This window comes from Lepisosteus platostomus, chromosome 27 (assembly GCF_059453375.1).
Source record: "Lepisosteus platostomus isolate fLepPlt1 chromosome 27, fLepPlt1.hap1, whole genome shotgun sequence".
Lineage (NCBI taxonomy): Eukaryota > Metazoa > Chordata > Actinopteri > Semionotiformes > Lepisosteidae > Lepisosteus > Lepisosteus platostomus.
In genome coordinates, this window is record NC_142637.1 from 2501 (window position 1) to 121992 (window position 119492).

The window sequence follows — 119492 nt, forward strand, 5'->3', positions numbered from 1 at the left end:
CAATGAATGAATAACAGTCATCATTACAAATTTCAGAGCACACAAACTTTGTGCTCATTACAATACTAAACCATAAAAATTGGCAACATAACATTGAGCCCTAAACAATTTAAAATACCTCAAAAACAAGTTTAGTTATTCTTCATACAAAAAGATTGACAAACCTTTTCACCAATCAAATTCCTTACAACCATAGAAAACATCACATTACATGCTAAGTGATCCCACATTCACTTACTCAAAACAAGACAGAACATGGCCATATTGTTCTAAGGTTAGAAGCAAAGTTAAACCATAACAAACTAACAAGCCAGATCTACCAAGATAAAACCTATCCCTAACCCCCCACACACAAAAATAGGTACTTACCACCTGCCTCTTCAAACTATGAAAGTGTTAGACATTACAATTTACATCATGTTAAAAACAATCACACTGTTCTTTAAAACAACTTGCATTCTAGCTCATTTGGAAAAAAACAAACACAAAGGATACCTTCCCAAATCACAAAAAATATAACACAGCTTAAAACAAGATTGTATAACAAACATATCCAAATTTTTTCAGTCATCATACAAATCCTCAAAGAGCACTCCCAGAAACTTTATTGTGCTCAAATTACAATACTAAACCACATCATGAAAATTGACAACATAACATGCAGTGAACATCCTTCACAATACAAAACAATCTACCATCCATTTGTTTCCATCACAATTAAGCTCTTTACAGTCCAAAAACAGACCATTCACTTACTCCAAACAATACACAGAACATATTCACTTAACATACCACAACTTTTAAAAGTCCATCACTACTTCAGACAGGCTCCTCAACTCCATTCAGAAACTTGACTTGCTTGTAGAAACTCTCAAGTTGAAACACTTGCAACAGAAAAATATCCACTCAAACACTGCTCCTGATGAGGCCTCTTCAAGATGTACTCCATTTTCATCTTCAGTTCCAATAGTCAGGAAATAAAAATACATCACGCCTGGAAAACAGACACCACCTCCCTTATCTGCACCACACTCCATGCACATATACAGGTACCCAATGAAACAAACATCTGCCCACCACCTCCAACAAAATGACCCAAGTAGAAAAACAAAAGAAACAACTTTCAGATTCATTTACATTAAACATCCAAATAAAATACAACATTTCAAAAAATCCCTCCCCCAAAACCACACAAAACTAACCCTAACCTCAAAGCATTAGAAATACAAATTTCCAAAGTAACATTGCAATACAAAACCTAACCAGACTATTCACACTTAAACATAGCCAAATACATGCAAGGCTCTACTTACAATTACTCCAAACAACTACCCAAACTTAAATAGTGAAACAAGAAACACACACCTGCAATCTGCAAATGAATCCACACCCCAACTACAAGAACGCCCACAAAAAACTTACTCACCCAATTCCTCTTCAATCCCAGAAAGGTAGATGGACCTTGAAATGGACAGTTGAATCCAACCATGTCAGATTTCTTGTATTACAAATATATACAATGAAAAACATGGTCCATTACACTACAAAACACTTTTGGACAAATAAAGTTCTTTCCAATCCAAAACATTTTAACAGTGTTTCTCACATAAACTCACTCAAAACAATAAACTTTTTTAATCTACCACAATTTACAGCTTTAGCTTCAACCAACTCAAAATTAAACCTCTAGCACACAAAAAAGATCCCCTCAAAGAACTACCATCACCTCATCAACATGCACACAAATAGCAGATTCTAATCCAATTTTACAGTCCACAGCAATGACCAAAAACATCCCTCTTGGAAGACAGACACCACCTCACATCTGCACATTTTACCAGTAAAAAAAAAATCTAAACTTCATATTGTATGACAGCATTAAATATTAAAGTGCTTAAAAGGTAGATAAAAACAACATTACTCCATTGGATATATAAAATAGTTAATTATTATACTGTAGCTTGTGAACAAAGAACCTCTTTCAGGTTTCCATCCAAACAAAAATGTGAATTTACAAACAGCTACTTACCACCTGCCTCTTCAATCCCTGAAAGGATGTTAAACATTGCCATTTATCAAACTTCTTCAATTTCAATTAAACAACCTTGGATAAACATCCCATATCATTTAACAACATGAAACCACATCACCAAACACTACAACTTAATACAATATTGTACAACAAAACATACCCACATCTTTTCAATCACAAATACCCTGAAAGAGCACACCCAGCAACTTTATTGTGCTCAAATGACAATGCTAAAACTACAACAAAGTGACAATACACCAGACATTGAGCATTAAACAACTTCAAAAAATCTTGCATTACAAAGTTTTGAAAATACAATTTACAATTGAGAACACTGTCCATCACACTACAAAACAACTTTTCAAACATATTCAAGTTCTTTAAAGTTAAAAAAGGAGACAAAGTAATTTCCCACAAACTTACTCAAAACAATAAAAGATCACATTTATTTGATCTACCACAAATTTAATTGCTTTTAAACTCCAACTTTAAACACTCCTCCATTCCATCAAGACACATTCAAAAGTTGAAACACTGACACAAAAAACTTCTAAATTTACTCATAATGAGGCCTCTTCTACATGCACAAAATCATATGCCATTACAAATGTAGAAAACACACATAAAAACACAACAGAAACAAACAGAAAAGCATACTTTTAGAATTGAATTAATAGGTAATATAATATGGAAACATATAAAAAAAATAATAACAATAATAAAGTTCAAGTACTGTAGCACAAACAGTACTAAAAGACTTTCTATTGATGTGTACAACTGTTTCACCACTGTGCTGTCACCGTCTGTAGTGTGATGTCTTAAATAACTGACTTAAATAAGTGTGAGATTGGGTGCAATTGCTATGAGTTTTTGTAAACAAATAAACATTTCTTTTCAAAACTAAAAGAGCAAATCTTAATAGCATTATATTGACATCTTTTACATTTCTAAATATCACATGTTCACACTGTATGAACACAGCGGTACCACAGGGTGTAGGGCGCAAACCCACAGGAGTCCGAGAGCACAACACTGCGGGATGGGATAGCCCTACACTGAGGACATTGAATTAAGTGGAGGAGAGTGTAACACCTACAGCCACCACTGCAGGTTTTTTTTGTTTTTTATTTTTTTTTATTTTTTTTTTAAAAGCTACATACAGGACTCGCTCAAGTCGCCCCTCCTCATCCCCTGCATGTGCGAGTTTTTTTTTTCGTCGGAAGGAAAGACAGCTCTTTAAGACCATGCGTTGATTACCGCAGCCTTAATGCCATTACAATCAAGAATCACTACCATCTGCCCCTTATCCCTACAGCCATAGAAGCCATCAGGGGTGCCACCATCTTCTCTAAACTCCATCTACGTGGTGTCTACAACCTCATTCGCATCCGCAAGGGCAACAAATGGAAAACTGTTTTCGTTACCACCCACGGTCACTATGAATATCAAGTCATGCCGTTCGGCCTCGCGAATGCTCCTGCGGTCTTCCAGAATTTTATGAACTACGTCTTCAGGGACATTATCAATCAGTTTGTTCTGGTCTACATCTTGATCTTCTCCAGCTCTCTTCAGGAACACATCACTCGCGTCCAGGAGGTCCTCCATCGCCTCATCGACAACAAACTGTATGCCAACGCGGAGAAATGCCCTTTTCACATCTCCAAGGTACAATTTATAGGCTACATTATTTCTCCACTTGGTATCAAGATGGACCCTGCCAAGACAGAAGCCATCAAGGACTGGCCCACCCCTAGGAACTTGAAGCAGATTCAACAGTTCCAGGGATTCACCAACTTTTATCATCGCTTCATCAGGGACTTCAGTTCTGTCACTGAGCCCATTACCTCCTTGATTCACAAGGGTCCCAGTCAGGGTAAGTGGACTCCTGAAGCTGACTGTGCTTTTCTCCGCTTGAAGTACCTTTTTACCTCTGCTCCACTTCTCCACCACCCTGACCCTCTCAACCTTTTGTCTTGCAAGTGGATGCCTCGGCACACAGAGTTGGCGTCATCCTCTCCCAGTGCCATGGGGACAGGGGTATTCTGCATCCCTGTGTCTTTTTCTCTCAGAGACTGTCTCCTGCCAAAATGAATTACGACTTGGGTGACAGGGAACCACTCTCCATCAAACACGCTCTAGAAGAGTGGAGACACTGGCTGGAGGGGGCTCTGCACCCCTTCACCATCCTTACAGACCACAAGAACCTGGCTTACCTCCAGTCAGAAAGGCGACTTAACCCCCATCAAGCTTGATGGTCTCTATTCTTCACCCAATTCGACTTCTTCATTACCTATATACCCGGCTCTAAGAATATCGAGGCAGACGCCCTATCCTGCCTGCACAACACCCCTGATTCTGAGAATTCCCCTGAACCCATTGTTCCCTCCAATAAGATCATTTCCGCTATCCGCTGTGACATTGAGGACCTTGTGCGCCGCTCTCTCTCCAGCCAGCCTGTACCACCCCAGTGCCCCCCGGATAAACTTTTTTTTCATGACTCTCGATTCACCGGACATCTCATCACACCTCTCTCTCAAGACCGACGTGGCCAACTATATTAAAGCTTGTCCGACCTGCGCCATCGCCAAGACTCCTCGCCTCAAGAGAGCCAGTCTCCTTCAACCCCTCCCTAGTTCAACAATTCATTAACTTTGTCTCCGGGTCTGCCCCCCAGCCTGTCATTTCCCACCCACCCCGGAACCCCATGCCTCCTCCCACCCTGGACCGATTCGATGGCAATCCGAACATGCCAGGTTTACCTGATGCAGTGCTGGGTGGCTTATAATCTCCATCCAAACTGCTTTCCTACGGATAAAGAAAGGATTGATTTTATGGTAGCCTACCTCTCTGGCCAGGCCCTGGAATGGGCTGCAGGTCTCCTCACCAGGAATGCTCCGGAAGCCAAGATCTCACAGTTTCAAGCACTGTTGACCAACTTCAGACAGTCCCAATCCTATTTCGCCACCTCTCGCCTTTCAGTCCTATCGCAAGATGCAAAGCCTCTCCAGAAATACATCACAGACTTTCGGGTTCTGGCCTCCCAGCTTGCTTGGAATCAGGAGGCCCTCATTCATCAATTCCGCCGGGGTCTGTCCCACGCTGGAGAGCTTTGTTTCGCTGGTCGTAGAGTTAGACGTCCACCTGCAGCAACGTAGGGCTCTAGCCAAACCCCTCCCATTCCTACTCTGGCTACTCCCCCTTTGGTCTTATTCCTGAAGAACAGAGCCGCCGACTCTGAGGGATGCTGTCTTTATTGTGGGGCCCCGATCACCTCAGAGCCTCCTCTCTAGTCCAACCTCTTTGCACCACCCATCCCCCTGCTAAGGTCAGTATCCATTCTCTCAGTCCTTCCACATCCGGGCTCTCCCTCCGTGCTACTCTTTCCTGGGGCAGTTCTCGGGAACCCATCTTGACTTTTGTTGATTCAGGTGCTGTGGGCAACTTTCTAGACTCCAGTCTCGCCACCTCTAAGGATTCCCCTGCTGTCAGTCTCCCCTCTCATCCACATACAGTCCATCGACAGCTCCTCCCTCTCTCCAGGATTGGTGGAATGGCATACGATCCCCCTCTCTCTGCATATTGGTATTACTCACCAAGAACAGATCCAGCTCCTCCTCATCCATTCCCAATCTCTTCCACTTAATCTTGGTTTTCCCTGGTTGCAAGTACACAATCCTCGTATTTCCTGGCTTGCCGTGATATCACTGCCTGGAGCCCTCGCTGCATTACCCATGTCAGGGAACCTATAGGTAGTATAGGAGGATCCTTATGCTTGACCGGAATTCCACAGAACACAGAGTAGCAAAGGGATGATCCGAAAGACAAAATCCAAAGGCTGGGTCGATTAGGGAGGCAAAGGGTTTGGTAACGAGAGATATCCAAAAACAATCCAAAAGTCAAAATCCAGAAGGCGAGGTCAAGAGGCGGAAGCAGAAGATTCTAACGGGAGATCAGTCAAAAGGCTAGGAAACACACACTGGAGAATACTGCGAGAGGCTTCTCAGTAGTGAGCGCGGGAAGGTGTGTGAGGGGAGTTTAAATACTGAAAGGAAAGGGGTGTGATTGGATGATTGCTTAGGGAGTGAGAATTTGAGGAATCTGATGCATGTGAGAATGTGATGGGTTCAATCAGGGATGAGATTGTGAAGCAGATTTTCCCAGAATGTAACGTCATTTGGGAGGGAAAGTGTGGGGTGTGACAGGGACAGAACGGCGTTTGAGGTACAGTGTGGGGCGTGACAACCCATTGTTGTCAACTTCCCCAGAAACTCCCAATCACCCTCATCTCTCAAGATATCCCATCCACTATACCCCCTGCTTATGCCAATCTTCATCTGGCAGTTTGTAAACAGAAAGCACTGTCTCTCACCCCACATCACCTTTACAACTGCCCAGTCGATCAAAATCCAGGTACCTTACTTCCCAGTGGATGCATCTACCCTCTCTCTGTACAGGAATCCAAAGTCTTAGAAACCTACATCCAGGACTCTCTGAAATCAGAATTTAGTCACCCCTCCGCCTCCCCTGCCTGTGCAAGTTTTTTGTTGGTAAAAAGGATGGCTCCTTAAGACCATGTGTGGATTACCACAGGCTTAATGCAATTACCGTACAGAACCATTACCATCTGCCTCTTATCCCAGCCGCCAAAGAATCTGTCCGGGCCGCCACCATCTTCTCAAAATTTGACCTACGTAGTGCCTACAACTTTCATCCGCATCTGCAAGGGCAACGAATGCAAGACAGCTTTCATTACCACTCACGGCCACTACGAAAACCAGATCATGCCTTTCCATCTCACCAACGCTTCGGCTGTTTTTCAGAATTTCATGACTGACATTTTTCGGGATATTATTAAATCGGTATGTCCTGGTCTACCTGGACAATATCTTGGTCTTCTCCAGCACCCTTCACGAACACACAACCCATGTCCAGGAGGTCCTTGGTCGCCTCATTGAGGACAAGCTATATGCCAAGTTGGAGAACTGCCTTTTTCATGCGTCTAGGGTGCAATTCCTAGGTGACATTTCTCCACTTGGTGTTAAGATGGACCCTGCCAAGATGGAAGCCATAAGGGACTGGCCCACCCCCAAGAACTTGAAGCAGATTCAGCACTTCCTGGGTTTTGCCAATTTTTAACGCCACTTCAGTTCTGTCGCAGCCTCCATTACCTCCTTGACTGCAAGGGCTCCAAGCAAGGCAAATGGACTCTTGAGGCACCTTTCATCACCTTTTCACCTCTGCTCCACTCCTCCACCACCCTGACCCCTCTCTGCCTTTTGTCCTGGAAGTTGATGCCTCCTCTCACAGAGTCGGAGCTATCCTGTCCCAGCATCATGGGGACAGGGGCGCTCTTCACCACTGTGCCTTTCTCCCTAAGATTGTCTCCCACCGAGAGGAATTCTCTGGGTGACAGGGAGCTACTCTCCATTAAACTCGCTCTCGAAGAGTGGAGACACTGGCTGGAGGGGGCCCTGCATCCCTTCACCATCCTCACCCATCACAAGAATCTGACCTACCTCCAGTTGGCAAGGCGACTCAATTCCCGACAAGCCTGGTGGTCCCTGTTCTTCACCCGATTTGACTCTCTCATCACTTACACTGCTGGCACTAGGAATGTCCAGGCTGATGCCCTTTCCTGCCTGCATGATCCTTCCGACTGAGTAACCCCTTAAAACCATTATCCCTCCCCGTAAGATTGACGCCATCCGCTGCAACATTGAGAACCTCGTACGATGCTCACTGTCCAACCAGTCCGTACTCCCCCCCAGTGCCCTCCGGATAAGCTTTTCATTGCTGACCAGGTCCGCTCCGACATTCTCTGCTTGGGCCATGACTCTCGCACTGCCTGACATCCGGGGGTTCAATGCACCAGCGAGGTCATCTTCCTCTCGCTTCTGGTGGCCCTCCCTCGAGACCGATGTCACCGACTATGTTAAGGCTTGTTCCACTTGTGCCAGGATCAAGACACCTCGTCTCAAAAGAGCTGGTCTCCTTCAACCTCTCCCTATCCCCAAGTGTCCCTGGTCTCACGTCGCCGTGGATTTCCTTACTGATCTCCTGTTAAGTAAAGGCAAGTCTTTCATTCTGGTCGTTGTTGATAGATTTTCCAAAGCCACCCAGTTTGTTCCCCTTACCTCGTTACCCACTGCCCAGGAGATGGCTGACGTTTTCGTTCATCAGGTCTTCAGACTCCACGGCATACCGACTGATATAGTCTCTGACAGAGGCCCTCAGTTTACATTCCACTTTTGGAAACCTTTCTGCAAGGCTCTAGGGACCTCCGACTCCCTGCCTACCGGCTACCATCCCGACGCCAACGGCCAGACCGAGCGTCTGAGCCAGGAGCTTTTAACCTACCTGCGAGCTTGTTTCCCCATCCCAGGATATCTGGACCTCTCTGCTACCTTGGGCCGAATACGCCCATAACTCCCTCTACTCCTCCTCCACCGGCGTCTCACCCTTCCTCTGCTCCTTGGGGTATCAACCCTCTCTCCTCCTGAATAGCAGCCCCGACTGACTCGGATATTCCCTCTGTCTGTCAATATATGTCTTCTCTCTTAAAACTCTGGAAAATGGTCCGGGCCTCACATCACTATAAGAGGGCAGCCGACAAGCACCAAAGACCCTTTACCAGGCTCCAAAGGGGACAGCTTGTCTGGTTATCAACCAAGAACATTCCACTACGCCAACCCTCTGTCAAGTTGGGACCCCATTTTGTCGTCCCTTTCTGGGTTGTTTCCAGGATCACCCCGGTTAGATTTTGTCTTGCTCTCCCCCCTACCCTTTGAATCCACCCAACCTTCCACGTTTCTCTTCTTAAGCCTTATCACCGTCTCCCCTCTCTAGACCCCAACCTCGGCCATCTCATCGATGGCACTTCCACCTTTACCGTGAATAAGATTCTGGATTCTCGCTGGCACAGGGGGCAGTGCCAGTACTTAGTAGACTGGGAAGGATAAAGTCCCAAGGACAGATTGTGGATTCCAGAACGGGACATCCTGGATAAGTCCCTCATCAGGATCTTCCGTCAGTCTACGGCATCCAGAGCCGCCGTGAGCGGGGAGGGTACCGTCACGAACCGCACTCCCGCGTGCACCTCTCCACATCAACACCTGCACCCTAGTTAAGCAATTAGCACTGCTCACACCCTCTTTCCCATTTAAACCCTCGCTCACTGTTGAGATGTCTTATCCTTTCTCTTGTGCACTTACCTTACTGAACTGACTTCTGGATACCGACCCTGTTTTGTCTTCAGCAACGTCTTCATTTTTTTCTCACGGCTTTTGAATTTGGATACCTCACAGACCTGACTACTGGATACCCGACTGCTCTGTCTCCGGCTTTGACTTTGTTTCTGTCTCGCAGCTTTTTGATTTGGACACCGTACCGACCTAACTACTGGAAACGCGACCTACCCTGCCCATTCAACCTCGTATTCTGTCTTTCATCCTATGGATTTCTGGACACCTATTCTCTCAGCACCACATAGGGTCTTAATATCTCCCCCCCCCCCACAAGTCCCTAGTGACTTCAGTGACATTTAGCCAGTTGTGGGTCAACTTCAACATCTGTCCAACTGTTTTTGATCATTTAACTAGTGCTTCTTTAAAAAGAAAGAACAGGAAAAGGTCCTCAGATTAAAATTAAGTATTACATTAGCTAGATTGAGTGAATGGCCTCCTGTTGTTCATAACCCTTTTAATGGTTTTAGATTCCAGGCACTATTGATAAGTAAACAGCTACCCCACACTGCACAGCATAGCATAATAGCTATATTTGAAAACAGTAATGTACATCTTTTCTCAGGATAACTCCCCTCACAAAGAAAGCCAAGTAACCGTTTCAATACTCCCAAAAAGCAGTATTTCTTACAAAACTTAACTTTCAGAACCAATGTGAAACTGAAATAAAACACAGGAAACCCAGAAATTACTGGAAACACTCCACATCCCAGTGTATTACCTGCAGTGTTCTTCTAAAAAAAAAAAAAAAAAAAAAAAAAAACACAGTTTCTCAACCCAAAGCAAGGTTGTATAAGGTGAGGGGGGCTGTGTGGTGTGTAAATGCTATAGAGTCATGAAGAAGCCCCCAATTCCAGTATTACCTGTAGTGTCATCTTCAAAAAATAGTTTTACAACAAAGAATGACTTGCAGCTGCTAATAAGCTGCCGATTAACAATTTGAATTTTCCTGCTGTCAGCAGTATTGTGTATATAGTTGACCCTTACCTGAATGAAAACAGGACATAAATAAAGGGTTTCAGAAATCAAACAAAGCTTAATTCCCGTGCTTACAGTCTTGGTAATTAGAGGCTGCACTGTTCTGCTTCCTATGGCGATATAGGAGTTTTTCACACAAAGCTGTATTGAGCAGTATTTCTCGCGTTGTGAATGCGTGTACACAGCGGCCCCCCCAGGTTCCAGTTAGTGCATAATTAGGCATTAATGAAAAACCAGAGGTTTTAAAAAAAGAATCAGCTCACTGATAGTTTTATGTGGAGGCTGTGAACACTTTCACAAGTCGTGGTCTTTAAAATGCATTTGTTTGAAGGCTTTCTGCACTTCCATTCCAAAGATATGGACAGAAGAATAATCGAGAGTGGTAAAAAAAAATGGCTTAAAAATGACAGTGAAGGCTGTGAAAACAGTCACAATGTACTTTGTACATAGCCAGTGTTTTCGTAACTCAAGGAGGTTTCGTGAAAAAGCTACAGGCATGCCAATGTAATCATTTTTATTTAAATAAACTTTTAGAAAAGTGTCATCTACACAAAACAGTTGCATTTAATACCACTTGATAGTTATATTAGAGATAAGTTCTCTATTAAAGCTCATATCAAAGATCAAGCACAGATCAAAATGGCAATATCTCACACTGGGTGTCACCATGTTGGAAGGGACAAACCATGGAATGGCAGGAGAGCAGAAAAGGACCCCATGCGAAGAGGCAGAACAGGGAGTTAGCCCGGGCTCAGCAGTGCAAAGAGTTCTGGATTGCCATATAGAAACCTTTTGTCTCAGATGTCGGAAAGGACGAACCATGGAATGGCAGGAGAGCAAAAAGACCTGGGCTCAGCTGTTCAGGAAATGCCGTATAGAAACCTATGCCCTCAGTTAGTGGATGTGGGGCGACCTGGTGCTAGGCAGATTTCAGGACATCCAAATGTCAATGCTGAGTGAGTAGCAGAGAAGAAGCAGGAAATAAATAGGCTACATAACAAGACAAGAATAATCACAGGGAACTAGGAACAGGAGGAAAGTAGAGCGCCCTCTAGGTGTACTGGGCGTGACACCTATGCCCTCAGGCCACGGACGGAGCAGCAACCTGGTGCTAGGCGGGTCTCAAGATATCCGAGCATCAATGCTGAGCGAAGGAGAATAAGTTACCCAGAAATATATAGCCCCTGGGAGAGAGAGACACCAGAAGGAGAGCAAAGCACAGGAAACTAAGGACAAGACAGTAGGAGCACCCTGCAGAGGGCGTGACAGTACGCCCCCCCCTTAATGGGTGGCTCCTGACGTCCATACAAATAAGTGAGCTGCATAGCACTTGGGGGAGGAAAAACCTCATTTAACAGAAAGGAAACCTCCAGGAGTCCACAGCTGAGAGCTGCCCCCTCCTCCAGGGTATTAAAACTTTATTGGGTAGAGGAAGGGGGGGGGGGTCAGGTAGAGCTCCGGAGACTTGCCAAAAAAAAAAAAAAAAAAAAGACAACAAGCACAAACCACAACACAATTAAACCTGGGAGACCATAAAGAAGGGGAAACTGGGAAGTGAAAAATCAACACCAAGCAAAAAACATGTTCAACATTCCATCACTGATATCGGAATGAACAACCCAGGGAGAGCCAGGCAAGGAGCCCGCTCACAGACATGGATGTCCGGAGTGATATCCGGCAATAAGAAAAGGAAACCCAGCTCAACATTCAATCACGGAAGCCAGGAGAGACAACCCGAGGAAAGCCAGGTATTCAGAAGTGTATGTCAGGACGGCATGACACAGACTGACCCGCTCACAGGCTGGGAAGTCAGGAGTAGCATCCCGCAAATAGAATAGAACTGAAAAAAAAAGGCACAGCGAAACAAAGAAAAACAACTACATTCATTATTAATTCTATTAGTAATATCTTCAGTAAAGACTGATGCAGAAAATATTTATGTTAAAGGTGGGTTGTGTGCTTTTGTCCAATTGAGCAATCTTGCTTTCATCAAATATACCCTTTTTAATGTTGGATGATTAAGATGCTGTAATACACAGTTTAAAGTCTAAAGAGTATACAACTTCAAGTCATAATTGAATAAAGATTGTCCCTCAGCAGTGATCGGGATTCAAAACTGGCAATTTCTGGTGACAGCTCAAATGCTGGACATGCAAGGTTAAGCTTTATGATCTCCACCTGGTGGTTTTACAAGGTGAATCCGGGTACTATTAACAATCTAATTTGCATACGGTCAATTGCAGTATGACACGAAATTACACGTTTTGATGCAACACGCCCACCGCATTGTACCACAGCGTACCCAGCTCATTTTGAATGGCTGCATCTGTACAAATCGAAACAAACCGACCCCCAAAACTAACACCTCCCTTCCTGCACAATCCCCTTGCTAAACTAATGTAATTGTGCACACTTCCATCAAGAAAAAACCAAACTGCCTCCACAATCATAGAGCAAATAAATGCTCCAATTTCAGTTCTACATTGTAGTGCATGACTCAAAAATACAAAGCAATAGAAATTCCAAAACATGAAAATTGCAAAGTTCCAACATAACACACAACCAAAACAGGCTATTCACATTGAAAATTAAGACTTTGACTTCATTCAAAAAGTCAAAATGAACATAAGCAGAACATAAGTTTAAATCCTACCACCTTATAGAACACAACCCATGGCTGAAAACATTTCAATTCAAAGAACATAACCCTCAAAAGCATAAACATCAGATTTCAGAACACATTAAAATAAACTAAAGTAACTTTTCTTCCATATCTTCAGAAAAAAACTCTAGTTTCAACTGATTATACTACATTTAAACTCAACAAGTACCACAAACCTTCCCAAACCCACATTGCACAAATATTCTAAAACCCTTCAACCTACTTCAAATTCCCCCCCCCCCCCCAAAAGAAAAGCATAAAAAACACCCACCTTTCTCAGTCTTTGGGCTAACACAGCTGCAAGCCATGACCTCCTACCCTTACAGGAACCAGAAACAGACTGACTACTAGACCCAAGGCTGCGTTTTTAAAACCCTCATAAACTCAGAGGTGTGGCTAATTCACCAGGAACCTACCACAACATGTCCTCAAAATGGTCAATTTGCAAAGCCCTATTGTTCATAATGTGACACACAGCTGTTTCCAATGACTAAACAAGTATTAGCCAGGCCATCTACAGATCCAGCCATTCAAAATGCACAGGTGATAATGTGGGGACTACTTAGAGGTTCAGGATCTGCTGGGTAACAATTTTTGTTATTTTTTTTTTTTTTTACAAACACTTACTTGTGGGACTGTACTACTTTGTAGAACATTTGGACAGTCTTTAGACAGTCAAGTTTCAACTGAATATGTTACCTTTCCACCCATCACCTACAAAAACCATTCCCAAACTCACAGTACAAAAATATTCTAAACACCTTTAAAACCTTCAACCATCAAAAACTTAAACCTACAACCTTCTTCAAATTACCACCCAAACCCAACAAACACATCAAAACCACTCACCTTCCATAGCACTCCTTGGGCTAACACAGCTGCAAGCCAGGAGCTCCTACCCATCCAGGAGCCAGAAGCAGACTGACTACTAGTCTCCAAGGCTGTGTTATTAAACCCCTCATCATTAACTCAGAGGTGTGGCTAATTCATCAAGAACCTATCCCCACATGTCCTCGAAATGGTCAATTAGCAAAGCCCTATTGTTCATAATGCGACACACCTGATTCCGATGACTAAACAAGTATTAGCCAGCCCATCTACAGATCCAGCCATTCAGAAGACACAGGTGATAATGCAGGAGTACTTAAAAGGTTCAGCATCTGCTAGGTGCTGCAACTTTTTACAAACACTCAGTTGTGGGACTGCACTTCTTTGTGGAATATTTGGACAGTCACCAGAAAATGCCAGAGTTTAAATCCACGTCAAAGGTAAGGAACAATTCTTTGCCAGTTATAGAAATTGAATTGTATACTGTGTATGACAGCATGTCAAATATCAAAGTACTTAAAAGTAAGTAGATAGAATAAAAACAAGATTGCTTAGTTGGATATATACAAATAGTTTATTATTATACTGTAGGGTGTGAACATAATGTGCCTCTTTCAGGTTTACATCGACAAAGAGAAAATCCAAATATATAATTTTATAGCAGAAAGTAAAAACAAAACATAATATATAAATAATGTACACAACAGTATTCCACCTTCTTCATACATCTTTTTAGGCATCGAAATCATTAAATTGGTGAATTACAGTGGGATATACAAAAGTTTAAACATGCTGCTTCTAACACTATATAGTTTATATACATGTGAAATTATTTTTATCCTTTTCAAAGAATACATAGTAAATACCACTTGCTGTTATAAATAATGGCATTGAATTAATACCACTTGATTATATTAATATGGAATCACGTAACTAAGCAGCCAAAAATATCACAAATTGATGTTTTGGAAACATCTGGACTTTTAACTTTTAAAACTTTTTGTGTCCCTATAGAGGTAAAGGACAATAGATAATAACACTTTATTGGCCATATATATTTTTATGATATTAGGAATTTGTCTTTCCACATACCCCATGTATGAGACACACATACAGGGAGAGAAGCTTGGGGTCAGACTGCAGGGTCAGCCATTTGTACAGCACCCCTGGAGCATTTGGGGTAGAGGGCCTCACTCAGGAGCCCAATGAAATAGAATTCCTGTGCCAGCTGTGGGATACAAACCAGCAACCTACCAGCCACTCTCAGATCCTTAGCCATAGAGCCACCACACCACCCCATGGAAAATGGGATTTAATGGCCCATGCAGGAATTGAACCCACAACCTTGAGCTCATTAATACCATACTCTAACCCATTGAGCTATCCAGCACCCAACAGCACACCTCATAATGTAGCGTGCTCTACCTGTTTTTCATTCCTAAATATTTTTTTACTATCTAGTTATATAAAAATCTTAATATACTATACATATTTACTATTTCATGTTTTTAAAAAGTAGACTTTGTTTATTAGAAAAAAAAAACTTCAGCCCTAAGCAGGAATTGAACCCAGACCTCCCAGTGGGTGAGAGGACCACTCAGCTAAACCCACTGCACCAACAGAGCACTTGGAACCTCTGCTGAAACAGACAGGTCAAACTGTTCCAAAAGTAATCAGGACTGAATGAGTCACAAAATAAACATTTACAAAGAAAACAGACTAAAGTTATACAATCAGTTACATAAATCTTTAATATTTTGATCCATTAATGTGATTACTAATTTCTTTTACTACATATTCCCATTTCATAATCCCAAGAGGAAAGTGTGGTGGCTCTGTGGCTAAGGATCTGCACCTGTGGATGGAAGGTTGCTGGTTCAAATCCCACAGCTTTTTCTCCATTGGGCCCCTAAGCAAGGCCAATTGCTCCAGGGGTGCTGTATAATGGCCCCAGACCTCTCTGTATCTCATGGACAGCAAGTTTGGGTTGTGAAAAAGACAAATTCTTTTATAATTGTATATGGCTAGTAAATTAATCTTACCTCATTCGGTGGATTCTAAAAAGTACATGTATTTTACTGGAATAATGCAAGGATTCATAGAGAAGATTTATATGCTTTTTAAAAGAATCCATAATATTTTAATCTTAATAATGTTTTCAATTTAACATAGTCAGAAAGAGCACATCAAAACTTAACCACATAAAGTGAGTCTTTGATGCATAAAATGTTTGTAAAGTGCAATCCTTCTGTGTACTTTTTATTTAAGCTACCTCTATCAGTCTTAGACTAAGTATAATGTTTATATTTCTAAATCAATATAATTTATGATGATATGATGTTCAAAGATTTATGCTCCTGTTATTTTTATGCTCAGCTACCAAAATTACCCTTTGGTTTTAAAATTCAATATTAAGATTCCATATTAACCAGGTTTAAACATGCACTTGAATGCCTACATCTGTATAAATCTCTTGATCAAAAAACACAAAGAGGCTCAAAAGTGCAAACAATAATCATCAATGAATAGCTTCCCACATATGATTCAATCAGTCGCACTTTATTTAGCCCCAAAAATGGGAAATTCATTATCCATCTTCAAATTAATAGATGTATTATATTGAGTTTGTTGATTTAATTCAGCCAGCCACTATAGCAGTCAGTTGTGAAGGTTTCACCCCTCACTGGACTTGGTACATTCTGAGGGGGAGGAGCCAGCCCAGCTCAGAGGATAAAAGAGCAGACTTCCTGTGCCTCTGTTTTCATTCAAGAGTCCAGGAGCTGAGGAGCGTGGTGAGTACTATGTCCTTCCTTGTGTTGGGACCAATCTTTTGTTTGCTGGTTAGTCCCATGTTTCTTACAAAGTTTATTTTATAAAAGGGGTACTTAGATTAAATACACTTGGCTCCTACTTCAAACCTTTTGTTGAGAAAAGTATGTTGTTATTTATTTTATATTTATTAACCAAATCTACTACCTTTTTTGCAATAACCTACTCACACGTTAAAGTTTCTACTGACTTAATTGGTGGAAACTTCCAAACATGTCCATGTCCATATAAATTAAGAGGATTTATTTCATAATGTGCTAAATTATTAAAGGTTTTAAGAAAAAAAGTGTTAAAAACAAAACCACAAATGAAGGTGTCTCTTTAGCTAAACAATGCACTTACAATTTAAATCCTACAAAGTTGGCATTTTTATGATTAACATGGTACTTGGAAAAACCAGGATATAATTAATGAAATAGATTCTAATTTTAAAGGTCATTACATTCTGTACTGGAATGACCCAAATCACTAACTTCTGGGATTGGAGAAAGACCCCTGAGCTCTAGTAGAATAAACTGAGCAGTTAAGCTACTGTACCAAAAATAGAAAAGTAATAAATCAACAAAACCTTGATATATGAATACTGGAGTGGCATTTTTTTTTAAACTCAGTATGTCATCATTGTGTTTTTAATAAATGACATTTAATTACATGTCTACAAGCAGTTGAACTTTAAGAGGCAGGATCTGGACAACCTGACCTATACACACTTTTTTGGGTTCTTTTAAAAATGAAGTGAGTTACCAACTCAAGTTTATTACATGATAACTCATGTTAAACAGTATTTTTATTCACCCTATGAATGATACATACCATTGTGTATTAAATGTCAATGTGCACATTCTTGCTTCTCTCCAAGCCATCACCATGGTTCCAAAGGACGCCTTCATGCAGAGCTCATGAAAATAAACACTCCTTACACATGGTACTTGTCACCAGTTTATTTTTCTACACATTACGCTTTATAGAACAAGTGCCACTGATTGAGCTTTGGACTACTCATGTCATTTTCTCCCCAGTTTGTGCGTTTCTTCCAAGTTGTTTCCTGCACAACTTCAAGACACAAAGGTAGATTAATTGCATTCTGGAACAATGAGACAGGAGAAATGGACTGGCATCCCATCCCGTCTTCAGCAATGCAGTGACCTGTAAAGTTAAACCACTGAAAATCCAACCCTCTATAAAACCAATACCTCACAAACTAAATAATCTAATGACTTTAAAAGGATCAAAATTGTAAATGTGTTCTTACACTAAACCTAAAGTAAAAAATTAATTTATTTTACTGCTAGCAGTTGGCTTCCCTAAACTGCAACCTCTCAAACTCCATCCAAGTATAACAACCCCTTTAATCTACAACTACTGCAGCTATAACCATTTGACAAGGTTAATAAAAAGGGCACATTGCAATCTCACTCCCTGCACTACAAAATTGCTTAATCTGTAGCACTACATCCAATACACTTTTTATTTGGGTGCAGTGGTGGCTCTGTGGCTGAAAGGTTGCCGATTCAAATCCTGCAGCTGGCAGAGGAATCCTCCTCCATTGGGCCCCTGAGCGAGGCCCTTAACCCCAACAGCTCCAGGGGTGCTGTACAATGGCTGACGCTGTGCTCTGACCCCATGCTCTTCTTACCTGTGTCTGTGTTTCATTGAGAGCAAGCTGGGGTATGTGAATAGAAATTCCCAATGCAAGAACTTGTAAAGGGCTAATAAAGTGAAGTTATTACTTCACTTAAAGGCATCAACAAGTACCTCAAGCCAAAAATACTAATAGCAGCACCCAAATTCATTACACAAACCTTGTATACTGGACAACTTAAACTGCTTCTTGGACATTTTCACCAGGAAGGGAATGGAAGACTAAAAGACAAATACATAAAGTAAAACTAAAATTAAACATGCCTTGTAAAATATGAAAGTGTCTCCAGTATGACTCATGGGAGGTGCTGTGAAGAGGACCATTAGCAACAACCAAAGACAAGAGTAAAAAGATAACCCACTTTGTCAACATTACCTCCACGCTAGACTAATGCTGTTTAGCAGGGTACTACCTAGTCAACAGGGTACGTAAAATAAAGGTAAAACAAACTTACTACAAAAGTGTGCCTACCCTTGTGAAATGAAATCAAACCAGACAAGCACACCCCCCCAGCGTGTAGGTGTAAAAACTCCCCCCCCCCATCAGAGGTGGCACTGCAAGTCATAGCAGGGGGTGTCCAGTGTGCCTGTTACAACCCCAAGTGTCTCGGGGTGTAACTTTTAGGATTCTGGTTAAGGACTCAGGAAGCATGACAAGTTTTAGTCTAAAAAAAATTTAAATACAAAGACTGGTATGTAGAAAAAGACAAGAGCAGTGCCAAAGATAACAAAAAGCTGGATAATAAAGTGAGGGAAAGTGACCATTCTACCAAAACAAAACTCAGGTCTTCAGCATCCAACACCCCAGCTACCCTTCACCATCTACCCAAACCCATACAACAAGGCACTCACCTATACTACACTAGTCTCTCATACAACCAACTACATCTGCAAAACATACCCCATAAACATAACTAACCCTTTACACAAATTCATAAGTAAACTACAAACAAAAATAAGCAAAAAACAGCACAAAAGAACACAGAGGTTGATAACACATTAGGGAAACTGCAAAATAAAGGATAAACAAAGTACAAAACATCTCCACAAAGCCAAAGCTATACGAAAAAGCACACAAAGCAAAACAAAAACAGAGAACCAAAGCACAATAAATACCCCTACATTCTGAAGACCACCGAGTTAAATACTGAATAAGCCGAGATCAGATTGGTCAAGTTTCATTGATGTCAAAATGGCAAAGATGGATGAATTAATGAACCAATGGGGAGGGAGCATGGAAGTTGTCAAAACAAACCACACAGGGTCAAAACACTACCTTTATAGGACCCATCCAACTGGGGCTCATGAGCTGGAAGCTAAGAGGTCACCCTTCACAAGGACTCTTCCTTCACACTGGACACCATCATATATATATATATGCATATTCATATTTACACAACTAGTTAAAAAAAAACACCCAGTGGCAAATTTAAAACTCTTCATAAACCCAAAGCAGTATTTCAGGTCTGTGCTTTACACCATCAATGCCTAAATATATACTTTAAAACTCACCTAGATTCTCAAAAAACTGAGTTTAATTATGTGAAAGTAAACCAATACTTGGAACCATAAAACCTCCACTACCTACACCAAATGTACACAGAGTGTAACCTAAATCCCGAGTAGTAAAAAACTGAAACCAAAAACTCATTTAGGGTGTAAAATGTCATGGCACAGCAATGCAGGGAAAAGCAGATCCAGTGCCAGTGTGTATTCAATATAATGAACAGCACCTACAGCCACAATCAACATGCAAGAAACACAACAGATTTGGTACATTTAGTAAGTTTTATTATGATGCCATACAAACAAAAATACATTCAATACAGGAGAACATTGTCTAGCAAAGTACTTACAAATCCACAAAACAGAACACAATCCCCCCCATGACAAAAGTGCTTTCTGTGCAGGTATGAAAAGAGCAACTCAGCTAAACCAATGCCTCTTTTCCCCAAACGAGTGGATAGCATAACTACTCCTTTTATTCATTTCTACTTTAGGGTCTCAATTCAGTTTTACTCTAAAGCCAATGCAAGATTTATGTACATGTGTGCACCCATGCAAATAAATCATTGCTTGACCTTAGACTCTCAAACTCTGCTTTTCAAATGGCCCATAATTTACAAAAATGGTTACCAAGTAACAAAATATACTTTCTCCATTCCCACACCGGAAGTCACTTTGTCTCCTCCTTGCCAGGTGGCTCAGGTGCTAAAGTTACAATCCAAGAGCCAAACAGCAATTACAAGACCAGCATGCAGAGATTCATTTATAGGTTCATGTACCACCTAGACCTCTTTCCACCCTACAAAAGGCCTCCCCCTCATTCTTCACTTGTCATTAGGAACTTGTACAGCATTTTCAATGCTCCTCTGTGGCCGTTGTCTTCTGAAATCAAAAACGGGCCCACGAGTCTTCTGGCAAATCTTCACAGACAGATCTCAGTCCGCTGCATCTGGGCTCCCATCCTGTTAAAAGGTCCTCTCTCAGCAGCAAAGGCCTGGTCAGCCCCCCGGACAGCAGAGAACCTAAAGAAAAAAAAAAACTAGACAGTCCTCTGCACTAGTCAGAAATAGTCCAGTCTACATTCCCACCCCCAACACCCATTTTGACCTCAATGATCAATGTTCAGTGCTACACAATTCCAGAACAAACCCAACAGAAAACCACCCAGAAATGTGTAAAAGCAAAAACCCACAGTACAGGGCTCCTACCACAGGGGAAAAGTCCATCTCCAATATCTGCATTAAAGCATTTCAACATCTGCACACAAGTTCACAAATTCCATCCCAAAACAGAGTTACCAACTTATCCCTTCCCTCAACCCATTTTTTCTTTGCCTGCTTACCAAGGACATAGATCCATTTGCTTGTCCGCCTAGGTCTTCAGCTTGACACAAAAGACAAGAAATTGAAGCAGTTAATGTAGGCTACAAAACCAAATCTCAATCATTAAAAATGCAAGGGTTTCATATTCTCTTACATTTCTCTGATAACAGTATCTTTCATGTCCATTAAAAGAGCAAAAACCATAAGAAAAGTATCCTAAATGTACTACACAACTCCCATGCCAACAGCTGTCTAACCAATAAACTCACTGGACTTTATATAACAATATGCAGTGCACAAATGTACCTCAAACCAACATACACCCAGAGTATACCCAAAATGCTCCATCACGCCTCGTAGGAGGGGGAAGAAACTCACCCGTCTCGATCCTCTGATGCTGCTTTTAACTTGCACCCCACTCCTCTGGCAGATCTTCACAAACATCCCAGAGCCCAACCCCATCTGTGCTGCACATTTGGTCATTAAAGATCCTCCCTCTGAAGCACAATCCTGCTCATCTCGTCTGGTAGCACAGAGCCTGAAATGGAGAGAAGGATTTAGACCAAGTCCTCTGCACTTCTTAGAAACAGTCAAGCCAGCATTTCCACTCCCCACATACAGTGCAACACCTATCCAGCACTAACCAACAGCAAAACGCCCTACGGAGAAAACCCCCTAGTCCAGGGCTCTTGCCACAGGATCCACTGCAGCTCCTCCCCAGGGAGGAGAGCAGTTCCTGTGCCGACCCCCATCAAGAGAACCTCAATGCCATCTCCAGCAAGGACTCAACACTGGAGACAGCAGCTGGTGTGCCAAGTCACCATCATACTGCTGTGTATCTAAAGTGATTCGTTACATGTGCACTCGTGAAATAAAATCTCATACAAAGCACTAATTCCATCTTCCAGAGCCAGAATGACAGCCAGTCAAATGCACATGAGTATACAGATAGCTCAACCAAACAGGGAGGAAAAATAAGCCAGAAAAAAAACACCACTATGACTCAATGTTTAGCACATTAAAGCATCACATCAAGAGCTCAAAGCTAGGCCTAACCCAAAAGCAGCTTGTCAACCTTCAAAAACACTTCTTACACACAAAGGACAAATTAAAAATGCATTTGATTTGGACATTAGAGAAACAAGTGAAACTCACCACTGCTCCAGGAACACAATCCTCCTAGATACTTGCTTCACAACTGCTCCAAGATCCATAGGCATCCAGGAAATTTAAGGATAACCTGCAAAACATCTCTTCACTCTCCATTGTTAAAAGCGCAGGACTTCAGTACTTGCATCAAATCAAACCAAATGCATCCTTTTAGCCAGCCACTGAGCTCCCCATCAACAGCATGGTGTCATGTACCCATGTGTTAAAAGACAGTGACTCCTGCAAACTCTCCATCACACAGCAAACAAGTTCAGCAATTCAGGCAGTAACCAAAAAGACAACTATCAGCTTCTTTGTAGTTCTGCTCTTTCAATAGAAGATATCCAAAGAATCTCTGGATTCAGTTCAAAACTCCATCTTAATTGTCACCAACTCGCATACAGTACAAAACAAAGCATTCAAGTACTTCAGATCCCAGGTGCATCCATCTGCAAACATAAGCGACCAGCTCAACTCCTCCCTCAAAATTAAGCTAAAAGCTTCTAGCTTAGATTCTACTGTCCGAAAACCCAGGTAAACAGGGATGACCAAATCCATTTATTGTTGTATTCCATGTAGACAAGACAGTCAAACAAATCCCTCTTAAATAAAATTACCCTGGTATTAAGTCAAATTCTCAGTCGTACATCCAATCAGGTAGAGGTTGAAATTCGGGCTTTCTTAACGCAGACCTAGAGATGCAGTAATGTGCCTTTTAAAGACCAAATTAAAATTTTGGTTTTACATAAAGAACAATTCAAGGTGCCCCAATACTCTTGAGATCCACAGTAGAACGAGAAAACACTGACCATATTCAGTACCAAAGAACTGCAGCCTGGACTGAAAAGGTTTTCAAGCTTAAACATTCAAAACTGAAACTCCAAAGCAAAAATAACTCAAAACCTAGTGATGGGCCACAACCAATGGATTTAAACCTTCGAGCCACTACATGCATTTTAACTGCAGGGAGATTACAGCCTGTACACATACAGATCAAACCCTTCATAAAACCAAACCTCACATTCCCCAGTGACTAGAAACTCCTCTGAAAACAAAGGTTCAACAACCACTTTCCCCGAGTACACACTTTTACAGCCACATCTCCTCTGTCTTGACTGCTGTACAGGATACTCAGGGCAAAACTACACACCATTTTGTATATTATACATCAGTACCAAACTTGTACATGGAACAAAAAAAAAACTGTAGCAGTTGCAGTTGTTTAAAAGAAAAACGAGAGTCCTCTAACAAAAGCATTAGTTTTCAAGCAGCCCTTCTTTTTCACAAAGCACAGCACACATCCACTTCCAGACAGGTGGAAACTCATCCCTCCCCTTTCTGCACTAAAACAGACAACCTTACTTTTGATGAAAACATTTTGGTTTTAGGGCAACTTAATCCTTACAATGAACCCCAGCTGCAATCCTAGTCTAGAGTGTACCACATCTGCAAGTTACTCAGGTGGAGATTTAGACTTGATCCTCTGCACGTTTTAGAAACATTCAAGACAACATTTCCACAGCCAACTTTGTTCATTCAAGACAAGCCAACAGGATAACCGCTAGTCCAGGGCTCAGGTGCAGTGCCTGTGCCACCACCCATCAACAGAACCTGGCTGACATGACAAGGAGTCTGCTGGTGTGCCAAGTCTCTTATATTGCAGTGATTTACTTCGATGCGCACCCATGAAATAAATCTTTCAAAGCCAGAAAGACAGCCAGTGAAGTGAAACAATGAATCACCAAGAAAGACAACTATTACCAAGAAAAATAGACCAACAGTTACATTTTGCACTTTTAGTCTGTTGAACTTAAGGAAGCTTAAATTGGCCACAGTCACAAACATGAGCCACATCCAAAATTGAAAAGGCATTTAAACATTTTGTATAAACTTGTTTCCGAATTATAAAAGAGCCAGTAGCTTTACACTAGTTGTCAATTTCAGCTGTGACTCTGGACTCATGTATTCACCAAAACGACTGACAGAATTAGGCGATGCACCTAGACAGGTTTTCTGCCTTCCACATGGACAGAACTGCAGAGTCCGGTAAAACCAGAGGCGAGGACGTATGCATTTTTATTAACGTGTGGTGCAACAACGCATCTACCATCACAAAACACTGCTCAGCCACTCTAGAGTTTCAGTAATCTGCTGAGGGCATTTACAACTTATCACCATCTACATTCCCCCTCCAGCTCAAATGACAAGGAAGCACTAGAAGTACTATACACTGCTCACATCAGTCTCTCCTCCCCACATACAGTAAACTGTGCAGGCAAGCAAAACTAGCAGTCAGAATGGCAGCCACACAGGGATCACACACAGACAGAGGAAAATGCATTAGTCACTAGCTACATCATCAAGACGTGCTGGAAGTGGAACACTCAAAAGAAGTGAACTTTTTTTAAACCGAAACCATAGAGGTTCACAACCTAATCAAAGCAAGGTATGAAACATTCAAATTAGGCAATAAATCAAAACTCAAGTCAGCCGGGATCAATCTAAAGAAAGGTATTAAACATGCAAAAAACACTTAAACAAATTAGAGGAACACTTCAGCACTCATGACCCAACACACGTGGGACGGTATAGACTACGAAAGAAAGAACATCTGTGCACCTGCCCATGATGCCTCCCTGCACAACAAGCTCAACACTTTTTACACTCGGTTCAAATCCACTCAACAGAACTGCACCCTCCGCGACCGACCAGGTGCTCTCACTGTCTGCAAATGTGGAGGAGATCTCTGCTAAAAGTGAACGTGCACAAGGCCCAATATCATTCCCAGTTCCATGCTCAGAACCTAAACCAATCAACTGCCGAGTGTATTCAGACATTTTCAGCATGTCTTGGGGCCAAGCTGTAGTCCCAACCTGCTTCAAGACAACCACCATCATCCCAATACCAAAGAAAACCACAGTAACATGCCTTAATGACTACCACACGGTGGCACCGACAACCATCATGGTAAAGTGCTTCAAGGGCTAGTCATGGGGCACATTAAGGAAACAATTCTGACACTAGACCTATACCAACAGATCCACAGATGACAGTCTTCATTGCCATACACACTGCCCTATCCCATCTGGATTAAAAAAAAAAAAAAAAAAAAAAGAAAAACATTCACCAACTTCAGCTCCGCTTTTAACATCATTCCAGAAAAAAGAAACTTGGTACACTGGGTCTCAATACCATCCTCTGCAATGGGATTTGGGACTTTGACAGGCAGACCACAGGCTGTCAGGCTTGGAAACCACACAAACTCAGAACACTGGGGTTCCCCAGGGGTGTGTGCCAAGTCCATTGTCCACTTATCTGATTAAGAAAGCACAACAGAGCCTGTATTTCCAAAGACAGTTGAAGAAGGCCAAGATGTCCCCAGAACCTCACCAACTTATACAGATGCACAACAGACAGTACACTAACAGGTTGCATCTGCAGTGTTGCCGACCACAAAGCCCTACAGCAGGTGGTGAAAACTGCCCAGTCCATCTATGACAGACTGTGCTTGAGGAAAGCTCCAAGCAAAGACTCCACACACCCAAGCAAGAAGAGCGTTTGACCTTCTACCAGCCAGAAATTGGTACTGGAGCACTCAGGCCCAGATTACCAAACTCGGTTTTTACCCCCACACTATTAAACTGCCAGCTTCTCACCCATGATCTGAACCCTCACTGTACCTTCTCTTTAAGCTCAAACACACATTGAAATCTACCTCAACCTCACTCCCCATAACTTTAGATCCATAGTTGATGCATGATTTTGCACATTGCTTCTTTTTTGTACTACTTACCATCCGAGGATAGTTATATAGCATTTTACACCATATACCTCTATATGAGTATAATGACCAACTTGAACATCTCTACACTTTCCCAAATCAAAGAACAGAAACTAAAAAGGACACAACTCACCAATGCCCTGCATGACTACCTTTGCATGTGTTCCTACATCCACAGCTACCCAGCAGATTCAGCAAGGGCAGCTTCAAACCCCTCCTTGCTTTCTGGTGTTCCATCTGCAGGACTTCAATACTCACAGAAAGGAATTGGATCACACTCCTGATGCCTTTCAGACAGCCAAACTGTTCCATGTCTGCATTCAGGTGGGAAGGGACTGGGGAGCACCCATCATGGCATTCCACTCTAAAAACAAAACAAGTCATTCATACCACTCAGCACCACCATGGTCTAGCCTTATTGAGAGAGGCTGTTCTTTAAACAATTGACCAAGATACTGACACTCTTCTCTTGAGACCAGGGGCTGAAAACCATCCCAACTCTGACAGCTGCCTCTCAGTGCACCAACTGTAAGGACAAAACACAAAATGTCCATTTCCCTCCTCCACACAACATTAAAAGCTCTCCTCACACTGACCTGCATCTCTCCTCTACTTACCTTCAACTCACCTTGTTCACTGAGGGAAGCCCAAGTCCACTTCCCAACCAGTAGCACTCCTTGCTCCCCACGGAGACAGATCTGGGAAAACAAAGAAAAATCAGAACCCCCCCCCCATTCAATCATTTTTGACATTGATGCCAAAAAGATCAAACAAGGATAACATCTTAAACAACTATTTGAAAACCTATACTAAAAATGCAAGATGAGTTAGGAGTAAACTAATCAGGCAGTGGGATAAAAAGTTTATTCATCACCAGTATTTACACTTTTCCATTCTGCTGGAATGCGCATGTAGAGTCACAGGTTCTTGCAGAAGTATCACCTTAACTTCAGCTGACCAAATGCAGGCTCCTTGTCCCAGAGCTGGGCAATCTTGTAGGTTGGCATCACACTCACATGAGGTGAGGGACCGATACATCTGCAAACAATGAAACCAATGAAAACAAATCAAGTTCAGTAAGAAGGCAGCCTTCATCTCCCTTTATACTACCGACAGCCAACTTCCAGGGAAGCTCGTGACCCTTTTGAATTACTACATCCGACAGGTGTCACCAGGTCACTGGAATATGCATGTAGTGTAAAAAATTTATTCATCAGCTTAATCCTTCCTTTAACTGTGACTGATCACAACTGACCCCAACCTCAAATACTCATCTCACTGACCCAAAGATACAAAACCCAAATTGTTCTTGCTTCTCTTCCAAGATCAGTTAAAATTACAGACTATCAAATACTCAGTTCTCCATGAAATGAACTAAAGACAAGGCTTTCATATTGTCCCACATTCCTCCAACCCAGATATTAGGGTCTTTCAAGTCCATTGTAAGTGCAAAACTAAGTAGGCAAAAGAAAAAGTTGAATCTACCATGTACTACACCATTGCTGCAACTCCTATGCACATGCCAAAGGTTGCCTGCCCAATATACTCTATGTAGCCAAATGAACCAACATAGCCAGAGTACCCAAATGTACCCAATGAAAAATGAAGTACCCCTTGTAACCAGTATTCTCAAGATGAACCATCTCTCTTACTGGGTAGAAAGACTCGCTACACCCACTCACCTGACTAGATCCTCTGATGTTACCATTGACTTTCAGCCTTTGAACAAGCACCCCATTCCTCCAACAGATCTTGCTAAAGATCCCAGAGACCAGCCCCATCTGTACTCCACTCCTGGTGATGAAAGGTCATCCGTCTGGGAGCAAAGGTCTGGTCAACCCTTCCGGCAGCATAAAACCTAGTAGACAGTTTTGGCATGATCCTCTGCACTTGGAAAACCACAAGAACATTTACTCCCAGTTCCAGTTTTGTACTAAACTTGTAAAGTGTTTATGGTGCAGCATCTGTCCAGGATAAAACAGGAAAACACCCTGCAGAGAGCCAAGAGAAAACCCCCCAGCCAAGGGCTCTTGCCACAGGGGAGGGATCCAGTGCGGTTCCTCCCCTGTGAGGAGAGCAGTTCCTGTGGCAACACCCATCACGAGTACCTGGTCGTAACCAGCAAGGAGTCTACAGTAGAGGAGGCTGTTGGTGTGCCACAACATTGTACTACTGTGCATCTAAACTGATTTATTTACATGTGTGCACCCATGAAATAAATCAGATGCAAAGCAGTAATTGTCTTACAAAGCCAGAATGGACAGCCAGTCAAGTGCACATTAGTATAGAAATGCCCCCACCAAGCAGGGAGGAAACATTACCCAGAAAAAAGCTTCACCTCTAGAAACGTAGTGTAAGTATTCAGCATGTTAAAGTCTGACATTATCCACCAGAATTGGTCCAAAAACTAAACACTAAATGGTTATATAGCATCAAGTTTGCTATGGATAAGGTTAGACGGGAAAGTGAAACTCACCTCTTCTCCAGGGACATGTCCTCTATTACACCACCCTTGCACCTGCTCCAAGATCCATGTGCATCCAGGAATTTCAAGGACTGCTTGCAGCACCTCTTCACTTTCTACTGTTCAAACCACAGACTTCATTACTTACCAATGGGCATCAACCAGTCACACAGCTGGTATCCAGTGAGCTTCCTCTGAGCAGGGTTCTCCAAGCCTGTCACTGCACTGTGCATTCAGCTGGCCAGGAACTGCAGAGCACTGATTGAACTATAATCAAATGCACAGATCTGCATCACTGCTGACCCATCTCAGGAAAAACAGCTAAACTTCCACCTCCTCTACTTACCTTCAAACCCACCTATACCTAGGCCTCAAGAGTGTACCGATTAGAGTGAGAGCAAATAACATATCCACACTGAAGATGAGGGTTACGGCCCAAGAACATCAGCCAGTAGGATGATTGGTTTACCCACCACTCTTTCCACCTTATTCAGAGGCTCGGGACTTTCTGTAGATGAGAACTTGAAGCAGGTGGATCACCTCACCTTACTCAGGACAAAGCTAGCCTCCTCTCTTCTGAGCTGGACCATCATGCAGCATGGCATCATGGACACAGACACCACTAACATTGACAGTTCTGGATCTTGTTGCAATGCACTTCCTTGAGATTAGCTTGGATACTGGCTGAAACCAGAAATGAAAATAGTCAAATCAGTTGCAAAAGCAAAAAAGTAGAAAATTTGAGACACCCAATTAAAAACCTCTAGCTTAACCAACTGAGCCTTATAACCAAGATACATGATTGTTACCAAATCCATTTAAAGTAGTTCACCATGTAGATGTGCTGCACATTCAAGCACAACTTACCCATCATTAAAATCCAACCACCACTACCGAAAAACAGAACTGATTATGCAAAGCTGCATATCCAAATAAAATAGTAATTGAAATTCAATCTTTTTAAAGAGACCCTAAAAATGCATACCTAGTGCAGCAGAATTTTTGCCTTAAACTCAATTTGAGACGAGCCACTTCTGATTTTGCAAAAGTAACAAATTCAAAAACAGCAAGGATCCACAGCAGTATGAGATCAAAACACTATCCATCTTCAGTACCAAACCGCTACAGCCTTAACCAAGGTGAAAAGGCTTTAGAGCTTAAACAAATTAAACAATTGAAACAAAAGTACATAGTACTTGAAACTGATTGATAGGGCACCACGTGGATTGAGGTCTTTGAGCTGCATCACACACTTGACCATCATGGAGAGAATACTTTGAACACATACCGATTAACCCATGGTCAAACTAAGCCTCATGTTCCTCAATGACTAGAAACGCCTTTAAAAAAAGCTTTCTAGAAGCTCAGCAGAACCACTTAACCAAGTTTCACAGCCAGTTTAACACCAATAACAGGTTTGTGCTCATGGTTAAAGTACACATCCAGTATAAGAAAGTCCAACAGTCTTCATGTAGCTCTCTCCCTCACAAGGCACAGTACACAACCACTTCTAATCAGCTAGAAACACTCCCCTTTGTGCACTAAACCTCTGACAGGACTGTGCTGGACATTCACAGAATAGTCTCACTGGGTAATCAGGAAGACACCATACTCTTAGTTCCCCCTTTAATTTACTTAATTCACTTCTAAAATTTCAACGTAAGATTTAGTTACATGTGTGCACCCATGAAATAAATCTTACATACTGACAATTCTCTAATTTCCCAGTCATACCATAAACAATTTTGCCAAATCCTCCCCAGTGCTTGCACAACACTTTCAGTATTTGACTTCCGTCCCCTGATTAACCAGTACTTATGCTACAGTGACACTATCATTAAGGCTAAAAAAAACAAAGAACCCCAGCAGCTCCAGGCTACATCAGAGTCCCCTCTTACCTGGAACAAAGTCAACTTTGGCTCAATCAGCCAGGTGGCTCAGCTGCTCCTGGGAACAACCATCAAAAGGCTGATGTGTAGAGCAGCAGTCAGAAAAGAAAGCTGCTCAAGTGGTGTCAAGCCCACAGCTGCCCCACACAACCTCCCCAATCTACTCTTGAGTGGTAAGGAACTCACTGATCTGACTGGGTCTCAGACATGGTATTTCACTGTTGTTTGAAAACATCTCCAAGGAGTCTCCAAGAGGAGGAGGCTGCTGGTGCTACAACTGCTTAAGCAAGAAACATCAAAACAAAAGCCTACAATAAAGAAACCCACAGTTCAACAGGAAGCTAAACTTGCCCAGTGAATCCCAAAGCCTAGTACAAAAGTGAAAAGGCATTGCATTTGGAATTTGCTAGCAAGACACTCACACCTGACTCCATATAAAGATGCTTTTAATCAAACACTATAGTTTGATATTTCAGTCATCTTTGATTTGGGAAAGTGTAGAGAACCAGTCACAAGGTGCAAAATGCCAAAACTCACCAATGATTAGACAATGTTCTGCACAACCTTCCCACGTGTTTAATACTCACAGAACACTCCCGATATCCTTTCGGACGGCCAATACTATTCAATGGAAGCGTCCATCAGCACTCTTTGCATTCAGGTGGACAGGGACTGGGGAGCACAAATCACAGCATTCCACCCTAAATCACAGAAACATTCCAGAGACCAAGACACTTCTCTTGAGACTAGGAGCATCTTGTCTTCAACCACTGCCACGTGCACCAACTGTAAAAGAACTAACCACTCCCATCCTCCACACAGAGGGGACCAGGTTGTGCTGTGTAGGCTGCTCCCAACTTTAAAAGCTCTCCTCACACTGACCTGAATCTCTCCTTTGCTTACCTTCAGCTCACATTGTTCACTCGGCGCAGCCCAAGTTCACCAGCAGTAATGCTTCCTACTCCCCCGTTCTCAGTCTGACAGCTGTCACCTGCTCATTGGAATACACAGTGTAAAAAAAGTATTTCAACATCACTATCTTGCATCACAACACTGGCTTGAATACTGAAGATGCCCAACGGATTGCTACAGTTAAAATTAGTTGCAAAATCAAAGATTCTCAAAATATTCAATTTTCCATGCAGTAAACTAAAGAATGCTTGGCTTTCAGATTGTCCTGCATCTCTGACCCTGATTACAGGGTCTTTCAACTTGAAGTACAAACTAGAAGTAGCCAAGAGTTTGTCATACAACACTATGTCCCATGCCAAAAGCCATCTGCCCAGTACACATAAATATACCCCATACAACAGTCTACACAATTGTACGTGAACCCAGAGTACCCAGGTGTATGTACTGTACCCAATGAAAATGTTCCCCATGTAGCTAGTGTACACATTGTAGTCAAACCTGAATCCTCTGATGTTATCAATGACATTCAGACTTGGAACAAGCTCCCCACTCCTCCAGTAGACCTTCATAGAAAGAGACCGGCCCCATCTGCGCTCCACTCCTGGTGATGAAAGGTCTTCCCTCAGGAGCACAAGCCTTCTCATCCCTACTGGCAGCAGAGAGCTTGAAATGGAGAGAAGGATTTAACCCAAGTCCTCTTCCTTTCTTAGAAACAGTCAAGTCCGCATTTTCACTACCAACAGGGTCCAAGTCAAACCAACAGGACCACACCCTGCAGAAAACAAAGGAAACCCCCCAGTCCACTGTCGTGCCACAGGGGAGCAAGTGCAGTTCCTGTGCAAACACCCATCAAGAGAACCTGGTTGACATGCTGTCTCCTCAGAGTTGTAACCAGTAAGGAGTCCGATTCATAAGGTCACAATTGAACCAAAGTGATTTATTTACATGTGTGCACCCATGAAATAAATCACATACAAAGCACTAATTTAGTCTTTGAGAGCCAGAATGACAGCCAGTCAAGTGCACGTCAGTGCCTCACCCAATCAAGGAGCAAACATCACCCAAAAGAGACAAGACAAATCCAAAATTACACCTCATTTCCAAGTGGATAGCATGTTGCAATGAGGTTCAAGAGTTTAACACTAAGCCTACACCAAAAGTACCTTTTCCTCCATTGTAAAATTCTTACAAGTGAGGGGGTTGTTTGATCAATTTGGACTAAGCAACATGAAAGATATCCGAAAGAGAAGCTCACTCACAAATACTAAATGGTTAGAGCATCAAATTTGGTTTGGATTAGGGAAGACAGGAGAAGAGTGAAACTCACCTCTGCTCTGGGTAGTGCAACTGCTCCAAGATACATGGGCATCCAGGAAATGTAAGGACAGCTTGCAGCATGTCTTCGCTCTCCCGTTTTAAAGTTCTGCACTTTATACTCACGGTAGGGCATCAACAGGTCACGCAGCTAGCATCTTTTCGGCCAGCCAGTGAGCTTCCTCGAAACAGGATTCTCCAGGCCTGTCACTCCACACTGTGCATACAGCTGGCCAGGGACCGGGAAGCACATCACTGCTGACCAAATGCACAAAAAGTTTGACTTGCAACTCACCTTTACCTTGGCCACATGGGTGCACTGATTGGGTTAGGATCAATGATCAGGTCAGCATTGAAGGTGCAGGTTATAGGTTAGGGTCAGGAATTTCAGGCAGTGGGATGATTGGTTTACAGTCTGTGAGTCCTAACAATTTAAGCCGATTAAAAAAAAAAAAAATTGAGTAGATGCATCACCTCAGCTTTATCCATACAATTAGTTAATTCACCACATAAAAGGATCAATGATCACTAAAACAAAACACTATTTTCATCCAATAAAGCTCAGGGCTACAGTAAATCTGATTACACTGGCTTGCAAAAAAAAAAAATCTAGAAAAATTAAAACCTCAAAAGAAGCCATTACTCTTACCTACCACAGTAATACTAACATTTTAAAAGTAAAAAACCACCACAAATCACAGGAGCGTCTTCACCTGCTGCAGCTGGGAACACACTGGCTCCAGGGCTGCCTTATAAAACTCCTCAGGGCGATTAACAGGAGCCAATCCCAACCTGTGCTCAGTGTCCCACCTCCACACCCCCACTGTTTCCAATGACTAAACTAGCACTTGCCACCTCATCTGTTAATCAGATGAGATTTGGATAATTAATGGACTACAATCAACCATAGAGAACTTTCCCACCACTATTAATCCATTAGTTATCTCAAACTAAAAAGGAAGTTAACCTTTATTTAAAATAAGACAAGACTGGAGGAACAAAATTACTTAACCATGTGTTCAGCTTGGGAAGACTAGAGAAAGGTATGATATCTGAAACATACTTGAAGTAAAGCAGAAATATTAACCAGTACAGACAATTCTTTCCATATGACTTAATTACATGCAGCACTTTATGGTCCCAGGAACTAGCATGGAAACTGCCGAGCAAGAGACTTTAAGGCAGAGGTCTTAAGTCTGAAAAATTCCTTATCTGGAGCAAGCACAGCACTACCCATTGATTCAAACTAGTTTTAAACCGATACAATGCATGTAAAACCAAAAGATTCAAGCAGGAGGTGTCCATTCGCCTTAAGCTCACATCTCCTACCACTATATGGGTACAGAGTAACAGATTCCACTCTTAGACTCCATCACAGATAAGTACAACTGACACCCCTGCATGTTGTCACATTAAGTCCTTCTGGACCCAAGGCCTGCTCATCCCTTCTGACAGCAGAGATCCTGAAATGGAGAGAAGGATTTAGTCCAAGTCCTCAGCACTTTTCAGAAATACTAAGGAAGCTCAACCCCAAATCCAGGATCGCGCTGAACTTGCAAAATGTTCAGTATAGCACCTGCCCAGGACAAGCTAACAGGGAAACAATGTAGAGAGCAGAGAAAACCCCCCAGTCCAGGGCTCTTTCCACAAGGAAAAGATCCAGTGCAGTTCCTCTCCCTTGAAGAGAGCAGTTCCTGTGCCGACACCCATCAAGAGAACCTGGCTGACATGCCATCTCCTCAGAGCCTCAACCAGTAAGGAGTCTGCAGTGTGCCAAGTCACGGCTGTACTGCAGTGTATCCAATGTGATTTACTTACATGTGTGCACCCATGAAATAAAATCCCATACAATGCAGTAATTCAGTCTTTGAGTCAGAATGGCAGCCAGTTCAGTCCATGACGGTGTAGGAGAGCTTCAACCAAGCAGAGAACAAACCCAGAAAGAAAGCCAAAAAGGTTTAACACATTAAAAACCATGTCATTTGCCACCAGAAGATATCCAAGAGGGGGGGGTTGGGCGAGTGAAACCCACCTCGTCTCCAGGCACAGTGTCTTTCTAGACACTACCCTTCCATCTCCTCCAAGATCCATGGGCATCCAGGAAACTTGAGGACAGCTTACACCTCTTCACTTTCCCCACTGTTCAAAGCACAGGACTTCCATACTCACAAATGGACAACAGGTCACAAAGCTGGTATCCTTTTAACCAGCCAGTGAGCTCCCTCTGAACAGGATTCACCAATCTTGTTTCTCCACACTGTGGATTAATCTTGCCAGGGATTGGGGAACACTGATCATTGTACTAAAATCAATTAACAATCCACACCAAAAGATCTTGACCTACACCTCCCCTCTACGTACCTTCAAACTCACCTTTACCTTGGCCACAAGAGTGCACTTGAGTTAAGAGCAATAATTGGATCCGCATTAAAGACTCTGGCTGACTGGATTACTGACCAGTATTTTCTACAAACTGCCCATCACAGAGCAGCCAAGGTCAGGGATTCAGGCAATAGTTGAAATAGACACAGCCTTCCGCTTCCTCAACATTCTTCCTTTGACACGGCAGACGTCCAGGGAAACTGGATCCTTTTGCAATATTCATTAATGGTTGTCAACAGCTCACTAGAATAAACATGTAGCACCAAACAACAATGAATCAAATTCAGTGCATCCAACTCAACTCCACCCCAATCCTGATGGATCACGGATCCTAACCCTCAATGCTGGATCCTTACTGGCTGAAAGAAAAAAAAAACAAATCCGTGTCCTGCTCACCCAGGACATAGATGCCTTTGCTTCTCTTCCTTGACATTAGCTTGCAAGCTTCTGAGGCAAGAGATTAGAATTCTTCAACTTGCTTCCCCGTGCCACACAAATACTCAGATCTTTAGGATAATTTACAGAAGACTAACATTCCTAAAGTAAAGGGGAAAAATAGTTAATGGAAGATATTTTTCCCCATCTGGACATGGGGTACATACAAGTACATCTAATGCACACCTAAATAAAACTACCAGTACTTCTACATAAAAACAGTAACAAGTTTACAGTACAGAGAATTGACAGACATTTCAAAGTTGTATACCCAAACAAATAGTGGTGGACAATGCTTTAAGAAAATGCCTCAACACACAACGAAAGAGGTGCAGTAAGTTTGCATTTACTACAAAAAGAGCAGAAAGTCCCCCCCCCACCTCCAAAAAAATAATTAGGTTCCACAGCAGTACAAAACTAAAAACACTAACCATCTTCAGTACCAACAGCAGCAGCCTTGACTGGAGTTCCATAAGAGGGGAACGGTTTGAGTTTTAACACTTAAAGTTGATTTCAGCCTTCCAGCTACAGCATGCTCTATACCATTAGGGAGATTACAGCTTGTACATATGCAGAACAAGCCATTGGTAAAACTAAGCTTAACATTCCCTAATCAAGTCATTCAAGTGTTCTAAGAGGTGTAAAAATAGAAATAGTTTACTACCATAGTATCTTGTATGGTCACAGGTCAATACACAGGAGCCAAGGGAAAAATATGCAGTATAAAACCAGTTTAAACAGGAGCACAAACAATGAAGTTCTCCAGCACAAGTAAGTTTCCATACTGCTCTCTCTCCCTTCTCACAAGAGAATACATACCACTTCAATCACCTAGAAACTCATACCTCCCCTTTCTGCACTAAACCTCTGACAGCATGGCTTTTAGTGCAGATAATGGGGGAAAATACAGCCTCACTGGGCTAAATCAGGAAGTCCACCTTACACTAGACTGGAGCATAGGTTTCCCCATTTTTTAAATTTAATTCAGTTCAGAATTTCAGTCAATGTTAGATTTACTTACATGTGTGCACCCATGAAATAAATCTCACATACTGTGAATCTCTATTTTTCACTGGTACCCTTAGCAAAATAATTTAGCCAGATCTTTCCCTGTGCTTGCACAACACTTTCAGTATTGGACTTCCATTCTTAATTTACCACTTCATTTAAGTTAGAAAACCAAGAACCCCAGCAACTACAACTAAACAAAGGCTGTAAAATCAGGGACCCCTCCTGCCTGGAACAGTCAGTTATAGCTCAACCAGCCAGGTGGCTCAGGTGCTCCTAGAAACAGCCACCCCAAGGCTGGTGTGCAGAGTGGCAGTCAGAACAGAAAGCCACTCCTACCTTTGAAGGAGGATCAAGCAATGTCAAGCCCAGAGCTGCTCCACACACAGTCACCCCGGTTTCTACGCCTGGGTGGTAGAGAACTCACTGAGCAGCTCTGACAGGGTCCCCTAACAGCTGTTGTCTTGGTTTAGTAACTAAGAACTTCTTAAGCAGATCTTCACTGAAGAGAAAGCACCCAGTCTACAGTGTACCACATCTGCACATTCCTGGCAAATAAAGGTCATCCCTCTGGGAGCAAAGGCCTGGTCAACCCTTCCAACAGCAGAACCTGAAGTAGAGATTTAGATTTGATCCTCTTCACTTTGAAACAGTAAGAATTTTTACTCCCAGTACCAGTTTAGTACTATACATGTCAGTATATAGTACAGCACCCAGAAGATAAGAAAACCTACACCTCAAATTAAACCAACACTCAAACATGATGGAAAAATCACCAGAAGTCTTCCAAAACTAACACTAAGCCAATTCTTAAGGGTAAAAATAAATAAAAAAACAGGATACAAGAGTGAAACTCACCTCCTCCTAGACACTACCTTTACAACTGCTCAAGATCTATGGGCATCCAGAATATTCAAGGATTGCTTGCAGCACCTCTTCACCTTCCACTGTTAAAACCACAAGACTTCAATATGCACAGGTGGGCATCAACAGGTCACACAGTGGGTATCCTTTTAGCCAGCCAGTGAGCTTCCTCTGAACAATTCTCCAAACGGTGTCTCCATACTGTGCATTGAGATGGCCAGGGATTGAGAAGCTCCGAGTACTGCAGTGTAGTTTAACTCACAGACAATCAGAACCACTGCTGAACAGCCTTATAAAAAGCTGGTCTGTGCAGTTTCCACACACCGTTCCAACAAAATCTCATCTGGAAACTCCACCAGCATCCTCTCTCAAGTGAATGTGCTCATTGTCACCATCTGCCTCTCAGAACAGCACCTGAAGGAGACAAGGGCAGCAAAACACTGATGGCCACCCCACTGCCACAGAGAGGGGACCAGAACAAGTGCCATACAGACTTCTCCCAGCCTTAAGAGCTCACCCCGCACTGACCTACATCTCCAGTTTTCTACAGTCCAGTAGAGACTGGAACATCAGCATGTTGGACAGAGAAGGGTCTTCCCTGATGTCCCAGTGAAACTGTCAAGTCAGGATATAAAGCCTTTCCTGTTGCCAGTTTGAGCTCTAGAGAAGAGATCACAGTATTTACCAACAAGAGTTTCATACACTAAAACAAAATGTATAAGTGTTGGGGAAAACTAAAAATTGTCTAAACCAAAAGCAAATAGAGACTTCACACTAATCTTAACTTCACTCCATACTCTCAAGTATTGACACTTCTTAAAGTTTTTAAAAACACATCTTTGCAAAAGCTTTACAATTCAACAACTCCTGGTTAAAAAAGCATAGCAAAATAATTTACCTTATATAATATGACATTAAAAACTAACAACCACCACTCTAATAACATAAAGCCTCTCTTTTACCTGCTGTAGTAAGAGACAAAGAGAGCCAGACACCCACCCTCCTGGGCTGCCTTGTTATAAGCCTCATGATGACCTCACGGCTGTAGCTAATTCACCAGGGGCCAATCCCAACGGCTCCTCAAAGGGCCACTACCAAACCCCCACCGCTTCTAATACAACACACACCTGCTTCCAACGACCAAACAAGCATTAGCCAGCTAACCTATTGATCTCTCATCCCAAAGCCAAATTAATTTCCAAATGACTACCAAGAACACTTGTTAAATACCACCCTGCTCCTGTTATTCAATTAGTTGCAGTTTCTTAGTGATTAAACCACCTTTTTATCCCTTCAAATTTCACTCATAAATGGTGAAAAGTGACTTGAAGCCAAACTGCAAATTATTCAAGATCCTTAAAATGTCCTTAATATAATTTCAAATGTTCAAAGTGTATATATATATATCCACACTGTATATCACATATATAAACACAACATGTTTGGTTGTGTAACAAAACATAACTGCAACCTTGATATTAACTTAACATAAAATTTTATTTGGTCAAAACCATCACTAATCACACAGAAAAAAAACACAAGAAAAAATAACACTCCTACACTCCTGAGGGAAAAAAGCATTAATTAAAAAAGTTAATTTATATGACAAATGAACATGGTGGGAGTACAATAAGTAATGGTTGGGCTCTTAAATTTCACATTTATATCTGCAGATGACTAGAAACTCATCTCTCCTACATATGTGTGTGTTTACAAGGCTGTTTTTTTTTTCAGCTCAGTTTATTTGTTATATACACAAGTACAATTAAATCCTTATTCACATGTATGGTCCTATAAAAAGACATTAAGGAACACCCCTTTTAACTGTGGGTTAAACCTGTTTCACAGCCACTACGACTGTCACCTGTGGATGCTTTGCTCCTCTGTTTTTGCTACATTCCAAGGGGGAGGTGCCAGCCTGGCTCAGGGTATAAAACAGATTACTCCCTTTGCTCCTGTTTCCATTCAGTGGTTCAGAACAGGGGTGAGTACAGGCTGCTCTGTGGGGTAGAATATGTTCTTGAGATTTGTTTTAAGTTTACAGGGCTGAACTAGTTGGCTTTTCACTTTCTGGGGTTAAAGGGGACTACCACTCCTGGACTGGAGCAGCAAGTGTTTGTATTGTTGCTAATTACTGATTTAAATGAGTTTTTACAAGGTTGTTTTATCAAACACTTGATTATGACCATTTAGTTTGCATTCCTATAATAGTATAATAATTACATTTCATAGGTAAAATATAACTAGTATACTTTTCTTGATTACCTGGTAGAAAGCAGCTGAGCTGCATGAAGCCATTTCTGGTGGACTATTGATATTGTAGGTGGGTACCTGCATCAGTATGCGCAGTCTGCAAAGGAACAAGTAATATGCATATTCCATGCTGAAAAGAGAAGAAAGAAAACGCATTTCAACTGTGAAGCCTTCTTTTTGTTTCCGATTGATTTTGGCTTTTTTTTTTGCTTGGAAAACTGGTTTTACTCAGGTTTCTTGTGGAGGTGCCAGCCCAGCTTAAGGTGTAAAAAGTCACTGCTCCTGTGTTCATTCAGCATTTATAAAGTGGTGACATCTGGCTGTTTTTGGGACAAGCCTCTTTGTCAAGTGCTGTTTTTCTCTAGTTGACTTTTTTAATGAGTGGGGGTTCTTAGATTCGTTCACTTGGCTGGTTCTAGTAAACTGACTGGAGTGCCTGTTCCTGATGGAAAGGTCAGGATACTGTGAGCTGGGTAGGTACACTGTAGCAGTGTCCATTTTCCTTCATGTGGAATCCTTCTGTTAAGCTATGACACTTTCCACCTGCCCACCAAAGTGAGGGTTTCCCAGTTTATTGAAAATAACTTTTCCTGAATCTTGGGAAACAATTCCAGTGGCTCTTAACTCTAGAGAAGTGGTTCCCAATCCTGTTCCTGTTGACCTTGTTTCAGCTCAGCCCTTAGTTACACAATCAAACCCTTCATTGACTTTGGTTTGTTCCCTGCTCTTACTCATGTTGGAGATTTAAAGTAATATATTGTAAGTTAAATAAAGTCCCAAAGGTGTGCAGGTCACCAAGACTTGGAACTACTGCTATAGAGCATAGATACCCCGTCTTGGCCCGACAAACTTACTCTTCAGGTTTTCCATGTTTTTTTAAAGAATTGGCACCTAATGAGCAGTGTTAACCAGAGCTGCTGTCCTTGTCCTTCATTTCCCAGCTGGAATGAACCAGGGTTTGGGAAGGAGGACCCGTGGACCCCTGTGAAGTGTGATCCTGAGAACAGGAGGTGCTGTACTCCTGCCATTGTGGGAGTCCCAAACAGTGCTTAGCCACATCACGGAGGCAGACGCCTTGGGTTCTTTCAATAAAGGGCTGGGTAATATGCTTATGTGATTACACAAAAGCTATATAACCAAAATAACTTATTTGTAATTTTCCTTAATTGAACAACCATAAAATACAGATAGGTGTACCTCTACCCTTGAGAAGGATAGACTATGGCTTTGACTACTAAACTTCAAATGGCCTATCAATAGTATCCCTTTTCCTTACCTCATGTACAGCATCAAACCCTGGGAGGTGGTTCATCTTCAGTGCTTCTGTCATTTTTGCAAAACGTGATGCAGAGCTTTCTTCCTGGTGCACACTGTTCTTTAGTAACACTTGCATCTCTTGTAGAGCATGGAAAAGGTGAGCAAATGTACTAGTTTCCCTGAATCACAGATTGAACTGCACAGGTTATAACTGTGTCATACGGTTTACAACACATACTAGTTTATGCCAAGTTTTGAACTATAATGGCATTTTAAGTGATTGATTCATCAATGGTGTAGTTTTTTAATCTGTTACTATTGTCTTTTTTTCCATAGGCAAGTGTACTATTCTAGGTTTATAAAAGTTATAAATCTTACCATCTTACTTGGGTGCAACATGTAACACTGCAAGTGTTAATCCATGGGCACAGTACTGCAATTAAACTGGGGGGGAAGTGGAGGTGAACGCTGGACACATTCCTACTGGAATAGTGCTCTATAGGCAATATTAAAATTATCTTCCGGTTTTAAGGCTCAGCAGTGGAAACCAATCTATTGTTCACTTTGCAATTAACTCTTTCTTGTTCCTTTACAACCAAAAAATGTGGACAGCTTCCTCCTCAAGCACTTACTAGTTTAAAACATGATTTTTTAGCTGCTGTGGTACTAGTAATACATACCTACTACCTGCAACTACAACCAGCATGTGGTGGCGTTGCCAGATGAGATATAAAATGTCACAAGTACAAGTTCACACCCATGTCTTTCCAGGATATAATCTGGAGTTTAACTGCCTGCCTATGCTGAAAAAAGCCATCAGTCCTTTAAAATGGTAACTATCATTGGTTAAATGTTTGTTTTGTTTATATAGTTAACTGACTGTTTTAGAAATGAAGCTTTTCCATTGCCTTTCCAGTCTGACCTTAGCAGAATCTCACTACTCTTTACAAAATCCACAAGGTGGTCAAGATCAATATCGTCTTCTGGATCTGTAGCAGCTTCACATGTGCACCTCAATGAAGGCTGACATCAGTAAGGAGGAATTGAGACCCAGTTTAATTACTGCAGTTTAATTTAGATCTCCTGTACCTATTGGGTGGAAGAAAAGTGATTTTTTTTGTGGAAGTGATTTCAAAAGCTAGGGCAAAGCCCACAGAGCTCAACCAATCGTTGACAATGTGGCAACTGCTTTACCTCAAATGTTTGTCTTCAGAGTACAAAAAAGTATGAGAAAGCAGTTGGGGGAAAAAATACTCAACTCCACTTACATATTAAAATGTACCTTCTTCCACTGTTCTCTTTTGCCCAGTCCCACACAACCTTCCTTAAAATACAGGAGAAATGGTTTTGCTCAGAATGTTCATGACTAGACTAACCTATCAAGTTTAAGTTGTTTTCTGATAGCGGTAGGTTTTGCACCATGAAATTTGAAAATGCTAGATGTAAGTAGGTTACCTTTTTTCAGAGAGAAGTAATGTATTTATACATATTGTGAATTTTAAACATACAATTAAAGAGTGTGTTTGCATTAAAGCTTAATTAAAAATATTATGTGCGATAGCTTATGTAAAAAGCAAACAAAATATACAAAAGTGGATGACTGTAAAAATTAAGGTACAACAGAGTTCCTCACGTATTCAAGCCTGGGTTCAATTTTAACTTGGCAATATCACTCTACACTGCATCTCCTGTTCCAGTTTGCTCTTTCTCCAGGCCTTCACTCTGCACTACAGCTCCCAGTTCCAAACCTGCACTCCAGTCTGCACTGTGGTTCCTGGCCTTCGCCCTGGAGCTCTGGCCTATTTTCTGCTGGTTCTCTTGCCTGAGTTTCCAATCTACGTTGGGAGGCAGCCTTCATCCTCTAGGACCCCAGGGCTCCTCTAGTGCAGGCACATTTCATTCTTACGTCAATGTAAACCATCCAATAAAATTAGCAGGTCTCAACCAACAGACTCACAAGTAAACCAGAATGAACAGTGGAAGAAGAGTATTGAGTGAGCTATCATGATCCTCACTGCCTACTCAACCATAAGACAAATCTCTTAATGAGCACTAGGACTGGCTAAAGAAATTACTGTTGTTAATAAGGTCCAAATTATAATTGCTAGACTTGGACTATGCAGAAACTGATTTAAAAAAATTGAAGTGATTGTCCAAAATTTGAGGTTCCAGAGGCTTCACTTCTGCTCAAAGTGACTGGGGTGAGACTTTACTGAGAACCCTGGGCAGTAGCTGTGGTTTTAGAGCAAAGCCATGAAAATACAGCTGGATGCTTCATTCACACATCCTGCTATACCATGGTAAAACCAGAAGGCATTAGCTCATGCTGAAGGATCTATAACTAGTAAGATGACAGAATATTGTAGGACATTTTTGCCTTGTTGTTTGGAGATAATGCAGTAAAATTCCTGTGAAATCTGTAACAAACACTCCCAGTTTATCTGGTGTTTATCCGCCCCTCAACTCTTCCTTCTCCTCAGCCTTGATCCCCTAGACATGTTTAAAACCAATAAACATGCTACCACTGTAGGTGGTACTCAGTCTTAAGGTGTGTTATACAAGGTTACAAGAACAATATGTTTACAAGTCCAATTGAATTATCAAGAGTGTGAAAGTTAGATAAGAGTTTTAACTGCAGTTTTGTCTTTAAACTTGAAGGTATCATCTCTGGAACAGAAGGTACTATGCTCACTGACCTCCTGGGACCATCAGGACTACACACCAGTGGGAAAGCATTTTGGCACAAACAGGCATTCAAAGGGTCTGAAAAAAGGCATCATAGTATTTCCAAGAGTAACTTGGATAATCACCATCATGGCCTGCCTGCACCACCCAAAAAGACAATTTTTCCTGTTTAAACAAGTTTGCCTACTTGTGCCACTGTAAAATCCTGGGAAGGTTATTCCGAAAGGAGCAGCTCTCCCCCTGTACTGTTCTACTTAGTTCTGCAGGACTGAGGCTACAAATCAGCACAATAAAAACTCAGTCAAGACCTGGCTGTGCCTTCTTGTTTCATTAAAGATGGACACAAGTAGGCAGGTTTCACATGCAAAAGAGCACAACCAATGAACAAAGTTCTGGACTTTAAATCATGCACTATGTACAACCAGAATTAGTCCTGAAGTGTGTAGAAGAACAATAAAAAAATAAATATGACACTGTGGACAGTAATGGAACAGCACAATCGTGTTCCTCAGAAGAACCTCAGATGGCTTTTGATAGATACTTTATTGATCCCGTGAGGGAAATTGCAGTGCAACAGCAGCTTAACACAGACACAGTGTAACGAATTACATAATAATAGTACAATACATACAATACAAGAGTTACTCACAGTCCGGACACAGAAAGAACAAACTAGAACAGAACAGTACACAGAAAAATCGTATCACACATATGAATATAAATATAGATGTAATGCACAGGTCCCTGGCATATATTGCACAAAAAACGGTTGTAAACGGGGAAAAAGAAAGAGAACAGATCACTGTCAATGTTGCCTCTGGCCAGACGCAAGGTGGATGTGTTGTACAGTCTTATGGCAGAAGGCAAGAACGACCTCCTGTAGCGCTCCCTGTTGCACCGTGGATGAATCAGTCTATTGCTGAACGTGCTCTTCATTTCTGCAAGCCTGTCATAGAGGGGATGGGAGAAGTTGTCCATGATGGCCTCCATTTTGGACATCGTTCTCCTCTCAGCCACTACCTCCAAGGGGTCCAGGTCAGACCCAATGACAGAGCTTGCTCTTCTGATGAGCTTGTTCAGCCTTTTAGAATCCACTGCTCTAATCCCAGAGCCCCAGCACACCACTGCGTAGAAAATGGCACTCGCTACCACCGACTGATAGAACATATGTAGCATCTTACTACACATAATTCAGAAATGTATGTACTTGAAAAATAATTGGTACTGTTTCATCACCAACTTACAAATCCTTTTTGCAATCAATTTCAGTGCCTCTCTTATACCAGCCACACAAGACAATGAATCACTAAGTGGATGTTAAAGTTTAATTTATCCCATATTCCTTCTTCCTTATATTTTTCCACTTTTTGCACAAATTCAGGTAATTATCTTTTCTTGAATTTCCTGGAAACTAGTTAAAGAGATCAAAAGCTCTTGGGATCCTAAGAGGTGACCACTGCATTTAAACTTGAAAGTTTTTAATACCATAAACCGATATTGCACTAACCGGGAGCATTTCCAAATCCTACATGAAAAACAGACAGCTCCCCTCTTTCCAACACAAGCACAAGTCTGTTACAGATGGCTGCATTAGACTGTTTCCCGCACATCAAATGCACTCTGTGCAGAAAATTAAATTGCTTAAGTTGATGATGTACAGAAATAGACACTGTGTACAGTACATCTTTCCAGACCCTATTCCGCTGTTCAGCCAGATCCTTCTCCCAGATAAACTCAATCGCATGACATGCTGATGTTCCAGAGATCCTGTTAATTCAATATAGTTGACAGGCTACATGTGTATAAGTTTTAAGTACACCTGTGAGCTTCTCCTCGATTCTGACGCTTTTAAAGTGTGAAGAGTGTTTTAAGAGCTGCACTGTGAGCTGCAAATCAGTTTTTGTTTGATTACATTTTTCATCAAATACACTCTGCTGAAAATTAAATTGCAGACGCTTATGATGAGCAGAAATAGACACTTTGTAATTCAACATAGTTAACGGGCTACATGTTTATAAGTTTTAAAGATCCCCGTAAGCTTCTCCTCAATTCTAACAATTAGGTGAAGAGTATTTTTACAAACTAAAGTCCAGCTCATAGTTAGTCTTGAAAAAAATCTAGGAGCGTTACTTGGAGACTAAACAATTACATGAATATTTGTGGATGTAATAAATTAAGATCTCTGTTGCAAGATGACAATATCCTCGCTGTTACACTATATTGGAATTCCTCATTTGTAAAATGGGTTGATTGGAAAAGCAAATGTGGATGCTGCCGAATAAATATTTTATAACTAATAAGGTTAAGGAGGTTTCATACAAAATAATTAATCATACTTACCCAGATGAGACCCTTGTTGTCCAGCGATTTAAAATTGAGATAAGTGATAAATGTGTTTTATTGTGACATTAGTAACTTTTCTATATTTATTTTGGTTATGTCCCATGGTAAAACCTTTCTGGACTAAGTTGCAAATTATATTAAAAAATAGACCAATATTTATATTTGCTTTGAAGAAATAGATGGCATGTTCAATCTCAGCCCCATCGAAAACGATACAAAAATATCATTTGTAACTTTATTAGAATGGCACATTATCATGTACACAAAATGAAATAGTCTGGGAAAAATCCTATGTTTGAGCATTTTAATATGGATGTAAAGGAGAATCTGCAGACTGTTTCAAATTGTAAAAATATGAAAGCGGTGCAGACTTCAATTTGTTTCACCTTTTTATAATTTGTATTTATTTTATAATATGTACCCCTGTGATGCTTTTGTCTTGAAATGTTATCTGTACTCTTGTTTGTATTGTGTTCGATAATGCTTACATATTTTTTAAAATGAACTATTAATAAATAAAATTTAAGAACTAAAAACTATTAAACTTACATTCTGTTAACGGTATTTTCAATTTAAAAAGTTTTGAAGGTGACATTTTGCTTAATGGCCACAAGGTGGCGCCATTGCACTATTTTTGTAAGAATCAAAATGTATTTTTCCAGTTTAATTCCACGGATCGGCCAACAGAGGGGGCACTTTTCCTACTGCTTCTATTGAATTCATAATAATTGCTTTCACTTATATCGCGCTTTTCTTTACGGGAAGATGTGATGAATTATGGAAAATGAAGCCTGTGCACTGTGGATTTGAAAACTATTTTAAGTTTCATGATGGATGAATTATGAGAAAATGTTACATTGTCTGGTGGTATTTGCAATATTCTCAAAATATACAACAGAGCGACATCTTAATAATCTCACACAACAAATATTAGAAGATCCTTCTTTTATACCTAAAAGCTTTCAGATGTTGAACAATTAAAATATTGCTTGCAGGAATCCAATTACTGTTATGAACTTTTTACAAGCTAATTGTCTGATTTAATTTTAATCTTATGATATTATGCATTATGGTAATGTACCGTTGTTGTATTTTATTATTGTCATGTATGTTTTATGTTTAAGGTTTTGATGAAAACAACAAATTAGCTTCAGGACACTAAAGATGAATTAAATTATAAAGTAGATAATTAAATCATAGTATTGCAACCATATTTACTGGCAACCACACTGTCTAATTTTGGTGCTGCTCTTAATCTTGTCAGTTGGGTTGCTGATTTCCTTACAGACAGAACTCAGGGCCTAAGAGTCAACCATACTTCGTCTCAAGCTGCATTCTTGCACAAATGCTTCCCAAGGATCTATATTGTCTTCCTTTCTCTTTGTTCAGTATACAATTTGTATGTTATTACCATTCAAGTAAGACACATTTGCAGACAACTGCTATTAGTTTCTTGCAGGCAGATGTGTAGGGTCATGGGCCAACTAGAGAAGATTTTGCCACCTGGTGCAAACAAAACTACTCCAAGTAAGTTCACTGTCAGCTCAGCTCAGCTCTGGGCATCAGTGTGGTGGACTGTGCTGTAAGAGTGCCTTCACGGTCAGGCCCCACTCGGATCAAGAGAACACAGCAGCACAGGGACACACTGACACAGCCCAGCCAGCTGCATGACCTGCACCAGGCGTAGATGGACTCCAAACAGCCACGAATGCCAAAGAGCCCTAAAGACAAACTTCAAACAAAATAAACTACATTTCAAAACTCAAAGAAGGCTCCACAGCCAAAACATTGTTTTCTTTCGTCTCTTTATAGCAGGGAATAAACCCATTACTTGATCCCTTACATTTCAAAACGCTCTGTATCAAACCAACAAATCGGGCATAAATTTAAACCATGTTTTTGAGAAACAAGCCTTAAAATCAAAATGACTACATTCATATGAAACACACTCAGAAACAATATCAAATGGTTTGATACAGAGTGCAGAAACAACTGAAGAGAACTACCAGAACTAAAACAACACCACACCACTCTGAACTGGGCCTCAGATACTGTGAGATGGTTAGACACTACATGCACACCCTAAAGAAGATAAGCACATACACAAACAGACAACTCTCAGACCATGAAAGAACTGTGGCCAAGACACAGTCAACAACGCCTGACCCAACTGCAGTTCAGACCTGCAGCAAAGCCTGCTCAAACTCCTCAACCTTGTCCTGACGGCCGGCCGTTTCCCTGAGGCCGGGAATCAAGGACTGATCACGCCTGTCTGTAAGAATGGAGACAGACTCGACCCCAACAGGTACCGGGGCTTCAGTGTGAACAGTAACCTGGGGAAGGAACTCTGTCGTATCTTGAATATCTGATAACCGGCCCTCCTTACTGAGCACAATGTCCTGCATTAGAGTCAGACTGGCTTCCTACCAAACCGCCACACATCCCATAACATTTACACCTGGGCTCTTATGGCCCATCTGGACCCAGAACAGCAGAGCCTGGCACCGCTGGAGCAGCACTGTCACACCTGGGCACTGCCAGCCCATCTGGACCCAGAACAGAAGAGCCTGGCACCGCTGGAGCAGCACTGTCACACCTGGTCACTGCCAGCCCATCTGGACCCAGAACAGCAGAGCCTGGCACTGCTGGAGCAGGACTGTCACACCTGGGCACTGCCAGTCAATCTGGACCCAGAACAGCAGAGCCTGGCACTGCTGGAGCAGGACTGTCACACCTGGGCACTGCCAGCCCATCTGGACCCAGAACAGCCTGGCACTGCTGGAGCAGGACTGTCACACCTGGGCACTGCCAGCCCATCTGGACCCAGAACAGCAGAGCCTGGCACTGCTGGAGCAGGACTGTCAGACCTGGACACTGATAGCCCTTCTGCGTGAGACCAGACTCATTGGTTCCCAGAACAGATCCAGATCTCAGGAAAACAGTTACAACTTCACAGTGAACAACAACACTTTGAAACACAACCTACTACACATACTTCTAACGGACAATCAGTTCATCTGGGAGTGTTCCTGGCAGTGAAGTCACTGAAGGAGAAGGCACACAGGGCTTTCCATGGCAGTAAAAAGAGGCTCTACAACATCAGTCCCCCAAATACAATTGGCTCTGAATATTCAAAAGTGCAATCGAACCCTTTACCCTTTACTGCAGTGAAGTGTGGGATCCCCTCAGTGAGCAAGATTACACTAAATGGGACAAACAGCCTGTAGATACTCCATCCAAAAGAGAAAAAACATCCTCCAAACTGGAATGCTACAGAATCCTAAACAGCCAATCCACACAATAAACACTAGCTGGATATTTGACCAGGCTAAGAAACAGCAAAGAGATACAGACCCTGTCAAGTACAGGTTCAGAGACACAATCAGGCCAGAGCAACTGGCTGACAAAGACCCGAATGTCCAGAGAGGACAGGCTGTGCTCCCATTGCCGAAAGAAAAAAAGGAAAGAGAGATACACTTTCTGCCGCACGGTGAGAAATATTCTGGAACAAGACGAACATTATTCACCAATAAAACAGATCATATCGCAAACCTGTCAGAATCAGAACAATGTCGAGTCCTGCTGGGAGAGAAATAATACAGTGTGTGATCTCCTGTCCCCAGCCTGAGGAACAGACAGTGAGCCTGTCTCTCAATAATAATAATACAGTGTGTGATCTCCTGTCCCAGCCTGAGGAACAGTGAGCCTGTCTCTCAATAATAATAATACAGTGTGTGATCTCCTGTCTCAGCCTGAGGAACAGACAGTGAGCCTGTCTCTCAATAATAATAATAATAATAATACAGTGTGTGATCTCCTGTCCCAGCCTGAGGAACAGACAGTGAGCCTGTCTCTCAATAATAATAATAATAATAATAATAATACAGTGCGTGATCTCCTGTCCCAGCCTGAGGAACAGACAGTGAGCCTGTCTCTCAATAATAATAATACAGTGCATGATCTCCTGTCCCAGCCTGAGGAACAGACAGTGAGCCTGTCTCTCAATAATAATAATACAGTGCGTGATCTCCTGTCCCAGCCTGAGGAACAGACAGTGAGCCTGTCTCTCGATAATAATAATACAGTGTGTGATCTCCTGTCTCAGCCTGAGGAACAGACAGTGAGCCTGTCTCTCAATAATAATAATAATACAGTGTGTGATCTCCTGTCCCAGCCTGAGGAACAGACAGTGAGCCTGTCTCTCAATAATAATAATACAGTGTGTGATCTCCTGTCCCAGCCTGAGGAACAGACAGTGAGCCTGTCTCTCAATAATAATAATACAGTGTGTGATCTCCTGTCCCAGCCTAAGGAACAGTGAGCCTGTCTCTCACTAATAATAATACAGTGTGTGATCTCCTGTCCCAGCCTGAGGAACAGAGTGAGCCCATCTCTCAATAATAATACAGTGTGTGATCTCCTGTCCCAGCCTGAGGAACAGTGAGTCTGTCTCTCAATAATAATAATACAGTGTGTGATCTCAACAGATGACTCTTGGGCATGTGCCTGTGTGTTGTTAGTTTGTGTGCTTTTCTATATATTGCCTGCTGCCGTGAAACACGTCCACCTCAGGGATAATGAAGACTCCCTCTCTCAAGAAAACACAACGCATCTGAAAATGACTTTTCTACAAATGTTTGCACTCCTCTGGTGTCAAAGTACTGCATCTGCAGGAAAGGGCGACTCGTCCACAGGCCCACTCTACAGCACATTAGACAGATGCCTGTGAAATCAGCATCTTCGGGCTGCTTTACAAATATATTATGTAATACAATGCGTATTTTAACGGTCACGTTAACTTGCACTGTTAGTGTGTGTTGTGAGTTCTGGTGTGAATGAAACATGGCTGCTGTGATCAGATAACATTCAGAGAAACTCCAGCTCTCAGTGTTTAAGAATATTAAACCTTTACTGACCACAGTGGTGTCGAAAGCGAAGCTCCACTAATGTCTGTCAGGAGCGCCTCAGAGCCTCAGCTGCAGAGACCGGCCTGGAGACGCCCATCCTTCTGACTTGAAACCTGACAGGTGATGAACAGGAAAGGTTTTTACTCGTGTGTCGGGACACCTGGAGTGACGGACTGGTTGGCATTGCAGCCCTGGCTTTCTCCTCAACTGGGATACAATCAGGTGGGGATTTTCTTTTCCTGGGGGTTTAAGTGGTGCACCTTGACTTGCAAATTCGTTTTTACTTTATGACAGTTTTTTTTAGTTGTTTTAAAGAACTTACTGTTTTGATTAGATGCATCAGAGATTGTGACTCTGCTTTTAGCTTCCCATTCCTTCCAAACAAAGGGTCTTCTGTTGTAGAGAACAGCACAGCATATCCAAAGCGAAGCGGGAGGGGACTGGAGTCCAGAGAAACCTTTAATTTTACAAAGAATGGAGGCAATTTCACACCTCTGGTTGTGCCAGAGGGTCCTCAGTGGAAGAGATACCAGGGTCCCCAGCACTGCTGTCACCTCTTCTTTACTCCTCCTATGCAAACAACTGTGTATCTACTGCTGTGAAAGGAATCAAGTCTGCAGATGATCCCACCGGAATAAAAACAAAATCTGTAGAGGAAGGAGGTCACTGTTTTAATCAGCTCCACATAGACAGCACCCCAGGAACCAGACCCATGAGAACACAGGCAGAGCCTGCAAACTCCACACACACAGCACCCCAGGAACCAGACCCATGAGAACAGGGGCAGAGCATGCAGACTTCACACAGACAGCACCCCAGGAAACCAGACCCATGAGAACAGGGGCAGAGCATGCAGACTCCACACAGACAGCACCCCAGGAACCAGACCCATGAGAACAGGGGCAGAGTATGCAGACTCCATACAGACAGCACCCCAGGAAACCAGACCCATGAAAACAGGGGCAGAGCATGCAGACTCCACACAGACAGCACCCCAGGACACCAGACCCATGAGAACAGGGGCAGAGCATATAGACTCCACACAGACAGCACCCCAGGAACCAGTCCCATGCGAACAGGGGCAGAGCATACAGACTCCACACAGACAGCACCCCAGGAAACCAGACCCCTGAGAACAGGGGCAGAGCATGCAGACAGCACCCCAGGAAACCAGACCCATGAGAACAGGGGGCAGAGCATGCAGGCTCCACACAGACAGCACCCCAGGAAACCAGACCCATGAGAACAGGGGCAGAGCATGCAGACTCCATACAGACAGCACCCCAGGAAACCAGACCCATGAAAACAGGGGCAGAGCATGCAGACTCCACACAGACAGCACCCCAGGACACCAGACCCATGAGAACAGGGGCAGAGCATGCAGACTCCACACAGACAGCACCCCAGGAACCAGTCCCATGCGAACAGGGGCAGAGCATGCAGACTCCACACAGACAGCACCCCAGGAAACCAGACCCCTGAGAACAGGGGCAGAGCATGCAGACTCCACCCCAGGAAACCAGACCCATGAGAACAGGGGGCAGAGCATGCAGGCTCCACAGAGACAGCACCCCAGGAAACTGAACCCATGAGAACAGGGGCAGAGCATGCAGACTCCACACAGACAGCACCCCAGGAAACCAGACCCATGAGAACAGGGGCAGAGCATGCAAACTCCACACACACAGCACCCCAGGAAACCAGACCCATGAGAACAGGGGCAGAGCATGCAGACTCCACACAGACAGCACCCCAGGACACCAGACCCATGATTACAGGGGCAGAGCATGCAGACTCCACACAGACAGCACCCCAGGAAACTGAACCCATGAGAACAGGGGCAGAGCACGCAGACTCCACACAGACAGTATCCCAGGACACCAGAACCATGATTACAGGGGCAAAGCATGCAGACACCACACAAACAGCACCCCAGGAAACCAGACCCATGATTACAGGGGCAGAGCATGCAGACTCCACACAGACAGCACCCCAGGAAACCAGACCCATGATTACAGGGGCAGAGCATGCAGACTCCACACAGACAGCACCCCAGGAAACCAGACCCATGAGAACATGGGCAGAGCATGCAGACTCCACACAGACAGCACCCCAGGAAACCAGACCCATGAGAACTGGGGCAGAGCATGCAGACTCCACACAGACAGCACCCCAGGAAACCAGACCCATGACAACGGGGCAGAGCATGCAGACTCCACACAGACAGCACCCCAGGAAACCAGACCCATGAGAACAGGGGCAGAGCATGCAGACTCCACACAGACAGCACCCCAGGAAACCAGACCCATGAGAACAGGGGCAGAGCATGCAAACTCCACACACACAGCACCCCAGGAAACCAGACCCATGAGAACAGGGGCAGAGCATGCAGACTCCACACAGACAGCACCCCAGGAAACTGAACCCATGAGAACAGGGGCAGAGCATGCAGACTCCACACAGACAGTATCCCAGGAAACTGAACCCATGAGAACAGGGGCAGAGCATGCAAACTCCACACACACAGCACCCCAGGAAACCAGACCCATGAGAACAGGGGCAGAGCATGCAGACTCCACACAGACAGCACCCCAGGAAACCAGACCCATGATTACAGGGGCAGAGCATGCAGACTCCACACAAACAGCACCCCAGGAAACCAGACCCATGATTACAGGGGCAGAGCATGCAGACTCCACACAGACAGCACCCCAGGAAACCAGACCCATGAGAACATGGGCAGAGCATGCAGACTCCACACAGACAGCACCCCAGGAAACCAGACCCATGAGAACTGGGGCAGAGCATGCAGACTCCACACAGACAGCACCCCAGGAAACCAGACCCATGACAACGGGGCAGAGCATGCAGACTCCACACAGACAGCACCCCAGGAAACCAGACCCATGAGAACAGGGGCAGAGCATGCAGACTCCACACAGACAGCACCCCAGGAAACCAGACCCATGAGAACAGGGGCAGAGCATGCAAACTCCACACACACAGCACCCCAGGAAACCAGACCCATGAGAACAGGGGCAGAGCATGCAGACTCCACACAGACAGCACCCCAGGAAACTGAACCCATGAGAACAGGGGCAGAGCATGCAGACTCCACACAGACAGTATCCCAGGAAACTGAACCCATGAGAACAGGGGCAGAGCATGCAGACTCCACACAGACAGTATCCCAGGAAACTGAACCCATGAGAACAGGGGCAGAGCATGCAGACTCCACAAAGACAGCACCCCAGGACACCAGAACCATGATTACAGGGGCAAAGCATGTAGACACCACACAAACAGCACCCCAGGAAACCAGACCCATGATTACAGGGGCAGAGCATGCAGACTCCACACAGACAGCACCCCAGGAAACCAGACCCATGATTACAGGGGCAGAGCATGCAGACTCCACACAGACAGCACCCCAGGAAACCAGACCCATGAGAACAGGGGCAGAGCATGCAGACTCCACACAGACAGTACCCCAGGAAACTGAACCCATGAGAACAGGGGCAGAGCATGCAGACTCCACACAGACAGCAGCCCAGGAAACCAGACCCATGACAACGGGGCAGAGCATGCAGACTCCACACAGACAGCACCCCAGGAAACCAGACCCATGAGAAAAGGGGCAGAGCATGCAGACTCCACACAGACAGCACCCCAGGAACTAAATCCAGGCTCCCAGCGCTGCCACCCACTGCGCCGCCGTCTCTCACCTCCACTTGCAGATCATGACGCGACCGGAGACCGGAGACTCCTCACTCCTGCAGTAACACACCCCAGCAGGAGGAGGCGCAGTGGACTCGCTCATGGCGCAGTGAGCCCAGCGGTGTGAGGCTGGTGTCCAGCGCTGATGTGTCCCTGATAGTCCTGTCCCACAGCCTGCGAGTCACCGTTTCTTCCACAAAATACTCCAGCCAGCGCTTTTTAGACTCAAGTTTCTTAAGTTTCTGTTTTTCTCGGAGATTAGATTAAAAAAGCCGCCTGTTGACCTGCTGGAGGTCAGACCCGCTCCGGCAACAACTACTGCAGCTCCGTTGCCCCGGCAACCACGTTTTATTTAACAAAGTAAAATAAACACAGGAGACAAACAAGACAAGAGAGCTCAGAAACCCACAGACACGACGGCAGTGGGTTTTGTTTCTGTGTCGAGTTGATAAACCAGGCAGGACGAGCGCTGCAAACACACTAGAGTACACATAACACAATCAGGGGTACACAAGACTCCTGCTCTTTACACAAACAGGTTCAAAAGGTCAATAAAGAGCAGGTCGGCACAGCTGCCATGATGTCTCATTTACAAAGAGTCTAAAGATTTGCTCGTCTCTTCCCAGAGCAGCTTCACTCCGGAGAGCAAGAAACAGCTCCTGCCGAGTCCGTCTTGTAAGACAGACATAGAAATCCGCGACAATCTGCGGAACACGTGTGGAGCGCAGTCCAGAGCACTATAGAGACTACATTTCCCACAAGCCCTGTGGCGACTTCCTTTTGACGTAATCGAGTCGCGTCTTTTTATTTTTAATTATAACAACAATACATGCCATAAAAAACAAGAATACATATAACACAGAGTATAGTCAGGGGTACATACGATAATACATGTACATGTTATGGAAAAAGATTAAACAAGTAATCTTGTTTAATAGTAAACAAAAGCAGATGAGGTCCGTCCATGTTTCAAATTGTCTGTACAGACGCATTTACATCCGTTTTAAAGTGTTTAAACATGGGTCTCCTCTCACAGCATTTCGTTAATTATTATATCGTGGAAGTATCATATTTTTTTAAATACAAACGATATTTTCATATTACTTTCAATAGGTTTAAAATGTAGTATTATTTAACTTCTTTAAAAGTAATGTCAATATTAGTTTCCTTCTTTACGTTATCTTTCAGAGTTGCTGTCACAAACGTCACAGTTATCATCTGTGATTTTCAATCTCTGCACAACGAGGATCTGTACGGAGGCGCTATTGGACTCGCCGCCATAGACTCGTGTATCTCTGTCGCCCAGTGGACATTTCTCGAAAGTGCAGTTCTTTTTAACTTTTTATTGTAGCAATAAAAATAGATACAATACAAACAAGAGTATATTTATAGCACATCAATAATTCCATCAGGGGTACATAGTATAATATATTTACACTTCTGAAAAAAAGATTAAACCAGGTAAATAAAGATAAGGGCTGATATAGTCTGTAAATACACTTTTACATCTATTTAAAATGTTCTAACGAAGCTGCCCGAGGAAAGAACTTACTGTTTTGATTACATGAATCAGAGATTGTGACTCTGCCTTTAGCTTCCCATTCCTTCCAAACAATTTCAATTTCACACCTCTGGTTGTGCCAGAGGGTCCCCAGCACTGCTGTCACCTCTTCTGTACTCCTCCTATGCTAACAGCTGTGTATCTACTGCTGACTCCGTGAAAGGAATCAAGACTCCAGATGATCCCACCCAAATAAAAAAAAAATTCTGGAGTGGAAGGAGGTCTCTGCTTTAGTCGGCTGGTGCCGTGAAAACAACCTCTAACTCTATATAACTCCAACTGCCTGTGTCTCAGGAAGCCCTGGTCCGTTTGTAATGGAAAACCATTGAGAGCACTAGAATGACTGATTTCCATCTTCACTCTAGGTCACTGTGCTGAACAGCACATTACTGTATTCTGCATATGATATGTCTGTTATTTACACCTTTTCTTTCTCACTTTGTCTCTCTGTCCGTTTGGATCAGGTATTTGGAGAGCACCACCACACCAGCCAAACTACCCAAACAGTTGCTTAGGCACTCAAGTGGACTTGATCAAATTAAACTTTCCAACCTAAACAGGGAAATGACAGTTTAAATGGATTCTACTGCCTTATTAATCATATTTCTCTTCTAAATTCTTTTAAAATAAAAACAAATATTTCTGACATGATACACACAAATAGCTATTTTTATACTTTCTGGTTATATTTCAATCTTATAAATGAAGCATTTCTTTCCTGCGGTTTGAGGTTGTTAAAGAGAAAGACCCCATACTATCACAACCCCCTTTACAGGCTGGTGAAATTGGTGAAATGAGGTAGCGGAGGTGTAATTGAGTCGGACAGCAAACTCTCACCTGCTGCTTGCCAGGACAGGAATCTTACAAAGGTCCCCTCCTCCCAGGAGGGTCACAGTAACAAATACTAAACACGAATGATTACAGTTCAGGGCCCCAGCACTGCCACCCACTAAAATAAACATGACACACAAGAGAACCCATAAGACAGTCGTAGAAATCCATGACACGACAAACACGCTGAAATGGTACAATATAATTAATTCTGATGTTCAATCAAATCACCGAAACACGTGGGCAGTGCGGGCCAGAGAACTACAGAAACTACATTACCCATACGCCCCGTGGGCGACTTCCTTCTGACGTCATCGACTCGCGCCTTTTGAACGTCATTTTAATTTTTGGTTTATTGTATTTATTTTGTATTTTGTATCCATGTACAACACATTCATTCATTACTCTTGTTTGCAATGCAATGTATTCTTTGCTGTTGAAAATGCTTAAATATTTTTAAAATTAAAATAACTTATTAATACGAACATTACTAACGGTATTTTAATTAAAAAAAACTTTCGGTGAAATTTTGCTGAATGACCACCAAGCGGCGCCATTGGCACATCATTGTAAGAATAATCATTTCTAAGAAATTTTCCAGTTCAATTCCACTGACCGGCCATCAGAGGGGCACTTTACTCGTCCTGCTGCTTCTTTTGAATGAATAATTGCTTAAATTATTGTCTGGTTAAATTGCCTGGTGCTAAGTATTTGTAATATAGGATTGCTCATGTCTGATCTGGAACCCGAGATGGAAGTTTAACATGTGTGATTCACTGAGGTGGAGGGGTGGGAAATGACTGAAAGAAGTCTTGCCATGCTGTATTATTAATAGTAGTAGCAGTATTGTCATATTAACACGAATCCTCAGACTCACTAACATCTCCAATAGAACGACAATCTCACACATCAAATATTAGAGGACCCTTCCTTTATACCTAAAAGCTTTCAGTTGTTGGACAATGAAAAGAGTGCTTGCAGGAATCTAATTACTGTTGTTATAAACTCATTACAAGCTAATTGTCTCATTTCTTTTTTTTTTCTTTCTTCTCTTTTCAGCAGCAAATAAACCCATTACTTGATCCCTTACATTTCAAAACGCTCTGAATCAAACCAACAAATCGGGCATAAATTTAAACCATGTTTTTGAGAAACTAGCCTTAAAATCAAAATGACTACATTCATATGAAACACACTCAGAAACAATATCAAATGGTTTGATACAGAGTGCAGAAACAACTGAAGAGAACTACCAGAACTAAAACAACACCACACCACTCTGACCTGCGCCTCAGATACTGTGAGATGGTTAGACACTACATGCACACCCTAAAGAAGATAAGCACATACACAAACAGACAACTCTCAGACCACAAAAGGCCTGTAGCCAAGACACAGTCAACAACGCTTGATCCAACTGCAGCTCAGACCTGCAGCAAAGCCTGCTCAAACTCCCCAACCTCGTCCTGACGGCCGGCTGTTTCCCTGAGGCCTGGAATCAAGGACTGATCACGCCCGTCTGTAAGAATGGAGACAGACTCGACCCCAACAGGTACCAGAGCTTCAGTGTGAACAGTAACCTGGGGAAGGAACTCTGTCGTAACTTGAATATCTGATAACCGGCCCTCCTTACTGAGCACAATGTCCCGCATTAGAGTCAGACTGGCTTCCTACCAAACCGCCACACATCCCATCACATTCACACCTGGGCACTGCCAGCCCATCTGGACCCAGAACAGCAGAGCCTGGCATTGCTGGAGCAGGACTGTTACACCTGGGCACTGCCAGTCAATCTGGACAAGACCAGAGTTATGGTTTTCCAGGATAAAGCCAGACCTCAGGGAAACAGGTACAAATTCACACTGAACAACAACACATTGGAGCACACATCCAGCTACACATATCTCGGTCTCACCATCAGCTCTTCTGGGAGTTTTGACCTGGCACTAAAGGCACTGAGGGAGAAGGCACTCAGGGCTTTCTACACAATAAGAAGGAGGCTCTTCAATGTCAACCCACCAACAAGAATTTCGCTCCAAATATCTGAAAGTGTAATCCAACCCATTGCCCTATACGGCAGTGAAGTGTGGGGTCCCCTCACAGACCAGGAGTACACTCTGTAGAAACTCTAATCAATCTGTGGAAACATCCGCCTTGCGCAGAGAAAAACAGCCAACAGCGAGTGCAGGGCTGAATTAGGCCAGTACCCACTATTGATAAACATACAGAACAGAGTAATCAAACACTTGTTACACCTGAGAAACAGAGGCCACAATTCATACCACCACTAGGCCATGCTGATCCCAGAGTACAGCTGGTGTTGACACCAGTCAGTCTCAGGACAGCACAGCTACAGCAACACCAATCACAATCATCCAAATGCGGAGGGGACTGCAGTCCAGAGAAACCCAGCATTTGACAAGGACTGGAGGCCATTTCGCACCACAACTGTAGAACAGGATTCTTTCTGCACACCCAGTACTGGGGGCTGTGTCGGAGGCTCCTCACCAGAAGAGACTTGCATTCCTGTTGGCTCCTCTCGTTCTGTGATGATTTTAGACGTCGAATCGGGCAGGAGGCAGGCGCTCTTCGGGAGCTCTCGTCCCGTGCTATAACTCGGACCACGCGATGGCACAATTGCTTCCTACATACAAACAGAAACTTCAAACAACAAACCCCAACAAGAAATCTGTGCACACTTGGACTCCTGCTGCAGCTGAGGAGCTGTCACGCACACACCTCCTGTGTGGGTAGTGTTGGCCGTAGGACGTGTTGTTCACAGAGAGAAAAAATACACCATAGCAAGTCAGCACTCAAACAAACCAAAAGGCCAGTTTTATTGAAGTTGACGCAGCCGGCCACTCAAACACTCACTGCGTCTCTTCACCAGGTATCAGAAACAAAATAAAGGAACAATCTTTTTATCATATCCACTCGCACCTTGCTCTCATTTCCATACTCCTAACTCACCACTCCCAACAAACCCCAGTGCTCACAACACCCTTTAAATTGGATTTGGCCCGTACCACTATGGATACAATAGGTGTAAAACAGAAAATTCACAAGACAAACAACACATAGCACAGCAGTCCGGACTACTTGGACACACAAATACATGAAACCCTTAACAATTCACAGGACAGACATTCAGCAGATCGTCTATACCTAGTTGCCATTTTTCGCAATAACATTAGGCTCTGATAACCTCCCCTCTCAGCATTCCAGCAATGTTATGTTCCTCTAGCTAAGCTTCAGGCATATAACCAGTCTCCTATCTGTTTGCAACCTTTTGACCTTTCTGAGGATCCCTCGGAACAAATAGACACCGGAGTCTCCTCTCATGCAGTGCTGTTAAGACTTAAGCTAGTGGCATCCTACACTATGCTTTGTTCCTTTAGGACCATTTCTCTAAAAATAGTTCTCTACCTTTTGTTTCCCCTCCTGTCCACAGCTGGAACAACTGTTTGCTAACAAAGACTGTTTATCTGTCTGGAAAGGTCTCCAAACTGTTACCAATTACAAAAGAAAATCCCCTCAGATACATCTTTATCACTCTCTACCAGATAACACATTTTACAGCAGGCCTGAAACACAAAGGATCTCCAACGACCTTGTCCATGGCAGTCTCGCAACTCGTCCAAATAATTCACATCCTGGGGATGAGCTATTGTCCCCCACTCAACTGAAGTGCCACACCCACTCACACTCAATCTCTCACGAAGACTTGACGCCGTTAACAAGTCTTGAGAATGCCCTGTGAAGCAAAGAACAGGATGTGTTAAGGCTATTCAAAAAGCAAAACTGTAAAAGGGCAGCAGGACCTGACTGTGTATCTCCAGCCACACTACAGCCCTGTGCTGGCCAACTCGCTCCAATCTTTACAGACGTTTTTAAGCAATCATTGTCCCAGTGCACAGTGCCAGACTGCTTCAAATCTTCTGTTATTGTTCCTGTTCCAAAAAAGGACACAAGAACCTGCCTTAATGCCTACAGACCCGTCGCACTAACGTCAGAACTGGCGCGTCTTCCCAACACGTTCGTGTCAGAGTGAGGTGACCCCTCAAACAAGAATTATTTCCTGCCTCATATATGACTACGGCACCTAGCAATGCAACAGGTTCTGTTGATCTCCCAGATCCACCAATGCCCACACAGACCAGCGACAAGCATGTGTATCGTATAAGTGACCTTTTTATTTTCTATCCACATTCACCATCAGCCAAAGACACAACGAAAACAGCAGCAACAAAAGGTCCTTCCAAGGGTCATAATGAATCCAGAGGGACGGCAGTCTTTTCTGTCAAGTACCGAAGAGTGGCCACTCGAACGATTCTTCTTCGTACCTGTAAAGTCTTTGATGGCCCCAGTGAACGAGAGGCCGGTCCCATTTCCCCAGACTCCGTTCAGGTTCCACTAGAAATCCTCCCGCGAACTGTATTCCATTCCCCTCAGTTTGGAGCGGCTAGCCGGGCCGGTTTCTCGCTCCTTGCCTTCAGGCATTAAAAGTCTCTGTACAGTACCTCTGTTCCGATGCCACTGTCTCCCGTGGTCGTCAATCGGTCCTTGCCTCCGTGAACTCGCGCGCCGCAGCTTCCCTTGTGCTGCCTGTGTCGTCTCCCAGGTCTGGTGGGAATCGGGAGCGTGCTCCGTTCCGGCTCAGATGGTTTTATTCCTCCCCTCAGCCCATCTCCCTCAGGGGGTTTTCCACTGTCCCTGTCAGAAAGGGGCTTGCCCAGTATTTTACCAGGAGGAAGCTCGTGTGGCTGAAGAGTGTGAGAGTGCCGAGCTTAGGTGTTATGGGCCCTTATCACTTCTTTGTTCACTCTCCGGGTCGGAGAAACCTGAAAAGAGACAAACGTTGTGAGACCATTTATAAGCTTGGTGACCTCGAATTAAACAGAACAATAGCAACACTGTTCTACAAACCTTTCATTGAAAGGGTTTTCAAACACTGTCCCACTTGCTGGTTTGGCAACATCAGTAGCTGGAATTGAATATGCAGCCATTAGTCTGCCTGGCAAAAAACAACCGGTCTCTCCAGTGGTCTGCATACAAGTGAACACACAAACCCCATACTATTAAAACCCCTTTAGGGCACACTCACACCACAACACAATCAACCCAACAGACTCACCAACACTGGACTGCAGAAGCGGCAGGAAACCCTTGAGAACATGAGCAGAGCATGCAAACTCCACACAGACAGCACTCCAGGAAACCAGACACATGAGAACATGTGCAGAGCATGTGCGCCGTCTCTCAGCCTTTCACCTCCACATGCAGATCAGGATGCGACCGGAGACCGGAGACTCCTCACTCCTGCAGGAGGAGGCGCCGACGGACTCGCTCAGCCCAGCGCTTACATTTCCCTGACAGTCCTGTCCTACAGCCTGCGACTCACCGCTTCTTCCTTTTCTTCCGCAAAATGTCCACAAAATACTCCAGCCAGCGCCTTTTAGACTAAAGTTTCGGCTTTGCCAGCTGTCTCCCTCCCGGAGGTCAGATCGCAACAACTTCTGCAGCACCGTTTCCCCAGCAACCACGTTTTATTTAACAAAGTAAAATAAACACAGGAGAAAAGTTTGCAAACATGCAGGCAGGATGAGCGCTGCAGACACATGCTGCTGCCCGGGTCCGTCTTGTGAAATAAACAGAATTTTGCACCCCAGAAAACTGGAGCCACGAGAACATGAGCAGAGCATGCAAACTCCACACACACAGCACCCAAGGAAACCGGACCCATGAGAACATAAGGAGAGCATGCAAACTCCACACACAGCACCCAAGGAAACTGGAGCCACGAGAACATGAGCAGAGCATGCAAACTCCACACACACAGCACCCCAGAAAACTGGAGCCACGAGAACATGAGCAGAGCATGCAAACTCCACACACACAGCACCCAAGGAAACCAGACCCACGAGAACATAAGGAGAGCATGCAAACTCCACACACACAGCACCCCAGAAAACTGGAGCCAGGAGAACATGAGCAGAGCATGCAAACTCCACACACACAGCACCCCAGAAAACTGGAGCCACGAGAACATAAGCAGAGCATGCAAACTCCACACAGACAGCACCCCAGGAACTAAATCCAGGCTCCCAGCGCTGCCACCCACTGCGCCGCCGTCTCTCACCTCCACTTGCAGATCATGACGCGACCGGAGACCGGAGACTCCTCACTCCTGCAGTAACACACCCCAGCAGGCGGAGGCGCCGACGGACTCGCTCATGGTGCAGTGAGCCCAGCGGTGTGAGGCTGGTGTCCAGCGCTGATATTTACCGACAGCCTGCGACTCACCGTTTCTTCTTTTTCTTCTGCATAATGTCCACAAAATACTCAGCCAGCGCTTTTTAGACTAACGTTTCTGCTTTGCTCGCTGATTAGATTACAAAAGCCGACTGTTTACCTCCTAGAGGTCAGCTCGCAACAACTTCTGCAGCACCGTTTCCCCGGCAACCACGTTTTATTGACAAAGTAAAATAAACACAGGAGAAAAGTTTGCAAACAAGACGGGAGCTAAGAAACATGAGGACAGTGGGTTTGCTTTATGTGCCAGGTCGATTAACCAGCGCCGCAGACAAGTGAAATACAAGAAAACATACACACAAGGGAACACATAAGAGAGACAAAGAAATACAAGACACGATAAATACGCTGAAATTGTATTAATATAATTCATTCTAATGTTCAATGAAATCAGCGAAACACATGGGCAGGGCAGCCCAGTGAACTACAGAGACTACATTACCCATAAGCCCTGTGGGCGACACCATTTTGACGTCATCGACTCATACTTTTGTATTTTTTATGAGACCAAAAACTACAAGAAAACGTAACGTAGCAGTCGTATTGTCAGGGTACATGCAATAATACATGTACATTTTATGGAAAAAAAGATTCAACAAGGTAAATGCAGATAAGGCCCGTCCATGCTTCAACGTTCTTACAACACAGAAACAGACACATTTCAGAAAGACATTCTGAAATAAAATGTCTTTACATCCGTCTTAAACTGTTCAAACACGGTCTCCTCTCACACCATTCCCTTAATAATTATGTTGCGCAAGTATAATAATGTTTTAAAATACAAACGATATTTTCATCTTCCTTTTCAATGGGATTAAAACGTAACAAATGTATTTCTTTCCGATTTCAAGTCTTTCCGATAGCGCTTTGAGACTCAGCTCCGTGTATCTCTGTCGCCACCCAGTGGACATTTCTCGGAAGTGTCACCGCCCGCCGGAATTCGGAAAAGTCCCGGGACTGAAGCTGTGTGACTGGACAAGAGCCTGTCTCCCGCCTCCTGCTGAAATCTCAGCGCCGATTGGACAAAAGCTGCTCACAGTCCGGATCCAGTGGAAGGCCGATCCACTCCGGGTTTTCCGTAGCCGGCAGTCCGGATCCAGTGGAAGGCCGATCCACTCCGGGTTTTCCGTAGCCGGCAGTCCGGATCCAGTGGAAAGGCCGATCCACTCCGGGTTTTCCGTAGCCGGCAGTCCGGATCCAGTGGAAGGCCGATCCACTCCGGGTTTTCCGTAGCCGGAAGTCCGGGTCCGGTGGAAAGGCCGATCCACTCCGGGTTTTCCGTAGCCGGAAGTCCGGATCCAGTGGAAGGCCGATCCACTCCGGGTTTTCCGTAGCCGGCAGTCCGGATCCAGTGGAAAGGCCGATCCACTCCGGGTTTTCCGTAGCCGGCAGTCCGGATCCAGTGGAAGGCCGATCCACTCCGGGTTTTCCGCAGCCGGAAGTCCGGATCCAGTGGAAGGCCGATCCACTCCGGGTTTTCCGTAGCCGGAAGTCCGGGTCCGGTGCAAAGGCTGATCCACTCCGGGTTTTCCGTAGCCGGAAGTCCGGGTCCGGTGGAAAGCCCGATCCACTCCGGGTTTTCCGTAGCCGGAAGTCCGGGTCCGGTGCAAAGGCTGATCCACTCCGGCTTTTCCGTAGCCGGAAGTCCGGATCCTTTACGATGCACGCAAGACTACGTTACAGATCACCGGAGTACATTATACAGTCAAATAAAGATAAGGTACGCACAGCTTTCATGTTGTGATACTTAGACATTGTTTGGAGACGTTCCCTCGTGTGTATTTTGAATTATTCAAATGCGTGTCGCTTTAATTTGGAAGCGCATCATTTCAGTGCATGAGCTTACCCGTTATATTGGGCGAGATTTCACACGGATAATCAAACAAGAACGAGTTTGCCCTGGAATCCATTCCACTGCCCAACCTGAAAGTCAGAGCATGAGAACGGACGGATTGTATGGCGATTGTGGAGTTGCTCGACCACATCAAGTAGGCGAAAAGTACACTCTGCTACTAAGACATACGGTCTAATTATTCAATTTTCGATTATTTCTCATTTTAGGCTATTTCTACATCTAATAACGAGCGAGTATAATGATTAAGCCAATGATACATTATATTTTAGATTCGGTTCAGCAGTATTGAGCAGTAAAATAACATCAATTTGTCTACAGGAAATGTCAGAATTAGAAGCCTTCTTTACACCATTTTGCCGATCTGTTCAGAGTGTTTTAACAACAGAACAAAACAAAAACAAACGTAAGGTTTCTGGGCTGCTTTGAGATAGACAATTATCATCTATATTACTTTAAAATCTATGCACACTGTGTATCTTTACCGGGTCGATTCAATGTACAATTTTGTACTGACGCCTTAACCTTATTATTCATACAAAATCTGTTTGACAATAGTCATGTTTGATTCCACTCACTTTCCCCAAAGAGGTGCTCCAAAATAGTTTGACAAGATATTGTGAGATTGCGAGAGGGATCTGAAGTATTTATTAGTACAAGTATAACTAAATTGTTTTCCTTGTAGTCTAATAAAGGTTGTAAATTCTTCCATAGTTTCTGATGGGCTACTGTTAGTTTCTTAAAAGCATCAATACCTAGTTCCTGAATGATTAAATTAGGGAAACATACATCACCTACTTTGCTTAATTTTGTAAATAATGCTGTCGGTATCGGTATTAGATGCTCTAAACACTGTAGCACTTAGGCCCCCTTCTGCCCGTGTTTGACAATTAGCAACCATGAATAAAGTTTTTTTTTTATTTTACTAAGGTAGAGAACATCAAATCACAAAATCACCTTTTTGAAAATCTTAATACCAAGATATTTAATCACATCTTTTACATGTATATTACGTACGGAGCAGACACTTTCCAACAGCCACCAGTTCACTTTTCTGATATGTAAAGAAAGACCAGAAACAGAGGAAATGACTTGTAAACGCATTTAATTGCTTTGTCCACCTCTGTGTGCTTTCTCAGAGAGAGGGAGTTGTATCCTCAGCCAATTGGGAACACCTGTCATCTCTTTATCCTGTACTTGAATAATACCCTGAAACTATTTGTTATAGGGGTGTAAGCAGTGGGAAGAGGAGTGGGCTCGTGTCGAATTGCCTTACCCGTTCCCAATCTGCAGGAGGTCCCACGACGGCAGGTAGCTGCTCCAGTCGCTGGAGCTCAGTTCGCTGTCGAGGGAGGACGAGGGCTCTGGCTCGGGGGAATCACGGCTCCACAGCTCCTACCTGTTGCAGAGTGTTTCTGCCCTCCCGATGGCCTCTGTGTTTTAGAAGGATCTGTCTCTTTTCGCTTGCTTACACCACAGGTTTCATCGACGATAGTGTGCATCCTGAAGCAGTGAGTTATCGGTCTTATTTCTACTGAGAAACAGTTCAAGCACTCACAAAACAATAACCAGGAGACGGTGTATGAAAAAGAATTGTAAGACTTGCAGAGAAGATTTGAATAGACAGTGGACGTCACACTGCGTGCTTGAATATCAGAGATTCAATTCATTCTTTCCTGTAGGTTAACTTCCTGTTTGACATTGTTCCGCTGTCACTTCTTCACAAACTCATAACTCGCCGTGTTCAATTTTGTGTTGAGTTACAGGAACCTCAGCATCAGATGAAATCCTCTTCAGCGCCCCAGGGAGACTGGGGGACTTGCCAGATTTTCAGCTTTATCACTGGGTCCTTTGGCTCAGGGCTGTTGAGCAAAGTGCTCCCCTCTGCTGGAGAGCCACAGGGGCACTACAGAGCGGCCTCGTGTTCCCTGCTCCTGCCCGTGCCTGTGGACGGCCAGTGTGACCGCGCGCGAGACAAAGTAGTGCATTCGTGGTGTAAATACAGAATGTTCACTAGCTGACTGAGGAAAGTTACAGAGACGGGAGTATACGTTCTGAAATAATGTGAACCACTGTTACTACACACAGACAGACTACTTAAAAATCATGTGGCTTTTTAAGGTCGTTTTGTCTGCCTAAAGTACGTTAGATGTGTCACAGCAAAGAGTTTGAATACTTACAGAATGCAGCAGCTAGAATTGTTACTTGGAGCAGAAAGAATGACCACATAACCCCCATACTTCTCTCTCTTCATTGGCTTCCTCTCAGGTACAGGGTGGACTTCAAACTCCTTCTACTTACTTACAAGGCTCTCAGAGGTCAGGCACCTGTCCTGCCTCGCAGGGATGCTGCAGAGGAGAAATACTGTCTGTCATGGGCTGGGCACCATGTGAGTTGAATGCTGCATCAGTGCCATGGATCCAAGAGGGGCATCATGGATACAGCTGTCGTTAAGGAGGATTCTGCTGGTCTGCAGAGACCTGCATGGGGTACTGACATACAGATAACGTGATGGATGGATGGATTAATACCCGCATTCATTTCTTTCTTTTTTTTTAATGATATAATGTTAGCATGCCCAAAGGGGTTGGGCAGCCAGTTGACCTTGGACCCCTAGAGGATTTTATTCTCCTTACTGAGTCTTTGGTTCCTTTCCTCCATTGTCTTCAGTTCTGTATTCACAAAATGTATATTTACCTGCATTGTTAAGCGCCTTGGGGCAACCTTGTTGTGAAAGGTGCTATATGAAAATAAATTGAATTGAATGGAATGACAGAGTCACGGCTTTTCCAGTTTCCTCTCCTATTATCTTCTTTATCTGCACTCTAAAACACAGTGAAACCTTGAACCTTTCAACTGGACCACTGCCGTTCTACATCACAATGACTCTAACTAGGACGGAGACTTGAATGGGATGAAAAAGGAAAAGGCATTATTTGCAGGAAGAAATTAAACTGTTCCACCTGATCACTTGCTAAACAAAGTGATTCACTGGAGTGGAGGCGGTGAAAGCTTTGTGAATCAACTTACAAAAAGGAAACATGTAAGAAACGTGGCTCCCATATTTAACCCTTGAAAAATCTATGAGTGTTATGTGGAGGTGAAAGTATTGTTCAATTATTCTAATAAAGCTCACTCAACTAAGACCCAGAAAAGTACCAGAGTATTCTCACCTAAGAGGAAATACTAACAAGTAGGATGTTAAAATGAAAAGCATTAAAAACTGAATGATCTTCAGTAGCTGAAATGATTATTGAGCTCTGGGTCACAGTGCTCCTGAAAAAAAATCAAATTTCAGCAGACACCCAAGGACAGCAGGTGAGCACCATGCTGAGCCAGTGTATAAGTGTATGAATCACAGTTTCAAGGAGCTTTTTTCAGTTTCGTTCCACTGATCGGCCAACACGGGGGGAACTTCAGTCTTACTCGCCCTATTGCATTAAGAAACTGTACAACATTCTCCAATAAGAACTTGCGACCTCACCTAACGAAAAGCAATTTGCGTAGCAGGGAAAGACTGGACTCCCACTGGGGATTTTTGTTTTTCATCCCGATGGTGATATGCACTATATAGAACGTTGCTGGACCCTCCTCGGGAAGCTTGCAGAGATCACATTAGATGTGTTGCTCAAGCTCTTTATTGTCACGTACAGTAAACCCAGCAGTGTGGTCAGTGCGGGATGTGTTCTGTCCTGACGGCAGGGTCAGCAGCCAGAGGAGACCTGAAACACAAGACGGAGAGGTAAGACATTGATTCCGACAGAGAGAGCTTTCACACCGGATTACTGACAAGAGGAGCAATAAGAGAAGAGTTGTAAAGACACGCCGAAGAGAATATTCTCATCTAAGAGGAAATATTAACAAGTAGGATGTTAAAATGAAAAGCATTAAAAACTGCATGATCTTCAGTAGTGAAATGATTACTGAGCTCTGGGTCACGGACAGCAGGGGAGTGAATGAGTTGTTTATTCTGTTTCCTGTGAATTATGTAGAATTCACAACGTGTTCCAATTGTACAGGAAAACCATTGAGAGCAGATTCACTTCTTCTGCACCAGAATGAATGATTTCCATCTTCACTCTAGGGTACTGTACTTTACAGCACTGTATTGTATTCTGCATATATGTCTGTTATGTACACATTTTCTTTCTCACTTTGTCTCTCTGTCCATTTGTATCAGTTTGTTGGAGAGCACCATCACACCAGCATCACAACATTTATTCTACTGCCTTATTAAGCAAATGTCTCTACTAAATTCTTTTTATATATAAAACATTTTTTGACATGATATACACAAATGGCTAATTATACTTTCTGATTATATTTCCATCTTAGAAATGAAGCATTTCTCTCCTGCAGTTTGAGGTTGTTAAATAGAAAACTGGATCACTCCAGGGCCGAATCTTCTCCCTCTCTTACACTCTCTTACATTCGTTCACGAATGATCACAAGAGCAAACACATAGCCTGGCTTCTCACAAAGTGTGTCGATGACACAGTCCCGGACAGCTTACTAAAGGACCCAGAAAATCACCACGGGCCAGTCTGAACAGTTTCACGGAATAGTCTGTTGACTTCTCTTTGATGTTTCATGTTACAAGAGCAAAACAATACTCACTGATTTGAGGATAATTGCGCCATCCCTCCAGCCTACTGAAATGAACCGTCAGACTGCAGAAGCTGTCAGTGACTACAGGTCCTTGGGACTGGTCAGAGAAACCTGAGATGAGACAAACGTTGTGAGACCATTTATAAGCTTGTGACCTCAAATTAAACGGAAGTCAGACATTTTCAAAGGGGGCAACACTGCGGCACAGTGGTTAGCATCGCTGCCTCATAGCACCGGGGCCCTGGGTTTGATTCCAGGGGTGCTGTCTGTGTGGAGTCTGCATGTTTGTTCGCGCTGCAGGGGACACCTCACCCCCACAGACACAAACTCACACCACAGCCCGATTTTTCCACAACACAATCAACCCGCCAGTATCAGTTTGTGTTCAGTGCTGGGGAGGTGCCTTGTCCTTGCAGAACAAAAACAAGGTGATCAGGACTGACGGCAAGATTCAGGTATTCAAGTACCCAGTAAATCCAGGGCTCAAATGGGGGAACTGTTTCACGAGCTACACAACATCCTCACACACGATGACAGAGCCTTGGAAAGCCGTGTGGAGAGTGAGGTGCTCGTACCCAGCCGGAGTTAAAAGACCACGCATTGAGCAGAGCAACTGAGCAAAAGCACACTATTGATCTACCCAACCCAGAAAAGCACACATCTCTGTGATACAGAGGCTAAGGCAACATGTGAGTAAAGGATTTTGAATCAGCAATTGTGCTGATGAGCCAGTCAGCAATTTTTCAGAAACAGCAAACATGTCGTCAGCCTCCAGGAGCTGCAGAAGATTGTGAGATATAAAGGAGTGAAACCAGGGCAGGAGAAACTGATTCCTCGTGTAGGAAGCTGAGGAAAAAGATGCACACCCTGCAGACTGAAAGGAAGACAGCACAAACTATCAGTAATGTCAGCCTAGAAGAAAGTGTAGTGCAGTGTGTTGCAACTAAGTTTTTGTTCAATATTTGTTTTTTCTGAAAGAGACTGTTTTGATCAGATACATGCAATACTATTTCTTTCTCATTCTCTGTCTTTTTATGTCTTATTTGGATCACACCATAAAGTTCATAACCCAGCCAGTTGCTTTGGCTCTGAAAGCATCCCTCAACAGGGACAGCCCTGATCCCCAAACACAGGGCTGCCCTTCCCACTGCCCGTCTGCTCTCTGCCCAGTGGAAGTAGCGTTTCTGCCCCACAGCTGTGTGAGAGAAGATGACCTGAGAGCACTAACCCACCTCTGGAGAGGGAAGAGTCTCAGCTGGAAGGGAGGAGGAGCTGCCGGGCTGCCGCAGACAAGGCGCCGCTGAAATGATAGAGAAATCTTTTAGAATCAAACGTCACGTGGCTCAGTGTTTAAGCTGTAGTACATGATCACATTAGATTATTAAAACATGCAGACTGCCATTTCCATTCTGTACAAACAAAGGGTTTTCCATTGTAGAAAACACTACTGCAAATCCAAAGCGGAGTGCACTGGGACTGCAGTCCAGAGAAACCCATCATGTTACAAGAACTGGAGGCCATTTCACACCAAAACTGTACAATAGGATTCTTTCTGCACACCCAGTACTGGGGGCTGTGTCAGAGGCTCCTCACCGTTCTGTGATGATTTTAGACGTCGAATCGGGCAGGAGGCAGGCGCTCTTCGGGAGCTCTCGTCCCGTGCTATAAGTCGGACCATGCGATGGCACAATTGCTTCCTACATACAAACAGAAACTTCAAACAACAAAACCCAACAAGAAATCTGTGCACACTTGGACTCCTGCTGCAGCTGAGGAGCTGTCACGCGCACACCTCCTGTGTGGGTAGTGTTGGCCGTAGGACGTGTTGTTCACAGAGAGAAAAAATACACCATAGCAAGTCAGCACTCAAACAAACCAAAAGGCCAGTTTTATTGAAGTTGACGCAGCTGGCCACACAAACACTCACTGCGTCTCTTCACCAGGTATCAGAAACAAAATAAAGGAACAATCTTTTTATCATATCCACTCGCACCTTGCTCTCATTTCCAGACTCCTAACAAACCCCAGTGCTCGCAACACCCTTTAAACAGGATTTGGCCTGTACCACTATGGATACAATACGTGTAAAACAGAAAATTCACAAGACAAACAACACATACCACAGCAGTCCGGACTACTTGGACACACAATTACATGAAACCCTTAACAATTCACAGGACAGACATTCATCAGATCTTCTATACCTAGTTGCCATTTTTCGCAATAACATTAGGCTCTGATAACCTCGCCTCTCAGCATTCCAGCAATGTTCCTCTAGCTAAGTTTCAGGCATATAACCAGTCTCCTATCTGTTTGCAACCTTTTGACCTTTCTGAGGACCCCTTTTGACCTTTCTGAGGATTTGACAAGACCAATTTCAGACCTGTACCCATTGAGAGAGACAAAGTGACAGCGATCAGTGAGGTAAGACTTAAACCATTTGAGGGCAGTGTCAGAGACTCCAAACACAGTCTCGAGACGAGAAAGTAAGATGTTATGGTCAACAGTGTCAAAGGCAGCACTGAGATCAAGAAGGATGAGTATGGAAAGAGAACCATGCAATACATGCCATAAAAACAAGAATACATATAACACAGAGTATAGTCAGGGGTACATATGATAATACATGTACATGTTATGCAAAAAGATTAAACAAGTAATCTTAAGTAATATATATAGGGAATCAATAATGTCATCAGGGTACATAGAATAATATATTTACACTTCTGAAAAAAAAATTAAACCAGGTAAATAAAGATAAGGGCTGATATAGTCTGTAAATACACTTTTACAACTATTTAAAATGTTCTAACAGGACTCTTCCCAGATCATTTCACTTCATATATATAATAACGTGCATATATAATAATTAAGTCAATTAAAAATATATTTTCAAGTTAATTTCAATGGGATTAAAAATTAACATACCATCTTTCATTAAAGTAAGGTTAATTTTAGCTTCTTTCTTTATTTAAATTTGCAAATCAGTCCAGAATGTTTTTACAACACAACATAACCAAAATACATGTTAAGTTTCAGGGCTGCTTTCACAAAAGTTACGGTTATCTATATTGATTTTCAATCACCGCATAACAAGAGTCTCTACAGAGGCGCTTTGAGACTCACCTCCTTAGACTCGTGTATCTCTGTCGCCGCCCAGTGGACATTTCTCGGAAGTGTCACCTCCCTCTGTAATTCAGTCAAATCCAAGAATTGAAACTGTGATTGGACGACAGCCGTATCCTTCCTGCCTCCTGCTGAATTCTCTGCGCTGATTGGACAAAGGCTTTGTCCCTCAGCCTGAGACTGGAAAATCTGTGGTGATTGGCGGAGTGCCTCGTCATTCACGGTGAGGGCGGTAACTTCGCTGAGGTACACGGAAATCCTCGGTGATTGGTCCACAGACGCGTCACACACGTTGAGGGCGGCATTTCCGTGGAAAAACACGAAAGTCCGTGATGATTGGTTCAGAGCCGTGTCACTCCTGTTGAGGGTAGTATTTCCGTGGAAGTACACGGAAGTCCTCGGTGATTGGTTTACACCCATGTCACTCACGTTAGGGCGTTACCTCCCTGTAGTAGCAGGAAGTCCATGGTGATTAGACAGAAGCCTCATCACTCTCTCAATGTTAAAGGAAGTCACGCCTATTCCCAGCCACCGGCGGCGATTGGACAGCAGCTGTGTTACTCTCTTGAGTTCTTGGATCTCCGAGCTCACTGGGCGAAAGCCGCGGCCAAAACATAAACACAGAGGCTCCTCCATTGATCGGATAAAATTTTGTTTTTTTGGTTTTTTTTTAAAGAATTTTTTATTAAACTTGTAAATAATTGATCGGATAAAAAAAAAGCCCGTTCGCGCACGCCTTTATTGTGCGTCACATATGTGCGACGGATCTGACTCATGACTGGTGCGACAGCGCACAGCCGGTCCGTCGCTGAACTCGGTGTGGAGCCGCGGCCCAGGAACTGTGGTTCCGCTCTCTGCTTGTCAAGCAACGCGGGCTCCTGGAAAGCCGTATTTCAGGGCAGAGAGTTATTATACTCCAGGCATCGCTGGAGAGTTTGTTTACTGTTGATCAGCTCATGTTTTTGATTAATTCGACCTTATTGTGTCAATTGCAACGAAGTTCCCGAATTATTGCGCAGCTTCGTACTAAGTTGTGGTTTAGTTAGTACGGTACTTTCTGGAGATCATCTCCAGCTCTAAGTTCAATTGCAGCGAAAAAACGTCCGAAACAAAGTTGGAGCTCAGCTGAACTTGTGCTTAATCCGGATCCCATTGGTCGGCGTTGTTGTTGTACTAATTAGCCCGAACTGCATGGGACTCTGCATCAGAACATTTCAATTAATTTGATTAGTGGGTTAATACGTGGGCCACGTTAATATACAATTATTACCTTGCCTGTTTCTTGTTTATATTCAAACTAAATTTCCTGACAAATTAATGGTAGTTTTTAACTTGAGAACTGAATTTAGGCTACAATTTATCGGATGAGGGTACGTAATTATTAATGAGATACGTATTTGCTATTAGTCAGGGAAAAATGAGAATCGCAGCTGCGCATTTGAAACAGAACGCTACTGTACTATTGCGGCTTTAATTTCCTTTAACAAGAAACTCCGGACGAACAAGCGAACACATCGCTATTGCTAAATCGTTACAAAAGACACCAACTAATGACCAGTAAAATTAAGTTTTATTTTTAACAGAACTGGAAATTAAACTTATAAGATTACTTGAGAAAAAAAACGTTTATTGTTCCCCTGACCTTATAAACATTTCTATTTTTTTAACTTAATACATTTCTTTACCACGGTCTGCCTTTTTTGCTTACTTTTGAGAACTTTAATTAAAATAAACTTTTCTCTCTCTCCTCTTGTGTCAATAGGAGCTTACAGTACGTTTCAAATTAAGTTCTTTTGTAATCAGTTCCAACATCTTCCTTTGTGGGGGGGAAATGGGGAAGTGCATGCTCGCGTGTTGCTCTGCTAAATCGTGTTGGCCGATCATCTCCCTCTGCCTGGATATTGGGATCTTCTGCACCACACTCCTCCATATCAGCACTCCCCACCCCACCAGCTTACATGAGTGTCCAGGCCAGAGGGGCCTTCGCTGTCAGTCAGTCTCATCTTGTGGCTGCAATGTCCTTTCTATTGGGATGTTATATCTGAAATGTGTTCTACAGTATGTTTGAGACACTGAATGATGTTGCAATATGTATAGAAAAGGGGCAGTGTTCCGAAGAACTATCATAAATAATCACTTTTAAGTTGACAAGGTTTTTTCCTTAAGATATGCTTGCATTTGCATACAGATATTACTCTCTGTACCATCCATTTCCTCATTATTCCTGCTTTCCTCTGATTACCACAATAAAATAATTTAACACATCTATTCAGTTGAGTCCCATATTTTAAAGAACACATTAAAGGCTCATGCTCCATTTACAGTATATAACTATTTGCTTAAGTTCTGTTCTCTTCACTCCCTAGGATCCTAAAATTCACAGCTAGTAATAATGATTGACATTAAATGTAATTAGTAAGCTTCACTTTTAATACACACGTATTAATAAACTTCATTGTTAATAAATGTGGTATGAGTGTTAAGCAATTTGAGTTAAATATTGCAATAATTTTCCAAGCGATGTATGCATAAATTCAGTACGTAGTGATGATATTATTTCCACTAAATTCGGGAGCCTTCTAATGCGATCTAGCATTACACCAAGTACTGTACTAAGTCGCCCCTTTTAACTGTGGGTTAAACCTGTTTCACAGCTACTATAGCTGTAACATGTGGATGCTTTACTCTTCTCTGTTTTTGGTATATTTCAAGGGGGAGGTGCCAGCCCAGTCACGGTATAAAACAAGTGACTCCCTTTGCTTTTGTTTCTATTCAGTGGTTCGAAACAGGGGTGGGTATTGGTTGCTATGTATTGGATAGAATATGTTCATGGTGTGCTGTAATTTTACAGGGCTGAATCTGTAAAATTCCTAAGCTGCTTTTCACCAGGTAATAAGGAAATATATCTTTAATATATTTAACATTTTTCATATCTAAAATACTTCTAAATAGCATTTGCAACCCCTAAAGTGTTAACGATAATCAATTATACCATTAAGGGTTTTCATTAAGTGAAAGTCTTACAGTATATATTGTTTACACATCTTTATATTGTTTACATCAGGGGTTTCTTTTCATCATCCTGAGAACCTACACAGGTTGTTTGATGTTGCTTGTGAGGTCTTTGCTTAAATGAATCCTAACTGAACTAACAAGTCGCTATTAGAAAGCAAGACAATATGAATCAGGTGAGAATATACCAAATTTACTTTTAAGACATCAAATACACAGCACCCAAAGCTGATTTATATACAGTGCTTCACATCTGGATCTGTTTCCAGAAAACAATGCATATACTGTACAATTCATTGAGTGTACTAATAAAAATGCCTAGAAAGAACTTGGAGATGTACAGATTTGTCAGCATACTTAAATAATGTCTGCACTTTGGACATTCAAAACAAAGCAAAATCATATGTATCTACTGTGCATCTCTGTGTAAAATTGGTAAGTGCATCCATTATATCTGTGTTTAAAAAAATATACAAGTTCAGAAAAGTTCCTATGCTGGCTTTCCAACATTAACTGTTATTTTTGTAAATAATTAATTCTTTTCTATTTCAACTGTTTTGTAAGTGAGTGAATTGATGCCATCTGTGTCCATTGATTCTCTAGTGTGTGCAATCTTGTTAAACCTGTAAACAGAAATTGTAAACCATCAGATTTAGCTATGGCACTCTGCATTTGGCAGAGATGTTTGCATATTTTAATAAAACACATAAAACAGTTATTACCAGAAGTTTGGAGATATGGTATATGTACAGTATACACATGCAGATATTGTAGATTTGTCAGGATAATATCATGGATCCAGTCCCAACCAGGCCAATCAAAGGGTTAGGGTTAATTCAGTACCTCCATTGGTACCTTTGGGGTATGGGGCAGCACAGTGGTACAATAGTTAGCAATTGCTGCCTTGTAGCACTGGGGCCCTGGGTGCAATTTTGGATCTGGGAGCATGGAGTTTGTATGTTCTCCTCTTGTTCACGTGGGTTTCCACTGGATGCTCTGGTTTCCTCCCACAATTCCAAAAACGTACTGGCAAGTTAAATGGCTTCAGACAATTTTGCCCTAGTGTGAGTGTGGCATCCCCTCCAGCACATTTCCTGCTTTGGGCCATTTGCTTGCTGGGTAGAGGTGGTTATAAAATGGATGGATATTATAGTGAAAAACAAAGCGCACCTGACATGTGCACTTTAGACTGAAAACTGATTTTCATATACTTCTTTTAATACTTTCAAAAAAAGGTGGGAAACCTCTTGTGCAAGTATTACCAAATAACAAGGAAAACTGTCAATAATATACAGTATATAGCACTGCATGCAAATCCCATTACCATGCGTAGGGGTCAAGAGTATATAATATTTGTAAAATAAGAGCCTGTTCAAAGTAACCATACAAAAATTAGAGGAGCATTATATTAGAGGAGTAACTGCAGAACCAGTTTTGCACATCCCACTAATGACAACGTTTTGTAGGGCTTTTGCTCAAAGTTAAGGCAAAGCAACAGGTAAACCAATAACTTGCTAGCTATATGCTCTTGCCTGTTACCAACTGTTAGACTGCTCACACTATCTGTATGCATTTTACTGTACATAGGAGTAAAATATCCCTTGCTTAAGTGTCTATTTGATAGGGTAGTTACAACATTTGTTGCAGTTGGATATGTGTTCTACTGTGCTCTAATTATATCATGAAAGACAATGTTTCTTACTACTGTGAGAAAGAAGCTGTTAGTACATCCTGGCATGAAGATGCCATTCCTTCACCAAAAACTACCACAAACATTACATTTATAAATAGTAATTTAAAATTCATTGTCATTCTTTGTGGTCAAGGATGATTTGCATTGAACCTGGAGGTGACTGATTACTCAGCCACAATCCTGTAAACAATTCAAAGATTGTACTGTATTGTACTCCACAGCTATCATGACCAAAAATGCCTATTCCCAACTATTCTGTCAGTGAACAGCTAATTGTAAGTGGCTGCTTGGGGAATATACTCTGATACTCTAATATACTCTAATTTATACAAAAATATTACTTAATGTTATAAATACAAATACTTATAGATATATATTAAAGGCATAATAAGAAAGACATACTAAAAAACAAAATACTCTTGTCTAGTATGTTTTGGAACTTCATTAAAAAATAGAAAACTGGAAATGGAATGGTGTCATAATATATGGTAAACGTCTCTTTAGAACATGAAAGTAGTTCTTAAATTGTATTAATTTACTTTTTATAAATTCAGACAAAAACAAAAATTGAAGTCTTTTTAAACTGGACAATATAATGGACCATTCTGAAAAGGCACCTGTAGTAAAATGACATAAATGGATACCTCTGTGGATTGGGTTCATTCTTGTGGTCTGTGTTGTGCCGCATCATTCGGTATTTTCCAATGATACCATCAGGTCGAGTTATAGACATGCCATGAAATATTACCCTTTAGAAATAAAACAAATATTAAAAACTTAGAACAAAATGATTCAATAAAGCTTATGGTAATTGATTTGTACCAAAGATAAAATGATTTATCATTTGTTGGAAATACATAATGAGCATCTTTGCATCGCATGTAATAGTAGCATTACCATTTTACAGTCTAATCTCAAAAGATACTACTGCAAATGTTGCAGGTATCACCATGTTGGTTTACATAGTTTAACCACACAAAGATGCATAAAGTGAATTAAGAAATAGACTAAGTCTTACTGCTATTACATGCAAAGTTTATGAGAATGATAATTAAAACTAAAGTATCATCTGTATGAGAACAGGAAAAGTAATAGTGACAGTTAAAATGACTGTTTCTAGACAGGTGAATTTCTCGAGTTCTATAATCAGGTAACAACAATAATAGATATGAGCAGCACACAGCATTTGGTATATTTACCATTTTCAAATAGCTTTTATTGGTCTTCATAAGAGTATCTCAGATAGCAGGCCGTATTAATTTAAGTAACTATTTTGATTGAGATCTATTTATTGTGTTGGAAACAAAGATGAGGAGTGCTACAATTTTTGTGATCTAAAGCAACAGTGAATGGCAGTTAGTGACCTACTGCTCCTCCTAATTTACATCGATGAATTAGAATCCAATCATGTTTGCATATAAAAGTATGCTTTTCCTCCACTCGGAGGACATGTGGTATGATGCGGCCTCATTCACCCTGTAAGGTTAGCTTTGCCACTTTGCAGCACCATCTGCATAGACATTGCATGTTTTTCTATTTCTGGGTGCTCTGGGAGTCCTCCCACACTCCAAAGACATACTTGTAGGTCAACTGACTTCTGGAAAAATTGGCCCTGGTGTGAATGTGTGTGTATTTGCACCTGTGTGCCCTGTGACTGGTGTCCCATCCACGCTGTAACCTGCATACTACAAGTAACTACATACAGCAATGTACAGTACATGATAGTCTGATCAGTCAGTATTGATTTTGGTAGAATCCTTATTTGAAATTCATTACTTGACTGAGGGATCTTACAGACAAATATGTAAATGTAAATGTAAACCATTGCTGTACACAGACATAGGCCACTCAACCTCAATTGTTCAGGTCATTAATCTAAGATTGCAAAGCTAAATTTATTTGTTTGCAACAACAAAGTTTCTGAAAACTTATGTAGTCATTATTTTTTTCTATTTTTGCTTATGTGTTTTTCTTTGGATTTAGAGGAGTAGATTGTATTTATAATTACATAATATACATTACTTAAATGTTTTATAACTCCAAGCTTTAAAGCAATAAAATGTGAAAACTGGAAGGATCTGGAAGGTGTAGTGGACAGACCCTGTCCTGCTTAGCTTCTGACATCTGTCCAGATCAGGCAAGAACGTCTTAACAAAGGTGATATGTTGAATGCTACAGATTTACTTGGCTATTACTGCATACAAAAGCTATCAAAAGTATTTACCCCCTTGGATTTTTTCACATGGTTTTGTGCTTTGTGGCAGTGATTGACACAAAACACTAATTTGGGAGGACCTGTAACATATAAACATCATAAGAGTTTTTTGTGTCAAGTAGCAAAACAAAAACAATGAGATGCACTATGATTTCAAAAGGTAACACTAAAATGTGAAAAAAAGGCCAAGGCCACTTTTGATAGTCACTGTAAAATAATCTGTATTAAGGTTTTCCGTTTCCATCCTCTTCAGAAGTAGACAGACTCACGTTCAGTAAGTACAGAGAAACAAGTGTAAAATATGACATACAAGATATCTGGGAAAAGTTTTAATGGGGAATGGGAGTCAGTATTTACACAGCGATGAATTATTTGACTTTATAGAAAAAAGTATTGTTTATCATTCCTCTTTAAAGTTAAGGATTCCTGCAGTAGCGCCTATTCTAGTTCCTCGATTTCTACTATGCTGCACATCAGAAACGTTTTAGACAAACTAGACCGATGATTAGGTCAAAGTTCCCTCATCCCCCGTGTCAATTAAGACATTAAACATAGTGGTGCCACCCTCCTTAATATTTTCTTACTTATATATTTAAGTTGGAAAGGAACCCATCAATAATTCAGTTAAACAAAATAGTTTGAGTTTAGTTTTCACAAAAGATGAGTCAAAAAACCGAAAGAAAAAAGCATTTATGTACTCTGTTTTGAAAAAAGCTCAAATATGCGGTACATACCTGAAGCCAAATTTATCCACTGACACAGACAGATGTCTCGGCTGGTTGTAGCACTTGAATATGTTCCGGTCATCCATAGGAATCAAATCCACATCACTGAACACAAAGCAGTAATAGTCGTAGTCTTTCAGAGACTCTGCAAAGCCTATGTTCAGGAGCTTAGCTCGGTTGAAAGTCTCATTACCAAACTGAATCGAAAAGTCAGGAGAAAAAATCAAAACAAGTTTCTTGAAATAAAAAGGTACATCTCTTTTGAGTGCAAGTAGCAATTTAAAAGGTTCACTTTTTCAATCTTTGACCCTTTAATGCCATCTCTAAAACTTTCTTGATTCTTTTCTTAACATCTGTATTAAAATATTCACGTTTTAAAGGGGAGAAAGAATTCTCTTCTTTATTAATGTGCAGTCACTCAAAAAAAGATTAATTATAACTACTTCAGGCAAACCCTGATTACTCTCTCATATCAGAACTTTGCTCTACTGAAATATAGCCCAGTACCTCTATTCCTGACTGATCAGGCTACCTGTTCGTCTTTTTTTTAGGGCAGAGAGATCAAACAAAAACCATCCTGCACCTGAACTTTGAAAGAACTATTTTTAAGATGTGTTTTTATGATCATATTTTTTTTTGTTTTTGACACAAGTATTATTTCTTCTGTTGTAATTCATTCCCTTAAAATGGTTTGACTTGTTTTGGGATTATTTTTAGACCAAATTACACATAGTTTCTATTTATACAAGTATTTTTCTGTTTCACCTGGACATACATCTGCTCTCTTGGCTTACCTGGTCAAGGCTTTGATTTCTTAAAATGCTAGTATTTGTAAGTTTCTGTCCTCAGAAAAACCTGGGATATAAATATATACAAATATATTTTTAACTTTATACTTAGACTAACATGGTTAAAAAAATCAGATGCACTGTATACATTGAGCTGTAACACAATTCTACACGTAAATGTAGAAATACATCCTCTTTTATAAAGGGGTGTCTTGTTATCCAAAGAAAATAAGGAAATATCCATTTGCCACCTGTTGCATGGAGAAAAAAACATTTAATTGACTCCAGTTTAAAAAAAACAGTGTTTAAGTTTGGCGTGAAGTGTTTTCTTCTTGTTTGCACAGTGTGCAGAGCAGTTCCAAATAAAGTAATGAAACTAAAGTAGCAAACAGGTGTTTCTAATGGACACTTCCTGGTGTTGAAAGACATGCCATTTTCTCATATGTGTTTTAGTAAAAAGTAAAATTAAATCAGTCTTCAATATCATACTGTAACCACAAGAATTGCTGTTTTGGCCTTAAAAAGCTAACATTAGCAAATTGCATTTTCTTATAAAGGCTTGAACTACCCTCCTATTTGGCTAAAGGCATGGACTGTTATTTCTAAACAATGAAATTTACCACATTTTGTTCCCAAGATATACAGCACTGTAGAGTTTTCTTCTCTGAGTGTAACATCGCTCAATGACATTGCTATATTATATTATGAATGCAATATTATACCTTTGATGCCACTCTTTGAGGTTTCAGTTGAATGTATTGATGGTCCTGCAATTTTCAATCTGTTCAAACTTCAAACAAGTTATTTCAGTTTGTATTTTTAATTAATTTTCGGATTTTTTTTTCACTTGGAAGATCTGGAGTAGGATATGTAAATGAATTGAATGCATTTTAATTCCAGATTATAAATCTGTCTAGAAATATTGTAGAATATTTCTACGCTGACGATACTCAAATATACATCCATACCAAACCTGACACTGATGTGGCTGTCTCTATTCTATTTACTTGCATCTCTGACATAAAAATTTGGATGTCTCAAAATTTCCTTCATCTTAACTGCAACAAGACTGAAGTCATGCTTATTGGCACCCCCCATCAACTTCGTGAAGCCAATCCTGTAACCCTATATGTAGATGGTTCTGTACTTGAGCTTCAATCTAAATTAAAAAACCTCGGGGTTATATTCGATATAATATCGCTAGAATACACCCTATGCTATCACTAACTGTGGCTGAAAAGCTGATCAACACATTTGTGTTCTCTCGAATTGACTACTGTAATGCTCTACTTGCTGGGGTATCTAAATCTACTTTGAACAAACTGCAGTATGTCAAAAATTCAGCAGCCAGAATCCTGACCAGGTCTAGTGCAAATGATCACATTACTCCTATCCTGGAGTCCTTGTCACGACCACCAGCCAGCAGAGATCAACGCATAAGCGAGCTAATCAGCACCAGCAGCGGGTTACTATTAACAAGCGCCGCCGCACAAGTTAACACACCTGCAATTGCTCTATCGTGCAGCACGCCTGGTTATTAATACTATTCTAACCCACTTCTTGTTGCTCTGCCTAGCGTTACTTACCACTTTTTTCTTCGGATCTCGTCTCGCCCCTTGGATTGTTTGCTATCTGTGCCTATTTCGGATTTGACCCTGCAGCTCTCTTTTCGACCACGATTAAGTCTCACATTTTGGATTGTTCGCCACCACTGCCTTTACCGGATCTCGACCTACCTTACGCCTTCGGACTACGACTCAGCTCCTGGTTTTGCTCTGTTCGCTTATTTACCTCCCAACGACTCCTGCATCTGCATCGGATCCTTTTCACCTCTACAGAGCATCGTTACAGAATACCGAGATTGATTATGGATCCCGCAGACGCACAGACCCTTCGTTCCCTTCTCCCGCAGCATTCCCAAACGATCACCCAGCTTCAATCTCTCCAACTGCTCACTAACCAGGTCGCCTGGCTTTTTTCTTCCCCTGTTTCGCCGGCTCCCACACCGATTTCTGTAACGCTGCTCTGTACCACCATCCACAGTCTCCTCTGTATATTGTGTTGTGCTTTGTGAAGCCACCTTTAATGCCGCAATATAAAATCAAGTTTATTATTATATAATATGTATTACTGTAGTAGATACCTCAGTAAGATGCTACAGTATACTCTTCATAATTAAAGGCATGCATCAAGGATTATGTGTCAGATATACAGTGCAAGGGTCCTTCTTAGAGTGATGGGACATACTTAACATGATTACAGAGTCAGAAGTAACATTGAGGTTTCTAACTTACAGTAGATCAAAGGTTTGATTTCAGCACCATCACACTACAACACTGAAGTCACTATGAAGCTGAGGTTGGGAGCCTAGGAGTATAACCTCATTCTTATCACAGTTTGTTAAAGTTTTGTTGTATGCATATCTTCATTCCAGACAGGAACTGCAAAATTCAAACCTTGCAGCAGGAACTCAATTATTATGCACGATAAACTGGCATCAACAAAGACTGGAAGCTCAAGACCATAATAGGGAACAATCTGACAAAGAAGTGTTATTATAAGTAATTTTGCATTTTTTTCAATGCTCAACAACAAAAGTAAAACCTAAGAGTAGAATTAAGTATAAGTTTATTTTTTGAAGGTGAATAAAGCAATCTCAATATGAATTCTTACCTGGTTAATTTTCATTTCATTAATTCTCCTTTCTGAGCTCTGGATTTTGAGACTTTATGTCTTCCGAGCTTACTGGCTCAGAAAACTCTATTCTTAAAGGGCCCACTGCAGTGGAAATAAAAATTAAAAAAAGTTGTGTAAATAGTTTGCTTAAGGCATATTAACAAAAGGAAGAAGTGGATCAACCACAAACAATACTAAATTAACTCAGAAAAGTTGAAGACACACCTCTCATACTCTAGCACACTATTGAGCTAACCTCATCCTTCTGAAATGCATAACTAATTGGTGTTTAATTAACAGGCTGTAGAAAGATCAAATATATCAGCTACCAAAGCAACCATAATGTTGTAATCATGGCCAACTTCTATAGAACTTTTCATTTCAAAGGATCTATATATGAGAGGAGCCACTCATCCACCACTAAAGTGTAATATTCACTGGGTGGTGCATGGCTGCCATTGTGCACCTGCAATTCCACTACACAGTAGTTAACACAGAAAAGTGGGAAGTTGCATTGCTTATCAAATTATAAGGGAACTTTAGGGGGATGGCTTGGGCAAATCCAGACTGGAATTTAGCCAAAACAATGGAGTTAAAATCCCTAGTCATAATTTAGATGAATGGCAATCATCAAGAAGTCAGGACCTCAGTTAGGTCTACTCCAAAGAAATGCATCTCCCACATTAATGTAGGAGACTGATCACTCATGTGAATTTTTTGGAGAAATAGTGTTCAAGAATGAAGAATGCCATCTATTGGTTCACAAATACTATTCACAGCAGCAATCTGTTTTTTCCAAGACATCTCAATTTCCACTGCTTAGCTTCCGAGATCTGATGTGATCAAGGACTGGTCAACCTCCCATTCCACTCAGCTTTAACTAACATGAACTGATTACCTCTTTATGCTGACAATATTTAAATCTTGAGAAAATAGTTAACTTCTGTTTCATATAATATACCCTAGTTCTTTTTACGGGAAGAAAAAACATCAGAACACAAGGAACTGGAGGCTGGTTGGTCCGAGGACCTCATGAAGCTGTCATTTGATTAGAAAAGTTATTTTAGAGAAGAACATTCCTACTAACATTGTTTAGAAAACATTAGTGTTGACATTAATTGTCTATAAAAATATAAGAGGATTTTGCCTTGTTTTGATTTTTAATTAATAATCGTTAACACTGTAGAATGCAAATTCTGTGTTTCTTGGGCTGATTGACACGTATACATATAATAAACTCATTTTCAAAATTTCAGTTTGCATGTTGGCTGTTTTGAAACGTGTTCACCAGGACAAGATATTATTTAGCTTAGTTAATTAAATCAAATAATTTATATACATTAGATGCCTAGGCTACATTTGGAGGCAGAATCTCCAAGCAGTACAATTGCCCTGGCTGAAACAAATTGAAGAAAAAGGAGTGTCATTTGCCCTCTCAGTGTTCACACCCTAGAGTGACTGAGAATAAAAAAATATGAAAAACAAAAGAAAAGGAAACTGCCATTTTAGATTGCTTATAATACAACGATACAACAAAATGCAACAGATATGATCAGTGAACAATGTATTTTTCCCCCAAGGAATTGAACTTACCTAGATGCGGTGGGATTTCAGGACATTTCTCAAGTCTTCTAGTCTTTGCTGTTGGCGATCCTGTTCCAAAAGGGCTTGTTACAGTAGAGGTGAAGTCCCATGAACCGACAATCGTTTCAGATTCGCTTATAGCTGATCTATTGCGAGTTAGTTGCTGACTTGGGAGGACTGAGTTACGGAGAACATCGAAAGTTCTGAAATAAAGTAGTAGGGAGACCGAAAAAGACAGGGCGCACAGAAGCACAACCAGCTTGCTCAATTTTTGTAGAAAGCTTCTGTTTAAATTACTTGAGTCAAACATTGTAGATTTAAGAAAAATACCCCAAACTATTATTTTTTAAAAAATAAAATGATGCCAGGCTATTTGGTAAACGAACCCGTTTTGTATCGAACTCCTGCCTTCAATACAAGTACAGGTGTCAGTTTACTTGATCTAATAAAGTTCAAGACCGTTTTTTCAGCGATTTACCTAGAAACCTTTGACTTTAAAAATTAGTCTTGATCGTTAAATATAAGTCGCATAGTAGTTGCCTGGTCTAAACATATACCGTTGAGACTACCGTCTTCCGTGTGGAGACAGTAGTAAAGTACACCTGGCTGAAGGTTTTTCCGTCTTTGCTACTGAACTTAGTTCCCTACACGCATGTTGCCCGCCCCCATCAAGATAGCAATTTATTTGCATCCATTGTAGAGAATAAAGTTTTATTGCTGACTGTTCTTGCTTTCCAGCCATGTTGTTGATTTTATTCCCCCGTATTTTTAAAATATATATACCATTTTAAACAGTTCTCCTGACCTTCACACCCGTGAAGATTCAGTGGAAAATTGTAAAAACGAATTTTAAGCATCCTATTTTATCAGAAAAGTTTCAATATGAATGTAAGAAACAAAAAATGTAAAATAAAGCTATTTATCAGATGAGGATGATAGTTGCCAAATGATCTGAATAGCTTATCCAGGATTTTCTTGAAAGAAGCCGCTGTATCAACTTTAACAGTATAGCTGGATACCTTGTTCCAGATATAGAACCCACAGCACATTGGGTAGAATACATTTATCTTCTAAAAATGCTTCCTCATAGTGTTCTCTAGCTCAAGGTTTCATTCTCAGGCTCTTTCTGATGTTGGGGACCCATAAGCCTGTTGGTTTTGTTCCACCTGAAGACTCAATTAAATCATTAACCCTTAATTGAACATTATTGTTCTCAGTTCATAAACATGTAGTAGGCTGCTTTTAACTATTGCATTTATTATATTAGGTGTTCCTAATCCTGGTCCTGGAGGACCGCGTACACATTGCCATTTGTTACAGCCAAGTGCTCAGTTACACAAAATTAATTAATATGAAATCTTAATTGACCTAATAGTATTAATTTGACCTGACTGACTGTTTTGAGTTCTTAAACTTGTTGGAGACCATTTTAAGAAATTAATGCCCAAACATTTATTTACAATAAACATATAAAGCTGCTATCTTAAGTAACTTCAGACAACATGTTGGTTCACATGAGCAGCTTGGTGGCACAGCACTTAACACTGCTGCCTCGGAGTGGTGCTGGGCCAGGCTCAATGTCTGCTGCTGAATCTGTGAGGAGTTTGCATGTTCTCACAAGTTTGTATAAGTTTCCTCCCAAAGTCCAAAGTCATGCTGGTACATTAGCTGGCTTCTCTAAAGATTGGCCCAGGTATGAGTGTGTGGATGTTTGTGTCTGTGTGTGCCCTGCGATTATCTGGCGACCCATCCAGGGTGTATCCCGCCTTGCACCCAATGCTTTCCAGGAATGGTTCCAGGCCACCATGGCCCTATTGGATAGAGATGACAATGATGCATTGTTTCAATTAAGACCTCATTTAAGTAAGGAGCTCCACTGAAATGAAAACCAGTAAGTGTATTAGTCCCCAGTACCAAGACTGGGAACCCCTGTTCCAGTTCACACTTAACTGTCCTCTTCATATAAAATATCAATGTACAACATTCTTTTAAGTCAGGGATGTGAAATTTTGATCCTGGACAGGTTTTTAGGGCTCTTTAAAGTAGCAACACTTGAAAATCTAGAATAGGCTTTTACATAGATCAGATTTAGTCAACAATGATTTAATTGGGGTCATTTAGAGCTGAAATCAAATGAAAACATATGAACCCACACACCATACATCCTTAGTTTAAGCTCCAATAATTCATTTGGTTACTCTTGTCTGGACTAATTTAAGAGCGGCAATACTACTTTCATGACATGACCAAAATTGTACACAATATTCTAAATGTAGTTTTGCTAGTGCATTGTACACGACAGTACCTCCCTTTTTTACTTTTAACACTTTCACTATATGATTTCCTTTCTGAAAGCTTTGCATGGTATGTGTTTGCACTACACCAAAATGCTTCTGTGCAACAGGAAGACACTGATGTCTGTGAATTTTTTTTCTCTCATTTTCTCGATTTGATTCCATTCAAACTTTTATTCATTCCAAAGGGGCAATGTAAGCAGCAGGCAGTGCAAATACAACACATTCCAAATAAAACTGCTAAAGAACATATTTCTGTTATAATTTGTTTCTTTACCGTGAGTTTATGTTTAACCCCTAAACAGTTGTAATTTTAATGAGCACTTTTTACATTTCCTTTTTTTAGCTGTAATACGAATCTGAGCAGTAGTCAGTTTACTTCAAATTCAAACAGGTAAATTACAGTGTTGTTAAAGCATATACAGGACAGTCAATACAACATCTACAGATGTTACAAAAAATTAGAAAGCCTTTCTCCCTATTCAAAAAATCCACCAAGCATGAAAGGCCTTTTTTAACCAAGGTATTCTTCACTCAGGAAATCCAAATTCCTTAATACAGAATAGCAAGCTCTCTTTAGCAAGGTTCAAATACTTAGCTTCAATCGAGTCTTTTCAGATTATCTCAAATAAAGGAACTGTTTGACAGGAGCTCAGCTGGCTGAGACTTTAAGTCCTCTCCTCCTGTCTTCTCCCTTGTGGTCTTTTATTTTCTGTTATTCTTTTCACTGTCTTGATCTGATCTTATTTGGTGTCTTTCTGGACTGTCGATTGACAATCCAGAATTTAATTAACTAAAACCAGAAGATTCTTTTGATCAGTGTTTCTCACACCCAGAACAACCAAGTAAAAATCCCTTAGTTTGAAGCTCTAGTAAATTGAAATATTGACACTAGTTATTACCCATTGTGTCAAGATTCATAGAGAGACCTCCATTGTAATCTACCACAGCCAGTAGCAATTCAAATACTGTACATCATAGGAGATTTACATACATCATATAACACTTAGAACATTACAGGGAAACAGGCTCACTGCTCCTCAGGCTGTGACAGGAGATCACCTACTGTGCTACGAGCTCAGTTGAGTTCCCTCATCCCTCTCCCAATAGGATTGGGAGCTGTTCTGATTCAGGCAGGTGTGAGAATTCTGAGATTTATTTTGGGAAACAATGTTTGTCTAATCCCAGAATATTTCTCCCAGTCCAGTAGGATGTGCATGTCTGCCTCTGTTTCTCCCTGCTGGCAGTGGAAGCACAGCCTGTCCTCTCTGGGCAGCCAGGTCTGCCTGTCACCCAGTTTCTATGGCCAGATTGTGGTCATTGAGCCTGTACTTTGTCAGGGTCTTTTTATCTTTGCTGTTTCTAACCCTGTTCAAAAATTCGGCTAGTGAGTTTTGTCTGTTTGGTAATATAACACATCATTGGCCTCTTCACACTGAGTATGCAATTACATATTGTCTACTGTACATGTTCACTAATTATTGTGATTAATGTACGCTCATTGTGGAACAAACTGGATGAACTGCAACTCAATTATCAACAAGGGTACAGGAATCTGTTGTAGCTTTTACAGAGATGTGGCTAAAAAACCAAGTCTCTAACCAGGACTTGTTTATTGATGGTTTTGAATCTCTAATCCACCTTGATATAAATAAAGACAGTACCAGTGAGGAGAGAAGGGAATGGTGTTTGTCTGTACATTAATTAGAAGTGGTGTAAAACTGCAGTAGTGCAAGAGGAGCTCTGCGTATCAGATCAAGAGGTTTTGGTTGTTGCTCTTCACCCAAACTACTTACCTTGTGAATTCCTGCAACATTTTTGTGTTAGTGTATAACCATCCTTGCGTCAATGCAGAAAAGGCAGCTGAATATATTGTCAGTGTTAATAATAAATTCTGTCTCTGCCGATGCCCCTAATTTTATTTTAGGTAATTTTATTCATTAATTTATTCATTTTATTCACTTACTTGCTAATTGAAAAGCTTCATCCAGCTCTTAAGGTACAAACTATTTTATATAAACACAAATTTTGTGGCGACCTAAACCAACAGATACTGGTCCTCAAAGACCAGTATTGGACACATTTGCTATATTCTTATCAAAGCTTATTTTCTAACCTTTTTGTCCTCTGGCCTCAACAAAGGTGTTTAATTCTGACACCATATAATTTACCAGCAGTCCCTCATTAATCAAACTTCTAGCATGGCTTTACACATGTTATGTATGAGATGTATAGTCCCATAACACCTGGAAGGTGATACAAAAGGCTTGATTTTATTCCCCAATTTAACAATCCAGGTATGTGGCCACTGTACTTCAGACAAACCTACTCTACTTGCCATCATTGTCCTCAAATCTATCCACCCATATGCCTTCTTTTCCAGGAAGTTTTCTTTGGGTGAGCAAAATTATAACCTTGTTGACAAGCACATTTGGCAGTTAAGCCTGTCCTTGATGAATGGACAACTCAACATTTCATGGTTTTACTTTGCCTACACAGAAGGAGCCAAACAACTTAACAGACACAGACACAGGTGGCTTATCTAGTGTGCCATCATGCTACAGAGCCCAGATAATCCCAACTAGACAACTTCACCCTCTGCCTGTTCCTATCTGTCCTTGGTCCCTGATCTCTGCCACTTTTATCACAGCTTTCAGTGCTAGTTTTCTTTTTGCTTTCCAATTGGCTACAAACCCTGTCTGATTCCTGACTATGACTTGGATTGCACTTTACCTATAACTACCTGCGTGATTGTTGCTTGCTCCGACTTGCACCTGAGTTCACTGCACTGCCGTGTTATACTAAGAGTCACTGGTAACTGTCACACACATTACCATTTTTAAATGTGTCCCAAGGCTTTTTTATCATTTGAAAAATATTTGATTTCTTCAAACCTTTTTTTTTCTAAATACTGTTTCAACAAACTATAAAACCAGTCTGGTCAGGCACTCACATTTGAAGAAATATTTATTTAGACACCTTTATCTTGTCTGTCTAACCAGTCTATTTATCTTATCTAGTATGTGAAGTGTGAAGTGGCAGGAAATAACAAAAATCAAAGGATATCAAAAAAATGTCAAAACTCTTGTAATTAGTGGCTTGTAATTTATCTAACTGTGCATATTAACCTTCATTTCTGTCTCAGACCATCAATATCTGTGTGTATGTACTCTTTGTAAGCATGTCAGTGTAAATGTATACTAACTCCACTCTATCTCCCATGTATCAGTGCCACTGTGTATCATCTCCTCTTCAGGTTTCTCATGTCACTGAACTGAGTGGCGATTAGAACATTCACAAGCTGTAAAATAATCCACACAGACAAATTTCATACCATGTACCATGTACTAATACTTGTAGTATATGAGTGTACTACCAGTGCAGAGAACCATTGAGAACAGCCATATTCGCACATAACCAAGTCCATCCATCTATGTCTGTAGATCTGAGTATCATTGGCATACAAATGATGATTTAGATGACGCAATCTTTATAGATTACCAAGTAGTAATATATAAATGCTGAAAAGTAGGGGGCCCAGTATCGAGCCCTACTTAGCCAGTCCAATTTCAGAACTGAAACCACCAGGAGAGGCAAAGTGACAGCAAACAGTAAAGTAAGACTAGAACCATTTAGAAGCAATGTCTGATACTCCAAATGCAATCTCAAGACAGAAAAGAAAGATATTGTGGCTAACAGTACCAAAGGCAGCACTGAAGTTAAGAAAAATAAGGATAGAAAGAGAACCAGAATTAAGTCATTCACTGCTACTGGTGTGGTACCAACGGTCTTCAAAAGTGCTGTAGTCACCCCTGTGCCTAAAGAAACTAATATGGTTCTGGACAACCTAAACAATTTTCACAGTATATCCAACCTACCCTTTCTTTCAAAGTTAATGCATTTACTGTTTCAATGGAATATGAAACCAATTACTGACGTTTACTCTCTGAAATGTATTTAATGTGAAAGTGTTCTAATACTTCTGGTCTCTTGAAATCACTGGGTTATACAAAGTGTTTTTATGTGATGAGCAAATGCATGATAGATACTTTATTGATCCCGTGAGGAGCAGCTTAACACAGACAACACGGCAACAGTGTAACGAATGATACAATAATAATAATAATACAATACATACAATACAATCAGTACAGTGAGAAGTGCACTAAGAAGAGTTACTCAGTCCAGAACACACAAAGAACAAACCAGAACAGAACAGTACACAAAAAAGGCATGTGTGAAAGTACCAGAACAATAAACTTAGATTGTTGGCTTTATAATTCATGTTAATCTCATCAACTCAAGAGCAAATTGCTTAAACTTAAAGCAAAAATGAGTTTTGACTTTGCTGTCCCAATATGTTTTAAAGGCTGTTTATAAGTGAAGGTGTGTGCTGTACGTAACTAAAAGTGGATAAAATTGGGTTACAAAATATATGGAATTTATGCCACATACTATTCAAGCAATTACTCCTCTTTGCTTATACCGTCCAGGGAGCGGGGGATCGTAATATTTTTTTACAGTACATATGACGCCAACGTCTCAGCTGACAAGTTCCAGAGGAAAGTGGCAAAACTTCACACATGCGCAGAAAGCGCCGAGCGCGGGAATGCTTTTGCTCTGCGCAGGCGCGCTGGGTCTTTTTTTTCTGTTTCCGGACGCCAAGTCTGCACCCCGCCGCCGAATTTAAAGAGACAGAATTATTTTTTTATTATCCCCTTTTAGCTTTGGGGCGATTATCTGAGTATTCGTTGTCTTACTCTTCGATGTATCAGTCGATTTTAAACGTGAGTTGTATATCTGTCAGTGTGTACTAACAATGGCGTTTTAAATAGCTGGGACCCTCCGCCCCCCTCCTTCTCCTCACTCGCAGGCCAAGATATTTTCTGAGGAATTAGGGGACAATGGCGAAAATTCGAGCTCATAACAACATGCCGCAAATCAAACACATCCAGGACAAGGCCTATGTAGTGCAGAAACAAGTCCAGCAACAACACTTTCAGAAACTGAAGGTAAGAAAAACAGAAAATGTCTTCTTGCTGTTTGTTCAGCGATGTGGTCAGCCTGCGAGATGCACGATTCGGGTGAGCAAACGCAGCTGAGCGAGATCTTTCCCAGAAGATAACTAATATAACTAGCAATAGTGAGATGTGTAGTGGATTATTAAAAACTAGTCAAAAATCAAACGGAACCGTTTTTTTACTGTATTTTCGTTTCTTCTACAATTCTTTTTACGGTACTTTCTTTGTTAAATGAATCCTACAGAGCTGTGTGTCTTTTCCCCCATATATTCATTCCTACGAGCAGACGAGACAAAAGGTGCTTCTGTTTAAATGAAATGCAATGGAGATCTTATACACAGTGCAGATTTGGTTATAGTAACTGATGCAGATTGCTCACTAGGCTTTGCTGTCGACCTGGAGAGGGTTTGTGAGCACACTTCAAAACGGTCACGTTTCTTCGCCACTGTGCATCACTTTATGTACATAGGTTGTAATTGTTTTTTTTTTAATCAATTGCACTGAAGTTTAAAACTTTGGAAGGAAAATTATGTAAAGGAAATGCTCGGGTTGAAAATTTTGCCAAGCTTTTCTGTAACTGTGTTTTTGTCACATTTTGTTCTACTGTATTGTCTCGATAACTCTGGGATACAAACCATTAGGGTAATAACACTCACTTCTGCTAAGAGTCTTTTTCAGGTTTATACTGCGATTTTCTTTTCTGATCTTTGTTGTAATGGAGAAAATATAATCCCACAGTAATAGCCAGTATAGCATGCTCTCTCTTTTTTAATTCTTAAATAAAAAGAACAAGGTTACTAATACGCTCTAGAGACAATTACCGCATTGACGTGTATTTTAAAGGAAGGATGTTCAGGGATATCTAGGCATTAAAAAAACAATTTAGAATTGAGAATGACCTGTGTTGAAGCAAGTCTGTTATTTCAAATCAGATCCCGATGGTTTTCATTTGCTCTTGCATTTATCGTCAGACGTTCAGAGAACTGACTGGACTGGATTCTAGGATCTCGGCACTTACAAAAAAGGGCCAACGTGGGCTAGGGTTTTAGCCCAGATGGAAAAAAAAAACTTTTCACTTTGTATTTTACAATTGCATATTATTCGCCTTATGTTATTTTCCAGTTTGCCCATAAAAGGTATATCTTTGATCAGATAAAAAGGTGAGGTGTTAAATGCCATCAACTCGAGCAGTTTCACGTGAATTCCATCAATATAGGTCATTCTCAATTCTAATGGTCTAGTGGCTATCCTATCGCATAGTATTGGAGACTGGTAAAAAAAGAGAGTGTTTTTTGACCCAGTGCTGTGCCAGGCTTGAAGGATCAATAAGCAGAATTGCTAGTCATGATGAGAAGAGCAACTGTGCAGCCAGTGAGCCTACAGCTTCTGCAACAATGGGACAGGGCCACCAAATCTGTTATTTTCACAAACATTTTCCTGCACTTCCAACATTTTTTAATTGAGTAATGAAGTGATTCGCTCCATTATTATGTTTTATTGCAAGGACTGATGACATTGGTGTACTGTGTGCAGGGGGATATGTTTCTATTCAGATTTTAGTAGGAGCTGGTAGGAAGATGAGCACTTTATTTTGTTCTTAAAAACATTTCTGAAGGATTTGACATAAGGTTAAATCATGTTGTAAACTTATAATTAAAATAATCTTTTTATCTTTTTGTAAAATTAGATTAGTGTAAAATAAACTATTTTGACAAATGATTAAATGTGAACTTAAACATTTCTGTATTGCCTGAATGCAGGATGTTTACAATATTTAGTTTTTTGCTGCTTCTGTCAGCATTTTCTATGCTTATTGTTAAAAGGGTAATGGTTAAATTGTTATTACCTTGTGTATAATAATTATTGTGTTAGTTTCCACATTTCTGTATCTCATGACATATTTTAAAACAGTTTTTCTAAATTGTTCATTTAAAAACAAATCTAAATATTTGTTTTGAAAACTACTGTCATCAGCATTAACTGGAAGTGGTGTCAAAAAGCTTAAGTAATTTAACCTAATGGGTCTTTTGGGGGAAAAAAATGAAAGTTGAAATGAGATTTTGCTTTCTAATTTTAGGTTGAAGATGCCTTATCATATCTGGACCAAGTTAAAATTCGGTTTGGTAATGATCCTGGGATATACAACAAATTTCTGGATATAATGAAAGAATTCAAATCACAAAGGTAAGCAAGTAATGTTTTTTGATTCCATCATTGCTATAGCAGTATATGATCTTTAGATCAATTTGAGCAATAGAGGTGTTTATTTCTCTTTATTGGTCAGGCCCCAGGTAGGAGGCACTGTAGACTTGGCTGCTTAGTTAATTGAATATTTCCGCTGTTAAATTTGGCAAAAAAAACCCATCATGCTCAGGAAAAGCAAGTGCCAGTTAGTTCACCTGAGCTTGTGTACTTTGTACATTTTCCCTTATTGTGTGGAAAATAAAAATATTCAAAGCTATTATAAGAAAAATCGTCTGGCAATCTGTGGCATGATGGGTCACCTATTTGATTCATAGACTGGTTAAAAGAGTTATATTAAAGCATTCACATAACGTTTGACGTGAAGTTCTTGAATGAGCAGTAGACAAAGTGGCTTAGGCACCTTGCTCTGATTATCTACAAAAGCAATCATGTCCTACAAGCAGTGAACTGCTATGGTGGCATTTTTATCATCCTCCTCAATCCCACCTTGTTCAAGATACCTACAACTCTTTGTATAAAGAAGTGTCTCTTGTGTCCCTGAACCCCTTTTTAATTATTTTATGCCCATTGCGCCCTACTGGAACATGGAAGATGGTAAATGTGCAGACTTGATGTGCTCCCATAAAGTATGCTAAACATGTAGTATTATCTTCCTTTTACTATAAACACGTCATCATCACAAGGCATTTATAAAAAATAAGGATATGATTTATTTATATAATTAAAATAAACATGATTGTGTAATGAAGCCATGTACTAATCAAAGCAAATGTTTGGTTAAAGGAATGGTTTCCTTACAGTACTCCAAGGCTTTTGTTTGGCTATATAGTGTGTTTCCATTTTCCAAGCTCTTTTATGAATGACCCTTGCTGTTTCTGAATCGCAAATTAATTTGCAATGAAGACACATTTCTGCTATTGTCGAAAATGTTCCCTTCTATTTGTAGTTTATTTTTACAGCAAGCAATTACAGTATTTTCTTTGTATTATGTGGATGTCTGTGATGGGATACCATCATATAAAGCTCCATTACCACATTATTTCAATATTTTCTTTCCTAACTACGCAAAGTTATTTTGTTCATTCTCCATACAACTTTTAATTACTAAAAATGTGAACTTTTAGTAACTGGTGGAACCTCATTTAGCAGCAATGACCTCACAACCAAACATTTCCTACAGCTGCTGTCAGTCCTTCACATTGGTTTGGGGATATTTTGCCCATTCCTCTTTACAGAATTGTTTTTTAAAGATGAGAAATAAGCTTAAATGTTTTGCTTGTGTCATAATTATTAATTCTCTCTTTTTTTCAGCATTGACACACCGGGTGTAATCAACCGTGTTTCCCAGCTTTTCCATGGACATCCTGACCTTGTACTGGGATTCAATGCCTTTCTACCACCAGGCTATCGAATAGAAATACCTAAGAATGGCGTAGTTGCTCTCCAGTCGTCTTTGTCAGGCCAGGTCTGTATAAATCTCAGAATGCTTTAGCTAGTGAATTGGTCCAGTGTGTGATATTTTATGTTTAAGAAGACCAGGTATCTTTTAGTAAGGTTGAACGTATGGCAGCGTGATTACTGAGACAGATTGAGACAAGATTGAAACAGACATTTTCTAAATCAAGCATTATTCCTTTGTTAAGGTGAGTTTTGAGCTCAGTTAATGTGTGTAGTAATCTCGTAACACTGGTGGCTGTTGTTTGATTGAGCTAAGTAAACCTTATGAATAAGGTTTTCCATACAGTTACATTTAAAACTGCATACAAGGTCCTGATGTGGGTGACACCTTAGTTTTAAGGGAGAAAAGAAAGAAAAAGGAGGAAGACGGTAAGAGTCTGATGCACATTCTTCAAAATTGAAGCAATGATTCTATCGATTCCATCTTAGTTCCTCTCCTACTACATCACATTCCGAGAAGAAACGTCATGTTCCTGCCTTGGTACTGGTGAGCCCCAGTCCCAGTGATGAGAAATAAAAAGAAGCTAAGAAAGCTAAACGGAGTTCTGTTCTCCACAAAATGTCTATGGATACTCCAGAGACTTAAGAGGTGTCTGACACCTTGACAGTGTTCAGTGAGACATTAGGCAGCCTGCTTTGGCTCTCTGATATGCACCTTTCCTCGTTTAAATATTTTTAAATTCCCTGTATTGAACCAACTTTTTTATTGAGGTTATAACTGCTTTTTTCCTTTAAGCATGCTGTCTTGTTTTAAGCAGATGAATGATAAGATTACCATCTTCTTATTTCAAATCTACATCATCACAGGGTTGAAAAGGACATTGTCAAGTTTATCAATCCATGTTAGAATAGATTCCTTCTTACTCTGGCCTCTTGAGAGCCCAGTATTTTTTTACGGTCCTAATTCATGGAAAAGCAAAGTTCAGATGTGCATAGTTAGACTACTGTGTTAAACTGCTGTGATATGCAAATTCAGGGAACTGAACTCTCCACTTTTATATTACCTTTTTCTTTATTCCTTTTTTCTGCATAATTTTGGAAATGTGTTGATTCTCTACAGAAGCATTTGCTCCAAGTTAGAAATCACAGTTTTTCTGATTTTTCTAGCAGGACTGAAAATTATCCACCAAAAAATTCTAAGCCACCTGATATACTGTATATATGTTTGCAGAGTTATGTTTTTCCATCTTTATTGGACTTTCTAACAAATTAGAAAATAATTACTTGTGCTGTTACAAAACATAGATGAAGATTTTACAAACAAATAACACTCCTGAAATTATCACTATTATGTGAAGTCAATTAATGCTTAATGACAGGGCTTGTTCCATATTTTTTCCTTCTAATTTAGAACAGAAACTGTATTTCAGTTGTTAGAAAAATAACTTTCACCATAATAAGGTAAAACCTATGACCATAGCTAGAATTTTAGTATATTTGTATAAGACACTATTATGAACAAGCCAAGCACTTAGATTAAAAGAAATTGAGCCTCTAGCTTCTATTGAGTCAAATATAGAACATAATATTGCTATGCTTGCATTAACATCTCCATAGTATGTCTGAAGCCTCTGTGGAACAGGATTAGATCATCAGAACTCTTAAAACTGTTGCACTTATCTCAATTAACTGTAGAACAGGTGGGACATTTATTAATTCCTATAACCCTGGATTGAAGGCAGCATCTTCATCTCTATGAAGGAAGAATCGTCTTGCCTTCATGGCATTCAGCCTGAGCTATTGCTGGCAGTGTGGGATTAGGCTTGCAGTATTGCAGTATTCAATTCAGTAAATTTGTCTTTGGGTATTGATGCTTTTAGAAGTTAAAATATCAATGTTCAGTGTTCAGGCTGCTTTTAATGCTAAATTGTGATTAAGCTTTTTGCAAAGGTTGTTCCAAACAAATAGGTACAAATGTGCCTCCTAATACAGGAAGTCTGTTTGGTCATGATGTAAGGTCAGCTTGCTTCTGATAACTAACATGCAGTGCTTTCTTTACGTTATAGACCAAAGCCTTGGAAAGTGATATTTTTAGATATAGAAACCGCTTTTGTTTGTTTAGAATGCAACTACTTTTTGATAGTTCTCAAATATTTTGATTCTGATAACTAGTTGATTCATGCAGTACATCATACCTCCACAACATGTATTCAGAGTGGGGTTATATTTCCTTGGTTGACACTGCTAACATCCTAAAGCTAAAGCCTCAATTTTAGGTTAAATAATTTTTTACTGTGTATCATGTTTGACTACGAATGTTTTTAATTTAGCTATTGGGAAGTGTTGGTGGCCCAAGAAAAAATGTACAAATGACTTGGTTATGCGATTAGTGTGGGGTATTGGTATTTTTATTTTCTAAAAAATTTAACAATATACATTGTATGTAATTTCTTAAATAAACTTCACAACCAAAATAGGATAAAAGGACATCATTCTGTAGACTTCAAATTTTCTAGAATATCTAAGAGAAGTTTAAAATATCTCTGCTGTTCTATGGTTTTTCCAATCATACTGGAAAGCAATGTAGTAAGAGTATGTCCTGAAGTTATTTTGTAGTACCATGGACAGGAACATGACTGAAAAAATTACAATGTAAACATGGACATTTTACTGAGGATTTCCTACCAAGCTGATATGATTTTGTACTTTATGTATTTGTTTTTCTGAACTGATTTGCTAAATATACCACATCTGATCTTGGACAATGTCCAGCATACTTACCCTCTCTCCTCTGACTAAATCTGTCAGTATTAAAGAGATGTTACTGTGTCTTGTATGTAGGAGCTTAATCACCAATTTAATTGAAATCCACACACAAGAAGCACATAATGGAACACTGTGTTCACAGACTAAGTACAGAAGCTTCTGAAAGCCATTAGAAAATGGGAAGCAAAGTCTGAACCAACATTTAAAAAGTCATAGCACCTTTTTATAATTGTTAATTTTGGATCAATTTCTTTGTTAACTTTTAATTCATAATTTAATTACGTGTTTTTCTTTTATATGTGGTTGCATTTGGCAATAATTTTTTTACTTCTAATAGGTCTCTCCAGGCCATGCAAAGAGCCCAGTCACAGTTGCATCTGTTGCTGTGGTCACCTCCTCTCTGGTCAGCACTGGTAGCAGTCAAACTGAAAGTAATAATTCTCTGGACAGCTCTATTGACCATCCAGTGAAGATGAGTTTGCCTTTGGTGTGCAAAGACAACCAGGCTCAGTCCACATGTCCAGCCTCAGACCCCAGCCCTGTTGAGTTTGACAGTGCCATCAGTTATGTCAACAAGATCAAGAACAGATTTCTGGACCATCCTGAGATTTACAGATCATTTTTAGAAATATTGCACACGTATCAGGTAAGCTTTTGTCAATGGTGCTTTCTGTGAGTTAATAATAATCTTTTAGCTGTCTAGTACTGTCTAAAACATGATTGCTTTAAAATGCATTTGCTCACACTCTTTATAATTGTGATCTCCCACCAGTCACTCCCACAGTAATGTGCATTTAACATATTCAAGCTCAACCTGCCTTTGACCTTCCCCAGTACTGAAATAGGTGAGAAGATGTGAAACTAGTAAATTTAATTGAGTCAAATGAATGGCATTTGGCCCAGCTCTGATTGGGAAGTCTTGACTTATAGGAATTTTCAATCTTAAAACATGAAGTCTTTAAGGTGCATTCAATCCTTTATCTAACATTTACACTATATGGGCACAAAAAAATAGAATGCATTCTTGGCAGTGCTGAATTTCAGATGATCTCTGCCTTGTGCCCATTGTTTGCCGGGATTGCACTGTTTTTGACCCTTTTTCACTTCTGAACTCCAGTATCAAACTACAGTTTGACAATTGTGACTGAAAGTACATGCTTTGAACCGATTTCAAAGTACTGAGAAACAACTGAAAGTATGCACTTTTGTTTTTCTAATTTTGGCCTTGCTCCAACTTTCCCAAAAGTTGCCTGTCTGTAGTGGTTGTCATTAAAATATATTCTCTTCTCCAGGTCTTTTGAAGGTTGGAACATTTAATGTGATTATCATTAAATTTTTTTGTGATGGTTTTTTTTATTCAGAAGGAGCAGTTGGATGTCAAAGAGTCTAGGGGAAGACCTGGAAGTGGGATGACTGAAGATGAAGTTTTTTCTAAAGTTGCTAGCCTCTTTAAAGGGCAAGAGGACTTGCTTTCTGAATTCGGACAATTCCTTCCCGATGCAAAACGATCGCTGGTAAATACGTCTTTCTTATTTTAACCAGTTTCTGCCAACCATTGGAAAGGGACTAAAGAGTAAATATGTTCAAGTCCAATCCTGTGAGACAACTTCCTGTTCCATCTTGTACTGTAGTGCTATTAAATCCTATCCTCTGATGTAATGAAAATCATTTATTTGGAGATTAGATCAGAAGACCTTTATTATGCAAGATTTGGGAAATTCATTTGGCAATATTGCTTCAAAACCTTCACCAATAAAAAGAAAAGATATTCATATAAGTACAGAAAAAATACAGTCTGAAATCCTACAAGATACAGTTCAGCATTACAATGAGTCGGTACATTTGAACTGTTGTGGAATTGTAGATGTAACCGAAATGCACATCTGGCAGTGTTATTGTACAGTATTATGGCTGCAGGAATTAAAGAGCTTCTAAGTCTGTTGGTGTTTATCTTGTGTTGCAAAAGATGGTTGCTCCCCCTTCTGCTATATCTTACCAACACTCTCTAATTTGCAAATTACCACATACACTAATAAAGCAAAAGAGAATAGTCTGGATAGGATCACACCGTTGTAAAACAGAGTAATCAATGTGTAGTCATTCATTTTCTTATAAAAATAACCACTGCTGTATTTTTTAAACTTACCTGAAGTGCAGTGTCATCAGCATATTTAATATAAGGATGTGACCTCGCTGATGCTCAACAGTCATTGGTAAAGAGTATGTAGAGCACTTGTGAAAGAACAGTCTTGGGGGGCATCTGTATTGGTATACTGCTGTATTATTCACTTAAAAGAAAACAAAATATATTGTGTTTAAACTAGTGTTTAATTGGGTTTAAATAGTCTCCTCTAATATTATTCCATGTGTCAATAATATATTCTATTTAAATTAAGGAAGGTAATCTGGTCATTTTAATTGCACCTGAAGTGCATTAATAATTATTGAGCCCAGATGAGAACCAGGCAACCTGACTTTTTTTAAAGAGAAGGCAGGAACCTAGAAAAGAGGGGGAAGAGTCAGAAATAGAGCAAGGAGACAAGACAGGAGCCCAGGAGACCGGCCAATTCTTTCTGTTCAGATTTCTTTAACAAAGTTTCTGTGCTGGTAGAAAAGCATGCCTACACTGAGGAAATATTCAACTCCACAGACTTTGAATTTGAAGATATATTACACAGGATATCTACCGTACATCGACCCAGTGTCAATTCAATACAATGCGATGCCGAGCTATGGAACCCTTCTCCTTTCCGAACATCCACATAGCACAGAATCAGTCAAAAGCTTGTCACTTTTTTACTTTCCCTTGACGCCTTCTCTTTTTTTAATTGTAACAAAAGAATGAGAGCACTGTGTTTGAGCACAGCTATATTGCTGGTCTTATTTTTGTTTCAGTTTACTGGGAGTTCATTGACAGGAAAAGATCACCTAAAAAAAATGGAAGATTTTTCAAAACAAAGTAAAAAACGATCAAGGCCTATGCTGCTGCCCCACATGACGCCTCTGCTGAAGGTAATTAATGTGAATGAATTTAGTATCAAATCCTGTTAAAATCATCTTTACATTGTGAGAAGCTTTTCGGTATAGATTAAATACAGTATAATAAATCATGAGAACACGATAGAATGTGCATATAATACACACTATAGCTTTTGTAAAGAATTTGAATGTTAGTAGAGTTTCAAGTATGTTGTGCACTTTGCTGAAATCTTACTTGATGAAAGCCTTGTTGACCTTTTTTTCCCTCTATGTTTCCTTTTCATCTTATTTTAAAATGTAAAGCGTGAAAGAGCTTGCCAGTATTATCCACATACAGATGCAGCTATTCAAAACAAGAGGGGTACGCTGCGGTACAATGCGGTGGGCGTGTCGCAGTATACCGTATGCAAATTAGATCATTAATAGTATCCGGAATCACCTTGCATAATATGTTTATGTTCCTAAATTAATATCGTTTATGACCTTCAGATGCGTAATGCTCCTCTTCTTTTTATGCTCAGCTACTAAAAATGTCCTTTAGTTGTAAAATTCCATATAAATATTCAATACTATGCAGATTAAAATGTGCACAGTAAACAGATTAAATGATTAAATCTTTTCTCTACCAACCACGCGTGCCCCTGTCCGTCATTTTGGCCAGCCAATCGCATACCACGGTACGGCGCGGTGGTTTATGCGTATTTGCGTGCAGTACGGGTTTGTACCACAAACTTTGAATGGCTGCATCTGTACCTATATGCAGTTTTTATTTTTATAGGTTTCATTGCAACATGCTTACTGGTGACAAAATTGCCAATAGAAGTGGCTGTAATTTTGCATAAAAAAAAGTTTAAGTGCAACATTTTAGTTATCTAGCATTTGTCTCGTACATTAAATAAAAAGAAAAGCTGAAATATAATCATGACAGATCTATCTTCATTTTATTTACATTGATAACTTTTAAGTTTCCCAATTAGTTTCTTCGTTACACATTCTTTCATTAATTAAAAGTAAATAGAACTTTATTATTTTTCTTTTCAGAAAAAAATGAAGTTTTCATGTACAAAAGATCAGTCTTTTGCTGCTGTTGGGAAGCATGGTGTCCTTCGTGAATTTGCTTTCTTTGATAAGGTACCAAGTCTCAGATTCTAAATAACTGTTCTGGAAATGGGAGTAGTTTTGAACAGACTGTGGTGGAACATGGCCTTGAGTGACTCCCTTATTCTGCTTGAGAAAGTCCTACTGACTGGCAACATAAAACATGAGCAAACAGAATGTTTTTATTTTTGATTTATGGGAAAAAAAGGTTCAAAAACATACAATGGAACTAGCGCATGAAGATGTGTTGGGAGGATACTGTCTAATATTGGCTTTATGTTATTATTTACTATTATATATTTTAATTTTATGAGCTCACCAAACCAAATACCATCCAACTAGTTGTTACAGCAATAAAGGACTGAATTTGAATTTGAGAATTGAATGAAGGACTATTAGTGCAACCATATTACTGTTTGTTGGTGTTTGTAGCTCTTAGACTGTAGGTTTTGAGTAGGGAGGATGACTGAAGGTGTAGCTTGATGTGATTGTTGTTTTTCTCATGTAATTCACTTTTAGTAAACTGAAAGGGAAATTCCAGTTATGAAGAAAAGAGAATAAATACTGACTTTTTTTTTCTTTAAACCAGGTGAGACGCTTATTTAAAAGCCAAGAAGTGTATGAGAACTTTTTGCGATGTATTGCCCTTTTCAATCAGGAAGTTGTGTCTGGATCTGAGCTGCTGCAGCTTGTAACACCGTTCCTGGGGTGAGTCAGTCACAATAACAGGAATATACATTTGCAGGCAGATTTTTGCAGAAAAAATAATTCCCACCATGTTTCTTAAAATAGTTCATTAGAACTCTGGTAATACCAGAAAAAACAATACTTAACTCTTTCAGGGGCATCTAAAAAAATCTTCAAAACCACATTCATGTAACTTTTTATGCATTGATTGAACTCTCATATCTGTGTTGTACACATCTGCATATGTACAACTCCAGTGGCCTACGTTTGATCTTAGGTGTCTTTTAGACTGTTGTCGGTCGCTAGAATTTGAAATACTTTAGGTTCCTTTGTAATATAATTTTTTAAATGTTGTTTCTAATCACAATTCCTGCTATAATATTGAAGCCAAAAACACCTTTAAACAAGAAAAGTAATCTGTGATCAAAGCTCTTTACCTTATTCTCTCTTTTCTTTACTTCTTATATTCTAGGAAATTCCCTGAGCTTTATGCTCAATTTAAGTCCTTTCTGGGAGATAAGGAACTTTCACATACATCTTCAGTGCTCTCTGACAGATTTGTTGAGGGAGGAGGAAGAGAGATTGACTATGCTTCTTGTAAACGGCTAGGATCCAGTTATAGAGCTTTGCCAAAAACCTACCAGCAGCCAAAATGCAGTGGGAGAACAGCAATTTGCAAGGAGGTATGTCCTTTTTGTGGTGATAAGGCTGAAAGTTTTACTATTTCTAACCATGGTTTGGCAAGAAGTTTGATGCAGTCTGAGGCTTCAGCAGATGGCAAGTCTCTGTAACAATTTCTAAACGTATGAAAAATTTGTCCTTCTTAAAGCATGAAAACAAATTGCAGCCTAGTGTGCTAGTGTGAAAAATAAAACATCAGACATGTCTGTACATTTAAGAATACAGAGCTCACCTTTGGTGTTGCTGTAATAAATGTTTTCATGACACAGATGAGACAAATTAATTGGCTTCTGCCCCATATAAAAATGTATTCCAGTACACTGCTTAATGGTTGATATGTCTAATGACCTTCATGAGGTTTCTTTCTTTAACAGCAAATCTACTTTTAGCAGCATGTTTAATCAACATGCATCAGCATTTTTTTAAAGTGATTGTTAAATATGCTACATAGAAATCTACAAATCTACAATCTACTTTTCTGGCAAAGTATTCAATAAGGGGATGCAAAGAAATAAACTTGTATCTTGCATTTGTATCCCAAAAAGGTATCTGTTGCTCATTCTGTTGTAATTTGCCTAATGTGATGTCATACCAAAATTGTTAAAACATCCCTATCAACCTGTGTGTTTATGGGATAAAATAGTATTTTATTAAATTGTATTGCTGGTGATTAGAAGCTCTTTCATCTTAAAGTACTTTACAAAAAAAAAACATTTAAAATTAGTTATGTATTATTTGCTCAGCTAAAGAATTGAATTTTGTCCAGGTATTAAATGACACCTGGGTTTCATTCCCTTCGTGGTCAGAGGACTCCACCTTTGTCAGCTCAAAGAAGACCCCCTACGAGGAACAACTTCATCGATGTGAAGATGAGAGGTTTGAAGTAAGAGACAGAGGACTGTTCCATTAAGGGGCAAATTACGTTATTTGCGTTTTTGTGAACCATTAGTAAGAGTAGCTTTTTAAAATTAAAAAATGAACAAATGTAACAGCAGTAAAAACTCTTCTTGGCTTCTTCACAAAGAAATATCAGTTTTCTAAACTTACCTACCCAGTAGGTGATGGTTAATTTCCAGTTGAGTGAGGATCACATAAATGCTTGTTTTGAAGACAGTGTCCTGGTGATCTTAAATTGTGTTCTGGGTTAAAGGGTCTAGTTTGTTCAGATTATTGCAACAATCCTGTTTTTCTTTGTTATATTGAAAATTACTTTATAGTCTTTGCTATGGTCTAAATTAATGCATTAAAGTACTAATTTTGTGTGTTCTAATGATGTATGGTCAGAAAGTATCAAACTGGATCATTCTTATTTAGTTTATGAATAAAGACAATATTCATCATTACTTAATTTGCTGATGAGACACAGTAATGGGTTAAATAAAATAGTTTAGTAATTACTAGTTGAGAAGCTTCCGAGAACAGCCTTATTGCATGACATATGAGTTATGAATTGGTTAAAATTTTTCAAAACCTAAAACAGGGCTGACTCAAGCAATTATTTCAAATGTGGTTTATTCAGCACAATGTAACAATGTAGCAAAATTTTACAAACAACTGTGTAACAATTGTTTTCTTTTGAACCATTATTTAGCTTGATGTTGTACTAGAGACCAATCTGGCAACTATCCGGGTTTTGGAAAGCGTTCAGAAAAAGCTGTCTAGATTGTCCCCAGAGGACCAAGAGAAGTTTCGCCTGGACGACTGTTTAGGAGGTACATCAGAAGTCATTCAGCGCAGAGCAATCTACAGGATTTATGGAGACAAAGCCCCCGAGATAATTGAAGGGCTGAAGAAAAATCCAGCTACAGCAGTGCCAGTCGTATTAAAGAGGTAAGGCCTATTAGCCTCTTTTTTTCTACAAAGCATAGTTTTTGTTTGAAGCTACCAGCATTTAATCATTTTGGTGATATGGTTTGAATTTTTGTAGTTGTGATCTTTAAAGCATTTGGTTCATGCATGTATACTTTAATAGAGAATGTTTTATTTTTCATTGTGCTCTTTGACAGTCTGTTACATTCCTTTTATTGGATATTGTTTATGTAAAACATACCAGTTTAGAAAAGAGGGCTTTACCTATGTTGTAGATGCTATTTGAGTCTTTGGCTTATTTATTGTTCTTCCTTTTAAATATTTTATATTTGTTCTTAACATCATGTTGATATTTTCTTCTCAAGACTGAAAGCAAAAGAGGAGGAATGGCGAGAAGCCCAGCAGGGGTTTAACAAGATCTGGAGGGAGCAGTATGAGAAAGCTTATTTGAAGTCTCTGGATCACCAAGGAGTCAACTTTAAACAAAATGACATCAAAGCACTGCGATCCAAAAGTTTATTGAATGAGATTGAAAGTGTGTATGATGAGGTATGTTTTCTGTTTGATTTTATAAACCAGTCACTTAATACCTTGGAACAGTGGTAAATGGTAAATGTTTTTTTTCCCCAATAAGTGTAACTCCATTTGTCTCTAAAAGAGTTAAGCTTCCAGTTGTAAAATAGATTTTTGAACCTATCCTATGAGAATTGTTAGTAATTTATGCCATTCTTAATCTTTGTGAGGTTTTGTTGTTTCCGTATAGCTCCTTTTCCCTCTCCAACCACATGCAGTCTTAAGGAATTATTATTTCAGACGTATGGTCAGAAGAGAACATTAAGTTCTAGAAATGTTTAGAAAATATAACTCTGACCCATGGCCAGACATTAATCAAGTCAGCCATAACAAGCGGTTGAGACTCCTATTTGGGAGCAATAATTCAATAAGCAAGTTGAAAAAAACTTTTTATTCTGTTGGCTGAATTTCTTCTATATTGGACACCTTTGGTAGTATTATTTTAAAATCTAAGATGGGGTGCAAAAAACCCTAGCAAATCCTAACAATTGGCTAAGTTTAAGAACCACTGTTCATCATGTATGTTTTCTTAGCGTCAGGAGCAGAGCACTGAAGATGGCTCTCTACGGAGTAGTGAACCCCACATGATATTTGTCTACGAAGACAAACAGATCCTGGAAGATGCAGCCTCGCTCATCATCTACCATGTGAAGAGGCAGCCCACGATCCAGAAGGAGGACAAAGACCACATCAAAAGGATTATCCATCACTTCGTGCCTGACCTCTTTTTCTCCAAGCGTGGTGAACTGAGTGAGACGGAGGAATGGACAGACGAGGAGCCAGAGCCCGAGGAAGCGGGTCTGGGGTCACAGGTCAACGGCGAGACCAGAAGGCGGCGGTGCACCTCGCCACACAGCAGCATCGTCGGGGAGAAGCTGGACTTACGAGACTCTGAAGCGGAGCACCAGAAGGATCTGGATGATGTTTACAATTTGATCTTTGTGAACAACAACTGGTACTTCTTCCTCCGTCTCCACCAGATCCTCTGTTCCCGACTCCTGAGAGTTTACCGACAGGCTGAGAAACAGCTCTTGGAGCACCGAGCTGAGCAGGAGAGGGAGAAGCTGCTTTGTGATGGAAGGAAAGAGAAGATGAATGACCTTGCCATGGAACTGCGCCTCAAACAACCAAGTAAGATTTGCTGTTCTTTTTTTTAATACATTACAGTGAAACTTTTTATTGAACATTGAGTGGATGTGTTACATTTTTGTAACCGGCAGATCTTTTTAAACAATGTAGTTATTGGTTTTGCTGTTATAAATCCATAGAATCATAGAATGAAAACGTTTATTATTCTGGTGAAACCCTGTGTAATAACACTAGTTAACAAGAATTAATCTAATTAATGGATTTGGTTAATAGCAATCTGTGTGATACATACAACTTTATTATAGACTTGAAGAAGAATGTCTTGAAAGATAACCATGGGGTAGGATAACCAGTTTAGCTGTAGAATTAACTCTACTTGCAGAATTTGAATTGTGTGATAGCAAAATGTTTTCTTCTCGTCTACAAATGAAGAACATGGACGATCTTTCTGTCAGCACCATAGGCACAGAGAAAGGATTTCATGTGATTAGTGATGGCTGCCTATGTGAAGATGAATGGAAGACTGTGTATACAAATTCAGTGCAGTTTGCATAAGTAGTGTTAAAGCTTTGAGAATGAGCCAAGACTCATTCCTGTAGTGTTTTACTATGCTAATTGTTTCACTTTTGGGTGGGATCCTCACAGGTGAAGTAGAACTGGAAGAATATTACCCTGCATTCTTGGATATGGTGAGAAGCCTGTTGGATGGAAACCTGGATTCCACTCAGTATGAGGACACCCTTCGGGAGATGTTTACTATTCACGCCTATATAGGGTTCACCATTGACAAGTTGATACAGAATATAATACGACAGGTAAAACAGCCTTTTTAAGTTAATTTAAAAATGACTTTATAAAAGTTTGTCTCATAAATCAGTTTAAAACTTTCTTTCCCTTTTAACAGAGAGGGTTAAGTTAGAATCTGTTATTAGATGTTAGATGTTAAGGACGGCTCTCTGAAACTTTGTCTCCTGTGAAAGACAGTGCATATATGTGTGAATGAATGAGCAATTCTGCAAAGCTTTATTTTAGGTTTTATAATGTGAAACAAATGGGTGCCTTAATAAATATGTAATACTTGTTAGCTATGCCACCAAAAAGTGTTGAACATTAAACCTAGAAATTTTACAGTACACTATTACCTCTTACCTGTTTTTGCAAGAATAAACTTTTACCACATTTTACCACATCACACTTGCAATCAATAAGCCAACTCTTGGTCTAGTTTTGCTCAATTCAGTATTCAAACAGGCTGATTCTCCAAGCATACAGGGAGACAAATAATTTCCCTTTTTATTGTTTCTGGAGAGAATGTCATAGGTCACAAAAGAATACTTTCATTCTAAGAATTGTAAGAGCAAACACCGCATGTTTATGACACGGCCTTGTTCTGCTTCTTGGAAAATCACCATGGGCTAATTCTGAATAATTTTACAGAACGGTGCTGTGAAATGTAGTTTTTTGCTTTATTGTTGTGTTGGACAACTGTACATTTCACTTGCAGATAATAAAGTTTGAATCTGTATTCACAAGGATAATTAATCCTAAGGACAATTTTATTATTAACACAAATCATATTGCTGATTTTAAATGTTCTACCTGTTTCGAAAACTTGCTTCAGAATCATCAGTGATGTATGGTGACTAATAGTGAAAGTTTTTCCCTAACAAAAAACTAAATTAGTCATTTTCTCTGTATTAAGTGTTAAAATCATATGGCTTTAAAGGGTTCTTTAGTATATGTTCATTTTATGCCAGTAAGGTTCTACAGTGTGGTTTTCCAGGAAAATTAAACTTTTTTTTCTCTGGACTAATTTAGATTTATTCAGCTGTAGAAAATGACAAATTTCACATCATTTATGATGAAAACATTTACTGTTTAATTTTTATCGGGAACGTGAGTGAAATAAAACAATTTTGGTTCTTCACATTACATTGCTGCAGCTCCACCACCTGGTGAGCGACGACGTGTGCCTGCAGGTAGCTGAGCTCTACCTGAACGAGCGCAAACGTGGGGCAGCAGGCGGAAACCTGTCCTCGCAGTGTGTGCGTGCTGCCTGGGAAGCAAACTACCAGTGGAAGGCAGAGCGAGTCATGGCTGATGAAAACTGCTTCAAGGTAAGCTTGGCTTACTTTAGGATTCATCATTTGATACTTTCAAAAGGTTTAGTCTGTGGTTACATCATCAAAGAAGTCGATCATCCTCAGTTGTCTTCGTTTTTAGACTTGTCAGTCATTTCCTGTTTTACATTTACTTTAATGTAAAATTTCACTTAACCACATCATTGTCCAATGCAATCCATTGCTTAGATGTAAAGATGTCTCCTGAAACTTTATTTCAGGCTTATTTGTGTGTATGATACATAATATTTCCACTGATCTAATAACTAATTTAAATGCTATTTGTTCTTTACAATTCTTAACTTTTAAGTAAGTGAAATAGTGAAATGAAATTGTACTGTGTGATAGTGTCTATTGATGCATTCTGCAATTGAGATGTTCGGTTTGTCACCAGAATACATTCTGTATGTGCAGCTAAGCATCTATGAAATATATACAATAAATCTTGGAACACTGTATTTTGTCACTGTGACAACATCACCGAGTGTGCTAATCAAGCATCATCAGAGCGGTATAAAAAGTTAATTGTTATAAGAAATAGGTCAAACTTTGATCTTCGTGTTTAAAGTCCACTACATAGTGCCCCATATTCTTGAATATGTTCTTTGCATGTTTACAGACGAAACCTTTTTGTAATGATTGCTCTACAGAAACAGATACACTCACCTGTTCCAGGATATTTTTGAATTGGGATTTGTGTACAGTATCCAGTAATTTCATTGCTGATCATTAAAACCAATATGTACTTAGACAATTGGTCAAGTGATGGTATCTGTTTTCTGTTTATCCGCTTGCAGATGTCCTAAGAGCACTAACAGTAATGCTTGTTTTAAGAAGATATTTCCAGTAGGGTGGTACTGTGGCACAGTGGCAGTGCTGGTGCCTGGGTTCAATTCCTGCTGTGCTGTCTGGACTTTGAATGTTCACCCTATATTCACATGGGTTTCCTCTGGGTGCTCCAGTTTCCTCCCACAGTCTAAATACTAGTAGCTGGTAGGTTAATTGTCTTCTGTGAAATTGGCCCTAGTGTGAGTATATGCGTTTGTGCGTGTCCTATGATAGACTGGAATCCTGCCTAGGCTGGTCCCTGCCTTGTGCCTGGGATAGGCTCCAGGCTTAAAGGAGAACTCCAATGCTAATTTTATAATTCAGGGTTCAAAAGAATAGGCATTGATGACTGCATTTCAAACCACAGTGAAAGTTAAATTCATTTATGTGTAAAACCTCCAGTTTACATTATAAAATATCTAGGTTTGTGCAGTGCCATATTCTGCGATTCAGGATGAGGCAACAAATCTTCCGGTTTACATTGTAAACCAGCAAGCTTGTGCATTCATCTGTTTTTGTCCAATAGAAATATTGTCTCGACTTTGACACGGTTTAGGTGACAAATACTTGTTTGCTCTTGTTAATAATACTTGTTACTTCTTAGCTCTGCTTGCAGATCACGCTGGAACATTTCTGCGGTAAAATGTCTGCTGCACAACCTGTAATTATTCGCTCGTACACTGCATAACATTAGTCATTACAGCAACTAGTGAGCAGGAAGGGCCACTTCACATTGCAGTTCGTGCGAACTATCCTCTTTGTGACAAAATGGAGACCATACGATATTTTCATAAGGTTCACGATTTTGTGCTTAATTTGGAATTTGTCAAGTCCTGCGATGCTGTCAATTTATTTTGTTACTTAGATTTAATAATCAGTCTGAGAAATTGGGGAGTGCACTTCCCCTTTAAGTGGTAAGCAGTTAACAAAAGTGATGCGATATGATGTTTGCATTAAGATATTAATTAGATGCCAAATCTTCAGTTTCCCTCTTGAAAATGGAAAAGAGGCAACCAATTGTGAATCTTCAGTTCTTAGCGAGAGAGCAATTTTGAAAGTCCATTCTTAGGAAAATGGGATTGGGGATTGCTGTGCATTTCACCTGCATATTCACCAGGTTTAGTAGTAAGAAAAAATATTCTCTGTAGGTTTAATTTTTTAAATAGTTTTCATGTGTACCTGCTTCCCACGTACTTGAAGCTCTGGTAATTACATTGTAATATTAAAATACAACAATTGTACTCTATTGTACGTTAAATGTGCCCTCTTGTAGTATACATGGATTTTGTATTCTAAAAAAATGCATTTGCCTCAAATACAGATAACTGGTTTAATGCACATGGGCTTGCGTGTAATATAATTTTCTGATAAAACTTCTGTATTTCTGTACATTTTGTAAATGTACATATACAAGTGATACTTATTTCCCTTGCTCTAATATGACTTCTGCCATTAAGATGACTTAGTCTTGGTTTTTTAGGTGATGTTTATTCAGAGCAAAGGCCATGTCACCATGACTATTGAGCTCCTGGACACAGAGGAAGCACAGACTGACGACCCACTTGATGTCCAGGTACAACGTCAAGTCACATTACTGCAAGTAGTGAGCTCATGAGTGGCTCATTCCCTTAGGGTGTGGGAGCTGCATAGCCTGAAGCCAACGTTTGGCATTAGTTAACTGCAGTCTGGAGAATCAACAGGTGAAGGTTCAGGAGGGAATATGCGAATCTGTGGAATTGTCTACTGGACACTAAAAATGGATTTGGGGGGTTTGATATCGCACATATCATGTAAGATGCCTTATTAATCTTAAAGTTAACATAGTACACATGACTTACAGTACAAAAGGTAAAACAAAGTTGTATATAAAATATTTTATCTTTTTTATATATTGTTAGGAAGACCCTTTTAACCTTAACGATTAACAGAGATTAGGGGATGATGCATGCATCTAAATCTGCTAAACACAACAACCCTGACCTTGGAATTACATCTTTTCTGAAGGATAATACACAAGGAGGTTTAGCATCTTAATAATAATAATTAGTAATGATGCCAACAGGCATATCACCCTGCAACTCACAACTGGCAGCCCACTGAAGCTCAGCAGGATGGGAGACCACCTGGGAAAGCTAAGGTTGTGGCTGAAGGAGAAGTTAGTGGGGCCAGTAGGGGCGCTCACTCTGCAGTCTGTGTGGGTACTAATGCCCCAGTATGGTCATGGGGATACTATACTGGAAAAGGGCACCATACTTCAGATGAGACATAAAACCGAGGTCCTGATTCTCTGTGGTCATGAAAAATCCTGAGAGCTGGTGTGTGGGGAGCGGACTGGCGCATGCTGGCTGGTGTTGCATCATCCAGGTGGGGCTGCACACTGGTGGTGGAGGGGTGTCCCCATTACCTGTAAAGCACTTTGAGTGGAGTGTCCAGTTTGCTATATAAGTGCTATATAAGTTTCGGGAACTATTAATTATTATTAACTCATTGGCAATAGCACATTTGTACATTTGGAAAGCTCTTCTAAGAGTCAGGCCTATGGAATATAACATTTAGTTCTAAATGTGTATTATACAGAATATTAATTTCTCTGATAAATATTCATACATGTTTTTAAAAAGCATATACTTTAGCAGGAGCATAATTTGATCTGGGATTTTCAGTGTTTGTCCAGCTATATGGAGCAATTTGTTGGAGCAGAGGCAGCACATTGCAGCCAGACAGAGGGCTTCTACTTCAAACCCGTCTTCTTACCTCGGTGAGACACCTATGTGTTAAAGCAGAGCATGAGAATTCCGACATCGCGAAACTGATGATGTTTTACTTGTTTTCTGCAGAAGTATCTTCTGGTTAAACAGTACTTTAATAATTTATTAATAAATAACAAATAGTTTTGATATTGTAGATTTTTCAAGTTAGATTAAATTGTACTTGAATGATCATTTCTTAACAGAAGAGTATCTTCGGTGTTTTAATAGATTGTTTTATGGTAAATTTAAATATTTTTATTATTTATATATATGTAGAGCATTAAGGATTTAGATTGCTGGTTGTGGTGAATTTCTGTTATATGCTGACAAATCGCTCAACTTGCAGGCAAGTCAGAATTTCTTGGTTCATTATAGATAGATCAAGAATCCATTGTTTTCCTCATTTTCCACTAAATTAAATTGCTTTTTTAACCTATCCACGTGTATTGCATTACTCCACTCCTCATGTCATAGTCAAGCAGGTCATTGTTGGGAGACGCATCAGGAGGCCAACATCCATTGATTGCCTCGCTAATCCATTGCTGTGCGGATTATTGTAATTACCTTTTTCAATGAGAGAGTCACTTTTTCTAACGCTACTTCACAATTTTGTTTCTTCTCCCTAAATTTCCAAGGAACCTCCGTAAGTTCCGCAAGTGGCAGATGAAACAGATCACGGCAATGAAGAACAGAAGGGCATGGCATCGAGAGGTGGGGGTAGAGAGTGCCAGCAATGTGGACTGCCGCTTTAAACTCAACACTCACAAAATGGTCTTCGTTATGAATTCTGAGGACTACATGTACCGGAGAGGTGCCCTGGTAAAGGCCAGAAAAGTACGTTTTTTTACATACCTTGAAAATAGTATGACCATACGGATATTCTAAGGCGTGCTATACTTCTCTTTTTTTGTTTTATAGTGGTGTAGTATTAATAGGCTGACTAGTCTTGACTATCAAAAACAAGTATGTGTTTGTGGGTTGTGAGCTGAAATTCAGAGTATTATAGTGGAGCCAGGAGTTCAGAAATCTTGTTTCAACATTTCTTAAGAGTACATTCAAAGTATTCAAACCAGACTTAAATTAGTATTTGTTTTCAGATTCAGTGACTTTTCTTGATGGCTCTAACTGCAATAAAAATGGTTTTGTCAATGTCAGTGAAATGTTTTCTGTAAAAAACAATGCTTGGATTACAGTTTGTGTATCATATACTAGCAAGATTGGGTGTTTTTTCATTAGCCCTTTTTATTAATCAGCTTCTGCTTGTATGCTTTTGATCTCCTTTAATTTATTTCCTTTTAATGGAAGCTATACATTGAGATTAACCAGCTAGGTCTCTAAAGGTTTAAGATGGTTGATTGTTTGTTCCCCATCCTTGCTCTGTTTCTATCTCAGACTCAGTACACAGTGGCAAGGAACCAGCACCAGCGCTTTGAGAAGTGGCACCAGGGGTGGCTGTCCCAGAACATGGCACCTGCCATGGAGAACACAGTGCAAGGCTGGCTGATGGGGGAGGAGCATGAGGAGATGGTCCCTTGTAAGACCACATGTGAGACAACATATGTCAACGGCCTCCCTGTACACAGATACCAGGTGCACTACAATAAAGCACCTGCATCCCCTTAACTCCCGACAGAATTGGCACAAAGGGCGTTCTCCAAAACTTCCTCCAAACAAGAGCCTATTGTTTTAATACTGTTGATCTCTTGAGGTCCAACAGAGCAAAACATGTCAGTTTAAAGAATGTCTCCCCCACTCTTTTTAAGTCCAATGTAGTTTTTAGCCTTTAAAAGACTATTTTGTTTATATTTGTACATGTTTATACTGGAAAGATGGTAAGATTAAGGGTACAACCCAAGTCTGTTTTGTACAGTATAAAGAATTCAAGCATAATTCTATAAATATATATACAAAAGAACATGACATGAATCTTATCATGCTGCTTTGCTTGCAGCTCACTGTTTACTGCTATCTTCCCTGTTCATTTTAGACTTTTTATTGTTACAAAAAGTAATATTACAACAGACTGGCTTTGTGTATTGTAAATGACAACTTAAATGCGGATTCATTTTTGCACCTCATTGTGTTGCGTCCCAATCATGCTATATCTCAAAGATGGTCTAATCTAAATCTCCTTATTGAAGGAAATTGACATTTTAAATATTAACAACATAATCAGTGTTTGAAAATAATCATGCATACATTTCTTTATTCTGTAGAAATTATCTCAAATAAACAACTTAGTTGTAAACTTCTTAAAATACTTCTCCTTCCTTTTTTCTAAGTGTCTTTTGACTTCCTTTTGATACTTATTAGTTCTGTGACATCACAAAGCAGATCACCAGCGGAGTGCCTCCATGTGGGCAGTCTTGGTCACAGTCAGCTAATGACATACAGTTTGTAAATGTTTATGAAAAGCTGCATTTCTTCGACAAAGTGGGAAAGCACTAAAGACAAACATTAACATGTACAGTTAAGTTTATTTTAAAAATAAACTTAAACTTAAAATTGATAATATTACAGGTTTTCTTACAGTTTGAAATGTTCTTACTGAAATAATGGAATGGTGAACAATTATATTGTAGATTGTTTGAAATGGATGTAACAAAATATTTGACTATAGAGTTGCCAACTCTGACCAGGTCCATTCTAGGAGATTGCATTGCACCAGTGTGACATTAACCAGAATGACAATTTCCTCAATAAACAAAGGGTAATAGCTATTGTAAATACTAGGGTATCATTTATATGTCAAGCTAGGAAACCAACAGTAAAATCTAATATTTGGGCCATCAGTAACTACCTGTGGCTTACCTTTAAAATCAAAATGATGTTTACTTTTACCTTAACACTCAGTGTCCACCTGCTTTTACCTCTATTCCTCTGGTGTCTGTACTTCTCCTGGCCTCTTGCTATTTAAAAAAATTCTAGACTCTAATTCAGAGACATGTAGAACTCGGCACAAGTTGAAGTTTAGCCTTGACTAGATTCTTGCTCAGTGTATTTCTCTTTTTGGTCTACAACTGCTCCATTAATCTGAATGCCGGCACCCTCCCCAGATCTACATTTTGCTCATTTGAGACAATCTTATATTGCATTTGAAGTTATAACATGGTATTCTTCATAAAGTTTGTAAACTTCAATGTCAAAAGTAAAGAGCTGTCACTAAGGCCTACAAATCTGTCCATTTCACAATGTCCAGAGTGAGCACTGACACCAGTTTAAAAGACACATTTTGTAATCCCATTTCTTCAGGAGCTCAATGCACCATGTCAATGTTTTGCCTGCATCATCTATGAACTCCCTCATGTATGGAAACAAGAAAACAATTTCCAGTATGACGTGAGCTAATTTCTCATAGAATTTTTCATGTACAGTAGTTTCAGTTTTGAAAGGTAAATGTCTATAACACTGCTGTTCAGTGCAATTGGTATCATCATGTTCATGTGTTGTCACTGATCCTGTAGCCAGTTGCACTTACTACCAGCATTCAAAAGGAACCACCCACAGACCAGCATGTGGCAGAGTGGACAATTGGAATCTTATTTTGTATACTGCCTTTAAAAAGGAAAATTCTTTCTCATCTTCAAAAAAAAGGGAACAAAGAAAATGGGTGTCCACAATGGACATAAAAAAAGAACACATCAGTCTTCATTAATCAGAAGAGTATAAAAAAACAATCCCAAGCAGCCTACTTCACATGTTGCACAGTCCCTTCTCCATCACATTAAAAATCCCAGCAGCATACTTTCCTGAAGCAGATCTTTGCCACAGCTAGGCACACCTCCTGCCACACCAGAATTTTTATGGAATTCCTGAGTACAGTAGCACTTTGGTTGGCTTTAGCACTCTCTTCAGTTCCAAACAGTATGTTCTGTTAGACCTCACTGAAACGGCCTCTACCTCCCAGTGACCAATGAAAATCCAGGAAAAGTTATTTTAATGTCTGCAAAAAATCAATAGCTGAAATCCAGAATAAATTCCAAAGTAATATTAAGCAAATACCACAGTGTACACAGTCAAACTATTGTCCAGGCTGTGACTGTATAGAAGAACAGACCTCATCTCATCCCAACTGCCATGCTTCAGAAAAATCACTGGCTAGTGCCTGCATCCTAGCTTGGGAAAATTAACAATGACAGGCAAGAACAACGAGCAATTCTCAGTAAGACTATGTATTTTTTTTTAATAATTAAATTCAATTTATGTGGTCGTACTTTCTACTCCTGGTAACAATTCTAGCTGCTGCATTTTGAATTCACTGTAAGGTGTTGAAGGTGCTCCCTGATAGCAGGGCATTACAGTAGTCTACTCTGCTGTATACAAAAACATGCATTAGTTTCTTTGTGTCTTGAGTGGAAAGAAAATAGCTTAGTTTTGCAATGTTTCTTAACTGTAGGAAGCACGCCTTTGATACTGCATTAACATGAGAGTTTAATGAGAGCCTTGTGTCCAAGATGACGCCTAAGTTGCATGCCGAATCTTTGTGGCAAAATTTTAAATCTTCAGAATTGAGTGCTGAGGTTATAGCAGTTCTGTCTGCACTGTTGCCTCCAAACAACAGAACCTCAGTTTTATCAGTTGAGTGATAAAAAGTTTTCACACATACTTTACTTCATTAATGCAATTAGCTGAAATGACAATTCATGAGTTGTCGTTAGGTGTAAATGAAATGTATATTTTAGTTCATCAGCCCCTTTTTGTGCTGGCAGATTCCATCTTCCAAGCACAAAGTGGTTTTAATACTTCAGGCCTCTAAACCTGATCTGTGGATTTTTTATAGATTTTCGTGATTAAAATTATTTTTTATTAAAATAAAATGCACTGTTCCCGCCCGGGATCGAACCGGGGACCTTTCGCGTGTGAGGCGAACGTGATAACCGCTACACTACGGAAACCAGCTATACGCGAAGTTCTGTAAAGGGTTATCTAAAGCTGCATTACGCTCGTATACCGAAGAATCGTGCCAATTATTAGCTGAAGTTATTTTTTCCACCAAGTCAAACAATCCACTTTTTTACATCAGTGATCTTTTTATATACATATAAGCATTTCTAACTAATAGTGGCATACACGAAAATAAGAAATAGAGAAAATTACTTTAGCTGAAAAGAGCCTGATTTTGGCAGAGAAAGCTGTTTACGGAGCCTGATCTTTCGGCAGCGGACACAAGACGGGATACACCGTGCTGGGGCCACAGTCCATCGCAAAGCTTAGTACGGCTAATGAATATAGTGTCTATATATTACGAGGAAAATTTCCCATCCGAAACGGCAAGCGTTGGTGGTATAGTGGTGAGCATAGCTGCCTTCCAAGCAGTTGACCCGGGTTCGATTCCCGGCCAACGCACGTGATTCTTTTCCCACAATTCTTTACATTTATAATTTATCATTATCAGTGTATGGATTGAAAAGATTTTGATTTTTATCATTTTAAATAATGTGTAAATAATGTCTAAAAATCATAACGTTTGATTAGGTTTATTTCAAAGACATGAGCCAGCTGCTTTTTTCGCTTCATACAATTCTGTAGAAGATAACATTCTGTCTCGTTTTACTATGATACTTTTTATTTGTGAATTTTGAAAGGCAGTTAAAGATTTTACGTCAATGACTTCAGTCTGCTTCAGAATGAAACCCGAACACCATTAAACCACAGAAAACAAGCTTAAATGAAACGCTAGAGGGCACTATTGCTTTTGTTCCCGATAACCTATCAAGAAGAAAAACAATTGTACCAATCCACAGCAAGAAGTAAAAACAAATGGGTTAGTGGGTATTACACCTGATTAAAAGATGCTGGATATCAGAGATAT

At 40.7% G+C, this 119492-nt stretch overlaps 1 protein-coding gene, 6 long non-coding RNA genes and 2 other non-coding genes across 22 annotated transcripts; 3 read left to right on the forward strand and 6 right to left on the reverse strand.

Moving 5' to 3' along the window:
- Nucleotides 1–19857: 19857 nt before the first annotated feature.
- On the reverse strand, nucleotides 19858–29091 carry LOC148638906 (uncharacterized). Of its 5 annotated transcripts, XR_015930795.1 has the most exons (9): nucleotides 28979–29091; nucleotides 27652–28700; nucleotides 26912–27007; nucleotides 26587–26667; nucleotides 26430–26495; nucleotides 22195–26333; nucleotides 21418–21577; nucleotides 21060–21100; nucleotides 19858–20739 (listed from the first exon to the last, which is right to left on the reverse strand). It is a non-coding gene; the product is annotated as an uncharacterized LOC148638906 (long non-coding RNA). The 5 variants fall into 5 exon arrangements; XR_015930797.1 differs by having other exon boundaries at nucleotides 19860–20739; nucleotides 26598–26667; nucleotides 27652–29091; XR_015930793.1 differs by having other exon boundaries at nucleotides 19860–20739; nucleotides 27652–29091.
- On the reverse strand, nucleotides 29089–37757 carry LOC148638907 (uncharacterized). Of its 8 annotated transcripts, XR_015930804.1 has the most exons (6): nucleotides 32562–33503; nucleotides 31733–31897; nucleotides 31226–31313; nucleotides 30910–30994; nucleotides 30332–30380; nucleotides 29089–29117 (listed from the first exon to the last, which is right to left on the reverse strand). It is a non-coding gene; the product is annotated as an uncharacterized LOC148638907 (long non-coding RNA). The 8 variants fall into 8 exon arrangements; XR_015930802.1 differs by having other exon boundaries at nucleotides 29090–29117; nucleotides 30332–30994; nucleotides 32562–34456; XR_015930805.1 differs by lacking the exon at nucleotides 29089–29117 and adding an exon at nucleotides 37232–37757 and having other exon boundaries at nucleotides 30119–30994; nucleotides 32562–32803.
- A 1418-nt stretch (nucleotides 37758–39175) lies between these two features.
- On the forward strand, nucleotides 39176–43495 carry LOC148638908 (uncharacterized). 3 transcript variants are annotated; one of them, XR_015930791.1, is made up of 5 exons: nucleotides 39185–39221; nucleotides 39510–39560; nucleotides 40432–40590; nucleotides 40778–40904; nucleotides 43406–43495. It is a non-coding gene; the product is annotated as an uncharacterized LOC148638908 (long non-coding RNA). The 3 variants fall into 3 exon arrangements; XR_015930790.1 differs by lacking the exon at nucleotides 39510–39560 and having other exon boundaries at nucleotides 39176–39221; XR_015930792.1 differs by lacking the exons at nucleotides 39185–39221; nucleotides 39510–39560 and adding an exon at nucleotides 39891–39963.
- Nucleotides 43496–60964: 17469 nt separating this feature from the next.
- On the reverse strand, nucleotides 60965–63292 carry LOC148638909 (uncharacterized). Its single transcript, XR_015930847.1, has 2 exons — nucleotides 62931–63292; nucleotides 60965–61632 (listed from the first exon to the last, which is right to left on the reverse strand). It is a non-coding gene; the product is annotated as an uncharacterized LOC148638909 (long non-coding RNA).
- A 7514-nt stretch (nucleotides 63293–70806) lies between these two features.
- LOC148638910 (uncharacterized) lies at nucleotides 70807–71263 on the reverse strand. The gene is made up of 2 exons (XR_015930889.1): nucleotides 71157–71263; nucleotides 70807–70863 (listed from the first exon to the last, which is right to left on the reverse strand). It is a non-coding gene; the product is annotated as an uncharacterized LOC148638910 (long non-coding RNA).
- Nucleotides 71264–75878: 4615 nt separating this feature from the next.
- LOC148638911 (uncharacterized) lies at nucleotides 75879–78146 on the reverse strand. Its single transcript, XR_015930849.1, has 2 exons — nucleotides 78039–78146; nucleotides 75879–76324 (listed from the first exon to the last, which is right to left on the reverse strand). It is a non-coding gene; the product is annotated as an uncharacterized LOC148638911 (long non-coding RNA).
- Nucleotides 78147–92309: 14163 nt separating this feature from the next.
- On the forward strand, nucleotides 92310–115938 carry sin3b (SIN3 transcription regulator family member B). Its single transcript, XM_088621871.1, has 19 exons — nucleotides 92310–92688; nucleotides 94775–94881; nucleotides 96214–96367; nucleotides 99404–99712; nucleotides 100428–100580; nucleotides 101962–102078; nucleotides 103087–103176; nucleotides 103733–103851; nucleotides 104303–104513; nucleotides 105278–105394; nucleotides 106103–106341; nucleotides 106686–106869; nucleotides 107427–108024; nucleotides 108628–108797; nucleotides 109926–110099; nucleotides 112411–112503; nucleotides 113594–113688; nucleotides 114316–114514; nucleotides 115073–115938. Exons 1-19 carry the CDS (start codon nucleotides 92581–92583, stop codon nucleotides 115301–115303), a joined length of 3468 nt encoding a protein of 1155 aa, XP_088477997.1. The 5' UTR covers nucleotides 92310–92580; the 3' UTR covers nucleotides 115304–115938.
- A 2564-nt stretch (nucleotides 115939–118502) lies between these two features.
- trnav-cac (transfer RNA valine (anticodon CAC)) lies at nucleotides 118503–118575 on the reverse strand. The gene has a single exon. It is a non-coding gene; the product is annotated as a tRNA-Val (tRNA).
- Nucleotides 118576–118954: 379 nt separating this feature from the next.
- On the forward strand, nucleotides 118955–119026 carry trnag-ucc (transfer RNA glycine (anticodon UCC)). Its single transcript has one exon. It is a non-coding gene; the product is annotated as a tRNA-Gly (tRNA).
- Nucleotides 119027–119492: the final 466 nt, after the last annotated feature.

What these genes read in the sequence shown, in the direction of transcription:
- sin3b (XM_088621871.1), top strand. Translation starts at nt 92,581, where the DNA reads ATGGCGAAAATTCGAGCTCATAACAACATGCCGCAAATCAAACACATC. An exon ending in CTTGTAACACCGTTCCTGGG is followed by an intron (nt 103,852 to 104,302) that starts GTGAGTCAGTCA and finishes CTTATATTCTAG; the next exon opens with GAAATTCCCTGAGCTTTATG. An exon ending in CCCTGGTAAAGGCCAGAAAA is followed by an intron (nt 114,515 to 115,072) that starts GTACGTTTTTTT and finishes TTTCTATCTCAG; the next exon opens with ACTCAGTACACAGTGGCAAG.